The sequence below is a fragment of the Lepisosteus oculatus genome, unplaced genomic scaffold (assembly GCF_040954835.1).
Source record: "Lepisosteus oculatus isolate fLepOcu1 unplaced genomic scaffold, fLepOcu1.hap2 HAP2_SCAFFOLD_42, whole genome shotgun sequence".
Classification (NCBI taxonomy): domain Eukaryota; kingdom Metazoa; phylum Chordata; class Actinopteri; order Semionotiformes; family Lepisosteidae; genus Lepisosteus; species Lepisosteus oculatus.
This window is the reverse complement of record NW_027167956.1, coordinates 736102-880280: the sequence shown is the minus strand read 5'-3', so window position 1 is coordinate 880280 and position 144179 is coordinate 736102.

The window sequence follows — 144179 nt, the reverse complement described above, 5'->3', positions numbered from 1 at the left end:
TGGGGTTTACAAAATTAAAGCTAACTAAAACTGTAATGATAAACAATCATGCTGCCAATGGACAGAGAAATATCATGTTTTTTGAATAATGTATTATTTGTTACATAGGAACCCAGTATAAGGGAATCCCTTGCGATCCTGTCTGCAGAGATAAAGGTAAGTATTGTTTTCTCTTTAGCTCTGTCACTCCAAGAAATATAATGAACATAAATATATTTGCCAATCTTTTCATAGTAATCCAAACAACTCTGCGTGTATCTGACATTTGTAATATTTATCTACCGCAGTATAACTCTTCTGGCAAGGCGATTGGTATTGTACCTTGAAAGAAAACTGATTGGAAATGACATGTACTCTATGGTTTCTATTGATGTCAAGTGGCAAATGTTGACTGGTGATGTTATGTGAATCTTAGGAAATGGTCATTTTTCAATCGAGTCTATGTTTCTCAGAATTTGAGACAGAGAGGTCAATCTCTGCAATCCGAGCTGAGGGCATTTCTTGGAATGGAAAGGTAAGAGCAACGTGTTCTTTGATATTCTCTTAAGACTCTTCGCCAGATTTGACGATGAAAAATGTAAATAATAATAACAAACATTATTTTATATAGTGCCTTGAAAGGTGGCTTCTTTACAGAATGACAAAACCAACTACAATAAATAATACACAAGATATGCATGATGACAATACACAGTTAGAGGAGACAGTAGATGGTCATTGTCAGTGTATTCTGAAGGTAGTTGTCCAATTTTTTGGAACGGGGTAAAAGAGGCCACCTCTACTAGAATCTTTGTCCTAACCAAAAATGTAACAAAGTATAATAATAATATTAAAAATAATAATGATAAACTTTATCTATAGAGCACCTTTCATACAAATAGTGCTTTGGTGCTTTAAAAACCAAGCGTAAAAATAAAATATTAAAATTGAGAGATATACTTTCAGTTGTAAAGGAAAATACAGCAATACAGTAAAGCAACATACATGTCAATTAAATAAATAAAAATTAGGAAAGTCGTAATAAAATAAGAACAATTAAAGAGAACTAAAAAAAGAAACAGAAATAGAAAGAACAAAGAACCACTTTAACTAAAAGCAACATTTTCAAATGTTTTTTAAAACAATGTACCGAGCTTGACTGCCTAATAAAAAGTGGAAGTGAGTTTCATAATTTAGAAGCATAAAGACAAAAAGCAGCCTCTCCACTCTTTCTGCATTTCACATGTGGTATTTGCAGTAGGCCAGTATGTGCAGATCTCAGGTCACGTATACGAACATATGAAGACAGACATTCAGTAAGGTACAGACGTGCTAGGTCGCCTAAAGCTTTAAAAACAAGTAAAAGAACTTTCAAATTTATCCTAGATAATACAGGTGACCAGTGAAGTTTTTTCAAAACAGGAATGATATTCTCTTTCTTGTATTTGTTAAGATCTGTGCTACTGCATTTCGAACAAGTAGTAAGGGATTTATTGTTTTCTTGGGAAGCCCACAAAACAGAGCATTATAATCATATCCACATCAATGTGAGCAATGGAGAAGTCAAATTAACGTGTCTAAATATCATCTAGTTCTATCCCAGGGAAGAGGGCTGTTGCCTACACAGACGACAAGACACAAAACGCTCAACTGTGCAAAACACGCATAAGGACATCAGTCAGGAGGAACAAGGTAAAGTGTTTTTTCTTCTCCACCATGGTCATGTAGTTTCACTCCAAGCACTGTCATATGAAATAACTGTGGAAACGACCTCCCCAACATTTTGGGTTGTTGCATTTTGCTTCAATGAATTTTAACCTTTTCTTTTAGACATTAAGAGGAAGGACACATTCACCCTTGGTAGAGATTCAGTTGTTCTATGAGATGTCAAGGTGAGAATTAACCACTTCAGGGATAAGTCAATCCACATAACTGAAAAAGGGGCAATGAACAGGATATGGGGATTTTGCTAGTTATAAAGTACAATAATCATCATTACATGATCTAAGACTACTGAAGTATAAGCTGTGTCCCTGACTGATTAATTAGCAAATTCATCTTTGTAGAGTGCAGCTACTATCTATTCAGTGGCATTTCCTTAAAACAATTGTATTCCCACATTCTGAATATGGAGTGAGATCATGTAGAGAATGTTGGACTTGTAATAACTAATTGAAGGATAATAATAATCAATGAAAGTGCTTAAAAGTATTAACAAATGCCTTCAAAGTACTTGACACGTACTTTGCTTTCAAAAGTGAAACATAATTAATGCTTACGTAAGATTTCTCTTGACTTCTCAGGAGTATACTAACTCCAAGGACAAGTAACATCACAAACCATTATTTAAGTGCTGATGTTGGAGCTGCAATACTACTACCAAGACTAAAAATGATACAGGTAACACTGCTTTCAGATTTCTAAGAATTGCTAAAATAGTATGTTTACAGAGCATTCAGAGTTGAGAATATGACAAGTTCCTACCATCTCAAACACTGCCAATCTAGAACAAAAAGAAAGTACTTGAACGCCTGCAGTAATCGAACACAAACCAGAACATATCAGTGCATGACAAGGAAATGTAGTCACAAAATGATTCTACCCTTTCAAGTCCCAAAAAGGACCGAGGAACTTACCGGAGGCGATACCTGGATTTCAAACAGAGTACAATGTAGCCACTGTAGGGGAGAAGATCACAGAGAGCTCTTCTCAGATTGCTCCGAGTCAGCCCCAGCACCCTGTCCTGACTGAAGCAGACAAAGTGGTCAAACAGGTAGGTAGAAATGAGTAAGGAACAGAGAGTATGGTTATTCTTGCATTGTTTTGTTCGTCTGTCAAAGAAAAGAGTGCTTCTGACTTTTGTCAATGTTCATCTTTATTTTAGGAGAAGAACAAACGGTGGTATCACACTTTGCTCAAGTGTATGATACCATGTGTGTACAGCAGACATCACCAAAGGAACAGGAGACACCTGAGTAGAGAACAAGAATATGAAAAGACTGATGAAAAAAAGCACCAGGAGAAATCCATTGAATATGCACAATCTCGTACAGTATTTCAATGAAAAGTTTCAGTGTTGTTTTTAGTGTCGTCGTATTGCATACATTTAAAACAATGTGTCTTGTTTAATGAACAATTTCATTTACTTTAGTAAAAAGTGTTGTTTACTGTAGTCCTAGCATGGATGCAATTGTTAGAAAAAACTTGAATGAAAAACTGAATGTTTCATACAATATGGGTTTGTGTTAACCCACACACCTAAGTGAAATGTTTGATTACGTTTACAAGACATAACACATAGTTCAGTTGAGTGTGAAAGGGAACAACAGAGAAAGTCACAAACAAAACATTTGTGAAGGACTTGATGAATGTTTTTTCTTTAGAAATGACAAAAAATAAAGAATTTTTCAACAAGATGTCTTTCTATAGCGAGTTTCATTTGAGATAGTCTTTTCTTAGAAGTGCAAGAGTGGTATTCCCTACAACTTATTCCCCAATTTGATCATTCTCAGAAATTAGGAGACAGAAACCACACCTACTGTAATATTAGACCTTGTAACAAGGCAACTAGGTTTCAATGGCTTAAAAGGTGCAGAAAGAGGCTCATGTATAATGACCTCCAGTGTCCCACAGGTTTCCCAAATCATTTCTTAGAGTATGGAAAAAGAGGAAATAAAGTGTCTACAGAAAGCGTATACCCCCTTGAACTTTGTTCAGTTTGTTGCGCCAGTGCCAGAGTTTCATGCAATTAAATGAGGACCTCTTTCTCACACCACATATGTTATACTTTCAATGGGAAAAAAGGAAATATTACAATTGTTTACATTTTCACCCACATGTTAATATTTGGTAGAAGCCCTTTTTCACAGCAATTTCAGCTGTGAGTCTGTTGGTAATGGGCTCCACCACCTCTGCACCAACAAGATTTGATAATATTTGAGAATTTCAGAAGTCTGTCTGGTTTAGCTGAAGAATCAGCTAAGGTAAGTTTCAGGAAGAGCATCTGATTTCTTTCAATAAAGCAGAACAGAGAAAAAACACACAATACAAAATCATGAGAATTTGTATCCATATGACACTTTGACTCGAATACTTTTATCAGACCTACACAGAGTATATACTGTACACACTTTTTCAGCCCAGGTTTATACATTTGGAACTGCCATTTGTAGGTGTTTTTGTGTCTTAGCTCAACACTGTGAAACCTGTAGTTACAAACATGGAGGATGAAGACATGAAGACATATATTGTACCTCTGACCGGCCTACCTTCCAAGAGGTGAAAGATGAAACTTTTCCTTTATCGTCAACTCAGTGAATGTCTTTAAACTTTCGAAAACTGTAACAAAGAATAAGTTAAAAAACTTATTTTCATTGGACCCACAGAAAAGTCAAAGTTGTCCATAGAAATGCCCGTCTAAATCAGAAATCTACAGCACAAAGGCAGTGGCCTTTCGGGACATAAAAATGAAATCAGACTTTACTCGGACGAATTGACCTTGGTCACGGACATCTTGCTATCAGTCACTACAAAGATGTTTTCTCTCGTGCCATGGCTTGCCTGACTTGCTTCTTCTGCTGGATGGCTTCTGGTCGCTGGTCAGGATCGACAGCCAGCATGTCCTGGAGCAGTGTCCTTAGCTCAGTGCTTATGGCTCTATTTACTTTCAGGGGGATGTGGAACTGCAGCCAGGGGTTCTCATACAGGGCCTCTCCAACAGGCCCTGACAGACATATGCTACTGTATCGGAAACACACTTTAGTTCAATTCTAAAATATTTCTCATAGGACTGAAGGAACCATTGCCTGTTAAGAGTTAACAATTAGGTCCTCAAGAACTGTTTTATGGTTTTCTACACTCCTGGCTGGCCAAGGTCTCTTTAAGGTCTCTTAAGTGGAGGTGTAACTCATGTATCCTACATGTGATTTAGCAACATGAAAGGGAATAGCTTCTTATCGGATTATGGTCTTGGTTAACTGCCTAAGGCTGACCTAAGTGCCTAACTTTCTGACTTTCTTTATACCTTATATGTTAAGAAGCTTCTTCTGACCAATCAGAAATGTATGCTTTATGTATGAACATTTTGCTCATCAAAGTGAGTGAGAGACAAGGTTAACAGAAATTAGCCACGGCAGTAAATGACAGCATATTTTTGGGTTCTTAAATGGTCTCTACCTGGCACACCTGCAGTGCAAACTGACACACACTGTTTAGAGAAACAGCTACTCTATTACTAATATTAATGAAACATTTCTTATTCTATGGAACAAAAACAAACAGTAAAACTAAAACACAGATCTCTTAGCTTCCTATTTCATGAACCAGATGACTGAATGACCAAGCCTAACTAGTAGCCAGAACCCCAGTTAACCCTCCGTAACACAAAGTTTAACCACACGACAGGAACTCTTTCAAACTGAGTGAAAATCATAAATAGATCCATAACTTTACATCAATTTACTATGTTGTGCCAATACCTGCATTTACATTTAGAACGAATGATGTCATAGAACCGGCATCACACCAGTTCCAGGTGTCTCCAAGGAGACAACAGAACTTCAGTTGTGTTTGCTAAAATACACACTTTGAAACATACTGTAACACTTAGTTAACATGTCTGGTTTAGTTGAAGAATCGGCTAAGGTAAGTTTCAGGGTTTAATGGTGGGATGGCACCTGTGCTTTTTTCCCCCAACCGCTAGAATATGATTCGCACCAAACCCAAAAGAAATACTGCACAGTTCAGGAACTTCATCAACCTAGCAACTGTAAAATAAGCTTACAAACAACTGAATTGAAATGCCAAAAAGTTCAGAGAAAGGCACAAACTATGTTTACTTGGGGTTTACAAAATTAAAGCTAACTAAAACTGTAATGATAAACAATCATGCTGCCAATGGACAGAGAAATATCATGTTTTTTGAATAATGTATTATTTGTTACATAGGAACCCAGTATAAGGGAATCCCTTGCGATCCTGTCTGCAGAGATAAAGGTAAGTATTGTTTTCTCTTTAGCTCTGTCACTCCAAGAAATATAATGAACATAAATATATTTGCCAATCTTTTCATAGTAATCCAAACAACTCTGCGTGTATCTGACATTTGTAATATTTATCTACCGCAGTATAACTCTTCTGGCAAGGCGATTGGTATTGTACCTTGAAAGAAAACTGATTGGAAATGACATGTACTCTATGGTTTCTATTGATGTCAAGTGGCAAATGTTGACTGGTGATGTTATGTGAATCTTAGGAAATGGTCATTTTTCAATCGAGTCTATGTTTCTCAGAATTTGAGACAGAGAGGTCAATCTCTGCAATCCGAGCTGAGGGCATTTCTTGGAATGGAAAGGTAAGAGCAACGTGTTCTTTGATATTCTCTTAAGACTCTTCGCCAGATTTGACGATGAAAAATGTAAATAATAATAACAAACATTATTTTATATAGTGCCTTGAAAGGTGGCTTCTTTACAGAATGACAAAACCAACTACAATAAATAATACACAAGATATGCATGATGACAATACACAGTTAGAGGAGACAGTAGATGGTCATTGTCAGTGTATTCTGAAGGTAGTTGTCCAATTTTTTGGAACGGGGTAAAAGAGGCCACCTCTACTAGAATCTTTGTCCTAACCAAAAATGTAACAAAGTATAATAATAATATTAAAAATAATAATGATAAACTTTATCTATAGAGCACCTTTCATACAAATAGTGCTTTGGTGCTTTAAAAACCAAGCGTAAAAATAAAATATTAAAATTGAGAGATATACTTTCAGTTGTAAAGGAAAATACAGCAATACAGTAAAGCAACATACATGTCAATTAAATAAATAAAAATTAGGAAAGTCGTAATAAAATAAGAACAATTAAAGAGAACTAAAAAAAGAAACAGAAATAGAAAGAACAAAGAACCACTTTAACTAAAAGCAACATTTTCAAATGTTTTTTAAAACAATGTACCGAGCTTGACTGCCTAATAAAAAGTGGAAGTGAGTTTCATAATTTAGAAGCATAAAGACAAAAAGCAGCCTCTCCACTCTTTCTGCATTTCACATGTGGTATTTGCAGTAGGCCAGTATGTGCAGATCTCAGGTCACGTATACGAACATATGAAGACAGACATTCAGTAAGGTACAGACGTGCTAGGTCGCCTAAAGCTTTAAAAACAAGTAAAAGAACTTTCAAATTTATCCTAGATAATACAGGTGACCAGTGAAGTTTTTTCAAAACAGGAATGATATTCTCTTTCTTGTATTTGTTAAGATCTGTGCTACTGCATTTCGAACAAGTAGTAAGGGATTTATTGTTTTCTTGGGAAGCCCACAAAACAGAGCATTATAATCATATCCACATCAATGTGAGCAATGGAGAAGTCAAATTAACGTGTCTAAATATCATCTAGTTCTATCCCAGGGAAGAGGGCTGTTGCCTACACAGACGACAAGACACAAAACGCTCAACTGTGCAAAACACGCATAAGGACATCAGTCAGGAGGAACAAGGTAAAGTGTTTTTTCTTCTCCACCATGGTCATGTAGTTTCACTCCAAGCACTGTCATATGAAATAACTGTGGAAACGACCTCCCCAACATTTTGGGTTGTTGCATTTTGCTTCAATGAATTTTAACCTTTTCTTTTAGACATTAAGAGGAAGGACACATTCACCCTTGGTAGAGATTCAGTTGTTCTATGAGATGTCAAGGTGAGAATTAACCACTTCAGGGATAAGTCAATCCACATAACTGAAAAAGGGGCAATGAACAGGATATGGGGATTTTGCTAGTTATAAAGTACAATAATCATCATTACATGATCTAAGACTACTGAAGTATAAGCTGTGTCCCTGACTGATTAATTAGCAAATTCATCTTTGTAGAGTGCAGCTACTATCTATTCAGTGGCATTTCCTTAAAACAATTGTATTCCCACATTCTGAATATGGAGTGAGATCATGTAGAGAATGTTGGACTTGTAATAACTAATTGAAGGATAATAATAATCAATGAAAGTGCTTAAAAGTATTAACAAATGCCTTCAAAGTACTTGACACGTACTTTGCTTTCAAAAGTGAAACATAATTAATGCTTACGTAAGATTTCTCTTGACTTCTAAGGAGTATACTAACTCCAAGGACAAGTAACATCACAAACCATTATTTAAGTGCTGATGTTGGAGCTGCAATACTACTACCAAGACAAAAAATGATACAGGTAACACTGCTTTCAGATTTCTAAGAATTGCTAAAATAGTATGTTTACAGAGCATTCAGAGTTGAGAATATGACAAGTTCCTACCATTTCAAACACTGCCAATCTAGAACAAAAAGAAAGTACTTGAACGCCTGCAGTAATCGAACACAAACCAGAACATATCAGTGCATGACAAGGAAATGTAGTCACAAAATGATTCTACCCTTTCAAGTCCCAAAAAGGACCGAGGAACTTACCGGAGGCGATACCTGGATTTCAAACAGAGTACAATGTAGCCACTGTAGGGGAGAAGATCACAGAGAGCTCTTCTCAGATTGCTCCGAGTCAGCCCCAGCACCCTGTCCTGACTGAAGCAGACAAAGTGGTCAAACAGGTAGGTAGAAATGAGTAAGGAACAGAGAGTATGGTTATTCTTGCATTGTTTTGTTCGTCTGTCAAAGAAAAGAGTGCTTCTGACTTTTGTCAATGTTCATCTTTATTTTAGGAGAAGAACAAACGGTGGTATCACACTTTGCTCAAGTGTATGATACCATGTGTGTACAGCAGACATCACCAAAGGAACAGGAGACACCTGAGTAGAGAACAAGAATATGAAAAGACTGATGAAAAAAAGCACCAGGAGAAATCCATTGAATATGCACAATCTCGTACAGTATTTCAATGAAAAGTTTCAGTGTTGTTTTTAGTGTCGTCGTATTGCATACATTTAAAACAATGTGTCTTGTTTAATGAACAATTTCATTTACTTTAGTAAAAAGTGTTGTTTACTGTAGTCCTAGCATGGATGCAATTGTTAGAAAAAACTTGAATGAAAAACTGAATGTTTCATACAATATGGGTTTGTGTTAACCCACACACCTAAGTGAAATGTTTGATTACGTTTACAAGACATAACACATAGTTCAGTTGAGTGTGAAAGGGAACAACAGAGAAAGTCACAAACAAAACATTTGTGAAGGACTTGATGAATGTTTTTTCTTTAGAAATGACAAAAAATAAAGAATTTTTCAACAAGATGTCTTTCTATAGCGAGTTTCATTTGAGATAGTCTTTTCTTAGAAGTGCAAGAGTGGTATTCCCCAATTTGATCATTCTCAGAAATTAGGAGACAGAAACCACACCTACTGTAATATTAGACCTTGTAACAAGGCAACTAGGTTTCAATGGCTTAAAAGGTGCAGAAAGAGGCTCATGTATAATGACCTCCAGTGTCCCACAGGTTTCCCAAATCATTTCTTAGAGTATGGAAAAAGAGGAAATAAAGTGTCTACAGAAAGCGTATACCCCCTTGAACTTTGTTCAGTTTGTTGCGCCAGTGCCAGAGTTTCATGCAATTAAATGAGGACCTCTTTCTCACACCACATATGTTATACTTTCAATGGGAAAAAAAGGAAATATTACAATTGTTTACATTTTCACCCACATGTTAATATTTGGTAGAAGCCCTTTTCACAGCAATTTCAGCTGTGAGTCTGTTGGTAATGGGCTCCACCACCTCTGCACCAACAAGATTTGATAATATTTGAGAATTTCAGAAGTCTGTCTGGTTTAGCTGAAGAATCAGCTAAGGTAAGTTTCAGGAAGAGCATCTGATTTCTTTCAATAAAGCAGAACAGAGAAAAAACACACAATACAAAATCATGAGAATTTGTATCCATATGACACTTTGACTCGAATACTTTTATCAGACCTACACAGAGTATATACTGTACACACTTTTTCAGCCCAGGTTTATACATTTGGAACTGCCATTTGTAGGTGTTTTTGTGTCTTAGCTCAACACTGTGAAACCTGTAGTTACAAACATGGAGGATGAAGACATGAAGACATATATTGTACCTCTGACCGGCCTACCTTCCAAGAGGTGAAAGATGAAACTTTTCCTTTATCGTCAACTCAGTGAATGTCTTTAAACTTTCGAAAACTGTAACAAAGAATAAGTTAAAAAACTTATTTTCATTGGACCCACAGAAAAGTCAAAGTTGTCCATAGAAATGCCCGTCTAAATCAGAAATCTACAGCACAAAGGCAGTGGCCTTTCGGGACATAAAAATGAAATCAGACTTTACTCGGACGAATTGCCCTTGGTCACGGACATCTTGCTATCAGTCACTACAAAGATGTTTTCTCTCGTGCCATGGCTTGCCTGACTTGCTTCTTCTGCTGGATGGCTTCTGGTCGCTGGTCAGGATCGACAGCCAGCATGTCCTGGAGCAGTGTCCTTAGCTCAGTGCTTATGGCTCTATTTACTTTCAGGGGGATGTGGAACTGCAGCCAGGGGTTCTCATCCAGGGCCTCTCCAACAGGCCCTGACAGACATATGCTACTGTATCGGAAACACACTTTAGTTCAATTCTAAAATATTTCTCATAGGACTGAAGGAACCTTTGCCTGTTAAGAGTTAACAATTAGGTCCTCAAGAACTGTTTTATGGTTTTCTACACTCCTGGCTGGCCAAGGTCTCTTTAAGGTCTCTTAAGTGGAGGTGTAACTCATGTATCCTACATGTGATTTAGCAACATGAAAGGGAATAGCTTCTTATCGGATTATGGTCTTGGTTAACTGCCTAAGGCTGACCTAAGTGCCTAACTTTCTGACTTTCTTTATACCTTATATGTTAAGAAGCTTCTTCTGACCAATCAGAAATGTATGCTTTATGTATGAACATTTTGCTCATCAAAGTGAGTGAGAGACAAGGTTAACAGAAATTAGCCACAGCAGTAAATGACAGCATATTTTTGGGTTCTTAAATGGTCTCTACCTGGCACACCTGCAGTGCAAACTGACACACACTGTTTAGAGAAACAGCTACTCTATTACTAATATTAATGAAACATTTCTTATTCTATGGAACAAAAACAAACAGTAAAACTCAAACACAGATCTCTTAGCTTCCTATTTCATGAACCAGATGACTGAATGACCAAGCCTAACTAGTAGCCAGAACCCCAGTTAACCCTCCGTAACACAAAGTTTAACCACACGACAGGAACTCTTTCAAACTGAGTGAAAATCATAAATGGATCCATAACTTTACATCAATTTACTATGTTGTGCCAATACCTGCATTTACATTTAGAACGAATGATGTCATAGAACCAGCATCACACCAGTTCCAGGTGTCTCCAAGGAGACAACAGAACTTCAGTTGTGTTTGCTAAAATACACACTTTGAAACATACTGTAACACTTAGTTAACATGTCTGGTTTAGTTGAAGAATCGGCTAAGGTAAGTTTCAGGGTTTAATGGTGGGATGGCACCTGTGCTTTTTTCCCCCAACCGCTAGAATATGATTCGCACCAAACCCAAAAGAAATACTGCACAGTTCAGGAACTTCATCAACCTAGCAACTGTAAAATAAGCTTACAAACAACTGAATTGAAATGCCAAAAAGTTCAGAGAAAGGCACAAACTATGTTTACTTGGGGTTTACAAAATTAAAGCTAACTAAAACTGTAATGATAAACAATCATGCTGCCAATGGACAGAGAAATATCATGTTTTTTGAATAATGTATTATTTGTTACATAGGAACCCAGTATAAGGGAATCCCTTGCGATCCTGTCTGCAGAGATAAAGGTAAGTATTGTTTTCTCTTTAGCTCTGTCACTCCAAGAAATATAATGAACATAAATATATTTGCCAATCTTTTCATAGTAATCCAAACAACTCTGCGTGTATCTGACATTTGTAATATTTATCTACCGCAGTATAACTCTTCTGGCAAGGCGATTGGTATTGTACCTTGAAAGAAAACTGATTGGAAATGACATGTACTCTATGGTTTCTATTGATGTCAAGTGGCAAATGTTGACTGGTGATGTTATGTGAATCTTAGGAAATGGTCATTTTTCAATCGAGTCTATGTTTCTCAGAATTTGAGACAGAGAGGTCAATCTCTGCAATCCGAGCTGAGGGCATTTCTTGGAATGGAAAGGTAAGAGCAACGTGTTCTTTGATATTCTCTTAAGACTCTTCGCCAGATTTGACGATGAAAAATGTAAATAATAATAACAAACATTATTTTATATAGTGCCTTGAAAGGTGGCTTCTTTACAGAATGACAAAACCAACTACAAAAAATAATACACAAGATATGCATGATGACAATACACAGTTAGAGGAGACAGTAGATGGTCATTGTCAGTGTATTCTGAAGGTAGTTTTCCAATTTTTTGGAACGGGGTAAAAGAGGCCACCTCTACTAGAATCTTTGTCCTAACCAAAAATGTAACAAAGTATAATAATAATATTAAAAATAATAATGATAAACTTTATCTATAGAGCACCTTTCATACAAATAGTGCTTTGGTGCTTTAAAAACCAAGCGTAAAAATAAAATATTAAAATTGAGAGATATACTTTCAGTTGTAAAGGAAAATACAGCAATAAAGTAAAGCAACATACATGTCAATTAAATAAATAAAAATTAGGAAAGTCGTAATAAAATAAGAACAATTAAAGAGAACTAAAAAAAGAAACAGAAATAGAAAGAACAAAGAACCACTTTAACTAAAAGCAACATTTTCAAATGTTTTTTAAAACAATGTACCGAGCTTGACTGCCTAATAAAAAGTGGAAGTGAGTTTCATAATTTAGAAGCATAAAAACAAAAAGCAGCCTCTCCACTCTTTCTGCATTTCACATGTGGTATTTGCAGTAGGCCAGTATGTGCAGATCTCAGGTCACGTATACGAACATATGAAGACAGACATTCAGTAAGGTACAGACGTGCTAGGTCGCTTAAAGCTTTAAAAACAAGTAAAAGAACTTTCAAATTTATCCTAGATAATACAGGTGACCAGTGAAGTTTTTTCAAAACAGGAATGATATTCTCTTTCTTGTATTTGTTAGGATCTGTGCTACTGCATTTCGAACAAGTAGTAAGGGATTTATTGTTTTCTTGGGAAGCCCACAAAACAGAGCATTATAATCATATCCACATCAATGTGAGCAATGGAGAAGTCAAATTAACGTGTCTAAATATCATCTAGTTCTATCCCAGGGAAGAGGGCTGTTGCCTACACAGACGACAAGACACAAAACGCTCAACTGTGCAAAACACGCATAAGGACATCAGTCAGGAGGAACAAGGTAAAGTGTTTTTTCTTCTCCACCATGGTCATGTAGTTTCACTCCAAGCACTGTCATATGAAATAACTGTGGAAACGACCTCCCCAACATTTTGGGTTGTTGCATTTTGCTTCAATGAATTTTAACCTTTTCTTTTAGACATTAAGAGGAAGGACACATTCACCCTTGGTAGAGATTCAGTTGTTCTATGAGATGTCAAGGTGAGAATTAACCACTTCAGGGATAAGTCAATCCACATAACTGAAAAAGGGGCAATGAACAGGATATGGGGATTTTGCTAGTTATAAAGTACAATAATCATCATTACATGATCTAAGACTACTGAAGTATAAGCTGTGTCCCTGACTGATTAATTAGCAAATTCATCTTTGTAGAGTGCAGCTACTATCTATTCAGTGGCATTTCCTTAAAACAATTGTATTCCCACATTCTGAATATGGAGTGAGATCATGTAGAGAATGTTGGACTTGTAATAACTAATTGAAGGATAATAATAATCAACGAAAGTGCTTAAAAGTATCAACAAATGCCTTCAAAGTACTTGACACGTACTTTGCTTTCAAAAGTGAAACATAATTAATGCTTACGTAAGATTTCTCTTGACTTCTAAGGAGTATACTAACTCCAAGGACAAGTAACATCACAAACCATTATTTAAGTGCTGATGTTGGAGCTGCAATACTACTACCAAGACAAAAAATGATACAGGTAACACTGCTTTCAGATTTCTAAGAATTGCTAAAATAGTATGTTTACAGAGCATTCAGAGTTGAGAATATGACAAGTTCCTACCATTTCAAACACTGCCAATCTAGAACAAAAAGAAAGTACTTGAACGCCTGCAGTAATCGAACACAAACCAGAACATATCAGTGCATGACAAGGAAATGTAGTCACAAAATGATTCTACCCTTTCAAGTCCCAAAAAGGACCGAGGAACTTACCGGAGGCGATACCTGGATTTCAAACAGAGTACAATGTAGCCACTGTAGGGGAGAAGATCACAGAGAGCTCTTCTCAGATTGCTCCGAGTCAGCCCCAGCACCCTGTCCTGACTGAAGCAGACAAAGTGGTCAAACAGGTAGGTAGAAATGAGTAAGGAACAGAGAGTATGGTTATTCTTGCATTGTTTTGTTCGTCTGTCAAAGAAAAGAGTGCTTCTGACTTTTGTCAATGTTCATCTTTATTTTAGGAGAAAAACAAACGGTGGTATCACACTTTGCTCAAGTGTATGATACCATGTGTGTACAGCAGACATCACCAAAGGAACAGGAGACACCTGAGTAGAGAACAAGAATATGAAAAGACTGATGAAAAAAAGCACCAGGAGAAATCCATTGAATATGCACAATCTCGTACAGTATTTCAATGAAAAGTTTCAGTGTTGTTTTTAGTGTCGTCGTATTGCATACATTTAAAACAATGTGTCTTGTTTAATGAACAATTTCATTTACTTTAGTAAAAAGTGTTGTTTACTGTAGTCCTAGCATGGATGCAATTGTTAGAAAAAACTTGAATGAAAAACTGAATGTTTCATACAATATGGGTTTGTGTTAACCCACACACCTAAGTGAAATGTTTGATTACGTTTACAAGACATAACACATAGTTCAGTTGAGTGTGAAAGGGAACAACAGAGAAAGTCACAAACAAAACATTTGTGAAGGACTTGATGAATGTTTTTTCTTTAGAAATGACAAAAAATAAAGAATTTTTCAACAAGATGTCTTTCTATAGCGAGTTTCATTTGAGATAGTCTTTTCTTAGAAGTGCAAGAGTGGTATTCCCTACAACTTATTCCCCAATTTGATCATTCTCAGAAATTAGGAGACAGAAACCACACCTACTGTAATATTAGACCTTGTAACAAGGCAACTAGGTTTCAATGGCTTAAAAGGTGCAGAAAGAGGCTCATGTATAATGACCTCCAGTGTCCCACAGGTTTTCCAAATCATTTCTTAGAGTATGGAAAAAGAGGAAATAAAGTGTCTACAGAAAGCGTATACCCCCTTGAACTTTGTTCAGTTTGTTGCGCCAGTGCCAGAGTTTCATGCAATTAAATGAGGACCTCTTTCTCACACCACATATGTTATACTTTCAATGGGAAAAAAAGGAAATATTACAATTGTTTACATTTTCACCCACATGTTAATATTTGGTAGAAGCCCTTTTCACAGCAATTTCAGCTGTGAGTCTGTTGGTAATGGGCTCCACCACCTCTGCACCAACAAGATTTGATAATATTTGAGAATTTCAGAAGTCTGTCTGGTTTAGCTGAAGAATCAGCTAAGGTAAGTTTCAGGAAGAGCATCTGATTTCTTTCAATAAAGCAGAACAGAGAAAAAACACACAATACAAAATCATGAGAATTTGTATCCATATGACACTTTGACTCGAATACTTTTATCAGACCTACACAGAGTATATACTGTACACACTTTTTCAGCCCAGGTTTATACATTTGGAACTGCCATTTGTAGGTGTTTTTGTGTCTTAGCTCAACACTGTGAAACCTGTAGTTACAAACATGGAGGATGAAGACATGAAGACATATATTGTACCTCTGACCGGCCTACCTTCCAAGAGGTGAAAGATGAAACTTTTCCTTTATCGTCAACTCAGTGAATGTCTTTAAACTTTCGAAAACTGTAACAAAGAATAAGTTAAAAAACTTATTTTCATTGGACCCACAGAAAAGTCAAAGTTGTCCATAGAAATGCCCGTCTAAATCAGAAATCTACAGCACAAAGGCAGTGGCCTTTCGGGACATAAAAATGAAATCAGACTTTACTCGGACGAATTGACCTTGGTCACGGACATCTTGCTATCAGTCACTACAAAGATGTTTTCTCTCGTGCCATGGCTTGCCTGACTTGCTTCTTCTGCTGGATGGCTTCTGGTCACTGGTCAGGATCGACAGCCAGCATGTCCTGGAGCAGTGTCCTTAGCTCAGTGCTTATGGCTCTATTTACTTTCAGGGGGATGTGGAACTGCAGCCAGGGGTTCTCATACAGGGCCTCTCCAACAGGCCCTGACAGACATATGCTCCTGTATCGGAAACACACTTTAGTTCAATTCTAAAATATTTCTCATAGGACTGAAGGAACCATTGCCTGTTAAGAGTTAACAATTAGGTCCTCAAGAACTGTTTTATGGTTTTCTACACTCCTGGCTGGCCAAGGTCTCTTTAAGGTCTCTTAAGTGGAGGTGTAACTCATGTATCCTACATGTGATTTAGCAACATGAAAGGGAATAGCTTCTTATCGGATTATGGTCTTGGTTAACTGCCTAAGGCTGACCTAAGTGCCTAACTTTCTGACTTTCTTTATACCTTATATGTTAAGAAGCTTCTTCTGACCAATCAGAAATGTATGCTTTATGTATGAACATTTTGCTCATCAAAGTGAGTGAGAGACAAGGTTAACAGAAATTAGCCACGGCAGTAAATGACAGCATATTTTTGGGTTCTTAAATGGTCTCTACCTGGCACACCTGCAGTGCAAACTGACACACACTGTTTAGAGAAACAGCTACTCTATTACTAATATTAATGAAACATTTCTTATTCTATGGAACAAAAACAAACAGTAAAACTAAAACACAGATCTCTTAGCTTCCTATTTCATGAACCAGATGACTGAATGACCAAGCCTAACTAGTAGCCAGAACCCCAGTTAACCCTCCGTAACACAAAGTTTAACCACACGACAGGAACTCTTTCAAACTGAGTGAAAATCATAAATAGATCCATAACTTTACATCAATTTACTATGTTGTGCCAATACCTGCATTTACATTTAGAACGAATGATGTCATAGAACCAGCATCACACCAGTTCCAGGTGTCTCCAAGGAGACAACAGAACTTCAGTTGTGTTTGCTAAAATACACACTTTGAAACATACTGTAACACTTAGTTAACATGTCTGGTTTAGTTGAAGAATCGGCTAAGGTAAGTTTCAGGGTTTAATGGTGGGATGGCACCTGTGCTTTTTTCCCCCAACCGCTAGAATATGATTCGCACCAAACCCAAAAGAAATACTGCACAGTTCAGGAACTTCATCAACCTAGCAACTGTAAAATAAGCTTACAAACAACTGAATTGAAATGCCAAAAAGTTCAGAGAAAGGCACAAACTATGTTTACTTGGGGTTTACAAAATTAAAGCTAACTAAAACTGTAATGATAAACAATCATGCTGCCAATGGACAGAGAAATATCATGTTTTTTGAATAATGTATTATTTGTTACATAGGAACCCAGTATAAGGGAATCCCTTGCGATCCTGTCTGCAGAGATAAAGGTAAGTATTGTTTTCTCTTTAGCTCTGTCACTCCAAGAAATATAATGAACATAAATATATTTGCCAATCTTTTCATAGTAATCCAAACAACTCTGCGTGTATCTGACATTTGTAATATTTATCTACCGCAGTATAACTCTTCTGGCAAGGCGATTGGTATTGTACCTTGAAAGAAAACTGATTGGAAATGACATGTACTCTATGGTTTCTATTGATGTCAAGTGGCAAATGTTGACTGGTGATGTTATGTGAATCTTAGGAAATGGTCATTTTTCAATCGAGTCTATGTTTCTCAGAATTTGAGACAGAGAGGTCAATCTCTGCAATCCGAGCTGAGGGCATTTCTTGGAATGGAAAGGTAAGAGCAACGTGTTCTTTGATATTCTCTTAAGACTCTTCGCCAGATTTGACGATGAAAAATGTAAATAATAATAACAAACATTATTTTATATAGTGCCTTGAAAGGTGGCTTCTTTACAGAATGACAAAACCAACTACAATAAATAATACACAAGATATGCATGATGACAATACACAGTTAGAGGAGACAGTAGATGGTCATTGTCAGTGTATTCTGAAGGTAGTTTTCCAATTTTTTGGAACGGGGTAAAAGAGGCCACCTCTACTAGAATCTTTGTCCTAACCAAAAATGTAACAAAGTATAATAATAATATTAAAAATAATAATGATAAACTTTATCTATAGAGCACCTTTCATACAAATAGTGCTTTGGTGCTTTAAAAACCAAGCGTAAAAATAAAATATTAAAATTGAGAGATATACTTTCAGTTGTAAAGGAAAATACAGCAATACAGTAAAGCAACATACATGTCAATTAAATAAATAAAAATTAGGAAAGTCGTAATAAAATAAGAACAATTAAAGAGAACTAAAAAAAGAAACAGAAATAGAAAGAACAAAGAACCACTTTAACTAAAAGCAACATTTTCAAATGTTTTTTAAAACAATGTACCGAGCTTGACTGCCTAATAAAAAGTGGAAGTGAGTTTCATAATTTAGAAGCATAAAGACAAAAAGCAGCCTCTCCACTCTTTCTGCATTTCACATGTGGTATTTGCAGTAGGCCAGTATGTGCAGATCTCAGGTCACGTATACGAACATATGAAGACAGACATTCAGTAAGGTACAGACGTGCTAGGTCGCCTAAAGCTTTAAAAACAAGTAAAAGAACTTTCAAATTTATCCTAGATAATACAGGTGACCAGTGAAGTTTTTTCAAAACAGGAATGATATTCTCTTTCTTGTATTTGTTAGGATCTGTGCTACTGCATTTCGAACAAGTAGTAAGGGATTTATTGTTTTCTTGGGAAGCCCACAAAACAGAGCATTATAATCATATCCACATCAATGTGAGCAATGGAGAAGTCAAATTAACGTGTCTAAATATCATCTAGTTCTATCCCAGGGAAGAGGGCTGTTGCCTACACAGACGACAAGACACAAAACGCTCAACTGTGCAAAACACGCATAAGGACATCAGTCAGGAGGAACAAGGTAAAGTGTTTTTTCTTCTCCACCATGGTCATGTAGTTTCACTCCAAGCACTGTCATATGAAATAACTGTGGAAACGACCTCCCCAACATTTTGGGTTGTTGCATTTTGCTTCAATGAATTTTAACCTTTTCTTTTAGACATTAAGAGGAAGGACACATTCACCCTTGGTAGAGATTCAGTTGTTCTATGAGATGTCAAGGTGAGAATTAACCACTTCAGGGATAAGTCAATCCACATAACTGAAAAAGGGGCAATGAACAGGATATGGGGATTTTGCTAGTTATAAAGTACAATAATCATCATTACATGATCTAAGACTACTGAAGTATAAGCTGTGTCCCTGACTGATTAATTAGCAAATTCATCTTTGTAGAGTGCAGCTACTATCTATTCAGTGGCATTTCCTTAAAACAATTGTATTCCCACATTCTGAATATGGAGTGAGATCATGTAGAGAATGTTGGACTTGTAATAACTAATTGAAGGATAATAATAATCAACGAAAGTGCTTAAAAGTATCAACAAATGCCTTCAAAGTACTTGACACGTACTTTGCTTTCAAAAGTGAAACATAATTAATGCTTACGTAAGATTTCTCTTGACTTCTCAGGAGTATACTAACTCCAAGGACAAGTAACATCACAAACCATTATTTAAGTGCTGATGTTGGAGCTGCAATACTACTACCAAGACAAAAAATGATACAGGTAACACTGCTTTCAGATTTCTAAGAATTGCTAAAATAGTATGTTTACAGAGCATTCAGAGTTGAGAATATGACAAGTTCCTACCATTTCAAACACTGCCAATCTAGAACAAAAAGAAAGTACTTGAACGCCTGCAGTAATCGAACACAAACCAGAACATATCAGTGCATGACAAGGAAATGTAGTCACAAAATGATTCTACCCTTTCAAGTCCCAAAAAGGACCGAGGAACTTACCGGAGGCGATACCTGGATTTCAAACAGAGTACAATGTAGCCACTGTAGGGGAGAAGATCACAGAGAGCTCTTCTCAGATTGCTCAGAGTCAGCCCCAGCACCCTGTCCTGACTGAAGCAGACAAAGTGGTCAAACAGGTAGGTAGAAATGAGTAAGGAACAGAGAGTATGGTTATTCTTGCATTGTTTTGTTCGTCTGTCAAAGAAAAGAGTGCTTCTGACTTTTGTCAATGTTCATCTTTATTTTAGGAGAAGAACAAACGGTGGTATCACACTTTGCTCAAGTGTATGATACCATGTGTGTACAGCAGACATCACCAAAGGAACAGGAGACACCTGAGTAGAGAACAAGAATATGAAAAGACTGATGAAAAAAAGCACCAGGAGAAATCCATTGAATATGCACAATCTCGTACAGTATTTCAATGAAAAGTTTCAGTGTTGTTTTTAGTGTCGTCGTATTGCATACATTTAAAACAATGTGTCTTGTTTAATGAACAATTTCATTTACTTTAGTAAAAAGTGTTGTTTACTGTAGTCCTAGCATGGATGCAATTGTTAGAAAAAACTTGAATGAAAAACTGAATGTTTCATACAATATGGGTTTGTGTTAACCCACACACCTAAGTGAAATGTTTGATTACGTTTACAAGACATAACACATAGTTCAGTTGAGTGTGAAAGGGAACAACAGAGAAAGTCACAAACAAAACATTTGTGAAGGACTTGATGAATGTTTTTTCTTTAGAAATGACAAAAAATAAAGAATTTTTCAACAAGATGTCTTTCTATAGCGAGTTTCATTTGAGATAGTCTTTTCTTAGAAGTGCAAGAGTGGTATTCCCTACAACTTATTCCCCAATTTGATCATTCTCAGAAATTAGGAGACAGAAACCACACCTACTGTAATATTAGACCTTGTAACAAGGCAACTAGGTTTCAATGGCTTAAAAGGTGCAGAAAGAGGCTCATGTATAATGACCTCCAGTGTCCCACAGGTTTCCCAAATCATTTCTTAGAGTATGGAAAAAGAGGAAATAAAGTGTCTACAGAAAGCGTATACCCCCTTGAACTTTGTTCAGTTTGTTGCGCCAGTGCCAGAGTTTCATGCAATTAAATGAGGACCTCTTTCTCACACCACATATGTTATACTTTCAATGGGAAAAAAAGGAAATATTACAATTGTTTACATTTTCACCCACATGTTAATATTTGGTAGAAGCCCTTTTCACAGCAATTTCAGCTGTGAGTCTGTTGGTAATGGGCTCCACCACCTCTGCACCAACAAGATTTGATAATATTTGAGATTTTCAGAAGTCTGTCTGGTTTAGCTGAAGAATCAGCTAAGGTAAGTTTCAGGAAGAGCATCTGATTTCTTTCAATAAAGCAGAACAGAGAAAAAACACACAATACAAAATCATGAGAATTTGTATCCATATGACACTTTGACTCGAATACTTTTATCAGACCTACACAGAGTATATACTGTACACACTTTTTCAGCCCAGGTTTATACATTTGGAACTGCCATTTGTAGGTGTTTTTGTGTCTTAGCTCAACACTGTGAAACCTGTAGTTACAAACATGGAGGATGAAGACATGAAGACATATATTGTACCTCTGACCGGCCTACCTTCCAAGAGGTGAAAGATGAAACTTTTCCTTTATCGTCAACTCAGTGAATGTCTTTAAACTTTCGAAAACTGTAACAAAGAATAAGTTAAAAAACTTATTTTCATTGGACCCACAGAAAAGTCAAAGTTGTCCATAGAAATGCCCGTCTAAATCAGAAATCTACAGCACAAAGGCAGTGGCCTTTCGGGACATAAAAATGAAATCAGACTTTACTCGGACGAATTGCCCTTGGTCACGGACATCTTGCTATCAGTCACTACAAAGATGTTTTCTCTCGTGCCATGGCTTGCCTGACTTGCTTCTTCTGCTGGATGGCTTCTGGTCGCTGGTCAGGATCGACAGCCAGCATGTCCTGGAGCAGTGTCCTTAGCTCAGTGCTTATGGCTCTATTTACTTTCAGGGGGATGTGGAACTGCAGCCAGGGGTTCTCATCCAGGGCCTCTCCAACAGGCCCTGACAGACATATGCTCCTGTATCGGAAACACACTTTAGTTCAATTCTAAAATATTTCTCATAGGACTGAAGGAACCTTTGCCTGTTAAGAGTTAACAATTAGGTCCTCAAGAACTGTTTTATGGTTTTCTACACTCCTGGCTGGCCAAGGTCTCTTTAAGGTCTCTTAAGTGGAGGTGTAACTCATGTATCCTACATGTGATTTAGCAACATGAAAGGGAATAGCTTCTTATCGGATTATGGTCTTGGTTAACTGCCTAAGGCTGACCTAAGTGCCTAACTTTCTGACTTTCTTTATACCTTATATGTTAAGAAGCTTCTTCTGACCAATCAGAAATGTATGCTTTATGTATGAACATTTTGCTCATCAAAGTGAGTGAGAGACAAGGTTAACAGAAATTAGCCACGGCAGTAAATGACAGCATATTTTTGGGTTCTTAAATGGTCTCTACCTGGCACACCTGCAGTGCAAACTGACACACACTGTTTAGAGAAACAGCTACTCTATTACTAATATTAATGAAACATTTCTTATTCTATGGAACAAAAACAAACAGTAAAACTAAAACACAGATCTCTTAGCTTCCTATTTCATGAACCAGATGACTGAATGACCAAGCCTAACTAGTAGCCAGAACCCCAGTTAACCCTCCGTAACACAAAGTTTAACCACACGACAGGAACTCTTTCAAACTGAGTGAAAATCATAAATAGATCCATAACTTTACATCAATTTACTATGTTGTGCCAATACCTGCATTTACATTTAGAACGAATGATGTCATAGAACCAGCATCACACCAGTTCCAGGTGTCTCCAAGGAGACAACAGAACTTCAGTTGTGTTTGCTAAAATACACACTTTGAAACATACTGTAACACTTAGTTAACATGTCTGGTTTAGTTGAAGAATCGGCTAAGGTAAGTTTCAGGGTTTAATGGTGGGATGGCACCTGTGCTTTTTTCCCCCAACCGCTAGAATATGATTCGCACCAAACCCAAAAGAAATACTGCACAGTTCAGGAACTTCATCAACCTAGCAACTGTAAAATAAGCTTACAAACAACTGAATTGAAATGCCAAAAAGTTCAGAGAAAGGCACAAACTATGTTTACTTGGGGTTTACAAAATTAAAGCTAACTAAAACTGTAATGATAAACAATCATGCTGCCAATGGACAGAGAAATATCATGTTTTTTGAATAATGTATTATTTGTTACATAGGAACCCAGTATAAGGGAATCCCTTGCGATCCTGTCTGCAGAGATAAAGGTAAGTATTGTTTTCTCTTTAGCTCTGTCACTCCAAGAAATATAATGAACATAAATATATTTGCCAATCTTTTCATAGTAATCCAAACAACTCTGCGTGTATCTGACATTTGTAATATTTATCTACCGCAGTATAACTCTTCTGGCAAGGCGATTGGTATTGTACCTTGAAAGAAAACTGATTGGAAATGACATGTACTCTATGGTTTCTATTGATGTCAAGTGGCAAATGTTGACTGGTGATGTTATGTGAATCTTAGGAAATGGTCATTTTTCAATCGAGTCTATGTTTCTCAGAATTTGAGACAGAGAGGTCAATCTCTGCAATCCGAGCTGAGGGCATTTCTTGGAATGGAAAGGTAAGAGCAACGTGTTCTTTGATATTCTCTTAAGACTCTTCGCCAGATTTGACGATGAAAAATGTAAATAATAATAACAAACATTATTTTATATAGTGCCTTGAAAGGTGGCTTCTTTACAGAATGACAAAACCAACTACAATAAATAATACACAAGATATGCATGATGACAATACACAGTTAGAGGAGACAGTAGATGGTCATTGTCAGTGTATTCTGAAGGTAGTTTTCCAATTTTTTGGAACGGGGTAAAAGAGGCCACCTCTACTAGAATCTTTGTCCTAACCAAAAATGTAACAAAGTATAATAATAATATTAAAAATAATAATGATAAACTTTATCTATAGAGCACCTTTCATACAAATAGTGCTTTGGTGCTTTAAAAACCAAGCGTAAAAATAAAATATTAAAATTGAGAGATATACTTTCAGTTGTAAAGGAAAATACAGCAATACAGTAAAGCAACATACATGTCAATTAAATAAATAAAAATTAGGAAAGTCGTAATAAAATAAGAACAATTAAAGAGAACTAAAAAAAGAAACAGAAATAGAAAGAACAAAGAACCACTTTAACTAAAAGCAACATTTTCAAATGTTTTTTAAAACAATGTACCGAGCTTGACTGCCTAATAAAAAGTGGAAGTGAGTTTCATAATTTAGAAGCATAAAGACAAAAAGCAGCCTCTCCACTCTTTCTGCATTTCACATGTGGTATTTGCAGTAGGCCAGTATGTGCAGATCTCAGGTCACGTATACGAACATATGAAGACAGACATTCAGTAAGGTACAGACGTGCTAGGTCGCTTAAAGCTTTAAAAACAAGTAAAAGAACTTTCAAATTTATCCTAGATAATACAGGTGACCAGTGAAGTTTTTTCAAAACAGGAATGATATTCTCTTTCTTGTATTTGTTAGGATCTGTGCTACTGCATTTCGAACAAGTAGTAAGGGATTTATTGTTTTCTTGGGAAGCCCACAAAACAGAGCATTATAATCATATCCACATCAATGTGAGCAATGGAGAAGTCAAATTAACGTGTCTAAATATCATCTAGTTCTATCCCAGGGAAGAGGGCTGTTGCCTACACAGACGACAAGACACAAAACGCTCAACTGTGCAAAACACGCATAAGGACATCAGTCAGGAGGAACAAGGTAAAGTGTTTTTTCTTCTCCACCATGGTCATGTAGTTTCACTCCAAGCACTGTCATATGAAATAACTGTGGAAACGACCTCCCCAACATTTTGGGTTGTTGCATTTTGCTTCAATGAATTTTAACCTTTTCTTTTAGACATTAAGAGGAAGGACACATTCACCCTTGGTAGAGATTCAGTTGTTCTATGAGATGTCAAGGTGAGAATTAACCACTTCAGGGATAAGTCAATCCACATAACTGAAAAAGGGGCAATGAACAGGATATGGGGATTTTGCTAGTTATAAAGTACAATAATCATCATTACATGATCTAAGACTACTGAAGTATAAGCTGTGTTCCTGACTGATTAATTAGCAAATTCATCTTTGTAGAGTGCAGCTACTATCTATTCAGTGGCATTTCCTTAAAACAATTGTATTCCCAAATTCTGAATATGGAGTGAGATCATGTAGAGAATGTTGGACTTGTAATAACTAATTGAAGGATAATAATAATCAACGAAAGTGCTTAAAAGTATCAACAAATGCCTTCAAAGTACTTGACACGTACTTTGCTTTCAAAAGTGAAACATAATTAATGCTTACGTAAGATTTCTCTTGACTTCTAAGGAGTATACTAACTCCAAGGACAAGTAACATCACAAACCATTATTTAAGTGCTGATGTTGGAGCTGCAATACTACTACCAAGACAAAAAATGATACAGGTAACACTGCTTTCAGATTTCTAAGAATTGCTAAAATAGTATGTTTACAGAGCATTCAGAGTTGAGAATATGACAAGTTCCTACCATTTCAAACACTGCCAATCTAGAACAAAAAGAAAGTACTTGAACGCCTGCAGTAATCGAACACAAACCAGAACATATCAGTGCATGACAAGGAAATGTAGTCACAAAATGATTCTACCCTTTCAAGTCCCAAAAAGGACCGAGGAACTTACCGGAGGCGATACCTGGATTTCAAACAGAGTACAATGTAGCCACTGTAGGGGAGAAGATCACAGAGAGCTCTTCTCAGATTGCTCCGAGTCAGCCCCAGCACCCTGTCCTGACTGAAGCAGACAAAGTGGTCAAACAGGTAGGTAGAAATGAGTAAGGAACAGAAAGTATGGTTATTCTTGCATTGTTTTGTTCGTCTGTCAAAGAAAAGAGTGCTTCTGACTTTTGTCAATGTTCATCTTTATTTTAGGAGAAGAACAAACGGTGGTATCACACTTTGCTCAAGTGTATGATACCATGTGTGTACAGCAGACATCACCAAAGGAACAGGAGACACCTGAGTAGAGAACAAGAATATGAAAAGACTGATGAAAAAAAGCACCAGGAGAAATCCATTGAATATGCACAATCTCGTACAGTATTTCAATGAAAAGTTTCAGTGTTGTTTTTAGTGTCGTCGTATTGCATACATTTAAAACAATGTGTCTTGTTTAATGAACAATTTCATTTACTTTAGTAAAAAGTGTTGTTTACTGTAGTCCTAGCATGGATGCAATTGTTAGAAAAAACTTGAATGAAAAACTGAATGTTTCATACAATATGGGTTTGTGTTAACCCACACACCTAAGTGAAATGTTTGATTACGTTTACAAGACATAACACATAGTTCAGTTGAGTGTGAAAGGGAACAACAGAGAAAGTCACAAACAAAACATTTGTGAAGGACTTGATGAATGTTTTTTCTTTAGAAATGACAAAAAATAAAGAATTTTTCAACAAGATGTCTTTCTATAGCGAGTTTCATTTGAGATAGTCTTTTCTTAGAAGTGCAAGAGTGGTATTCCCTACAACTTATTCCCCAATTTGATCATTCTCAGAAATTAGGAGACAGAAACCACACCTACTGTAATATTAGACCTTGTAACAAGGCAACTAGGTTTCAATGGCTTAAAAGGTGCAGAAAGAGGCTCATGTATAATGACCTCCAGTGTCCCACAGGTTTCCCAAATCATTTCTTAGAGTATGGAAAAAGAGGAAATAAAGTGTCTACAGAAAGCGTATACCCCCTTGAACTTTGTTCAGTTTGTTGCGCCAGTGCCAGAGTTTCATGCAATTAAATGAGGACCTCTTTCTCACACCACATATGTTATACTTTCAATGGGAAAAAAAGGAAATATTACAATTGTTTACATTTTCACCCACATGTTAATATTTGGTAGAAGCCCTTTTCACAGCAATTTCAGCTGTGAGTCTGTTGGTAATGGGCTCCACCACCTCTGCACCAACAAGATTTGATAATATTTGAGAATTTCAGAAGTCTGTCTGGTTTAGCTGAAGAATCAGCTAAGGTAAGTTTCAGGAAGAGCATCTGATTTCTTTCAATAAAGCAGAACAGAGAAAAAACACACAATACAAAATCATGAGAATTTGTATCCATATGACACTTTGACTCGAATACTTTTATCAGACCTACACAGAGTATATACTGTACACACTTTTTCAGCCCAGGTTTATACATTTGGAACTGCCATTTGTAGGTGTTTTTGTGTCTTAGCTCAACACTGTGAAACCTGTAGTTACAAACATGGAGGATGAAGACATGAAGACATATATTGTACCTCTGACCGGCCTACCTTCCAAGAGGTGAAAGATGAAACTTTTCCTTTATCGTCAACTCAGTGAATGTCTTTAAACTTTCGAAAACTGTAACAAAGAATAAGTTAAAAAACTTATTTTCATTGGACCCACAGAAAAGTCAAAGTTGTCCATAGAAATGCCCGTCTAAATCAGAAATCTACAGCACAAAGGCAGTGGCCTTTCGGGACATAAAAATGAAATCAGACTTTACTCGGACGAATTGCCCTTGGTCACGGACATCTTGCTATCAGTCACTACAAAGATGTTTTCTCTCGTGCCATGGCTTGCCTGACTTGCTTCTTCTGCTGGATGGCTTCTGGTCGCTGGTCAGGATCGACAGCCAGCATGTCCTGGAGCAGTGTCCTTAGCTCAGTGCTTATGGCTCTATTTACTTTCAGGGGGATGTGGAACTGCAGCCAGGGGTTCTCATCCAGGGCCTCTCCAACAGGCCCTGACAGACATATGCTCCTGTATCGGAAACACACTTTAGTTCAATTCTAAAATATTTCTCATAGGACTGAAGGAACCTTTGCCTGTTAAGAGTTAACAATTAGGTCCTCAAGAACTGTTTTATGGTTTTCTACACTCCTGGCTGGCCAAGGTCTCTTTAAGGTCTCTTAAGTGGAGGTGTAACTCATGTATCCTACATGTGATTTAGCAACATGAAAGGGAATAGCTTCTTATCGGATTATGGTCTTGGTTAACTGCCTAAGGCTGACCTAAGTGCCTAACTTTCTGACTTTCTTTATACCTTATATGTTAAGAAGCTTCTTCTGACCAATCAGAAATGTATGCTTTATGTATGAACATTTTGCTCATCAAAGTGAGTGAGAGACAAGGTTAACAGAAATTAGCCACGGCAGTAAATGACAGCATATTTTTGGGTTCTTAAATGGTCTCTACCTGGCACACCTGCAGTGCAAACTGACACACACTGTTTAGAGAAACAGCTACTCTATTACTAATATTAATGAAACATTTCTTATTCTATGGAACAAAAACAAACAGTAAAACTAAAACACAGATCTCTTAGCTTCCTATTTCATGAACCAGATGACTGAATGACCAAGCCTAACTAGTAGCCAGAACCCCAGTTAACCCTCCGTAACACAAAGTTTAACCACACGACAGGAACTCTTTCAAACTGAGTGAAAATCATAAATAGATCCATAACTTTACATCAATTTACTATGTTGTGCCAATACCTGCATTTACATTTAGAACGAATGATGTCATAGAACCAGCATCACACCAGTTCCAGGTGTCTCCAAGGAGACAACAGAACTTCAGTTGTGTTTGCTAAAATACACACTTTGAAACATACTGTAACACTTAGTTAACATGTCTGGTTTAGTTGAAGAATCGGCTAAGGTAAGTTTCAGGGTTTAATGGTGGGATGGCACCTGTGCTTTTTTCCCCCAACCGCTTGAATATGATTCGCACCAAACCCAAAAGAAATACTGCACAGTTCAGGAACTTCATCAACCTAGCAACTGTAAAATAAGCTTACAAACAACTGAATTGAAATGCCAAAAAGTTCAGAGAAAGGCACAAACTATGTTTACTTGGGGTTTACAAAATTAAAGCTAACTAAAACTGTAATGATAAACAATCATGCTGCCAATGGACAGAGAAATATCATGTTTTTTGAATAATGTATTATTTGTTACATAGGAACCCAGTATAAGGGAATCCCTTGCGATCCTGTCTGCAGAGATAAAGGTAAGTATTGTTTTCTCTTTAGCTCTGTCACTCCAAGAAATATAATGAACATAAATATATTTGCCAATCTTTTCATAGTAATCCAAACAACTCTGCGTGTATCTGACATTTGTAATATTTATCTACCGCAGTATAACTCTTCTGGCAAGGCGATTGGTATTGTACCTTGAAAGAAAACTGATTGGAAATGACATGTACTCTATGGTTTCTATTGATGTCAAGTGGCAAATGTTGACTGGTGATGTTATGTGAATCTTAGGAAATGGTCATTTTTCAATCGAGTCTATGTTTCTCAGAATTTGAGACAGAGAGGTCAATCTCTGCAATCCGAGCTGAGGGCATTTCTTGGAATGGAAAGGTAAGAGCAACGTGTTCTTTGATATTCTCTTAAGACTCTTCGCCAGATTTGACGATGAAAAATGTAAATAATAATAACAAACATTATTTTATATAGTGCCTTGAAAGGTGGCTTCTTTACAGAATGACAAAACCAACTACAAAAAATAATACACAAGATATGCATGATGACAATACACAGTTAGAGGAGACAGTAGATGGTCATTGTCAGTGTATTCTGAAGGTAGTTTTCCAATTTTTTGGAACGGGGTAAAAGAGGCCACCTCTACTAGAATCTTTGTCCTAACCAAAAATGTAACAAAGTATAATAATAATATTAAAAATAATAATGATAAACTTTATCTATAGAGCACCTTTCATACAAATAGTGCTTTGGTGCTTTAAAAACCAAGCGTAAAAATAAAATATTAAAATTGAGAGATATACTTTCAGTTGTAAAGGAAAATACAGCAATAAAGTAAAGCAACATACATGTCAATTAAATAAATAAAAATTAGGAAAGTCGTAATAAAATAAGAACAATTAAAGAGAACTAAAAAAAGAAACAGAAATAGAAAGAACAAAGAACCACTTTAACTAAAAGCAACATTTTCAAATGTTTTTTAAAACAATGTACCGAGCTTGACTGCCTAATAAAAAGTGGAAGTGAGTTTCATAATTTGGAAGCATAAAAACAAAAAGCAGCCTCTCCACTCTTTCTGCATTTCACATGTGGTATTTGCAGTAGGCCAGTATGTGCAGATCTCAGGTCACGTATACGAACATATGAAGACAGACATTCAGTAAGGTACAGACGTGCTAGGTCGCTTAAAGCTTTAAAAACAAGTAAAAGAACTTTCAAATTTATCCTAGATAATACAGGTGACCAGTGAAGTTTTTTCAAAACAGGAATGACATTCTCTTTCTTGTATTTGTTAGGATCTGTGCTACTGCATTTCGAACAAGTAGTAAGGGATTTATTGTTTTCTTGGGAAGCCCACAAAACAGAGCATTATAATCATATCCACATCAATGTGAGCAATGGAGAAGTCAAATTAACGTGTCTAAATATCATCTAGTTCTATCCCAGGGAAGAGGGCTGTTGCCTACACAGACGACAAGACACAAAACGCTCAACTGTGCAAAACACGCATAAGGACATCAGTCAGGAGGAACAAGGTAAAGTGTTTTTTCTTCTCCACCATGGTCATGTAGTTTCACTCCAAGCACTGTCATATGAAATAACTGTGGAAACGACCTCCCCAACATTTTGGGTTGTTGCATTTTGCTTCAATGAATTTTAACCTTTTCTTTTAGACATTAAGAGGAAGGACACATTCACCCTTGGTAGAGATTCAGTTGTTCTATGAGATGTCAAGGTGAGAATTAACCACTTCAGGGATAAGTCAATCCACATAACTGAAAAAGGGGCAATGAACAGGATATGGGGATTTTGCTAGTTATAAAGTACAATAATCATCATTACATGATCTAAGACTACTGAAGTATAAGCTGTGTCCCTGACTGATTAATTAGCAAATTCATCTTTGTAGAGTGCAGCTACTATCTATTCAGTGGCATTTCCTTAAAACAATTGTATTCCCACATTCTGAATATGGAGTGAGATCATGTAGAGAATGTTGGACTTGTAATAACTAATTGAAGGATAATAATAATCAACGAAAGTGCTTAAAAGTATCAACAAATGCCTTCAAAGTACTTGACACGTACTTTGCTTTCAAAAGTGAAACATAATTAATGCTTACGTAAGATTTCTCTTGACTTCTCAGGAGTATACTAACTCCAAGGACAAGTAACATCACAAACCATTATTTAAGTGCTGATGTTGGAGCTGCAATACTACTACCAAGACAAAAAATGATACAGGTAACACTGCTTTCAGATTTCTAAGAATTGCTAAAATAGTATGTTTACAGAGCATTCAGAGTTGAGAATATGACAAGTTCCTACCATTTCAAACACTGCCAATCTAGAACAAAAAGAAAGTACTTGAACGCCTGCAGTAATCGAACACAAACCAGAACATATCAGTGCATGACAAGGAAATGTAGTCACAAAATGATTCTACCCTTTCAAGTCCCAAAAAGGACCGAGGAACTTACCGGAGGCGATACCTGGATTTCAAACAGAGTACAATGTAGCCACTGTAGGGGAGAAGATCACAGAGAGCTCTTCTCAGATTGCTCCGAGTCAGCCCCAGCACCCTGTCCTGACTGAAGCAGACAAAGTGGTCAAACAGGTAGGTAGAAATGAGTAAGGAACAGAGAGTATGGTTATTCTTGCATTGTTTTGTTCGTCTGTCAAAGAAAAGAGTGCTTCTGACTTTTGTCAATGTTCATCTTTATTTTAGGAGAAGAACAAACGGTGGTATCACACTTTGCTCAAGTGTATGATACCATGTGTGTACAGCAGACATCACCAAAGGAACAGGAGACACCTGAGTAGAGAACAAGAATATGAAAAGACTGATGAAAAAAAGCACCAGGAGAAATCCATTGAATATGCACAATCTCGTACAGTATTTCAATGAAAAGTTTCAGTGTTGTTTTTAGTGTCGTCGTATTGCATACATTTAAAACAATGTGTCTTGTTTAATGAACAATTTCATTTACTTTAGTAAAAAGTGTTGTTTACTGTAGTCCTAGCATGGATGCAATTGTTAGAAAAAACTTGAATGAAAAACTGAATGTTTCATACAATATGGGTTTGTGTTAACCCACACACCTAAGTGAAATGTTTGATTACGTTTACAAGACATAACACATAGTTCAGTTGAGTGTGAAAGGGAACAACAGAGAAAGTCACAAACAAAACATTTGTGAAGGACTTGATGAATGTTTTTTCTTTAGAAATGACAAAAAATAAAGAATTTTTCAACAAGATGTCTTTCTATAGCGAGTTTCATTTGAGATAGTCTTTTCTTAGAAGTGCAAGAGTGGTATTCCCTACAACTTATTCCCCAATTTGATCATTCTCAGAAATTAGGAGACAGAAACCACACCTACTGTAATATTAGAACTTGTAACAAGGCAACTAGGTTTCAATGGCTTAAAAGGTGCAGAAAGAGGCTCATATATAATGACCTCCAGTGTCCCACAGGTTTCCCAAATCATTTCTTAGAGTATGGAAAAAGAGGAAATAAAGTGTCTACAGAAAGCGTATACCCCCTTGAACTTTGTTCAGTTTGTTGCGCCAGTGCCAGAGTTTCATGCAATTAAATGAGGACCTCTTTCTCACACCACATATGTTATACTTTCAATGGGAAAAAAAGGAAATATTACAATTGTTTACATTTTCACCCACATGTTAATATTTGGTAGAAGCCCTTTTCACAGCAATTTCAGCTGTGAGTCTGTTGGTAATGGGCTCCACCACCTCTGCACCAACAAGATTTGATAATATTTGAGAATTTCAGAAGTCTGTCTGGTTTAGCTGAAGAATCAGCTAAGGTAAGTTTCAGGAAGAGCATCTGATTTCTTTCAATAAAGCAGAACAGAGAAAAAACACACAATACAAAATCATGAGAATTTGTATCCATATGACACTTTGACTCGAATACTTTTATCAGACCTACACAGAGTATATACTGTACACACTTTTTCAGCCCAGGTTTATACATTTGGAACTGCCATTTGTAGGTGTTTTTGTGTCTTAGCTCAACACTGTGAAACCTGTAGTTACAAACATGGAGGATGAAGACATGAAGACATATATTGTACCTCTGACCGGCCTACCTTCCAAGAGGTGAAAGATGAAACTTTTCCTTTATCGTCAACTCAGTGAATGTCTTTAAACTTTCGAAAACTGTAACAAAGAATAAGTTAAAAAACTTATTTTCATTGGACCCACAGAAAAGTCAAAGTTGTCCATAGAAATGCCCGTCTAAATCAGAAATCTACAGCACAAAGGCAGTGGCCTTTCGGGACATAAAAATGAAATCAGACTTTACTCGGACGAATTGACCTTGGTCACGGACATCTTGCTATCAGTCACTACAAAGATGTTTTCTCTCGTGCCATGGCTTGCCTGACTTGCTTCTTCTGCTGGATGGCTTCTGGTCGCTGGTCAGGATCGACAGCCAGCATGTCCTGGAGCAGTGTCCTTAGCTCAGTGCTTATGGCTCTATTTACTTTCAGGGGGATGTGGAACTGCAGCCAGGGGTTCTCATCCAGGGCCTCTCCAACAGGCCCTGACAGACATATGCTCCTGTATCGGAAACACACTTTAGTTCAATTCTAAAATATTTCTCATAGGACTGAAGGAACCTTTGCCTGTTAAGAGTTAACAATTAGGTCCTCAAGAACTGTTTTACGGTTTTCTACACTCCTGGCTGGCCAAGGTCTCTTTAAGGTCTCTTAAGTGGAGGTGTAACTCATGTATCCTACATGTGATTTAGCAACATGAAAGGGAATAGCTTCTTATCGGATTATGGTCTTGGTTAACTGCCTAAGGCTGACCTAAGTACCTAACTTTCTGACTTTCTTTATACCTTATATGTTAAGAAGCTTCTTCTGACCAATCAGAAATGTATGCTTTATGTATGAACATTTTGCTCATCAAAGTGAGTGAGAGACAAGGTTAACAGAAATTAGCCACGGCAGTAAATGACAGCATATTTTTGGGTTCTTAAATGGTCTCTACCTGGCACACCTGCAGTGCAAACTGACACACACTGTTTAGAGAAACAGCTACTCTATTACTAATATTAATGAAACATTTCTTATTCTATGGAACAAAAACAAACAGTAAAACTAAAACACAGATCTCTTAGCTTCCTATTTCATGAACCAGATGACTGAATGACCAAGCCTAACTAGTAGCCAGAACCCCAGTTAACCCTCCGTAACACAAAGTTTAACCACACGACAGGAACTCTTTCAAACTGAGTGAAAATCATAAATGGATCCATAACTTTACATCAATTTACTATGTTGTGCCAATACCTGCATTTACATTTAGAACGAATGATGTCATAGAACCAGCATCACACCAGTTCCAGGTGTCTCCAAGGAGACAACAGAACTTCAGTTGTGTTTGCTAAAATACACACTTTGAAACATACTGTAACACTTAGTTAACATGTCTGGTTTAGTTGAAGAATCGGCTAAGGTAAGTTTCAGGGTTTAATGGTGGGATGGCACCTGTGCTTTTTTCCCCCAACCGCTAGAATATGATTCGCACCAAACCCAAAAGAAATACTGCACAGTTCAGGAACTTCATCAACCTAGCAACTGTAAAATAAGCTTACAAACAACTGAATTGAAATGCCAAAAAGTTCAGAGAAAGGCACAAACTATGTTTACTTGGGGTTTACAAAATTAAAGCTAACTAAAACTGTAATGATAAACAATCATGCTGCCAATGGACAGAGAAATATCATGTTTTTTGAATAATGTATTATTTGTTACATAGGAACCCAGTATAAGGGAATCCCTTGCGATCCTGTCTGCAGAGATAAAGGTAAGTATTGTTTTCTCTTTAGCTCTGTCACTCCAAGAAATATAATGAACATAAATATATTTGCCAATCTTTTCATAGTAATCCAAACAACTCTGCGTGTATCTGACATTTGTAATATTTATCTACCGCAGTATAACTCTTCTGGCAAGGCGATTGGTATTGTACCTTGAAAGAAAACTGATTGGAAATGACATGTACTCTATGGTTTCTATTGATGTCAAGTGGCAAATGTTGACTGGTGATGTTATGTGAATCTTAGGAAATGGTCATTTTTCAATCGAGTCTATGTTTCTCAGAATTTGAGACAGAGAGGTCAATCTCTGCAATCCGAGCTGAGGGCATTTCTTGGAATGGAAAGGTAAGAGCAACGTGTTCTTTGATATTCTCTTAAGACTCTTCGCCAGATTTGACGATGAAAAATGTAAATAATAATAACAAACATTATTTTATATAGTGCCTTGAAAGGTGGCTTCTTTACAGAATGACAAAACCAACTACAATAAATAATACACAAGATATGCATGATGACAATACACAGTTAGAGGAGACAGTAGATGGTCATTGTCAGTGTATTCTGAAGGTAGTTTTCCAATTTTTTGGAACGGGGTAAAAGAGGCCACCTCTACTAGAATCTTTGTCCTAACCAAAAATGTAACAAAGTATAATAATAATATTAAAAATAATAATGATAAACTTTATCTATAGAGCACCTTTCATACAAATAGTGCTTTGGTGCTTTAAAAACCAAGCGTAAAAATAAAATATTAAAATTGAGAGATATACTTTCAGTTGTAAAGGAAAATACAGCAATACAGTAAAGCAACATACATGTCAATTAAATAAATAAAAATTAGGAAAGTCGTAATAAAATAAGAACAATTAAAGAGAACTAAAAAAAGAAACAGAAATAGAAAGAACAAAGAACCACTTTAACTAAAAGCAACATTTTCAAATGTTTTTTAAAACAATGTACCGAGCTTGACTGCCTAATAAAAAGTGGAAGTGAGTTTCATAATTTAGAAGCATAAAAACAAAAAGCAGCCTCTCCACTCTTTCTGCATTTCACATGTGGTATTTGCAGTAGGCCAGTATGTGCAGATCTCAGGTCACGTATACGAACATATGAAGACAGACATTCAGTAAGGTACAGACGTGCTAGGTCGCTTAAAGCTTTAAAAACAAGTAAAAGAACTTTCAAATTTATCCTAGATAATACAGGTGACCAGTGAAGTTTTTTCAAAACAGGAATGATATTCTCTTTCTTGTATTTGTTAGGATCTGTGCTACTGCATTTCGAACAAGTAGTAAGGGATTTATTGTTTTCTTGGGAAGCCCACAAAACAGAGCATTATAATCATATCCACATCAATGTGAGCAATGGAGAAGTCAAATTAACGTGTCTAAATATCATCTAGTTCTATCCCAGGGAAGAGGGCTGTTGCCTACACAGACGACAAGACACAAAACGCTCAACTGTGCAAAACACGCATAAGGACATCAGTCAGGAGGAACAAGGTAAAGTGTTTTTTCTTCTCCACCATGGTCATGTAGTTTCACTCCAAGCACTGTCATATGAAATAACTGTGGAAACGACCTCCCCAACATTTTGGGTTGTTGCATTTTGCTTCAATGAATTTTAACCTTTTCTTTTAGACATTAAGAGGAAGGACACATTCACCCTTGGTAGAGATTCAGTTGTTCTATGAGATGTCAAGGTGAGAATTAACCACTTCAGGGATAAGTCAATCCACATAACTGAAAAAGGGGCAATGAACAGCATATGGGGATTTTGCTAGTTATAAAGTACAATAATCATCATTACATGATCTAAGACTACTGAAGTATACGCTGTGTCCCTGACTGATTAATTAGCAAATTCATCTTTGTAGAGTGCAGCTACTATCTATTCAGTGGCATTTCCTTAAAAAAATTGTATTCCCACATTCTGAATATGGAGTGAGATCATGTAGAGAATGTTGGACTTGTAATAACTAATTGAAGGATAATAATAATCAACGAAAGTGCTTAAAAGTATCAACAAATGCCTTCAAAGTACTTGACACGTACTTTGCTTTCAAAAGTGAAACATAATTAATGCTTACGTAAGATTTCTCTTGACTTCTCAGGAGTATACTAACTCCAAGGACAAGTAACATCACAAACCATTATTTAAGTGCTGATGTTGGAGCTGCAATACTACTACCAAGACAAAAAATGATACAGGTAACACTGCTTTCAGATTTCTAAGAATTGCTAAAATAGTATGTTTACAGAGCATTCAGAGTTGAGAATGACAAGTTCCTACCATTTCAAACACTGCCAATCTAGAACAAAAAGAAAGTACTTGAACGCCTGTAGTAATCGAACACAAACCAGAACATATCAGTGCATGACAAGGAAATGTAGTCCCAAAATGATTCTACCCTTTCAAGTCCCAAAAAGGACCGAGGAACTTACCGGAGGCGATACCTGGATTTCAAACAGAGTACAATGTAGCCACTGTAGGGGAGAAGATCACAGAGAGCTCTTCTCAGATTGCTCAGAGTCAGCCCCAGCACCCTGTCCTGACTGAAGCAGACAAAGTGGTCAAACAGGTAGGTAGAAATGAGTAAGGAACAGAGAGTATGGTTATTCTTGCATTGTTTTGTTCGTCTGTCAAAGAAAATTGTGCTTCTGACATTTGTCAATGTTCATCTTTATTTTAGGAGAAGAACAAACGGTGGTATCACACTTTGCTCAAGTGTATGATACCATGTGTGTACAGCAGACATCACCAAAGGAACAGGAGACACCTGAGTAGAGAACAAGAATATGAAAAGACTGATGAAAAAAAGCACCAGGAGAAATCCATTGAATATGCACAATCTCGTACAGTATTTCAATGAAAAGTTTCAGTGTTGTTTTTAGTGTCGTTGTATTGCATACATTTAAAACAATGTGTCTTGTTTAATGAACAATTTCATTTACTTTAGTAAAAAGTGTTGTTTACTGTAGTCCTAGCATGGATAAAATTGTTAGAAAAAACTTGAATGAAAAACTGAATGTTTCATACAATATGGGTTTGTGTTAACCCACACACCTAAGTGAAATGTTTGATTACGTTTACAAGACATAACACATAGTTCAGTTGAGTGTGAAAGGGAACAACAGAGAAAGTCACAAACAAAACATTTGTGAAGGACTTGATGAATGTTTTTTCTTTAGAAATGACAAAAAATAAAGAATTTTTCAACAAGATGTCTTTCTATAGCGAGTTTCATTTGAGATAGTCTTTTCTTAGAAGTGCAAGAGTGGTATTCCCTACAACTTATTCCCCAGTTTGATCATTCTCAGAAATTAGGAGACAGAAACCACACCTAGTGTAATATTAGACCTTGTAACAAGGCAACTAGGTTTCAATGGCTTAAAAGGTGGAGAAAGAGGCTCATGTATGATGACCTCCAGTGTCCCACAGGTTTCCCAAATCATTTCTTAGAGTATGGAAAAAGAGGAAATAAAGTGTCTACAGAAAGCGTATACCCCCTTGAACTTTGTTCAGTTTGTTGCGCCAGTGCCAGAGTTTCATGCAATTAAATGAGGACCTCTTTCTCACACCACATATGTTATACTTTCAATGGGAAAAAAGGAAATATTACAATTGTTTACATTTTCACCCACATGTTAATATTTGGTAGAAGCCCTTTTCACAGCAATTTCAGCTGTGAGTCTGTTGGTAATGGGCTCCACCACCTCTGCACCAACAAGATTTGATAATATTTGAGAATTTCAGAAGTCTGTCTGGTTTAGCTGAAGAATCAGCTAAGGTAAGTTTCAGGAAGAGCATCTGATTTCTTTCAATAAAGCAGAACAGAGAAAAAACACACAATACAAAATCATGAGAATTTGTATCCATATGACACTTTGACTCGAATACTTTTATCAGACCTACACAGAGTATATACTGTACACACTTTTTCAGCCCAGGTTTATACATTTGGAACTGCCATTTGTAGGTGTTTTTGTGTCTTAGCTCAACACTGTGAAACCTGTAGTTACAAACATGGAGGATGAAGACATGAAGACATATATTGTACCTCTGACCGGCCTACCTTCCAAGAGGTGAAAGATGAAACTTTTCCTTTATCGTCAACTCAGTGAATGTCTTTAAACTTTCGAAAACTGTAACAAAGAATAAGTTAAAAAACTTATTTTCATTGGACCCACAGAAAAGTCAAAGTTGTCCATAGAAATGCCCGTCTAAATCAGAAATCTACAGCACAAAGGCAGTGGCCTTTCGGGACATAAAAATGAAATCAGACTTTACTCGGACGAATTGCCCTTGGTCACGGACATCTTGCTATCAGTCACTACAAAGATGTTTTCTCTCGTGCCATGGCTTGCCTGACTTGCTTCTTCTGCTGGATGGCTTCTGGTCGCTGGTCAGGATCGACAGCCAGCATGTCCTGGAGCAGTGTCCTTAGCTCAGTGCTTATGGCTCTATTTACTTTCAGGGGGATGTGGAACTGCAGCCAGGGGTTCTCATCCAGGGCCTCTCCAACAGGCCCTGACAGACATATGCTCCTGTATCGGAAACACACTTTAGTTCAATTCTAAAATATTTCTCATAGGACTGAAGGAACCTTTGCCTGTTAAGAGTTAACAATTAGGTCCTCAAGAACTGTTTTACGGTTTTCTACACTCCTGGCTGGCCAAGGTCTCTTTAAGGTCTCTTAAGTGGAGGTGTAACTCATGTATCCTACATGTGATTTAGCAACATGAAAGGGAATAGCTTCTTATCGGATTATGGTCTTGGTTAACTGCCTAAGGCTGACCTAAGTGCCTAACTTTCTGACTTTCTTTATACCTTATATGTTAAGAAGCTTCTTCTGACCAATCAGAAATGTATGCTTTATGTATGAACATTTTGCTCATCAAAGTGAGTGAGAGACAAGGTTAACAGAAATTAGCCACGGCAGTAAATGACAGCATATTTTTGGGTTCTTAAATGGTCTCTACCTGGCACACCTGCAGTGCAAACTGACACACACTGTTTAGAGAAACAGCTACTCTATTACTAATATTAATGAAACATTTCTTATTCTATGGAACAAAAACAAACAGTAAAACTAAAACACAGATCTCTTAGCTTCCTATTTCATGAACCAGATGACTGAATGACCAAGCCTAACTAGTAGCCAGAACCCCAGTTAACCCTCCGTAACACAAAGTTTAACCACACGACAGGAACTCTTTCAAACTGAGTGAAAATCATAAATGGATCCATAACTTTACATCAATTTACTATGTTGTGCCAATACCTGCATTTACATTTAGAACGAATGATGTCATAGAACCAGCATCACACCAGTTCCAGGTGTCTCCAAGGAGACAACAGAACTTCAGTTGTGTTTGCTAAAATACACACTTTGAAACATACTGTAACACTTAGTTAACATGTCTGGTTTAGTTGAAGAATCGGCTAAGGTAAGTTTCAGGGTTTAATGGTGGGATGGCACCTGTGCTTTTTTCCCCCAACCGCTAGAATATGATTCGCACCAAACCCAAAAGAAATACTGCACAGTTCAGGAACTTCATCAACCTAGCAACTGTAAAATAAGCTTACAAACAACTGAATTGAAATGCCAAAAAGTTCAGAGAAAGGCACAAACTATGTTTACTTGGGGTTTACAAAATTAAAGCTAACTAAAACTGTAATGATAAACAATCATGCTGCCAATGGACAGAGAAATATCATGTTTTTTGAATAATGTATTATTTGTTACATAGGAACCCAGTATAAGGGAATCCCTTGCGATCCTGTCTGCAGAGATAAAGGTAAGTATTGTTTTCTCTTTAGCTCTGTCACTCCAAGAAATATAATGAACATAAATATATTTGCCAATCTTTTCATAGTAATCCAAACAACTCTGCGTGTATCTGACATTTGTAATATTTATCTACCGCAGTATAACTCTTCTGGCAAGGCGATTGGTATTGTACCTTGAAAGAAAACTGATTGGAAATGTCATGTACTCTATGGTTTCTATTGATGTCAAGTGGCAAATGTTGACTGGTGATGTTATGTGAATCTTAGGAAATGGTCATTTTTCAATCGAGTCTATGTTTCTCAGAATTTGAGACAGAGAGGTCAATCTCTGCAATCCGAGCTGAGGGCATTTCTTGGAATGGAAAGGTAAGAGCAACGTGTTCTTTGATATTCTCTTAAGACTCTTCGCAAGATTTGACGATGAAAAATGTAAATAATAATAACAAACATTATTTTATATAGTGCCTTGAAAGGTGGCTTCTTTACAGAATGACAAAACCAACTACAATAAATAATACACAAGATATGCATGATGACAATACACAGTTAGAGGAGACAGTAGATGGTCATTGTCAGTGCATTCTGAAGGTAGTTTTCCAATTTTTTGGAACGGGGTAAAAGAGGCCACCTCTACTAGAATCTTTGTCCTAACCAAAAATGTAACAAAGTATAATAATAATATTAAAAATAATAATGATAAACTTTATCTATAGAGCACCTTTCATACAAATAGTGCTTTGGTGCTTTAAAAACCAAGCGTAAAAATAAAATATTAAAATTGAGAGATATACTTTCAGTTGTAAAGGAAAATACAGCAATACAGTAAAGCAACATACATGTCAATTAAATAAATAAAAATTAGGAAAGTCGTAATAAAATAAGAACAATTAAAGAGAACTAAAAAAAGAAACAGAAATAGAAAGAACAAAGAACCACTTTAACTAAAAGCAACATTTTCAAATGTTTTTTAAAACAATGTACCGAGCTTGACTGCCTAATAAAAAGTGGAAGTGAGTTTCATAATTTGGAAGCATAAAAACAAAAAGCAGCCTCTCCACTCTTTCTGCATTTCACATGTGGTATTTGCAGTAGGCCAGTATGTGCAGATCTCAGGTCACGTATAGGAACATATGAAGACAGACATTCAGTAAGGTACAGACGTGCTAGGTCGCTTAAAGCTTTAAAAACAAGTAAAAGAACTTTCAAATTTATCCTAGATAATACAGGTGACCAGTGAAGTTTTTTCAAAACAGGAATGATATTCTCTTTCTTGTATTTGTTAGGATCTGTGCTACTGCATTTCGAACAAGTAGTAAGGGATTTATTGTTTTCTTGGGAAGCCCACAAAACAGAGCATTATAATCATATCCACATCAATGTGAGCAATGGAGAAGTCAAATTAACGTGTCTAAATATCATCTAGTTCTATCCCAGGGAAGAGGGCTGTTGCCTACACAGACGACAAGACACAAAACGCTCAACTGTGCAAAACACGCATAAGGACATCAGTCAGGAGGAACAAGGTAAAGTGTTTTTTATTCTCCACCATGGTCATGTAGTTTCACTCCAAGCACTGTCATATGAAATAACTGTGGAAACGACCTCCCCAACATTTTGGGTTGTTGCATTTTGCTTCAATGAATTTTAACCTTTTCTTTTAGACATTAAGAGGAAGGACACATTCACCCTTGGTAGAGATTCAGTTGTTCTATGAGATGTCAAGGTGAGAATTAACCACTTCAGGGATAAGTCAATCCACATAATTGAAAAAGGGGCAATGAACAGGATATGGGGATTTTGCTAGTTATAAAGTACAATAATCATCATTACATGATCTAAGACTACTGAAGTATAAGCTGTGTCCCTCACTGATTAATTAGCAAATTCATCTTTGTAGAGTGCAGCTACTATCTATTCAGTGGCATTTCCATAAAACAATTGTATTCCCACATTCTGAATATGGAGTGAGATCATGTAGAGAATGTTGGACTTGTAATAACTAATTGAAGGATAATAATAATCAACGAAAGTGCTTAAAAGTATCAACAAATGCCTTCAAAGTACTTGACACGTACTTTGCTTTCAAAAGTGAAACATAATTAATGCTTACGTAAGATTTCTCTTGACTTCTCAGGAGTATACTGACTCCAAGGACAAGTAACATCACAAACCATTATTTAAGTGCTGATGTTGGAGCTGCAATACTACTACCAAGACAAAAAATGATACAGGTAACACTGCTTTCAGATTTCTAAGAATTGCTAAAATAGTATGTTTACAGAGCATTCAGAGTTGAGAATATGACAAGTTCCTACCATCTCAAACACTGCCAATCTAGAACAAAAAGAAAGTACTTGAACGCCTGCAGTAATCGAACACAAACCAGAACATATCAGTGCATGACAAGGAAATGTAGTCACAAAATGATTCTACCCTTTCAAGTCCCAAAAAGGACCGAGGAACTTACCGGAGGCGATACCTGGATTTCAAACAGAGTACAATGTAGCCACTGTAGGGGAGAAGATCACAGAGAGCTCTTCTCAGATTGCTCAGAGTCAGCTCCAGCACCCTGTCCTGACTGAAGCAGACAAAGTGGTCAAACAGGTAGGTAGAAATGAGTAAGGAACAGAGAGTATGGTTATTCTTGCATTGTTTTGTTCGTCTGTCAAAGAAAAGTGTGCTTCTGACTTTTGTCAATGTTCATCTTTATTTTAGGAGAAGAACAAACGGTGGTATCACACTTTGCTCAAGTGTATGATACCATGTGTGTACAGCAGACATCACCAAAGGAACAGGAGACACCTGAGTAGAGAACAAGAATATGAAAAGACTGATGAAAAAAAGCACCAGGAGAAATCCATTGAATATGCACAATCTCGTACAGTATTTCAATGAAAAGTTTCAGTGTTGTTTTTAGTGTCGTTGTATTGCATACATTTAAAACAATGTGTCTTGTTTAATGAACAATTTCATTTACTTTAGTAAAAAGTGTTGTTTACTGTAGTCCTAGCATGGATGCAATTGTTAGAAAAAACTTGAATGAAAAACTGAATGTTTCATACAATATGGGTTTGTGTTAACCCACACACCTAAGTGAAATGTTTGATTACGTTTACAAGACATAACACATAGTTCAGTTGAGTGTGAAAGGGAACAACAGAGAAAGTCACAAACAAAACATTTGTGAAGGACTTGATGAATGTTTTTTCTTTAGAAATGACAAAAAATAAAGAATTTTTCAACAAGATGTCTTTCTATAGCGAGTTTCATTTGAGATAGTCTTTTCTTAGAAGTGCAAGAGTGGTATTCCCTACAACTTATTCCCCAATTTGATCATTCTCAGAAATTAGGAGACAGAAACCACACCTACTGTAATATTAGACCTTGTAACAAGGCAACTAGGTTTCAATGGCTTAAAAGGTGCAGAAAGAGGCTCATGTATGATGACCTCCAGTGTCCCACAGGTTTCCCAAATCATTTCTTAGAGTATGGAAAAAGAGGAAATAAAGTGTCTACAGAAAGCGTATACCCCCTTGAACTTTGTTCAGTTTGTTGCGCCAGTGCCAGAGTTTCATGCAATTAAATGAGGACCTCTTTCTCACACCACATATGTTATACTTTCAATGGGAAAAAAAGGAAATATTACAATTGTTTACATTTTCACCCACATGTTAATATTTGGTAGAAGCCCTTTTCACAGCAATTTCAGCTGTGAGTCTGTTGGTAATGGGCTCCACCACCTCTGCACCAACAAGATTTGATAATATTTGAGAATTTCAGAAGTCTGTCTGGTTTAGCTGAAGAATCAGCTAAGGTAAGTTTCAGGAAGAGCATCTGATTTCTTTCAATAAAGCAGAACAGAGAAAAAACACACAATACAAAATCATGAGAATTTGTATCCATATGACACTTTGACTCGAATACTTTTATCAGACCTACACAGAGTATATACTGTACACACTTTTTCAGCCCAGGTTTATACATTTGGATCTGCCATTTGTAGGTGTTTTGTGTCTTAGCTCAACACTGTGAAACCTGTAGTTACAAACATGGAGGATGAAGACATGAAGACATATATTGTACCTCTGACCGGCCTACCTTCCAAGAGGTGAAAGATGAAACTTTTCCTTTATCGTCAACTCAGTGAATGTCTTTAAACTTTCGAAAACTGTAACAAAGAATAAGTTAAAAAACTTATTTTCATTGGACCCACAGAAAAGTCAAAGTTGTCCATAGAAATGCCCGTCTAAATCAGAAATCTACAGCACAAAGGCAGTGGCCTTTCGGGACATAAAAATGAAATCACACTTTACTCGGACGAATTGCCCTTGGTCACGGACATCTTGCTATCAGTCACTACAAAGATGTTTTCTCTCGTGCCATGGCTTGCCTGACTTGCTTCTTCTGCTGGATGGCTTCTGGTCGCTGGTCAGGATCGACAGCCAGCATGTCCTGGAGCAGTGTCCTTAGCTCAGTGCTTATGGCTCTATTTACTTTCAGGGGGATGTGGAACTGCAGCCAGGGGTTCTCATCCAGGGCCTCTCCAACAGGCCCTGACAGACATATGCTCCTGTATCGGAAACACACTTTAGTTCAATTCTAAAATATTTCTCATAGGACTGAAGGAACCTTTGCCTGTTAAGAGTTAACAATTAGGTCCTCAAGAACTGTTTTACGGTTTTCTACACTCCTGGCTGGCCAAGGTCTCTTTAAGGTCTCTTAAGTGGAGGTGTAACTCATGTATCCTACATGTGATTTAGCAACATGAAAGGGAATAGCTTCTTATCGGATTATGGTCTTGGTTAACTGCCTAAGGCTGACCTAAGTGCCTAACTTTCTGACTTTCTTTATACCTTATATGTTAAGAAGCTTCTTCTGACCAATCAGAAATGTATGCTTTATGTATGAACATTTTGCTCATCAAAGTGAGTGAGAGACAAGGTTAACAGAAATTAGCCACGGCAGTAAATGACAGCATATTTTTGGGTTCTTAAATGGTCTCTACCTGGCACACCTGCAGTGCAAACTGACACACACTGTTTAGAGAAACAGCTACTCTATTACTAATATTAATGAAACATTTCTTATTCTATGGAACAAAAACAAACAGTAAAACTAAAACACAGATCTCTTAGCTTCCTATTTCATGAACCAGATGACTGAATGACCAAGCCTAACTAGTAGCCAGAACCCCAGTTAACCCTCCGTAACACAAAGTTTAACCACACGACAGGAACTCTTTCAAACTGAGTGAAAATCATAAATGGATCCATAACTTTACATCAATTTACTATGTTGTGCCAATACCTGCATTTACATTTAGAACGAATGATGTCATAGAACCAGCATCACACCAGTTCCAGGTGTCTCCAAGGAGACAACAGAACTTCAGTTGTGTTTGCTAAAATACACACTTTGAAACATACTGTAACACTTAGTTAACATGTCTGGTTTAGTTGAAGAATCGGCTAAGGTAAGTTTCAGGGTTTAATGGTGGGATGGCACCTGTGCTTTTTTCCCCCAACCGCTAGAATATGATTCGCACCAAACCCAAAAGAAATACTGCACAGTTCAGGAACTTCATCAACCTAGCAACTGTAAAATAAGCTTACAAACAACTGAATTGAAATGCCAAAAAGTTCAGAGAAAGGCACAAACTATGTTTACTTGGGGTTTACAAAATTAAAGCTAACTAAAACTGTAATGATAAACAATCATGCTGCCAATGGACAGAGAAATATCATGTTTTTTGAATAATGTATTATTTGTTACATAGGAACCCAGTATAAGGGAATCCCTTGCGATCCTGTCTGCAGAGATAAAGGTAAGTATTTTTTTCTCTTTAACTCTGTCACTCCAAGAAATATAATGAACATAAATATATTTGCCAATCTTTTCATAGTAATCCAAACAACTCTGCGTGTATCTGACATTTGTAATATTTATCTACCGCAGTATAACTCTTCTGGCAAGGCGATTGGTATTGTACCTTGAAAGAAAACTGATTGGAAATGTCATGTACTCTATGGTTTCTATTGATGTCAAGTGGCAAATGTTGACTGGTGATGTTATGTGAATCTTAGGAAATGGTCATTTTTCAATCGAGTCTATGTTTCTCAGAATTTGAGACAGAGAGGTCAATCTCTGCAATCCGAGCTGAGGGCATTTCTTGGAATGGAAAGGTAAGAGCAACGTGTTCTTTGATATTCTCTTAAGACTCTTCGCCAGATTTGACGATGAAAAATGTAAATAATAATAACAAACATTATTTTATATAGTGCCTTGAAAGGTGGCTTCTTTACAGAATGACAAAACCAACTACAATAAATAATACACAAGATATGCATGATGACAATACACAGTTAGAGGAGACAGTAGATGGTCATTCCAATTTTCCAATTTTTTGGAACGGGGTAAAAGAGGCCACCTCTACTAGAATCTTTGTCCTAACCAAAAATGTAACAAAGTATAATAATAATATTAAAAATAATAATGATAAACTTTATCTATAGAGCACCTTTCATACAAATAGTGCTTTGGTGCTTTAAAAACCAAGCGTAAAAATAAAATATTAAAATTGAGAGATATTCTTTCAGTTGTAAAGGAAAATACAGCAATACAGTAAAGCAACATACATGTCAATTAAATAAATAAAAATTAGGAAAGTCGTAATAAAATAAGAACAATTAAAGAGAACTAAAAAAAGAAACAGAAATAGAAAGAACAAAGAACCACTTTAACTAAAAGCAACATTTTCAAATGTTTTTTAAAACAATGTACCGAGCTTGACTGCCTAATAAAAAGTGGAAGTGAGTTTCATAATTTGGAAGCATAAAAACAAAAAGCAGCCTCTCCACTCTTTCTGCATTTCACATGTGGTATTTGCAGTAGGCCAGTATGTGCAGATCTCAGGTCACGTATAGGAACATATGAAGACAGACATTCAGTAAGGTACAGACGTGCTAGGTCGCTTAAAGCTTTAAAAACAAGTAAAAGAACTTTCAAATTTATCCTAGATAATACAGGTGACCAGTGAACATTTTTCAAAACAGGAATGATATTCTCTTTCTTGTATTTGTTAGGATCTGTGCTACTGCATTTCGAACAAGTAGTAAGGGATTTATTGTTTTCTTGGGAAGCCCACAAAACAGAGCATTATAATCATATCCACATCAATGTGAGCAATGGAGAAGTCAAATTAACGTGTCTAAATATCATCTAGTTCTATCCCAGGGAAGAGGGCTGTTGCCTACACAGACGACAAGACACAAAACGCTCAACTGTGCAAAACATGCATAAGGACATCAGTCAGGAAGAACAAGGTAAAGTGTTTTTTATTCTCCACCATGGTCATGTAGTTTCACTCCAAGCACTGTCATATGAAATAACTGTGGAAACGACCTCCCCAACATTTTGGGTTGTTGCATTTTGCTTCAATGAATTTTAACCTTTTCTTTTAGACATTAAGAGGAAGGACACATTCACCCTTGGTAGAGATTCAGTTGTTCTATGAGATGTCAAGGTGAGAATTAACCACTTCAGGGATAAGTCAATCCACATAATTGAAAAAGGGGCAATGAACAGGATATGGGGATTTTGCTAGTTATAAAGTACAATAATCATCATTACATGATCTAAGACTACTGAAGTATAAGCTGTGTCCCTCACTGATTAATTAGCAAATTCATCTTTGTAGAGTGCAGCTACTATCTATTCAGTGGCATTTCCATAAAACAATTGTATTCCCACATTCTGAATATGGAATGAGATCATGTAGAGAATGTTGGACTTGTAATAACTAATTGAAGGATAATAATAATCAACGAAAGTGCTTAAAAGTATCAACAAATGCCTTCAAAGTACTTGACACGTACTTTGCTTTCAAAAGTGAAACATAATTAATGCTTACGTAAGATTTCTCTTGACTTCTCAGGAGTATACTGACTCCAAGGACAAGTAACATCACAAACCATTATTTAAGTGCTGATGTTGGAGCTGCAATACTACTACCAAGACAAAAAATGATACAGGTAACACTGCTTTCAGATTTCTAAGAATTGCTAAAATAGTATGTTTACAGAGCATTCAGAGTTGAGAATATGACAAGTTCCTACCATCTCAAACACTGCCAATCTAGAACAAAAAGAAAGTACTTGAACGCCTGCAGTAATCGAACACAAACCAGAACATATCAGTGCATGACAAGGAAATGTAGTCACAAAATGATTCTACCCTTTCAAGTCCCAAAAAGGACCGAGGAACTTACCGGAGGCGATACCTGGATTTCAAACAGAGTACAATGTAGCCACTGTAGGGGAGAAGATCACAGAGAGCTCTTCTCAGATTGCTCAGAGTCAGCCCCAGCACCCTGTCCTGACTGAAGCAGACAAAGTGGTCAAACAGGTAGGTAGAAATGAGTAAGGAACAGAGAGTATGGTTATTCTTGCATTGTTTTGTTCGTCTGTCAAAGAAAAGTGTGCTTCTGACTTTTGTCAATGTTCATCTTTATTTTAGGAGAAGAACAAACGGTGGTATCACACTTTGCTCAAGTGTATGATACCATGTGTGTACAGCAGACATCACCAAAGGAACAGGAGACACCTGAGTAGAGAACAAGAATATGAAAAGACTGATGAAAAAAAGCACCAGGAGAAATCCATTGAATATGCACAATCTCGTACAGTATTTCAATGAAAAGTTTCAGTGTTGTTTTTAGTGTCGTCGTATTGCATACATTTAAAACAATGTGTCTTGTTTAATGAACAATTTCATTTACTTTAGTAAAAAGTGTTGTTTACTGTAGTCCTAGCATGGATGCAATTGTTAGAAAAAACTTGAATGAAACACTGAATGTTTCATACAATATGGGTTTGTGTTAACCCACACACCTAAGTGAAATGTTTGATTACGTTTACAAGACATAACACATAGTTCAGTTGAGTGTGAAAGGGAACAACAGAGAAAGTCACAAACAAAACATTTGTGAAGGACTTGATGAATGTTTTTTCTTTAGAAATGACAAAAAATAAAGAATTTTTCAACAAGATGTCTTTCTATAGCGAGTTTCATTTGAGATAGTCTTTTCTTAGAAGTGCAAGAGTGGTATTCCCCAATTTGATCATTCTCAGAAATTAGGAGACAGAAACCACACCTACTGTAATATTAGACCTTGTAACAAGGCAACTAGGTTTCAATGGCTTAAAAGGTGCAGAAAGAGGCTCATGTATAATGACCTCCAGTGTCCCACAGGTTTCCCAAATCATTTCTTAGAGTATGGAAAAAGAGGAAATAAAGTGTCTACAGAAAGCGTATACCCCCTTGAACTTTGTTCAGTTTGTTGCGCCAGTGCCAGAGTTTCATGCAATTAAATGAGGACCTCTTTCTCACACCACATATGTTATACTTTCAATGGGAAAAAAGGAAATATTACAATTGTTTACATTTTCACCCACATGTTAATATTTGGTAGAAGCCCTTTTTCACAGCAATTTCAGCTGTGAGTCTGTTGGTAATGGGCTCCACCACCTCTGCACCAACAAGATTTGATAATATTTGAGAATTTCAGAAGTCTGTCTGGTTTAGCTGAAGAATCAGCTAAGGTAAGTTTCAGGAAGAGCATCTGATTTCTTTCAATAAAGCAGAACAGAGAAAAAACACACAATACAAAATCATGAGAATTTGTATCCATATGACACTTTGACTCGAATACTTTTATCAGACCTACACAGAGTATATACTGTACACACTTTTTCAGCCCAGGTTTATACATTTGGAACTGCCATTTGTAGGTGTTTTTGTGTCTTAGCTCAACACTGTGAAACCTGTAGTTACAAACATGGAGGATGAAGACATGAAGACATATATTGTACCTCTGACCGGCCTACCTTCGAAGAGGTGAAAGATGAAACTTTTCCTTTATCGTCAACTCAGTGAATGTCTTTAAACTTTCGAAAACTGTAACAAAGAATAAGTTAAAAAACTTATTTTCATTGGACCCACAGAAAAGTCAAAGTTGTCCATAGAAATGCCCGTCTAAATCAGAAATCTACAGCACAAAGGCAGTGGCCTTTCGGGACATAAAAATGAAATCAGACTTTACTCGGACGAATTGACCTTGGTCACGGACATCTTGCTATCAGTCACTACAAAGATGTTTTCTCTCGTGCCATGGCTTGCCTGACTTGCTTCTTCTGCTGGATGGCTTCTGGTCGCTGGTCAGGATCGACAGCCAGCATGTCCAAGGAAATATTACAATTGTATACATTTTAAAGCCATGTGTTCATATTTGGTAGAAGCCCTAACAACACCTAAAAAACACCTAACAACGGGTGCAGGACCGAATTAGGGCAGTACCCACTATTGATAAACATACAGAAAACAATATTAAAGTACTGGCTTTAATTTTAGCCAGACACAGCTGGATGAGCTCTACCAGCCAGGACAGGAGGCTCTACTGTACACAGAGAGGGGAGGGAGGGGGGAACAAGCTGCCCAGCCGTGTGGAATGCTACAGAACCCTAAACAGAAAAAACATACTACCCGAATATTTGACCAAGATATCCAGACACAGCTGGATGAGCTCCACCAGTCAAGACAGGCTAATAAGATACACTCCACAGACATTCACAACAGTGACATATCATAAACACTTGAATTACTTATCTACTCTCTCAAAACAAAATTTCGAGAAAAAACACATTGCCCAACGTTAGAAAGCACCTTGCATTACATTGCTTGAAAAACAATTTTATTTAGAAGGAATTATGGATCGGGAATTCTTCGAGGAAGTCGGGGTCACACAGCATGCCGCCCCATATATCAGGGAGCACATTGGATCAAGGCACAGTCTCTTTCAAGACAACGATCCGAAACACACAGCAGCAAGGGCGAGGCTTATAGCAGAACGAGTGAACTGGGTGAAAACTCCAGCCGAATCTCCAGATTTAAATCCAATAAGGATGGTATGGCATTAGCTGAAAGACTATGTTTGGAAAACTCCTAAACCCAGCACAAAGCAAGAACTGATACTGATACAATGTCTGTTGATACTGATACTGTATGAGTAGGGCTGTTTCACCACTCCTTTTTTTTTGTTGCATACAGCAGTACTTCTTATGGTAGTACTTAAGTACAGTACAGTAGGTACTTACATTAGTACTTCTCACGTTAAAAAAGTTAGGTGTTAGCATAAACTATTAGTAAATAAAAAATATTAAACTTAGCACTGTAATAAATTATGCTAATATTAAATTCGATTCTGCTCTGAGAATGTAGGGGGAAGGAAAAATGCCAGTGGTCTTTTCACTGATGAACTTGTGCCTGATGAACACCACTGCGTCACACCACACAGCTGCGAGTGCACCTCACTGTGCCCGGCCACCAGTGCGTCACACCACACACCTGCCAGCGCAGCTCACCATGCCAGGCCAGCACTGAGTCACACCATACAGCTGCCAGCGCACCTCACCGTGCCAGGCCACCACTGCGTCACACCACACAGCCGCCAGCGCACCTCACTGTGCCAGGCCACCACTGCGTCACACAGCAGAAAGCGCACCTCACCGTGCCAAGCCACAACTGCGTCACACAGCTGCAAGCGCACCTCAAAGTTCCCGGCCACTACTGAATCACACCACACAGGTGGCAGCGCACCGTACCAGAACACCACTGCGTCACACAGGTGCCAGTGCACCTCACCGTGCCCGGCCACCACTTCATCATACAACTGCCAGTACACCTGACCGTACAAGGCCACCACTGCGTCACACAGCTGCCAGCACACCTCACCGTACCAGGCCACAACTGCGTCACACAGCTGCCAGCACACCTCACCGAGCACGGCCACAGCTGCATCACGCAGCTACCAGCGCACCTCACCGTATTCTGCCACAGCTGCGTCACACAGCTGTCAGCGCACCTCACCGTGCCAGGCCACCACTACGTCACACATCTGCCAACGCACCTCACCGTACCAGGACACCACTGCGTCACACAGCTGCCAGCACACCTCACCCTGCCCGGCCACCACTTCATCATACAACTGCCAGCACACCTGACCCTGCAAGGCCACCACTGCGTCACACAGCTGCCAGCGCACTTCACCGTGCCAGGCCACCACTGCGTCACACAGCTGCCAGCACACCTCACAGTGCCAGGCCACCACTGCGTCAAACCACACAGGTGCCAGTGCACCTCACTGTGCCTAGCAGCCACTGCATCACACAGCTGAAAGCACAACTCACCGTGCCAGGACACCACTGTGTCACACCACACAGCTGCCAGTGCACCTCACCGTGCAAGGCCACCACTGTGTCACACCACACAGCTGCCAGTGCACCTCACCATGCCAGGCACCCACAGAGTCACACCACACATCTGCCAGCACACCTCACCGTGCCGGGCCACCGCTGCGTCAAACCACACAGCCGCCAGTGCACCTCAAAGTGCCCAGCCACCACTGCGTCACACAGCTGCCAGCGCACCTCACCATAACAGGCCACCACTACGTCAAACCACACAGCCGCCAGCGCACCTCACCGTGCCAGGCCACCACTGCATCACACAGCCGCCAGCGCACCTCACTGTGCCAAGCCACCACTGCATCACACAGCTGCCAGCACACCTCACCGTACCAGGCCACAACTGTGTCACACAGATGCCAGCACACCTCACCGAGCCCGGCCACAGCTGCATCACACAGCTGCCAGCGCACCTCACCGTACCCTGCCACAGCTGCGTCATACAGCTGCCAGCGCACCTCACCGTGCCAGGCCACCACTGCGTCACACCACACAGCTGCCAGCGCACCTCACCGTGCCAAGCCACCACTGCGTCACACAGCTGCCAGCACACCTCACCGAGCACGGCCACCACTGCGTCATACAGCTGCCAGCGCACCTCACCGTGCCAGGCCACCACTACGTCAAACCACACAGGTGCCAGTGCACCTCACTGTGCCCAGCAGCCACTGCATCACACAGCTGAAAGCACAACTCACCGTGACAGGACACCACTGTGTCACACCACACAGCTGCCAGTGCACCTCACCGTGCCAGGCCACCACTGCGTCACACCACACAGCTACCAGTGCACCTCAGCGTGTCAGGCCGCCACTGCGTCACACCACACAGCCACCAGCGCACCTCACCGTGCCAGGCCACCACTGTGTCACACCACACAGATGCCAGTGCACCTCACCGTGCAAGGCCACCACTACATCACACACCTGCCAGAACACCTGAGCGTGCAAGGCCACCACTGCGTCACACAGCTGCCAGCGCACCTCACCGTGCCAGGCCACCACTGCGTCACACAGCTGCCAGGACACCTCACCGTGCCAGGCCACCACTGCGTCATACCACACAGCTGCCAGCGCACCTCACCGTGCCAGGCCACCACTGCGTCACACAGCTGCCAGGACACCTCACCGTACCAGGCCACCACTGCGTCAGACCACACACAGCTGAAAGCGCACCTCACCGTACCAAGCCACCACGGCGTCACAACACACAGCTGCCAGCGCACCTCACCATGCCAGGCCACCACTGCGTCACACAGCTGCCAGCGCACCTCACCATACCAGGCCACCACTGCATCACACCACACAGCTGCCAGCGCACCTCAAAGTACCCGGCCACCAGTGCGTCACACCACACAGCTGCCGGGCAGCTCACCATGCCAGGCCAGCACTGAGTCACACCATAGAGCTGCCAGCGCACCTCAACGTGCCAGGCCACCACTGCGTCACACAGCTGAAAGCGCACCTCACCGTGCCAGGCCACAACTGCGTCACACAGCTGAAAGCGCACCTCACCGTGCCAAGCCACCACTGCGTCACACAGCTGCCAGCACACCTCACCGTACCAGGCCACAACTGCGTCACACAGCTGCCAGCGCACCTCACTGAACCCTGCCACAGCTGCGTCACACATCTACCAGCGCACCTCACCATGCCCAGCCACCACTGCATCACACAGCTGCAAGCGCACCTCAAAGTTCCCGGCCACTACTGAATCACACCACACAGGTGGCAGCGCACCGTACCAGACCACCACTGCGTCACACATCATACAACTGCCAGCACACCTCACCGAGCACGGCCACAGCTGCATCACGCAGCTGCCAGCGCACCTCACCGTGCCAGGCCACCACTACGTCACACATCTGCCAACGCACCTCACCGTGCCCAGCCACCACTGCGTCACACAGCTGCCAGCACACCTCACCGTGCCCAGCCACCACTTCATCATACAACTGCCAGTACACCTGACCGTGCAAGGCCACCACTGCGTCACACAGCTGCCAGCGCACCTCACCGTGCCAGGCCACCACTGCGTCACACAGCTGCCAGCGCACCTCACCGTGCCAGGCCACCACTGCGTCACAGAGCTGCCAGGACACCTCACAGTGCCAGGCCACCACTGCGTCAAACCACACAGGTGCCAGTGCACCTCACTGTGCCTAGCAGCCACTGCATCACAAAGCTGAAAGCACAACTCACCGTGCCAGGACACCACTGTGTCACACCACACAGCTGCCAGCACACCTCACCATGCCAGGCACACACAGAGTCACACCACACATCTGCCAGCACACCTCACCGTGCCGGGCCACCACTGCGTCACACCACACAGCTGCCAGTGCACCTCAGCGTGCCAGGCCGCCACTGAGTCACACCACACAACCACCAGCGCACCTCACCGTGCCAGGCCACCACTGAGTCACACCACACAGCCACCAGCGCACCTCACCGTGCCAGGCCAGCACTGAGTCACACCACACAGCCACCAGCGCACCTCACCGTGCCAGGCCACCACTGAGTCACACCACACAGCCACCAGCGCACCTCACCGTGCCAGGCCAGCACTGAGTCACACCACACAGCCACCAGCGCACCTCACCGTGCCAGGCCAGCACTGAGTCACGCCACACAGCCACCAGCGCACCTCACCGTGTCAGGCCACCACTGCGTCACACCACACTGCCACCAGCGCACCTCACCGTGCCAGGCCACCACTGAGTCACGCCACACAGCCACCAGTGCACCTCACCGTGCCAGGCCACCACTGCGTCACACATCTGCCAACGCACCTCACTGAACCCTGCCACAGGTGCGTCACACATCTACCAGCGCACCTCACCATGCCCAGCCACCACTGCATCACACAGCTGCAAGCGCACCTCAAAGTTCCCGGCCACTACTGAATCACACCACACAGGTGGCAGCGCACCGTACCAGACCACCACTGCGTCACACAGGTGCCAGCACACCTCACCATGCCAGGCCACCACTACGTCACACATCTGCCAACGCACCTCACCGTGCCCAGCCACCACTGCGTCACACAGCTGCCAGCACACCTCACCGTGCCCGGCCACCACTTCATCATACAACTGCCAGTACACCTGACCGTGCAAGGCCTCCACTGTGTCACACAGCCGCCAGCGCACCTCACCGTGCCAGGCCACCACTGCGTCACTCCACACAGCCGCCAGCGCACCTCACCGTGCCAGGCCACCACTGCGTCACACAGCTGAAATCGCACTTCACCGTGCCAAGCCACAGCTGCGTCACACAGCTGCCAGCAGACCTCACCGTGCCCGGCCACCACTGCATCACACAGCTGCCAGCGCACCTCACCATACTAGGCCACCACTACATCAAACCACACAGGTGCCAGAGCACCTCACTGTGCCCAGCAGCCACTGCATCATACAGTTGAAAGCACAACTCACCGTGCCAGGCCACCACTGTGTCACACCACACAGCTGCCAGTGCACCTCACCGTGCCAGGCCAGCACTGAGTCACGCCACACAGCCACCAGCGCACCTCAGCGTGTCAGGCCGCCACTGCGTCACACCACACAGCCACCAGCGCACCTCACCGTGCCAGGCCACCACTGTGTCACACCACACAGATGCCAGTGCACCTCACCGTGCCAGGCCACCACTTCATCATAGAATTGCCAGCGCACCTCAAAGTACCCGGCCACCAATGCGTCACACCACACAGCTGCCAGCGTACCTCACCGTGCCAGGCCACCACTGCGTCACACACCTGCCAGAACACCTGAGCGTGCAAGGCCACCTCTGCGTCACACAGCTGCCAGCGCACCTCACCGTGCCAGGCCACCACTGCTTCACACCACACAGCTGCCAGCGCACCTCACCGTGCCAGGCCACCAATGCGTCAGACCACACACAGCTGAAAGTGCACCTCACCGTGCCAAGCCACCACTGCGTCAAACAGCTGCCAGCACACCTCACCGTGCCAGGCCACCACTGCGTCAGACCACACACAGCTGAAAGCCCACCTCAACGTGCCAGGCCACCACTGCATCCCACAGCTGCCAGCACACCTCATGCCTTGTTATGTGAAACTTTAATTCTCTTTTTAGGAGAATTACAATTCGTGAACCACAATTCACGCTCAACCACATCACAGATCTACTACACACACCTCAGGATGGTGACGTCACTGCCTTTCATATGGAAACATTTTGACACCGCGCTCAACAATCTTAGGAAGATCACAAAACAAGCCTGCTAGCCTGGATTTTACCTAAAAAAATCACGCCCGAGAAAGTGAAGTACTGTAGCATTAACTAGCAAAGGTGTATTGCAGACATAGGCATAGTACGTAATACAGGCTTTATGAACTCTAATAATATTGTTTCGGCTGTGAATCCTTCTTCAGCTGTGAGGGTCTTCAGCTCATAATGAAACACTTGGAGTTTGCAATGTACGGCGCTCTGAACGAGTTCAACTTTAATGCAGGAAAAATGGATTTCCCAGAAGCTATACTGATTCTTATGGAAGCCCGTTTCCGCCAGGGAGTAGAAAAAATGCGCCCTGGTATTCTCTGGGATGCAGTGCAGTTAAAACTGTTCACTGTTACTGACCATACAGCCTGCCTGCGGGCACTTTTCCTTTCCGTGGGGGAGGGTGGACTGTCTTTCATTAGAAGGTTAGCCTATTCTACTCGGAGAATGTAGAGGGGGTGGAAAGTGCCCGCGGTCATTTAATTAGTATTACAATTCGCACTGATTCCCCTGCGAAGATATGGACATAAGAATATTCGTGCGTGGTCAAAAAATGCCATAAAAATGACAAAATGAAGGCTGTGAAAACATTCACAATGTGCTGTATACACAAAGCACGTGTTCTCACAACTCGAGGAGGTTTCGTGAAAACTTTATATCGTCACACAAAATAAAGTTTTTTTCTTTACAAAGACGATTACAAAGAATGTGGACCAGGGTAATACTTTGAGTTTACAGCTTGTCCAAGGTCATTCATTATTAATACTATTAGGGATATCTTCGGTAAAGACTGACAGCAGGAACATTCCTGTTCTTTACTCAGCAGCTTATTTAAAACAGGGTGTTCAAAACGTTTTTTTTTTACCCAGAAGAGTGACACAGCTTCGCGTTGTGAATCTGTTATTCCGTATTTACAAAGAAAGTGGAATACAGTAATACTACCTGCTATATAGATACATATTTTTAGATATTCAGATCCTTAAATTAATATCATTATTCATTTCTTTAGATACGTGATTCCATACTATATTCCCTATTACAAAACCAATAATTCCAGTCCTGAAATCTGATTGGCTGACACACATTCGAAGAACATACTGTAACACTTAGTTAACATGTCTGGTTTAGTTGAAGAATCGGCTAAGGTAAGTTTCAGGGTTTAATGGTGGGATGGCACCTGTGCTTTTTCCCCCCAACCGTTAGAATATGATTTGCACAAAACCCAAAAGAAATACTGCACAATTCAAGAACCTAGCAACTGTAAAATAAGCTTAAAAACAACTGAACTGAAATGCAAAAAAGTTCAGAGAAAGGCACAAAATATGTTTACTTGGGGTTTAAAAAATTAAAACTAACTAAAACATTCCAAACAGAAGCCGACCTACCTTCTTTTCTTTGTACCTGATAAGGATGAGGATGGCTTTAAAGATACAGCTAAACTTTTGCAGAACCATTCAAGCGCATTGTTACTGTTTGCTGTAGAAGCCAAAAATATGAGAATCTCAAAATCTAAAAATCTCATGGCGTCAGAATGTACAACTTTAAAAAAATAAATAATAATAATAATAAACATTAATTTATATAGCGCCTTGAAAGGTGGCGTCTTAATAGAATGACAAAACCAACAACAATAAATAATACACAAGATATGCATGATGACAATACACAGTTAGAGGAGACAGTAGATGGCGGTAATAAACACAGTGAGAGCAGAAGGATAAAGAACAGGGGTGAGTTTCCCGAAAACTAATCTTAGAGACTTTCAAGCAACTTTACGATGTACGTATGTACGTATGTAAACAATCGATTGACAATTCTTTCATTATATGGTGTCGGTTTTGGTCCTTCAGTGGGATGAAATAAAGTTGTGAAAAGGAATATGAAGTAAACTTGACATCATAGTTTAAGCAAAAGCATATAGATAGGCACAAAAAGGGACCTTATTGTTTCTAAGAGCAAAGAAAAGAAATGACTGACATGCCGTAAAAGAAAACCAAGATTAACTGCGTGGACAGTGTATGCGTCCCGCACGACGTCCTTGATTTAAAGCAATATTTTTTGGCGCGCTGCCATAGTTAAGAATCAATATTTCATGAGAAAAACTGTTATTTATAGTTATTGGGTGTACTGGAACTCAATGGAAACATTAACTACTAAGCTTGGCATGTGTCACTCAACAAATACAGGACCTATAATCAAATTTAAAAACCAGTAGATCTAAGCTTTACCGTCAACAATCACGACAGAACATCAAACGGTGTTGAACTACGCGGTATCGACCGCGGGTTTGGGTACGGAATGGAGCAGGCGTGGGACTCAGGACTGGGGCTGAACAACACATTTATTAACTCGAATCGGGAAAGGTACACACACAGGGACAGGGGTTACAGCGCTGCACCTTCACTAACACACACACACACACCTGAAGGGAAGAGACTGTATCCCAGCCTCCGTCCCGCTATACAGTCCGGTAGAACCCAGGTGCTGTTCTCAGCCCGCCCTGCGTTTCATACTGAAAATAATATCATCTAGTCAAGTATAAAAATGAATATGAAATATACCCAAGATGACTCATAAATTCATGAGTATAAATAAATGTTCTTTTTTCGAATTTCCTCTGACACAGTACAACACAATATCAAAGTCCTTCATATAAACTCTTAGTGTCCTGTATTCCCAGAGGATGCCCCTGCCGTGAAGTGACTGTGCTCTGTCTGGTGATCTCTGGCGCTCAGGGTGGGCAGGAGGAGGCCAGTTTAAGAAGCACTTAGTGATGAACGAGCGGGTCGGGGAGCACGTAGATGACGAAGGATTTAACGTGCTACTTCAGTTACGATGGGTTTTGGGAAACACTCGTCAATTAACGATGGAGCTTAAGAGCGAGTTTACGATGTTCTTAGCGCTACGATGCTTTCGGGAAACAGAATCATAATATCTAGAAGGATTACCATATATAAAAATAGAAAGAATGATATATGATATATACAAGTAATTATATCATATCATATATTATTAACACCATACCCACCATCTATGTACATTCACATGACCACACATATCAGATCAATATCAAATCAATCACAATGATTAGAATGCGCGCAGAAATCGCCCCTTTCTCTTCCCATCTTTCAGCACATTATACGTCCTCTCCACGATACAAGCCGATATCCGTTATCTTACTCTACAATGCACCTTTTCCCGTGTTGTACGTTAACATTTGGTTCATAAAATCGACACACCTGAAATACTAAATAAGAAAGAAAACAATTATAACACAACGGATGACAGAGCCTCTAGAACAGAAAACCCGTTGGCGTCACACACGCTGAATGTCTCTCTCTCTCCTGCTCAGCAAAACACAACATGTGGGTCAACACCGTGTGAGGCATTAAACATCACCTTCGTGCATTACCGCGATTCATCTGGCACACAACTGTACTACTACAGAAATAATATATATAATGTCGCCACACGAATCTGTAATGAAAATAAAATTAAAAATGCCGCTGGCGTCTCACCCGACTGGCGGCCACAGCGCGTCTGAGGGCTCCCCAGAGAAACGAGCCGCCTGTGACCCCAGGGGCACCTTCACAAACCCCAAGGGCTGTCGCAAAGCCAACTCCATACAGAAAAACGGAACTCATCTGGGGGAAGTTCACAAAATAAAATAATAAAATAAAAGATGACATCATATAACCACGGCTCAACGCAGCTGGCTACACGTGTGAGAAGGTGCAGTACTTGAAGTGCGCTGGGCAAACTTCCGAGGTCAAATTCTTCCAGCACGGTTGTACCTTTAAAGCGGAGACGACGGCACCGAAATGTTTTGGCGCGCCTTCTCTTTAAAGCCCTGGCCAAATATGAAGACAGTACGTACAGTTATAATTCAAACGGAATTAAAAACTACACATCCCAGTTACCATGGTGGTGCTTGTGATCATTGCGTTTAACCAACGAAACAGGGCGAAAAATCAGTCACATGAATTTGGGGCAGAGTTTCGAAAGCTTAACCTATCAGCAACAAAGCGAAATTTACACGATAGGCTACCTCAAACTGTCAGTTACACGACTGTGTATGTCGCTTAAGCCACTCCTATTTGGCATTTTAGTTATGGAGGCGAGAAGACGCCCCCCCCCCCCCCCCCTCTGGGTGCCTGATTTGCCGTCATCTTTAACCGCTTCGTGTCCAAATCGCAGTAGCTACGCGTACGAAATAAAGTTCACCCCAGCTACAAAACATATATATTTTTGTGGTAAGAGGGAGCAAAACATCAGCATTTACTGCTATTAATTAGTGTACGATTTATAGTTGAAATCTGAGCCTAAATATAAAGTTAAAATCTCGACAAACCAATGTAGGAAATACAGAGAAAATAAATCCTTTCTGACATCTAAAATCAGTTTCGATCAAGGTCTCTAAAACGAACAAGAAAAGAGGATTTTCGGAGGGCAATTACGCTGTATTTATATAGAATAAGTGATTTATGAGCAATCTAATTTCTTGTTCGTTTAAAACAGTGAAATGTCAGCTGCAAAAGATCGCCCCAGAAACAGCACTCTCTCTGCCTGTCATAGACGTTCAGGAAAGGCTGAATGAAGTCATGGTGATCAATAATAACAGTTGTAGGACAAGAAACAAAAGATAGTGAAAACTTAAGATTTTTAAGGCTAAAACTCAAATTCATTCTACAAATTAAGGCAAATGAAAATTCAGGATGTTAAAGTGCTAGAGGTGTAAAAAAATACAAAAATGCACATGAGCAAAAAGTTTTAGAAATGGAGCAAACAGAATAAAAGCCATGCCTATAGTGCAGAAGAGGGATGCAGGAACACTTGCTTAGATATACAACAACATTACTTTATTAACCCTTTACAATTTCTTGCATTAGTAATTATCTTTTCGCATACCCCAGCTTGCTCTCCATGAGATACACAGACACACAGATGAAAGAGATAGGGAGAGAGCCTGTGGTCAGAGTACAGGGTCAGCCATTGTACAGCGCCCCTGGAGCAGTTGGGGTTAAGGGCCTTGCTCAGCAGCCCAACGGAGTAGGATTCTTCTGCTGGGTGCGGGATTTATTGTTAAATTATTACTTTAAATAAATACTTTGAGTTACTGAAACAGCCCGCTAATAAAATTGTCGCAATTTTGTTCTCGTTTGGAAGAGAGAATCAAAAATGAGACATAATGATGGTTTCCGGCTTAGACCTTTAAAGGTACCCCCATCACGGAAGAATTTGACCTCGGAACGTTTACCCAGCGTAATATTGTATTTCATTTCACTTTGACTGATTGTCTTTAAATCAATTGTTGTCAGAATATCCCCACCTCCAAACAAGAACAAAATTGCAACGATTTTATTAACTGGCTGTTTCAGTAACTTAAAGTACATATTTAAAGTAATAATTTAACAAGATATGTAAATGTTTTAAGATATGTATATGTTATGAATGTCTGTAGATTGTATCTTATGATTTAAATACTTTTATTTTTTCACAATCTGGCAATGCCAGACAGAATTCAAATGGCCTTGCAGATCAGAAAATCAAGGAACAAAACAATTGTTGCGCCCAGCTCCTCAATAGGATAGCTTTAACTTGCTAATGCGTTGGTGTAACAGTCCGGGTGTGGCAAGCTTCTAATGTCTCCAGACTTCGCGAAAGGAACCCGTCTTTCATAGGCACTCTTTCCCCTAGTTTAACAGTCTGTCCAGAAACAAAACATTCCTGTTAAACAAGAGGAATGTAAAACAAATTGTACAAAAGTAAAAAACAATTACTTTTTGACAATGAAAACTGGTGTGTATCTCTCTCTTTGCTGGTGCGCGGGCGCGGTGGGGTGCTGTACCACCCGCACAGAACATTAAAGTGTCCCTTTCCATTCAATGGGTGTCTGAGTTGCTGTGTCCTATCTTCTGACAGTCGCTGTTGTGAATGTCTGCAGAGTGTATCTTATTTTTAGCATTGTAGCGCATTCGCCCTGGGGGGCGGCTGAAGAACACCCGGCTGGGGTGCGCGGTGAGGGGCAGGACAGGAGTGGTCAGGGCGGGGTTTAGGTAGGCCGCTGACTATTGCAGCTGCCACACAGTGAAAGGGGCATACGGGCTGGGGAGATCGCCCGTTTTCCATGTAAATAGTTCCCTGGTTCCGCACCCCTCTCTCTCTCCCTCTCCAGACACAGCTGTATGAGCTCCACCAGTCAGGACAGGAGGCTCTACTGTACGCACAGAGGGGTGGTAGAGGGGAACAAGTTGCCAGCCGTGGGGTTGAAGCTGATACCCTGGATCCTCTCGAGACACAGCTGTATGAGCTCCACCAGTCATGAGAGAATGCTCTACTGTACACAGAGGGGGGCAGGAGGGGGGAACAAGCTGCCCAGCCGTGGGTTTGAAGCTGATACCCCGCTTGATCCTCTCCAGATACAGCTGAATGAGCTCCATCAGTCAAGACAGGAGGCTCTACTGTACACAGAGAGGTGCAGGGGGGGAAACAAGCTGCATAGCCATGGGGTTGACCCTGATACCATGGATCCTCTCCAGACACAGTTGTATGAGCTCCACCAGTCAGGACAGGAGCCTCTACTGTACACAGAGAGAGGCGGTGGGGGGAACAAGCTGATACCCTGGCTTCTCACACAAACCTTAAAATCACGTAATAGGTTTATTCCATGCTGAAAAAAAGAAGAAAGAATACACATTCCATAGGAATCAGTGCCTTTATATAGCGCCTTTAAAGGTTGCTTCTCAAAGCGCCTTACGGGATAAAAACAACAAAAACAAAAACAATATTGTTTTCCATTGCACTTTGACAGATCATCTTTAAATCAATTGTTGATTTAAAGTTTGACAGTAAATGTTTATATTGTAAAGCATACAGCCGCCATTTCTTTCTAAAAATTAAAACAATTGTTTGCGCAGTCTAAGAGGGGGGGGGTCTGCTGACAATCCCCCATACACTCAAGTGAAATATTAATAACCCCAATGTAAATAGCGTATTTACAATTTGTTGATAATAAAAATGTTAAGTTCTCTAAGACTTTGTGATACTTTACCCAGGGAGCTGTGTAAGCATGCGTGGTGACTATTCATTGTTATTAAAAAATGACTTAGATTCGAACATGTTGTGATATTTAGAAATATAAAAAGTCCATTAATTGTCCATAATATTGCTATTTTATTTTTTCAAAGAAATGCTTGTTAAAAGAAAAGTCATGGCACACGCTGGATTTGAACAGCCAACCTCTCACTTACAAGTTCAGCACTTAGACCACAGCACTACTCACAAGATCACGTGAGCAGGGGTGAAACAGCCCTACACATACTGTGTCAAGAGACATCGTACAGCGTGTACTATTGTTGTAGTACATGAATAGAATTATATCATTATTCATTTCTTTAGATATGCGATTCCATATTATATTCCCTATTAATCAAATTCTAAAAGTATGCTTGTTTGCTCCTGTATTGAGGTTATTTGCAGAAAAGCTTAAAACTACCACATTTTATACACACGTTATTTCACATGTTAGTTAAAGACTTCGATGCTTAATATTGTTTAGGGAGAAATGGAATACTGGTGTAGCGGCGAGGCTTATTAATAAGAAAGAATTAAGTGTTCTGAGCCTTCCCAAATGAGGCCCCATTTCTCTGTTCATCTCTGTGGTGCAGCCACAGAGAAACTATTCATGCAAGATGTTTTCTTTTGATAAAGACAGCTGCCAAAGGGGGATGCACTTAGCTAAGCCTGGCTATCATGATCAATGGTCATCCATTGGCGCCTATCTGTCTAGTGAGTGCCAGTTGGACATCTGGACTGCATTCCTAAGTGTCAGGAGTAAGTGACTCATATCTCACCTTGATCAACCAATCAGGGACTGGTAGGGCCGAGTAACCCACGTAGGACTCTGATGCCCATGGAACTTTCAGCCAATCAATGAGCTGAAGTTCCTCCAGGTAAAAACAGGCAACACAGAGAGCCTGAAAGATTCAGATTGAGATTCAGATTCAGTAAGATTCAGAAGGAAAAGACTCTGGAGAGGATTCTGTGGACTGTTCTAAAAGGAATTCAAAGGAGAATTCCAAGGCAGGACGGCCCAGGAGCAGAAGGCTCCCAAGGGCAGGACGTTCTCGCAGCACGCCTCCTGACCATCCTGAGACTCAGCCCGGACAACCACGGAACGGCCAGTGTGTCCGAGTGCCAGAACTTTCCTTTGTTCTAAGAGTCTAGAGTTGAGGTTGCCAGAGAGTAACCAGCAGCAGGTCTCGTGAACAGGTCGGAACTGTGGACAGCTGAATCACTATTCAGAACTAGCTCTTCATCAGGAACGAACCGGTCCTCTTCCTGACTTGCTGGGACCCACAGTCATCTTTTCACCTGCGCACAAACTTTGCTAGTTAAAGCCAACAGTGCGCATCTGCAGCGCACCATCGCATGCCGCACAGCACAGCCTGGCACGGAGCCAGAGAGCGCGGATTGGACAGCAACAGCCTGCACTGTTTCTTTGTGCCCGCAGGAGATCTGAATCTCCAGAGATTGGATGAGTATTCAACTTCACTGCATTACAGCTCGAGAATTCAATTGTTATCTGAAGAAAGATGTGAAGACGGGGGTTTGAATTTAATCCTTTCTGTAGGGGGTTTAGACTTCCAAGTCACAAGCAGGGGTTTATGGCAGGAAAGGGGATTAACTGATAAGGACTGCAGATGCAAGCTAGGAACCCCCCTGGGTGTAATGTTAAACTGACCATTTGCCCAGAACATCATAAACTGGCCAAATACCATTAACCCCCCTCTTTACCATCATACCGAGTGACGTCAGAAACGGAGAAGAAAACACTATATAACCCAAAAGTTTGTAACAGTACGTTGAACAATACTTCGGTTTTGTTGTTTCTTGCGGGAAACAAGACTTCGGCTTTATTGTTCCTTGCATGCAATAAACTCATCTGTTTTACTTCATCTCGGGATCAAGAACCTTATTTCTTCTGTTACAACAAATTTGGCGTAGTCGGCAGGATGCTCCAGAAGGCGCAGAACTTCCCATCGGCAGGAGAGACGGTCAGCGCGCACATAACTAAGAGGTAAGGACTCCTCTTTTATTTAAAAGTCCCGACTCTCTCTGACCGATTGGGAAATCTCTGCTCCCTGCGAGAATCGCCCGAGATGACGGAGTAAACGTGAGTTTCTGAATTCCTCTGGCCCGGGGAAGGCACCGGTGTATGTAATGGGTTGTTTGCTGTAAGCCCAGAATTTGGTCTGGCAGGGGTTCCGCGGTATTGTGTACAGGCGTTCGAAGCTGGTGTATGCCTTAATTGCGCGTGGAGTTTTGAACGGGTTTTGGACCCTTACCGTGAAGTTCAGGACTGGTGTGGGTCTTAATTGCACCCGGAGTTCTGAAGGTCAGGACTGGTTTGGGTCTTAATTGCACCCGGAGTTCTGAGGCTCTGAATCGGTGTGGGCCTTAATTGCGCCCGGGGTTCTAGAGCAAGTGGTGCATTAAATGCACGTAGTTCAGGACTGGTGTGGGTCTTAGTTGCACCCGGAGTTCTGAAGGTCAGAACTGGTGTGGGTCTTAATTGCACCCGGAGTTCTGTGGCTCGGGATCGGTGTGGGCCTTAATTGCGCCCGGGGTTCTGGAGCTGAGTGGTGCATTAAATGCACGTATAATCCAGGATTGGTGTGGGCTTTAATTACGCCCGGGGTCCTGAGATTAGCTACGCCTTGATCGTGCACAGATTGGCGTGGCGTGGTTTTTTTTTGTTTTAAAGGAAACAGGAGTAGAAGAGATATATGTATGTATGTTTTTGGTGTTTTCCTTGTTTGTGAAATACATATACACACGCACGACACTAACATAAACACACCTCATAATAAAAGAGCAAAGCATTAAGTAGCAGGATTTAAAGGACGTTGAGACCCGAGAATCGCCCTGATTGAGCTCAGTGCGTAAGTCCACCCCGGGGCAAAAGCAGCGATGCTGGCGTTCTGGGGATGGTGAATTACTGATCAAGAAAGGGGGTTTTCGAGGTCTCGTTTCTTACCTGTGAACAGTGCGGTGTAAGTCCTCTCTAAAGTCTCGGAGAGGCATTTAGATCTGGAGGTAACAGACGCCCTTAGCTGAATGAGTGCAGTAATGCACAGGTTTTTCCAAGTGAAAACATCCCCCTACTGAATGAGCTGTTACCTCACACACGACAAAAGTAAATCTTAAAGAAACCAAACATGTGTGCTAATTGGGTGTTTGAGAAAGTGGTGGAAGTATCTGATTACATATCGGAAAAGTGTAAATTGACTGAAAGGGAAGAGAAATATAGGAAGAAGCTGAGTCTGTCAGAAGGAGTTTGGGGCGAAGATGCCTGTAAAAAGCATATATGAGTATTGATTGGCAAAAGCACAAGCATGTAGCTCCCACCCTGGTGCACGGCCGGCACCAGTGGTGGCAGATACATGACGAAAAAGAAAGAAATTGGGATGTGACTTAAAAGTGTGTTTACGGGGAAAATAAAAACCCGGAAAAAAAATATACTTTACTCACTACGAAAGAGTATAGGAAAAAAAGCTAGAAGAGGCAGTACAGGAGAATGAGAAACTAAAGAAGGAATTAACTCCTGGTCACGCTGCACTGGTTAATGTGGTGCAGCCGGCGACTAAGTTATGTCCTGCTCTCCCACAGGGGAACAAACAGGCAGGAAACGAAAATAATTGGGATCAATTCCCTCAGTGGCCATATGGAGAAGGGGGGTCTGATTGGGATAACACTTGGTATGAGTGTGATAAAGACGGATCAGGGTCTCCCCTGTTAGAGGGAGGGCGCCCGCAGATCTGTACTCTCACTCGAAGTGGGAAAGGACTTGATGTAGCAGGGGCTGGCGCCGTTGATGACAGCGCCACTCTAACACTGTCTCGCACCCCGTCGAGGGGGTCTGCAATCGCACCTACCTTCCCTGATTTCCCCCATACGATCAAATCCAAAACCGTAAGATATTGACCGGTGGGCTAAAGTACCGCACCCGAAATTAGAAATGCAGCGAACCTGGAGTGCGCTTCAGGAATTAAAAGGATTCATGTAAAAGTAAAACAAGAATACAGCACATTGTATTACGAAGAGAAAAATATATTCTCGATGTGTATGTGTGTTTTATGAATTTGTGTGCCGGCATGTATGTGTGTAACTGTGAGTTTTGGTCTACTAAATGACGGTGTGAGTGTGTTTAGCCAGCGGGACTGGCTAGAGACGTAACTAAAGAGACTTGACGAAAATCAACTTAAGGAGATTGGAAAATATAAGAGCGTCTGAAACGTATAAGTACAGTACAGGTGGACGTAAAAGTAGTTAAACAGTTTTTGTATTATTATAAATTATTATAAATTGTAATTTATACAATTAGTTGCAATAGTGGAAACAATTTGGTTTTATTCGAATGTCTCGAAACCAGACATGCTGAAACGCTGTAGGTTTAGAATCGAGACTGGGGAGAATAACGTCTTGTGAGAAAATCTGTTTACCTAACGATTAGATCCTGTAAATCCCTTGTAGCCTCCCTAAGTCTGTCCCAGTCCAGTGGATAAAAATGTACTGTTAATGGAGTGTTGGTTTCTCTGTTAGGGGATACTGGAGCACTACTGTCCTGCTTGTTTCACTCCTCTGTTCAACAGTGTACTATAGAGCAATGTATATGGGAAGATGGCAGGAGGCCACAGGAGTATTGGGACAGCAAGTTTTACTTGCCGAGTACCAGATTTTAATGGGTGGTTTTATTCCAGATCTATTGGGTTGGAATATTATGCATTACAAAGAATGACTATGCAGAACAGGGTATCACGTGGCTTCAACTGGCTGTGATCACTCAGTATGTTGATGGTATTCTGAGTGCTTCCCCTGACGAGGAAACCCACAAGTCTGAGTTGCTTCAGCTTTTGAGTGTCTAATAGAAGCAGTTATGATAAGGCCCTATTGTGTCTAGCAATGTGAAATTTTAACAGGGCCTGGGTGCAATGTTTTTTACAGGGTGAGCACAACTCTTAACAGATCTGCTTAAGGGGGGAGTGCAGTACAAGGACAAGATTGCCTTGGTTCCTGCAGCAAAAGCCGCCTTTAATAATTTGAAACAAGTTCTCTTACAGGTGCTGAGACTGGGGTTTCCTCAGATGGATCAACCATTCCTTTGTATTATTGCAAGTAGCTGACAGAGGCCACCCAAGGAGCCCGCGAGCAGGTCCTGGAGTCGTGGGGACCACCACCTGAAGGAGGGCACAACCTCATCCCAGGAGAGTGGGTGTGAATCAGGAAATTTCCTTCACAGGTTCTCCAGCCCAGGTGGGACGGACCCTACCAGATCCTGTTGACAACCGAGTCTGCGGTTCGAGTGGAAGGAAAAGATCGCTGGATCCACGCGTCACACTGCCGACGAGCCTCATCCCCATTTACAGACCCAGAATGAAATCATTTCTGTCAATAATGATAATTGTTGCTGTAAAACTATGTTCCGCAGGGATTAATGATCATCTCTCCCACAAAGGAGAACATGGAATTAATTCCTTTTTAGGCCTCTCCTATCTGACAGCTAAGAAAACCAACCAAAGTGCCTGCTGGGTGTGTGCAGCATTACCCAAATATGTACAGGGAGGACTTCCTATGGGAGCCATTCCTTGGCGTCTCGAGGAAGTCATAGGCATGATCATTTGGAGGGATAATTTAGGAGATTTTAATATGACAAACTATGGGGGGTTGCCATAACACGACTTTAACCTGCACAACATTACAATATCTACAGGAGCGAGGCTTAGAGCCCACGAGTTTCACAGGCTCTTACGCTCCTAAATATAACAGAAGCCATACACCACCATACCTGACTCTAAATAAGGAACGTGAGGGAAACATATGTTTTCAGCACACTAATTGGTCTGCACTTGGTTGGATGGAGTCGTTGCAACCTTACCATCGCTGCAAATATATCCACCTCTACCTTCCAAATTCCAGGATGGGATCGGCACACCCCACAATTCGGTATAAGTTTCTTATTTTCAGAGGCATGGGGAGCACCAAACGGAACATATTTCATTTGTGGAAAACGAGCCTACCCATGGTTGCCAGCCCAGTGGTCTGGCTCATGTTATTTAGGATATGTGGTTCCTCATATCCGTGTTCAAACCCACACCCCCTTCGGACCTCACCACAGACCACAAAGAAAATTGGCTGATTGGGAATATTATTTAGGTATAATATTTCCACAAGCCGGCATGAACTTTCTGAGTCGAGAGTTAATTCAAATGGCCTCGACTTTAGAAGAATTAGCAAATTCTACCTCATCTAGTCTGAAGGCTGTTAATGATGAGATGGTACCCCTCAGAACAGTGGCCATGCAGAACCGACTAGCTTTAAATTATGTACTGGCGGCCCAAGGAGGAACTTGTGCAGTAATTGGCACTGAATGCTGCACATATATCCCTGATAATTCTGAGCACATCTCAGATCCGGCCCAACACATTTACAATGAGGGACAGAAATATTAGGACTATTATACTGAAAATTGGGGAATTGGATCTTGGGTAAAGTCTGTGTTTGGGGCCTGGGGCGGAACTTTTTTACAGTGTTTATTTGTAGGAATAGTATTGTTTATATGTATAATTGTAATCATCACGTGCACAAAAACATGTATCACATCTTGCCATAACCGTGGAACGTACAATGTCATGGCAATACATACCTGTTCGCCAAGAAAGGAAAGATCTGCCCTGACATTGTATGTATAAAAATAGGCTACACTGGCGTATGCCATATTTTATAAGGGGGGAATGAAGAAAGATGTGAAGACAGGGGTTTGAATTTAATCTTTTCTGTAGGGGGTTTAGACTTCCAAGTCACAAGCTGGGGTTTATGGCAGGAAAGGGGGTTAACTGATAAGGATTGCAGATGCCAGCTAGGAACCCCCCTGGGTGTAATGTTAAACTGACCATTTGCCCAGAACATCATAAACTGGCCAAATACCATGAACCCCCCTCTTTACCATCATACCGAGTGACGTCAGAAACGGAGAAGAAAACACTATATAACCCAAAAGTTTGTAACAGTACGTTGAACAATACTTCGGTTTTGTTGTTTCTTGCGGGAAACAAGACTTCGGCTTTATTGTTCCTTGCATGCAATAAACTCATCTGTTTTACTTCATCTCGGGATCAAGAACCTTATTTCTTCTGTTACAACATATCCAAACCAGTTGATATCAATTTAATTCCTAAGAGTTATGTACTTGTTTTGAGTATCTAATGTAGAAGTTGTAACCAAGTTCACTTTACGAAACGGTCTTAATGAATGATATACTGAACGTATGTCCTCTTGATATGTGTAACTCTTTGTAACTGACCGAATATACCTTTTGTATTCTGATAACCCTCTCGATAAGATCTGTTAGGTTTATATGCATATTCTATGTATTAATCAATGTATCCTCGTGTATTAGTACCTGTGTGTGTGCGTTGTTTGAGTTATGTTGCATGATTGGATTCTAAAGCCATCAAAAAAATCAACTTTGTGATTTACTGCTACAATTAATAATTGTCTCAGTAAATGCCCAAACCCTACAGAACTGGCGCCTTCAGAGAGCCACTATGATTACATATTTGGCGTCCCTGAGCCGGTTTTCCCTTCACTGGTGTGTATTTTTGTACCAAGACCAGCCATATACAGTTTACATACTGTAATACTGTATGTTTATGTTCCAAAATTAATATCGGTTATGGCCTTCACACGCGTTATGCTCCTATTCTTTTTATGCTCAGCTACTAAGATTTCCCTTCAGTGGTAAAATTCCATATAAATATTTAATACTTAAATGGGCACAGTAAAGACATTAAATATACATATACATACTGTATACAGTACAGTTTGCATACAGTAATATGTTTATGTTCCTAAATCAATATCTCTTATGAGCACGCAAAAGGCATGGTGCATTGGAGATTCTCAAAAATGACTGTACTTTGCATGATTGGAAACAAATGCGTGATTGGATCAACGAAATGCTGTGGTGTTACTTTTACAAAGACGGTCAATGAAAAAAAGAATGTGGACCAGGGCAATACTTTGAGTTTACAGCTTGTCCAAGGTCATTCATTAGAACATGTGGTATAATGCGGTACTATGCGAGAATACACAGTATTAATATGGTAACTTGTGTTACACCGCGATAAGCACACCGCAAAATAATGCGGTATCGCCCGCTTGTTTTGAATGGCTGCATCTGTATATCCCTGCTAGTGATGATGACCATGGTCACCTCACTCTCGCAATACACCGGCTGAAAGAACTTAAGAACAGGGTAAATCAAGAACAGGGCATTGGCAATGAGTTCCCCTTCTTTTCATGGTTAAAATCATTTTTTGGGTCTTGGGGACTGTTTTTCTTAAAGCTATTCATGCCTGTTGTAGTGTTTTTGCTGTTGTGCTGTTGTCTGACTTGGGTGACCCCTATGAGGACTCTGTGGTATGAACACATTTAAGGATAAAAAGGAGGGAATGTAATGAAAAGTTACTGAGAAAAAGTGTTTTATTCTATGTTGTTTACGGACGGAGCTGTGCTGCAGAAGCAGCTGGATACTTAGAACAAAGTGTGATAGCACCCAACTTGTCAAGGGCACAGGATGTTTTAATACTGTTTATCTCGGCTGCTTGAAGAAGGGAGTGTGAGAAACCATTTGAATAACTGCTCTTCTTTGCTTAAAGCAAAAACCTATAAGGAATGGAAAATGACTGCTTTGCCTGTCCTTGAAATGTTGCATCAGCTTAAAAAAGATATTAAACAAGGGGTCTCCCTGCTTGCTTTTGAATCAGCTTTCACTTCTCTGCGCAGACAGGTGATGGCTTTTTCCCGTTTGCAAAATGAATAAAGACCTTACTGAGTGAATGAGAATACTCTCCTGGCTAAATCCCTTACAACTTGTTCGAAATGCAGTACGGCCATATTTCATATCAACCCACAGATGCATTGCATAAACACTAGAATTCTGGTTGTACTTAAATTGACCTTATACGTTTTGGATTATGTTTAACCTTCTTCAATTTCTTCAACCATATTTTGAGATGATTACGTTTACAGAAGCAAATATTATTCAGTGCTTTTTCTTCACTCCTTTAATCAAACCCACATTTCTATAAGGAGGGCCATTGTGAAACTCCCCAATGGCCCTCCTTATAGAATTAATCTTTGAGCTGAATTAATCTTTTATTCTTCACACCTGCAAAGTCATTCCTTCATTGTGTAATATGAAGGCCTTTCATTATTCACGTATACTACAACATCTGAAAATAATAGGTCTTGAAATAGTTGAATGAAAGAAAATCCTGAATAACTCCTCCAAATGCGTGTTACACTTTCATCAGGTACACACACTTTGAATGTGATGAACTATAAAAAGTTATTTTAACCATACCCAATGGAGCTCGGGAGTGCGATTACATACACAATCATGTTTTCAGTGTTTGGACATCAGCCGTACATCAGAACAATCATTTCACTAACACAGCTCCATGTTGAGTGGCTTCCCTCCAAAAACACAAAGTCACTTTCCCTTAGCAATTATTGCATGGACTTAGATTATCTGCCTTCTGCATCAAGCCCTGTATGATATAGTGTACAAAGCCAAGCATTGGGATAGTGCTTTGTTTGGATCCTTGTCTTGATCCTTTTGGATCCCAGGCTGCTCATTTGCAAATGAGTTTTGACATTAATTATAGTGACTATAGCAATGAGGTGGCACTGAGGTTCACAGAGCTGGGGTCCTGGGTTCAATTCCTGGGGTGCAGTCTGGATGGAATTGTATGTTCTCCCTTCATTTGTGTGGATTTCTTCCAGGTGCTCCAGTTTCTTCCCACAGTCCAAAGACATACAGTACTAGTAGGTTAAGGTGGAACTAGAGTCCCAATTTTGCAGACACAAAAGTATTTAATGTCAGTCACAAAATAAAATCATTGACATTATAGAAAAACTTTACAAACTCAAAATTGAGCACAAAATCATGAATTTTGTGAAAGTACTGTAAGTTACGCCATGTTCTAACAAATTCGCATTCAAGTTCCACACAAATTGCGATGTGATGCAGCCTTTCCTGCTCACTAATCACTATAATGACTAATGCAATTTGATGTAGGAGAGAAAAGGTATAGGTTATGCAGCAAACATTTCACTGCAAAAAACGTTCCATTCCAAGGTTCTTTATGCAGAGTTAACAATGTAATATTATTTATTGGCAAAAACGTAAAAAAGTTGAGAGCAATATTTCCATTGGATTAAACGAGATGTATTCACAAACCTGCTCCTTTACAATGTCACAGGGCCACATCAGATTACAGGAAGTTTTGCTGCCTCGTTCTGAATCGCAGAACATGGTAATTCTTTAACCTTGAAATGTAGTCTATTTTGTGATGTAAATTGGAGGTTTTACAAGTTATTGTGTGTTCCCCTTTAGATGGCTTCTGGGAAAACTGGCCTCAACACTGTATTGGATAAGGCACTTAGAAAACAGATTCATGCGTGGACCACAGCAATGTCCCTTTACTGAGAGCCAGCAATCAACGGATGTGTCTGATCGTGAATGGTTTTCCCTGTTGTTTGTTGTATTACTCGGTGTTGCATTTTAAGCTGTGCATGAGGCAGGACCCGGAGGCTGCTGCTTCTGCTGGGATTGAGGAAGAGCTGAGCGCCATGTAAGGCAAAGACACTGCGTTCCACTTTATCAGGTGCCTGGAGTGTAAGAGCTGCAGATAATATTGAGTCACATTAATCCCAACATATTTCAAATATTATGTAAATTAAATAAATTAAATCAAATAACTTTAATTAAAAAAATCAATCACTCTTTACCTTGCTTTTTCAGTTGTTTTAAAGGAAAATTGATGCAGAGAATGTGTGAATACTACTTTTTGATGGTTCCAAGGCCAATGTGACCTGTTCTATTGCCTGCTAATTGTACGTTCCAGGTTGAACAATTATTTTTAGGAGGTCAAGGTGTATGAATGATAAGAACAGCTTGAAATTTATTTCCCCCTACTGAATGAGCTGTTACCTCACACACGACAAAAGTAAATCTTAAAGAAACCAAACATGTGTGCTAATTGGGTGTTTGAGAAAGTGGTGGAAGTATCTGATTACATATCGGAAAAGTGTAAATTGACTGAAAGGGAAGAGAAATATAGGAAGAAGCTGAGTCTGTCTGCGAAACACACATTTTCGCAAGGGAAAAAAACTGAAATAACCACAGTTACGCAAACACCAGTCCACCAAAAAAAAATCATTTTATTAAAACAAGGTAACATTTTTTTTATCATCATACGGATGAACTGTGCTAAATATATTTCTAAAAAGAAAAAGCAGGACGTGAGTCGTGAGCCAAGATCATGACTCTTTTACTCTTCTTCACATCAGTTTTCATCTGTGAGGAGGAGGAGGGGGGCGGCTCCTGATGTGCTGACACTTGGGGATGTGCCTCTGTGCCGGCCTGAGGGCAAAGCGCCGGCCGCAGTGAGGGCAGGGCACGTAGTCGGGGTTTGGATTCGCGGGGGGCTGGGGCAGGTTCACAACCTTCCCTCCTTGCGTGATCACCTGCAAGGTGCACTCCCTGGCCTATTTGATGCTCCGAATGAAATCCTCGTGCTTCTGCCTCCAGTTGTTCTTTCTCAGCTGGGAACAGGAAATGAAACCAATGAAACAGCTTCCAGAAAAAGTCCAGACTAGCACTGCGTACACAGTCTGGTCGCAAACCATTCACAAGGCAAGAAAATATCAATACAGTAATAACGTAGCTTTCTGGGCCTACCTTTCATGTCATTGGGTAGAGAGTACAATTTAGTTATGGTTTTGTTTCCCGTGAGTGCTATTTGCTTGATATCTCATGTAGATTTTTACAACAGAATTCAGAAGTCACTAAGACCCATTTATTCTGTCAGGCAAATGTGCCTTTGCGGCAGTTTTTCAGAAGAGTACTTCATAAAACACTTATTTATTGTTTACATTGATTTATAAGCTGAGTCTGACTCTAGGAGAAAACAAAGGAAGCTTGGAAAGAGTTTAAGGATAGCCCTTACCACGATTGGCGGTCTAACCTTCTTCTTATGGATGTATGTCTCCAGTTCTGTTCCCTTGGCCCTGTGCTTGAAAGAGTCAAAAACCTTCCTCTTTGAATTCTGAAGCTTCTTGCAGATCTTGCTGTGTTTCTCCAACCTCTCTACAGCAAACTTCCTGTGACACAGTTCACAGGGCACCAGCTGAGGGTTTCCACTCTGGCTATTCTCATATGGAAATTGCTCAGCGATAGGGCACATCAGACTTGTAGGGGACAAATATCTGTTTTCCACTGACAGAGTTTGTTCATCAAGACATGCGGTGTTATTTCTGAAGTGGGCCTGCGCGGCCTGTGCCACTGACACGTCACTTTCAGGGAGCCTTGCTTTCTTGAGGTACTTTCTCCTTCCACAGGGGACGTCTTCTAGCCCACGGCTGCAAGGGCTCACTTGACGTCTCTCCTGATGGGAAAGCGCAGAGGGAAAGTGCGATTCTGCGCATCCGCCGTCTTCCATTGGAGAACCATAATCAAGGTTGTCTCCTTTGAAAGGAAGGGCTTTCCTTGGAGTGAAGGCTTTTTGCTTCTCCATTCTGCAGGTCAGAAGAGGCACGGCCTTAGAGCGGTGGTTGGCCCACGGTCCTATGGGGCGAAGCTCGCTCTGCCTCGCCTGGAGTGTCTTCCTTCGGGTCAGGAGTCCTCTATTTTCCCTTCAGGCCACCTCTCTGGAGTCTTCCATCTCTCTCTGAACCATCCTCAGCTCCTCCTGAGCTGTAAAGAGCTTCGCCTGCATCATGGCCTCCTTCTGGCGAATCTCGTCCTTCATCATGGCCTCCTTCCGGCGCATCACATCCTGCAGACTGGCCTCCCTCCGGCAATGCTCCTCCTTCAGCGCGGCCTCTGCCTCGGCCACTTTTCGTAGCTCCTCTTGCAACTGAAAGTGCTCCTTCCCATTGGCATGAGAAGGGCATTGCCCTGGAGGGGTCGCCACCATGGGGAGGACAGTCCTGTCCTTAGGTTTACGTACTCTTGAGCCCCTCCTGCCCGGCCTCTCGCAGGGCCTCTCATGACCATCCTGAGGCGGGGTGGGGGCAAACAAGGAATCACTCTGTGCTTCCGGGCGGTCCACAGCCCGAACCTCACCAGGGCCGGAGACTTTCCTGTTACCCATAGGCTTCAGGGGGTAAGACCGATCATACCCCACAATGTTCTTCTCGGGGCCCTGTTGGGTTTGGAAGCGATAGCTGTTCCCCGTCTTCTTCTCCGCAGCGTATTTGACATATTGGAAAGATTTTCTCATCTTCTGTAGAGCCGCCTCCTGCCGTCGATTGTATATGGCGATCATTTTTTTCTCCTTTTCCTGCATCAGTTTCTCTTGGAAGGTGTCCTTCAGAAGCTGTATCTTGGGAGGCGGGCAGTACGTGGAGATCAGATCCTGTCGCCTTAAGGGCGCGGGTCGATTCGAGTCTGTGTCCTTCGGGGAGGGGGACAGAGCACCAGGCTTAGGACTGGGCTCCATTGGCAAATGAGATATGAGCTTTGTTTCCCAGGTATCTGGAAAAGGCAAAAATGGCAAATAAATGATATCCTGCACAGTCTAGTATGGTCTAATAGAAAAGAATAAAAAAAACAATTCAGGAAATACACAACTTTTTAATATTAAACCTAATGGTGTTGAATGCTGCATGCTGACTCAGTAGGAGACAGATCCTAAACATAAACATTATAATAAACATTTGTTTCCCAAATAACATTCTCAATGTTCAGAATGCTTAAAGTCATGAGCTTTTTTAAAAATGTTTAACTGAAACCTGGAAATGTACTATTTCATTTCAAAGCTTGTATTATATCTATGATATAAATGTTTTTTATATAAAATTAATCCATTATGCAACAGGGGTTTGAGCAAAAGTCACTGTGAATAAGAGAATTTATCAATATTAATTAGCCGTTTCACTACATTATAGATAGCTGAAGGATTATGATACAGTATATCGATTTCGCTACAAATTGACAAGAATATTTGATGACACTTACCAAACAAGTCTCAAACAGCGGAGAAATAGTTCACCACGACGATAGCAATGCAATGTTTGACTGCATCTCCCTATGTGATATATCTGTATTTGGGTAAATACAGATCACGTAATTCAGGGAGCACTGTTACGTCAGGTCACCAACCATTATTACGACGCTCATATGTCATAGAGCTCCTTAGGATGTTTGTATAATCTTTATCCAAATTTTCATATGGCCGCAGTTACGGCGTTTATTTTACAGTTAATGTAACAGGATGTCATTATATTTTTCGTTCTTTATGGTGGCAGACCACTTAACTAAATCTGAGTAGGCGGTTTCTACAAATGGGTCAGATAAAATATTAAATATACAATAAAAGCTCACACCTATTCATACCCTTTATGTACTGTATATCTACAATTACGTATACTGTATAATACGATAACTACCATTACAAAATGTCTCCCTTTTGATTTGAAGTGGTTCTTTTAAATAAGTAAATTGCAATCACTTAGCCTACATCTGAGCTCCTAATTCATCGCGACGACGGACTGAAACTCCAGTTGGATTTGTGAGAAGTAAAGGGGTGTGCCTGTTTTAAAACCGATTCATACGTCTTAAACACATGGACATTGATAGCAGTCTGTGTTATATAATTTATCTTTTTATTTTATTTAAATTTAAGTATCACATACACATTTTCAAAGTAACTGTACCCCTTTTAATTATGATCCCCATCGCTCACAGCTCCGAAGCTGAGACGAGGGCTACTTCAGATGGGATTTCCAACATTTCTCTCTTAGCTTGTATACCGGTGGAAAGGAGAGCGCTCTTAAAACGTGTTGATAGTAAGATTGGGATGTATTTGCAGTCTAGATATAGTTTTTTAATGTTCGGAGCCGCCACAGATTCATTTTCTTACGACTGCTTTTCTGGATGACAATAACAATGCAAACGATGGTGTTAAGGCGAGGCTGTGCCTTAACGCTCTTCTGCTTACAATATTCAGCGCGTAAATCGCAAACGAGCGCCTCTCTTACGATGAAAATGCGGCAAATAAGAACACGAGATTTAAACCTACAGCTTACAAATTTATTCGTAAACACTAAAACCGTATCTTTAGCAAAACTGGCGAGACAATGTGTTTTATCATTTAAAAAAGTACTGGAAAATAATTAAAGGTTATCACGATAAACAGAGGTTACTGATCTACTACTGTACGCTGTGACCATGAATGAGAGTCCCCCGATCCTCGCAGCCTTCATGCTTTGGTCTTGGCCTGGCCGTTTTTTTAAGATAATGGGGTCAAGTTAAGAAATTATGCAAGTTTCTAATCAAATCCAAGGGCGCCTCGATCTCCTAAACATCTTTAGAAGGCCGACGGACCACACTGCACGGTCCGGGTCCGGGCCCTGACCCGGTTCTGGATAATGCCAGCTTAAAGTGAAAAATTCTACTGTACATATTATGTTTCTTATTATGGTATATATGTATAATATAGCGCGACCGCTTCACGAAGCTAGAAAGAAAGTTATCCGCCATTTTTATTTTACCTGCAATTGAATTTGCCATTAAAATCATTATTAATACCGCAGCTGCTAAATTACTTACCTAAAAGCGTTCAGATACAAAAGCACTTGAGCTGTAATGTTTATATACTGTTGGCCCGATGACCTACTTCGAGAAGAATTGTTACATAGACCGCCAAGGACTGTCATCACACTTTACGTCATAAAGCGCTTTAAAACTTTTGACAAGTTCAACACCTCATATTTTGTACTGTTTATCATGGTAAAAGCAACTCAAAGCAATTCTAAAAATGATCGAAAGGTAAAAATACAAGCTTATACGAGCTGTCGTTTTAACATTTATAACATATATTTAAACAAAACATATATAATCTATTTTAATAAAATAGAAAAGTGTTCTTAGTCTTCACTTAAAAGCTGTTAGAAGCTGCCTTTCTGACAAGAGAGTTCTGTGAGTTCCACAGTCTCAGTGCATTAAAGTCAAAACCAGTTGCTTTTTATTTCCTGTTTTACGACAGAGCAAGGAGGGTGTCCACAGACCACTGTGCACCTGCAGACTGATATGGGGGTAAAAAGTCTAGAAGTTAGTAAATAAGATTTTAGCACATGTTCTAAAACAAACCGGACACCTGTACAGTGATGCCAACACAGTGCTCTGAGCTCCTTCTTTGAGTTAAATCCTAGCATCTGCATTTTTTACAAGTTGTTGCTATGGCAGAGCATGACCAGAGCATAACAGAAACCACCCATTTTCTAACCGCTTCATCCAATTCAGGGTCAGGGGGTCAGGGGGTCGCGGGGCACGGGGGAGCCAGAGCCTCAGAAAGTAATAAGCAGGAGATACCTGGGACTGGATGGTAGTCCAATGCAGGGAAGACACAGACACTCACCAATTATCCCAGAAGCCAATTAACCTACCAGTAGTTCTTTGAAGTGTGGGAGGAAGCCGGAGCACCCAAAGCAAACTCATGCAAACATGGGGAGAACATACAAGCTCCATACAGATAGCACCCCAGGTCCAGAAGTGTATCCAGGGCCTCAGCACTGTGAGCTAGCAATGCTAAACGCTGGGCTACTGTGCATGCTAATTTCTAGGCATCAGGTGATCAATCAGGTAGTGTTTCTCAGATAAAAGGACACCAGTAATTTAGTATGAGATTCAAATTGACCTCAGAACAAAATATAACTTATGTTATATAACTTATATAGAACTTACTACAGCATAACTGTCTTATTTGGCTCTTGTAGAAAATATTAACAGCATGCCTATTAAACATACAGTATCTAGCAATCAGCAATCAAAATAAAAACATTTCCAAACATGGAAACTGCCCAGTTAATGAAGCATTTCAAAGACATTAATCTATTCAATAATTACAGTTTCAAGTAGATAACAGATTTATATTCAGATTACGAAAGTATCATAACAACGGCTGCTTTTGTAAGGAATCCATGAATACCACTGTACATGAGAATTTCACACCTATTTGTAATCAATACACAAAATCCTATTGAATTTCAGGTACTTGTTTATTCAGCATTGCTTGACTCCGCGGACTCTTTGTTGTTTCAATATTCTAGCAATAGGACCAATCGCCAATACAGTGCCGTTGTAATCTATTCCTTCTGCCAGCAGAGGACGGTATTCGCACAGCCAGTTCAGGATAAGATACGGTCCTCGCAGTTCACAGTACAACTGGCCACAGCCGTACTCGGAATATGCTCTCGATAACCTCGTTTAGTTTAAGAACGGCCGTATTTCATATCAACCCACAGATGCATTGCATAAACACTAGAATTCTGGTTGTACTTAAATTGACCGTATACGTTTTGGATTATGTTTAACCTTCTTCAATTTCTTCAACCATATTTTGAGATGATTACGTTTACAGAAGCAAATATTATTCAGTGCTTTTTCTTCACTCCTTTAATCAAACCCACATTTCTAAAAGGAGGGCCATTGTGAAACTCCCCAAAGTGAGCTGAATTAATCTTTTATTCTTCACACCTGCGAAGTCATTCCTTCATTGTGTAATATGAAGGCCTTTCATTATTCACGTATACTACAACATCTGAAAATAATGGGTCTTGAAATAGTTGAATGAAAGAAAATCCTGAATAACTCCTCCAAATGCGTGTTACACTTTCATCAAGTACACACACTTTGAATGTGATGAACTATAAAAAGTTATTTTAACCATACCCAATGGAGCTCGGGAGTGCGATTGCATACACAATCATGTATTCAGTGTTTGGACATCAGCCGTACATCAGAACAATCATTTCACTAACACAGCTCCATGTTGAGTGACTTCCCTCCAAAAACACAAAGTCACTTTCCCTTAGCAATTATTGCATGGACTTAGATTATCTGCCTTCTGCATCAAGCCCTGTATGATATACTGTACAAAGCCAAGCTTTGGGATAGTGCTTTGTTTGGATCCTTGTCTTGATCCTTTTGGATCCCAGGCGGCTCATTTGCAAATGAGTTTTGACATTAATTATAGTGACTATAGCAATGAGGTGGCACTGTGGTTCACAGAGCTGGGGTCCTGGGTTCAATTCCTGGGGTGCAGTCTGGATGGAATTGTATGTTCTCCCTTCATTTGTGTGGATTTCTTCCAGGTGCTCCAGTTTCTTCCCACAGTCCAAAGACATACAGTACTAGAAGGTTAAGGTGGAACTACAGTCCCAATTTTGCAGACACAAAAGTATTTAATTTCAGTCACAAAATAAAATCATTGACATTATAGAAAAACTTTACAAACTCAAAATTGAGCACAAAATCATGAATTTTGTGAAAGTACTGTAAGTTACGCCATGTTGTAACAAATTCGCATTCAAGTTCCACACAAATTGCGATGTGATGCAGCCCTTCCTGCTCACTAATCACTGTAATGACTAATGCAATGTGATGTAGGAGAGAAAAGGTATAGGTTATGCAGCAAACATTTCACTGCAAAAAACGTTCCATTCCAAGGTTCTTTATGCAGAGTTAACAATGTAATATTATTTATTGGCAAAAACGTAAAAAAGTTGAGAGCAATATTTCCATTGGATTAAACGAGATGTAGCCTGCTTCTTTACAATGTCACAGGGCCACATCAGATTACAGGAAGTTTTGCTGCCTCGTTCTGAATCGCAGAACATGGTAATTCTTTAACCTTGAAATGTAGTCTATTTTGTGATGTAAATTGGAGGTTTTACAAGTTATTGTGTGTTCCCCTTTAGATGGCTTCTGGGAAAACTGGCCTCAACACTGTATTGGATAAGGCACTTAGAAAACAGATCCATGCGTGGACCACAGCAATGTCCCTTTACTGAGAGCCAGCAATCAACGGATGTGTCTGATCGTGAATGGTTTTCCCTGTTGTTTGTTGTATTACTCGGCGTTGCATTTTAACCTGTGCATGAAGCAGGACCCGGAGGCTGCTGCTTCTGCTGTGATTGAGGAAGAGCTGAGCGCCATGTAAGGCAAAGACACTGCGTTCCACTTTATCAGGTGCCTGGAGTGTAAGAGCTGCAGATAATATTGAGTCACATTAATCCCAACATATTTCAAATATTATGAAAATTAAATAAATTAAATCAAATAACTTTAATTAAAAAAATCAATCACACTTTACCTTGCTTTTTCAGTCGTTTTAAAGGAAAATTGATGCAGAGAATGTGTGAATACTACTTTTTGATGGTTCCAAGGCCAATGTGACCTTTTCTATTGCCTGCTAATTGTACGTTCCAGGTTGAACAATTATTTTTAGGAGGTCAAGGTGTATGAATGATAAGAACAGCTTGAAATTTATTTTCACGGTCGACACACATTTTCGCAAGGGAAAAAACTGAAATAACCACAGTTACGCAAACACCAGTCCACCAAAAAAAAATCATTTTATTAAAACAAGGTAACATTTTTTTTATCATCATACGGATGAACTGTGCTAAATATATTTCTAAAAAGAAAAAGCAGGACGTGAGTCGTGAGCCAAGATCATGACTCTTTTACTCTTCTTCACATCAGTTTTCATCTGTGAGGAGGAGGAGGAGGGCGGCTCCTGATGTGCTGATACTTGGGGATGTGCCTCTGTGCCGGCCTGGGGGCAAAGCGCCGGCCGCAGTGAGGGCAGGGCACGTAGTCGGGGTTTGGATTCGCGGGGGGCTGGGGCAGGTTCACAACCTTCCCTCCTTGCGTGATCACCTGCTGCACCTCCCTGGCCTATTTGATGCTCCGAATGAAATCCTCGTGCTTCTGCCTCCAGTTGTTCTTTCTCAGCTGGGAACAGGAAATGAAACCAATGAAACAGCTTCCAGAAAAAGTCCAGACTAGCACTGCGTACACAGTCTGGTCGCAAACCATTCACAAGGTAAGAAAATTTCAATACAGTAATAACGTAGCTTTCTGGGCCTACCTTTCATGTCATTGGGTAGAGAGTACAATTTAGTTATGGTTTTGTTTCCCGTGAGTGCTATTTGCTTGATATCTCATGTAGATTTTTACAACAGAATTCAGAAGTCACTAAGACCCATTTATTCTGTCTGGCAAATGTGCCTTTGCGGCAGTTTTTCAGAAGAGTACTTCATAAAACACTTATTTATTGTTTACATTGATTTATAAGCTGAGTCTGACTCTAGGAGAAAACAAGGGAAGCTTGGAAAGAGTTTAAGGATAGCCCTTACCACGATTGGCGGTCTAACCTTCTTCTTATGGATGTATGTCTCCAGTTCTGTTCCCTTGGCCCTGTGCTTGAAAGAGTCAAAAACCTTCCTCTTTGAATTCTGAAGCTTCTTGCAGATCTTGCTGTGTTTCTCCAACCTCTCTACAGCAAACTTCCTGTGACACAGTTCACAGGGCACCAGCTGAGGGTTTCCACTCTGGCTATTCTCATATGGAAATTGCTCAGCGATAGGGCACATCAGACTTGTAGGGGACAAATATCTGTTTTCCACTGACAGAGTTTGTTCATCCAGACATGCGGTGTTATTTCTGAAGTGGGCCTGCGCAGCCTGTGCCGCTGACACGTCACTTTCAGGGAGCCTTGCTTTCTTGAGGTACTTTCTCCTTCCACAGGGGACGTCTTCTAGCCCACGGCTGCAAGGGCTCACTTGACGTCTCTCCTGATGGGAAAGCGCAGAGGGAAAGTGCGATTCTGCGCATCCGCCGTCTTCCATTGGAGAACCATAATCAAGGTTGTCTCCTTTGAAAGGAAGGGCTTTCCTTGGAGTGAAGGCTTTTTGCTTCTCCATTCTGCAGGTCAGAAGAGGCACAGCCTTAGAGCGGTGGTTGGCCCACGGTCCTCTGGGGCGAAGCTCGCTCTGCCTCGCCTGGAGTGTCTTCCTTCGGGTCAGGAGTCCTCCATTTTCCCTTCCGGCCACCTCTCTGGAGTCTTCCATCTCTCTCTGAACCATCCTCAGCTCCTCCTGAGCTGTAAAGAGCTTCGCCTGCATCATGGCCTCCTTCTGGCGAATCTCGTCCTTCATCATGGCCTCCTTCCGGCGCATCACATCCTGCAGACTGGCCTCCCTCCGGCGATGCTCCTCCTTCAGCGCGGCCTCTGCCTCGGCCATTTTTCGTAGCTCCTCTTGCAACTGAAAGTGCTCCTTCCCATTGGCATGAGAAGGGCATTGCCCTGGAGGGGTCGCCACCATGGGGAGGACAGTCCTGTCCTTAGGTTTGCGTACTCTTGAGTCCCTCCTGCCCGGCCTCTCGCAGGGCCTCTCATGACCATCCTGAGGCGGGGTGGGGGCAAACAAGGAATCACTCTGTGCTTCCGGGCGGTCCACAGCCGGAACCTCACCAGGGCCGGAGACTTTCCTGTTACCCATAGGCTTCAGGGGGTAAGACCGATCATACCCCACAATGTTCTTCTCGGGGCCCTGTTGGGTTTGGAAGCGATAGCTGTTCCCCGTCTTCTTCTCCGCAGCGTATTTCACATATTGGAAAGATTTTCTCATCTTCTGTAGAGCCGCCTCCTGCCGTCGATTGTATATGGCGATCATTTTTTTCTCCTTTTCCTGCATCAGTTTCTCTTGGAAGGTGTCCTTCAGAAGCTGTATCTTGGGAGGCGGGCAGTACGTGGAGATCAGATCCTGTCGCCTTAAGGGCGCGGGTCGATTCGAGTCTGTGTCCTTTGGGGAGGGGGACAGAGCACCAGGCTTAGGACTGGGCTCCATTGGCAAATGAGATATGAGCTTTGTTTCCCAGGTATCTGGAAAAGGCAAAAATGGCAAATAAATGATATCCTGCACAGTCTAGTATGGTCTAATAGAAAAGAATAAAAAAAACAATTCAGGAAATACACAACTTTTTAATATTAAACCTAATGGTGTTGAATGCTGCATGCTGACTCAGTAGGAGACAGATCCTAAACATAAACATTATAATAAACATTTGTTTCCCAAATAACATTCTCAATGTTCAGAATGCTTAAAGTCATGAGCTTTTTTAAAAATGTTTAACTGAAACCTGGAAATGTACTATTTCATTTCAAAGCTTGTATTATATCTATGATATAAATGTTTTTTATATAAAATTAACCCATTATGCAACAGGGGTTTGAGCAAAAGTCACTGTGAATAAGGGAATTTATCAATATTAATTAGCCGTTTCACTACATTATAGATAGCTGAAGGATTATGATACAGTATATCGATTTCGCTACAAATTGACAAGAATATTTGATGACACTTACCAAACAAGTCTCAAACAGCGGAGAAATAGTTCACCACGACGATAGCAATGCAATGTTTGACTGCATCTCCCTATGTGATATATCTGTATTTGGGTAAATACAGATCACGTAATTCAGGGAGCACTGTTACGTCAGGTCACCAACCATTATTACGACGCTCATATGTCATAGAGCTCCTTAGGATGTTTGTATAATCTTTATCCAAATTTTCATATGGCCGCAGTTACGGCGTTTATTTTACAGTTAATGTAACAGGATGTCATTATATTTTTCTGTCTTTATGGTGGCAGACCACTTATCTAAATCTGAGTAGGCGGTTTCTACAAATGGGTCAGATAAAATATTAAATATACAGTAAAAGCTCACACCTATTCATACCCTTTATGTACTGTATATCTACAATTACGTATACTGTATAATACGATAACTACCATTACAAAATGGCTCCCTTTTGATTTGAAGTGGTTCTTTTAAATAAGTAAATTGCAATCACTTAGCCTACATCTGAGCTCCTAATTCATCGCGACGACGGACTGAGACTCCAGTTGGATTTGTGAGAAGTAAAGGGGTGTGCCTGTTTTAAAACCGATTCATACGTCTTAAACACATGGACATTGATAGCAGTCTGTGTTATATAATTTATCTTTTTATTTTATTTAAATTTAAGTATCACATACACATTTTCAAAGTAACTGTACCCCTTTTAATTATGATCCCCATCGCTCACAGCTCCGAAGCTGAGACGAGGGCTACTTCAGATTGGATTTCCAACATTTCTCTCTTAGCTTGTATACCGGTGGAAAGGAGAGCGCTCTTAAAACGTGTTGATAGTAAGATTGGGATGTATTTGCAGTCTAGATATAGTTTTTTAATGTTCGGAGCCGCCACAGATTCATTTTCTTACGACTGCTTTTCTGGATGACAATAACAATGCAAACGATGGTGTTAAGGCGAGGCTGTGCCTTAAGGCTCCTCTGCTTACAATATTCAGCGCGTAAATCGCAAACGAGCGCCTCTCTTACGATGAAAATGCGGCAAATAAGAACACGAGATTTAAACCTACGGCTTACAAATTTATGCGTAAACACTAAAACCGTATCTTTAGCAAAACTGGGGAGACAATGTGTTTTATCATTTAAAAAAGTACTGGAAAATAATTAAAGGTTATCACGATAAACAGAGGTTACTGATCTACTACTGTACGCTGTGACCAAAAATGAGAGTCCCCCGATCCTCGCAGCCTTCATGCTTTGGTCTGGGCCTGGCCGTTTTTTTTTTAGGATAATGGGGTCAAGTTAAGAAATTATGCAAGTTTCTAATCAAATCCAAGGGCGCCTCGATCTCCTAAACATCTTTAGAAGGCCGACGGACCACACTGCACGGTCCGGGTCCGGGCCCTGACCCGGTTCTGGATAATGCCAGCTTAAAGTGAAAAATTCTACTGTACATATTATGTTTCTTATTATGGTATATATGTATAATGTGGCGCGACCGCTTCACGAAGCTAGAAAGAAAGTTATCCGCCATTTTTATTTTACCTGCAATTGAATTTGCAATTAAAATCACGATTAATACCGCAGCTGCTAAATTACTTACCTAAAAGAGTTCAGATACAAAAGCACTTGAGCTGTAATGTTTATATACTGTTGGCCCGATGACCTACTTCAAGAAGAATTGTTACATAGACCGCCAAGGACTGTCATCACACTTTACGTCATAAAGCGCTTTAAAACTTTTGACAAGTTCAACACCTCATATTTTGTACTGTTTATCATGGTAAAAACAACTCAAAGCAATTCTAAAAATGATCGAAAGGTAAAAATACAAGCTTATACAAGCTGTCGTTTTAACATTTATAACATATATAATCTATTTTAATAAAATAGAAAAGTGTTCTTAGTCTTCACTTAAAAGCTGTTAGAAGCTGCCTTTCTGACAAGAGAGTTCTGTGAGTTCCACAGTCTCAGTGCATTAAAGTCAAAACCAGTTGCATTTTATTTCCTGTTTTACGACAGAGCAAGGAGGGTGTCCACAGACCACTGTGCACCTACAGACTGATATGGGGGGTAAAAAGTCTAGAAGTTAGTAAATAAGATTCTAAGTTCTAAAACACACCGGACACCTGTACAGTGATGCCAACACAGTGCTCTGAGCTCCTTCTTTGAGTTAAATCCTAGCATCTGCATTTTTTACAAGTTGTTGCTATGGCAGAGCATGACCAGAGCATAACAGAAACCACCCATTTTCTAACCGCTTCATCCAATTCAGGGTCAGGGGGTCAGGGGGTCGCGGGGCACGGGGGAGCCAGAGCCTCAGAAAGTAATAAGCAGGAGATACCTGGGACTGGATGGTAGTCCAATGCAGGGAAGACACAGACACTCACCAATTATCCCAGAAGCCAATTAACCTACCAGTAGTTCTTTGAAGTGTGGGAGGAAGCCGGAGCACCCAAAGCAAACTCATGCAAACATGGGGAGAACATACAAGCTCCATACAGATAGCACCCCAGGTCCAGAAGTGTACCCAGGGCCTCAGCACTGTGAGCTAGCAATGCTAAACGCTGGGCTACTGTGCATGCTAATTTCTAGGCATCAGGTGATCAATCAGGTAGTGTTTCTCAGATAAAAGGACACCAGTAATTTAGTATGAGATTCAAATTGACCTCAGAACAAAATATAACTTATGTTATATAACTTATATAGAACTTACTACAGCATAACTGTCTTATTTGGCTCTTGTAGAAAATATTAACAGCATGCCTATTAAACATACAGTATCTAGCAATCAGCAATCAAAATAAAAACATTTCCAAACATGGAAACTGCCCAGTTAATGAAGCATTTCAAAGACATTAATCTATTCAATAATTACAGTTTCAAGTAGATAACAGATTTATATTCAGATTACGAAAGTATCATAACAACGGCTGCTTTTGTAAGGAATCCATGAATACCACTGTACATGAGAATTTCACACCTATTTGTAATCAATACACAAAATCCTATTGAATTTCAGGTACTTGTTCATTCAGCATTGCTTGACTCCGCGGACTCTTTGTTGTTTCAATATTCTAGCAATAGGACCAATCGCCAATACAGTGCCGTTGTAATCTATTCCTTCTGCCAGCAGAGGACGGTATTCGCACAGCCCGTTCAGGATAAGATACGGTCCTCGCAGTTCACAGTACAACTGGCCACAGCCGTACTCGGAATATGCTCTCGATAACCTCGTTTAGTTTAAGAACGGCCGTATTTCATATCAACCCACAGATGCATTGCATAAACACTAGAAATCTGGTTGTACTTAAATTGACCGTATACGTTTTGGATTATGTTTAACCTTCTTCAATTTCTTCAACCATATTTTGAGATGATTACGTTTACAGAAGCAAATATTATTCAGTGCTTTTTCTTCACTCCTTTAATCAAACCCACATTTCTAAAAGGAGGGCCATTGTGAAACTCCCCAAAGTGAGCTGAATTAATCTTTTATTCTTCACACCTGCGAAGTCATTCCTTCATTGTGTAATATGAAGGCCTTTCATTATTCACGTATACTACAACATCTGAAAATAATGGGTCTTGAAATAGTTGAATGAAAGAAAATCCTGAATAACTCCTCCAAATGCGTGTTACACTTTCATCAAGTACACACACTTTGAATGTGATGAACTATAAAAAGTTATTTTAACCATACCCAATGGAGCTCGGGAGTGCGATTGCATACACAATCATGTTTTCAGTGTTTGGACATCAGCCGTACATCAGAACAATCATTTCACTAACACAGCTCCATGTTGAGTGACTTCCCTCCAAAAACACAAAGTCACTTTCCCTTAGCAATTATTGCATGGACTTAGATTATCTGCCTTCTGCATCAAGCCCTGTATGATATACTGTACAAAGCCAAGCTTTGGGATAGTGCTTTGTTTGGATCCTTGTCTTGATCCTTTTGGATCCCAGGCGGCTCATTTGCAAATGAGTTTTGACATTAATTATAGTGACTATAGCAATGAGGTGGCACTGTGGTTCACAGAGCTGGGGTCCTGGGTTCAATTCCTGGGGTGCAGTCTGGATGGAATTGTATGTTCTCCCTTCATTTGTGTGGATTTCTTCCAGGTGCTCCAGTTTCTTCCCACAGTCCAAAGACATACAGTACTAGAAGGTTAAGGTGGAACTACAGTCCCAATTTTGCAGACACAAAAGTATTTAATTTCAGTCACAAAATAAAATCATTGACATTATAGAAAAACTTTACAAACTCAAAATTGAGCACAAAATCATGAATTTTGTGAAAGTACTGTAAGTTACGCCATGTTGTAACAAATTCGCATTCAAGTTCCACACAAATTGCGATGTGATGCAGCCCTTCCTGCTCACTAATCACTGTAATGACTAATGCAATGTGATGTAGGAGAGAAAAGGTATAGGTTATGCAGCAAACATTTCACTGCAAAAAACGTTCCATTCCAAGGTTCTTTATGCAGAGTTAACAATGTAATATTATTTATTGGCAAAAACGTAAAAAAGTTGAGAGCAATATTTCCATTGGATTAAACGAGATGTATTCACAAGCCTGCTTCTTTACAATGTCACAGGGCCACATCAGATTACAGGAAGTTTTGATGCCTCGTTCTGAATCGCAGAACATGGTAATTCTTTAACCTTGAAATGTAGTCTATTTTGTGATGTAAATTGGAGGTTTTACAAGTTATTGTGTGTTCCCCTTTAGATGGCTTCTGGGAAAACTGGCCTCAACACTGTATTGGATAAGGCACTTAGAAAACAGATCCATGCGTGGACCACAGCAATGTCCCTTTACTGAGAGCCAGCAATCAACGGATGTGTCTGATTGTGAATGGTTTTCCCTGTTGGTTGTTGTATTACTCGGTGTTGCATTTTAAGCTGTGCATGAGGCAGGACCCGGAGGCTGCTGCTTCTGCTGTGATTGAGGAAGAGCTGAGCGCCATGTAAGGCAAAGACACTGCGTTCCACTTTATCAGGTGCCTGGAGTGTAAGAGCTGCAGATAATATTGAGTCACATTAATCCCAACATATTTCAAATATTATGAAAATTAAATAAATTAAATCAAATAACTTTAATTAAAAAAATCAATCACACTTTACCTTGCTTTTTCAGTCGTTTTAAAGGAAAATTGATGCAGAGAATGTGTGAATACTACTTTTTGATGGTTCCAAGGCCAATGTGACCTTTTCTATTGCCTGCTAATTGTACGTTCCAGGTTGAACAATTATTTTTAGGAGGTCAAGGTGTATGAATGATAAGAACAGCTTGAAATTTATTTTCACGGTCGACACACATTTTCGCAAGGGAAAAAAACTGAAATAACCACAGTTACGCAAACACCAGTCCACCAAAAAAAAATCATTTTATTAAAACAAGGTAACATTTTTTTTATCATCATACGGATGAACTGTGCTAAATATATTTCTAAAAAGAAAAAGCAGGACGTGAGTCGTGAGCCAAGATCATGACTCTTTTACTCTTCTTCACATCAGTTTTCATCTGTGAGGAGGAGGAGGAGGGCGGCTCCTGATGTGCTGATACTTGGGGATGTGCCTCTGTGCCGGCCTGGGGGCAAAGCGCCGGCCGCAGTGAGGGCAGGGCACGTAGTCGGGGTTTGGATTCGCGGGGGGCTGGGGCAGGTTCACAACCTTCCCTCCTTGCGTGATCACCTGCTGCACCTCCCTGGCCTATTTGATGCTCCGAATGAAATCCTCGTGCTTCTGCCTCCAGTTGTTCTTTCTCAGCTGGGAACAGGAAATGAAACCAATGAAACAGCTTCCAGAAAAAGTCCAGACTAGCACTGCGTACACAGTCTGGTCGCAAACCATTCACAAGGTAAGAAAATTTCAATACAGTAATAACGTAGCTTTCTGGGCCTACCTTTCATGTCATTGGGTAGAGAGTACAATTTAGTTATGGTTTTGTTTCCCGTGAGTGCTATTTGCTTGATATCTCATGTAGATTTTTACAACAGAATTCAGAAGTCACTAAGACCCATTTATTCTGTCTGGCAAATGTGCCTTTGCGGCAGTTTTTCAGAAGAGTACTTCATAAAACACTTATTTATTGTTTACATTGATTTATAAGCTGAGTCTGACTCTAGGAGAAAACAAGGGAAGCTTGGAAAGAGTTTAAGGATAGCCCTTACCACGATTGGCGGTCTAACCTTCTTCTTATGGATGTATGTCTCCAGTTCTGTTCCCTTGGCCCTGTGCTTGAAAGAGTCAAAAACCTTCCTCTTTGAATTCTGAAGCTTCTTGCAGATCTTGCTGTGTTTCTCCAACCTCTCTAAAGCAAACTTCCTGTGACACAGTTCACAGGGCACCAGCTGAGGGTTTCCACTCTGGCTATTCTCATATGGAAATTGCTCAGCGATAGGGCACATCAGACTTGTAGGGGACAAATATCTGTTTTCCACTGACAGAGTTTGTTCATCCAGACATGCGGTGTTATTTCTGAAGTGGGCCTGCGCAGCCTGTGCCGCTGACACGTCACTTTCAGGGAGCCTTGCTTTCTTGAGGTACTTTCTCCTTCCACAGGGGACGTCTTCTAGCCCACGGCTGCAAGGGCTCACTTGACGTCTCTCCTGATGGGAAAGCGCAGAGGGAAAGTGCGATTCTGCGCATCCGCCGTCTTCCATTGGAGAACCATAATCAAGGTTGTCTCCTTTGAAAGGAAGGGCTTTCCTTGGAGTGAAGGCTTTTTGCTTCTCCATTCTGCAGGTCAGAAGAGGCACAGCCTTAGAGCGGTGGTTGGCCCACGGTCCTCTGGGGCGAAGCTCGCTCTGCCTCGCCTGGAGTGTCTTCCTTCGGGTCAGGAGTCCTCCATTTTCCCTTCCGGCCACCTCTCTGGAGTCTTCCATCTCTCTCTGAACCATCCTCAGCTCCTCCTGAGCTGTAAAGAGCTTCGCCTGCATCATGGCCTCCTTCTGGCGAATCTCGTCCTTCATCATGGCCTCCTTCCGGCGCATCACATCCTGCAGACTGGCCTCCCTCCGGCGATGCTCCTCCTTCAGCGCGGCCTCTGCCTCGGCCATTTTTCGTAGCTCCTCTTGCAACTGAAAGTGCTCCTTCCCATTGGCATGAGAAGGGCATTGCCCTGGAGGGGTCGCCACCATGGGGAGGACAGTCCTGTCCTTAGGTTTGCGTACTCTTGAGTCCCTCCTGCCCGGCCTCTCGCAGGGCCTCTCATGACCATCCTGAGGCGGGGTGGGGGCAAACAAGGAATCACTCTGTGCTTCCGGGCGGTCCACAGCCGGAACCTCACCAGGGCCGGAGACTTTCCTGTTACCCATAGGCTTCAGGGGGTAAGACCGATCATACCCCACAATGTTCTTCTCGGGGCCCTGTTGGGTTTGGAAGCGATAGCTGTTCCCCGTCTTCTTCTCCGCAGCGTATTTCACATATTGGAAAGATTTTCTCATCTTCTGTAGAGCCGCCTCCTGCCGTCGATTGTATATGGCGATCATTTTTTTCTCCTTTTCCTGCATCAGTTTCTCTTGGAAGGTGTCCTTCAGAAGCTGTATCTTGGGAGGCGGGCAGTACGTGGAGATCAGATCCTGTCGCCTTAAGGGCGCGGGTCGATTCGAGTCTGTGTCCTTCGGGGAGGGGGACAGAGCACCAGGCTTAGGACTGGGCTCCATTGGCAAATGAGATATGAGCTTTGTTTCCCAGGTATCTGGAAAAGGCAAAAATGGCAAATAAATGATATCCTGCACAGTCTAGTATGGTCTAATAGAAAAGAATAAAAAAAACAATTCAGAAAATACACAACTTTTTAATATTAAACCTAATGGTGTTGAATGCTGCATGCTGACTCAGTAGGAGACAGATCCTAAACATAAACATTATAATAAACATTTGTTTCCCAAATAACATTCTCAATGTTCAGAATGCTTAAAGTCATGAGCTTTTTTAAAAATGTTTAACTGAAACCTGGAAATGTACTATTTCATTTCAAAGCTTGTATTATATCTATGATATAAATGTTTTTTATATAAAATTAACCCATTATGCAACAGGGGTTTGAGCAAAAGTCACTGTGAATAAGGGAATTTATCAATATTAATTAGCCGTTTCACTACATTATAGATAGCTGAAGGATTATGATACAGTATATCGATTTCGCTACAAATTGACAAGAATATTTGATGACACTTACCAAACAAGTCTCAAACAGCGGAGAAATAGTTCACCACGACGATAGCAATGCAATGTTTGACTGCATCTCCCTATGTGATATATCTGTATTTGGGTAAATACAGATCACGTAATTCAGGGAGCACTGTTACGTCAGGTCACCAACCATTATTACGACGCTCATATGTCATAGAGCTCCTTAGGATGTTTGTATAATCTTTATCCAAATTTTCATATGGCCGCAGTTACGGCGTTTATTTTACAGTTAATGTAACAGGATGTCATTATATTTTTCTGTCTTTATGGTGGCAGACCACTTAACTAAATCTGAGTAGGCGGTTTCTACAAATGGGTCAGATAAAATATTAAATATACAGTAAAAGCTCACACCTATTCATACCCTTTATGTACTGTATATCTACAATTACGTATACTGTATAATACGATAACTACCATTACAAAATGGCTCCCTTTTGATTTGAAGTGGTTCTTTTAAATAAGTAAATTGCAATCACTTAGCCTACATCTGAGCTCCTAATTCATCGCGACGACGGACTGAGACTCCAGTTGGATTTGTGAGAAGTAAAGGGGTGTGCCTGTTTTAAAACCGATTCAAACGTCTTAAACACATGGACATTGATAGCAGTCTGTGTTATATAATTTATCTTTTTATTTTATTTAAATTTAAGTATCACATACACATTTTCAAAGTAACTGTACCCCTTTTAATTATGATCCCCATCGCTCACAGCTCCGAAGCTGAGATGAGGGCTACTTCAGATGGGATTTCCAACATTTCTCTCTTAGCTTGTATACCGGTGGAAAGGAGAGCGCTCTTAAAACGTGTTGATAGTAAGATTGGGATGTATTTGCAGTCTAGATATAGTTTTTTAATGTTCGGAGCCGCCACAGATTCATTTTCTTACGACTGCTTTTCTGGATGACAATAACAATGCAAACGATGGTGTTAAGGTGAGGCTGTGCCTTAAGGCTCCTCTGCTTACAATATTCAGCGCGTAAATCGCAAACGAGCGCCTCTCTTACGATGAAAATGCGGCAAATAAGAACACGAGATTTAAACCTACGGCTTACAAATTTAAGCGTAAACACTAAAACCGTATCTTTAGCAAAACTGGCGAGACAATGTGTTTTATCATTTCAAAAAGTACTGGAAAATAATTAAAGGTTATCACGATAAACAGAGGTTACTGATCTACTACTGTACGCTGTGACCAAAAATGAGAGTCCCCCGATCCTCGCAGCCTTCATGCTTTGGTCTGGGCCTGGCCGTTTTTTTTTTTAGGATAATGGGGTCAAGTTAAGAAATTATGCAAGTTTCTAATCAAATCCAAGGGCGCCTCGATCTCCTAAACATCTTTAGAAGGCCGACGGACCACACTGCACGGTCCGGGTCCGGGCCCTGACCCGGTTCTGGATAATGCCAGCTTAAAGTGAAAAATTCTACTGTACATATTATGTTTCTTATTATGGTATATATGTATAATGTGGCGCGACCGCTTCACGAAGCTAGAAAGAAAGTTATCCGCCATTTTTATTTTACCTGCAATTGAATTTGCAATTAAAATCACGATTAATACCGCAGCTGCTAAATTACTTACCTAAAAGCGTTCAGATACAAAAGCACTTGAGCTGTAATGTTTATATACTGTTGGCCCGATGACCTACTTCAAGAAGAATTGTTACATAGACCGCCAAGGACTGTCATCACACTTTACGTCATAAAGCGCTTTAAAACTTTAGACAAGTTCAACACCTCATATTTTGTACTGTTTATCATGGTAAAAACAACTCAAAGCAATTCTAAAAATGATCGAAAGGTAAAAATACAAGCTTATACGAGCTGTCGTTTTAACATTTATAACATATATAATCTATTTTAATAAAATAGAAAAGTGTTCTTAGTCTTCACTTAAAAGCTGTTAGAAGCTGCCTTTCTGACAAGAGAGTTCTGTGAGTTCCACAGTCTCAGTGCATTAAAGTCAAAACCAGTTGCTTTTTATTTCCTGTTTTACGACAGAGCAAGGAGGGTGTCCACAGACCACTGTGCACCTGCAGACTGATATGGGGGGTAAAAAGTCTAGAAGTTAGTAAATAAGATTTTAACATATGTTCTAAAACACACCGGACACCTGTACACTGATGCCAACACAGTGCTCTGAGCTCCTTCTTTGAGTTAAATCCTAGCATCTGCATTTTTTACAAGTTGTTGCTATGGCAGAGCATGACCAGAGCATAACAGAAACCACCCATTTTCTAACCGCTTCAACCAATTCAGGGTCAGGTGGTCAGGGGGTCGCGGGGCACGGGGGAGCCAGAGCCTCAGAAAGTAATAAGCAGGAGATACCTGGGACTGGATGGTAGTCCAATGCAGGGAAGACACAGACACTCACCAATTATCCCAGAAGCCAATTAACCTACCAGTAGTTCTTTGAACTGTGGGAGGAAGCCGGAGCACCCAAAGCAAACTCATGCAAACATGGGGAGAACATACAAGCTCCATACAGATAGCACCCCAGGTCCAGAAGTGTACCCAGGGCCTCAGCACTGTGAGCTAGCAATGCTAATCGCTGGGCTACTGTGCATGCTAATTTCTAGGCATCAGGTGATCAATCAGGTAGTGTTTCTCAGATAAAAGGACACCAGTAATTTAGTATGAGATTCAAATTGACCTCAGAACAAAAAACTGTATAACTTATGTTATATAACTTATGTATAACTTACTACAGCATAACTGTCTTATTTGGCTCTTGTAGAAAATATTAACAGCATGCCTATTAAACATACAGTATCTAGGAATCAGCAATCAAAATAAAAACATTTCCCAACATGGAAACTGCCCAGTTAATGAAGCATTTCAAAGACATTAATCTATTCAATAATTACAGTTTCAAGTAGATAACAGATTTATATTCAGATTACGAAAGTATCATAACAACGGCTGCTTGTGTAAGGAATCCATGAATACCACTGTACATGAGAATTTCACACCTATTTGTAATCAATACACAAAATCCTATTGAATTTCAGGTACTTGTTCATTCAGCATTGCTTGACTCCGCAGACTCCTTGTTGTTTCAATATTCTAGCAATAGGACTAATCGCCAATACAGTGCCGTTGTAATCTATTCCTTCTGCCAGCAGAGGACGGTATTCGCACAGCCAGTTCAGGATAAGATACGGTCCTCGCAGTTCACAGTACAACTGGCCACAGCTGTACTCGGAATATGCTCTCGATAACCTCGTTTAGTTTAAGAACGGCCGTATTTCATATCAACCCACAGATGCATTGCATAAAAACTAGAAATCTGGTTGTACTTAAATTGACCGTATACGTTTTGGATTATGTTTAACCTTCTTCAATTTCTTCAACCATATTTTGAGATGATTACGTTTACAGAAGCAAATATTATTCAGTGCTTTTTCTTCACTCCTTTAATCAAACCCACATTTCTATAAGGAGGGCCATTGTGAAACTCCCCAAAGTGAGCTGAATTAATCTTTTATTCTTCACACCTGCGAAGTCATTCCTTCATTGTGTAATATGAAGGCCTTTCATTATTCACGTATACTACAACATCTGAAAATAATGGGTCTTGAAATAGTTGAATGAAAGAAAATCCTGAATAACTCCTCCAAATGCGTGTTACACTTTCATCAGGTACACACACTTTGAATGTGATGAACTATAAAAAGTTATTTTAACCATACCCAATGGAGCTCGGGACTGCGATTGCATACACAATCATGTTTTCAGTGTTTGGACATCAGCCGTACATCAGAACAATCATTTCACTAACACAGCTCCATGTTGAGTGACTTCCCTCCAAAAACACAAAGTCACTTTCCCTTAGCAATTATTGCATGGACTTAGATTATCTGCCTTCTGCATCAAGCCCTGTATGATATACTGTACAAAGCCAAGCTTTGGGATAGTGCTTTGTTTGGATCCTTGTCTTGATCCTTTTGGATCCCAGGCGGCTCATTTGCAAATGAGTTTTGACATTAATTATAGTGACTATAGCAATGAGGTGGCACTGTGGTTCACAGAGCTGGGGTCCTGGGTTCAATTCCTGGGGTGCAGTCTGGATGGAATTGTATGTTCTCCCTTCATTTGTGTGGATTTCTTCCAGGTGCTCCAGTTTCTTCCCACAGTCCAAAGACATACAGTACTAGAAGGTTAAGGTGGAACTACAGTCCCAATTTTGCAGACACAAAAGTATTTAATTTCAGTCACAAAATAAAATCATTGACATTATAGAAAAACTTTACAAACTCAAAATTGAGCACAAAATCATGAATTTTGTGAAAGTACTGTAAGTTACGCCATGTTGTAACAAATTCGCATTCAAGTTCCACACAAATTGCGATGTGATGCAGCCCTTCCTGCTCACTAATCACTGTAATGACTAATGCAATGTGATGTAGGAGAGAAAAGGTATAGGTTATGCAGCAAACATTTCACTGCAAAAAACGTTCCATTCCAAGGTTTTTTATGCAGAGTTAACAATGTAATATTATTTATTGGCAAAAACGTAAAAAAGTTGAGAGCAATATTTCCATTGGATTCAACGAGATGTATTCACAAGCCTGCTTCTTTACAATGTCACAGGGCCACATCAGATTACAGGAAGTTTTGATGCCTCGTTCTGAATCGCAGAACATGGTAATTCTTTAACCTTGAAATGTAGTCTATTTTGTGATGTAAATTGGAGGTTTTACAAGTTATTGTGTGTTCCCCTTTAGATGGCTTCTGGGAAAACTGGCCTCAACACTGTATTGGATAAGGCACTTAGAAAACAGATTCATGCGTGGACCACAGCAATGTCCCTTTACTGAGAGCCAGCAATCAACGGATGTGTCTGATCGTGAATGGTTTTCCCTGTTGTTTGTTGTATTACTCGGTGTTGCATTTTAAGCTGTGCATGAGGCAGGACCCGGAGGCTGCTGCTTCTGCTGGGATTGAGGAAGAGCTGAGCGCCATGTAAGGCAAAGACACTGCGTTCCACTTTATCAGGTGCCTGGAGTGTAAGAGCTGCAGATAATATTGAGTCACATTAATCCCAACATATTTCAAATATTATGAAAATTAAATAAATTAAATCAAATAACTTTAATTTAAAAAATCAATCACACTTTACCTTGCTTTTTCAGTTGTTTTAAAGGAAAATTGATGCAGAGAATGTGTGAATACTACTTTTTGATTGTTCCAAGGCCAATGTGACCTGTTCTATTGCCTGCTAATTGTACGTTCCAGGTTTAACAATTATTTTTAGGAGGTCAAGGTGTATGAATGATAAGAACAGCTTGAAATTTATTTTCACGGTCGACACACATTTTTGCAAGGGAAAAAAACTGAAATAACCACAGTTACGCAAACACCAGTCCACCAAAAAAAAATCATTTTATTAAAACAAGGTAACATTTTTTTTATCATCATACGGATGAACTGTGCTAAATATATTTCTAAAAAGAAAAAGCAGGACGTGAGTCGTGAGCCAAGATCATGACTCTTTTACTCTTCTTCACATCAGTTTTCATCTGTGAGGAGGAGGAGGAGGGCGGCTCCTGATGTGCTGACACTTGGGGATGTGCCTCTGTGCCGGCCTGGGGGCAAAGCGCCGGCCGCAGTGAGGGCAGGGCACGTAGTCGGGGTTTGGATTCGCGGGGGGCTGGGGCAGGTTCACAACCTTCCCTCCTTGCGTGATCACCTGCTGCACCTCCCTGGCCTATTTGATGCTCCGAATGAAATCCTCGTGCTTCTGCTTCCAGTTGTTCTTTCTCAGCTGGGAACAGGAAATGAAACCAATGAAACAGCTTCCAGAAAAAGTCCAGACTAGCACTGCGTACACAGTCTGGTCGCAAACCATTCACAAGGCAAGAAAATATCAATACAGTAATAACTTAGCTTTCTGGGCCTACCTTTCATGTCATTGGGTAGAGAGTACAATTTAGTTATGGTTTTGTTTCCCGTGAGTGCTATTTGCTTGATATCTCATGTAGATTTTTACAACAGAATTCAGAAGTCACTAAGACCCATTTATTCTGTCTAGCAAATGTGCCTTTGCGGCAGTTTTTCAGAAGAGTACTTCATAAAACACTTATTTATTGTTTACATTGATTTATAAGCTGAGTCTGACTCTAGGAGAAAACAAGGGAAGCTCGGAAAGAGTTTAAGGATAGCCCTTACCACGATTGGCGGTCTAACCTTCTTCTTATGGATGTATGTCTCCAGTTCTGTTCCCTTGGCCCTGTGCTTGAAAGAGTCAAAAACCTTCCTCTTTGAATTCTGAAGCTTCTTGCAGATCTTGCTGTGTTTCTCCAACCTCTCTACAGCAAACTTCCTGTGACACAGTTCACAGGGCACCAGCTGAGGGTTTCCACTCTGGCTATTCTCATATGGAAATTGCTCAGCGGTAGGGCACATCAGACTTGTAGGGGACAAATATCTGTTTTCCACTGACAGAGTTTTTTCATCCAGACATGCGGTGTTATTTCTGAAGTGGGCCTGCGCGGCCTGTGCCGCTGACACGTCACTTTCAGGGAGCCTTGCTTTCTTGAGGTACTTTCTCCTTCCACAGGGGACGTCTTCTAGCCCACGGCTGCAAGGGCTCACTTGACGTCTCTCCTGATGGGAAAGCGCAGAGGGAAAGTGCGATTCTGTGCATCCGCCGTCTTCCATTGGAGAACCATAATCAAGGTTGTCTCCTTTGAAAGGAAGGGCTTTCCTTGGAGTGAAGGCTTTTTGCTTCTCCATTCTGCAGGTCAGAAGAGGCACGGCCTTAGAGCGGTGGTTGGCCCACGGTCCTCTGGGGCGAAGCTCGCTCTGCCTCACCTGGAGTGTCTTCCTTCGGGTCAGGAGTCCTCTATTTTCCCTTCCGGCCACCTCTCTGGAGTCTTCCATCTCTCTCTGAACCATCCTAAAGAGCTTCGCCTGCATCATGGCCTCCTTCTGGCGAATCTCGTCCTTCATCATGGCCTCCTTCCGGCGCATCACATCCTGCAGACTGGCCTCCCTCCGGCGATGCTCCTCCTTCAGCGCGGCCTCTGCCTCGGCCATTTTTCATAGCTCCTCTTGCAACTGAAAGTGCTCCTTCCCATTGGCATGAGAAGGGCATTGCCCTGGAGGGGTCGCCACCATGGGGAGGACAGTCCTGTCCTTAGGTTTGCGTACTCTTGAGTCCCTCCTGCCCGGCCTCTCGCAGGGCCTCTCATGACCATCCTGAGGCGGGGTGGGGGCAAACAAGGAATCACTCTGTGCTTCCGGGCGGTCCACAGCCGGAACCTCACCAGGGCCGGAGACTTTCCTGTTACCCATAGGCTTCAGGGGGTAAGACCGATCATACCCCACAATGTTCTTCTCGGGGCCCTGTTGGGTTTGGAAGCGATAGCTGTTCCCCGTCTTCTTCTCCGCAGCGTATTTCACATATTGGAAAGATTTTCTCATCTTCTGTAGAGCCGCCTCCTGCCGTCGATTGTATATGGCGATCATTTTTTTCTCCTTTTCCTGCATCAGTTTCTCTTGGAAGGTGTCCTTCAGAAGCTGTATCTTGGGAGGCGGGCAGTACGTGGAGATCAGATCCTGTCGCCTTAAGGGCGTGGGTCGATTCGAGTCTGTGTCCTTCGGGGAGGGGGACAGAGCACCAGGCTTAGGACTGGGCTCCATTGGCAAATGAGATATGAGCTTTGTTTCCCAGGTATCTGGAAAAGGCAAAAATGGCAAATAAATGATATCCTGCACAGTCTAGTATGGTCTAATAGAAAAGAATAAAAAAAACAATTCAGAAAATACACAACTTTTTAATATTAAACCTAATGGTGTTGAATGCTGCATGCTGACTCAGTAGGAGACAGATCCTAAACATAAACATTATAATAAACATTTGTTTCCCAAATAACATTCTCAATGTTCAGAATGCTTAAAGTCATGAGCTTTTTTAAAAATGTTTAACTGAAACCTGGAAATGTACTATTTCATTTCAAAGCTTGTATTATATCTATGATATAAATGTTTTTTATATAAAATTAACCCATTATGCAACAGGGGTTTGAGCAAAAGTCACTGTGAATAAGGGAATTTATCAATATTAATTAGCCGTTTCACTACATTATAGATAGCTGAAGGATTATCATACAGTATATCGATTTCACTACAAATTGACAAGAATATTTGATGACACTTACCAAACAAGTCTCAAACAGCGGAGAAATAGTTCACCACGACGATAGCAATGCAATGTTTGACTGCATCTCCCTATGTGATATATCTGTATTTGGGTAAATACAGATCACGTAATTCAGGGAGCACTGTTACGTCAGGTCACCAACCATTATTACGACGCTCATATGTCATAGAGCTCCTTAGGATGTTTGTATAATCTTTATCCAAATTTTCATATGGCCGCAGTTACGGCGTTTATTTTACAGTTAATGTAACAGGATGTCATTATATTTTTCTGTCTTTATGGTGGCAGACCACTTAACTAAATCTGAGTAGGCGGTTTCTACAAATGGGTCAGATAAAATATTAAATATACAGTAAAAGCTCACACCTATTCATACCCTTTATGTACTGTATATCTACAATTACATATACTGTATAATACGATAACTACCATTACAAAATGTCTCCCTTTTGATTTGAAGTGGTTCTTTTAAATAAGTAAATTGCAATCACTTAGCCTACATCTGAGCTCCTAATTCATCGCGACGACGGACTGAGACTCCAGTCGGATTTGTGAGAAGTAAAGGGGTGTGCCTGTTTTAAAACCGATTCATACGTCTTAAACACATGGACATAGATAGCAGTCTGTGTTATATAATTTATCTTTTTATTTTATTTAAATTTAAGTATCACATACACATTTTCAAAGTAACTGTACCCCTTTTAATTATGATCCCCATCGCTCACAGCTCCGAAGCTGAGACGAGGGCTACTTCAGATGGGATTTCCAACATTTCTCTCTTAGCTTGTATACCGGTGGAAAGGAGAGCGCTCTTAAAACGTGTTGATAGTAAGATTGGGATGTATTTGCAGTCTAGATATAGTTTTTTTAATGTTCGGAGCCGGCACAGATTCATTTTCTTACGACTGCTTTTCTGGATGACAATAACAATGCAAACGATGGTGTTAAGGCGAGGCTGTGCCTTAAGGCTCCTCTGCTTACAATATTCAGCGCGTAAATCGCAAACGAGCGCCTCTCTTACGATGAAAATGCAGAAAATAAGACCACGAGATTTAAACCTACGGCTTACAAATTTATGCGTAAACACTAAAACCGTATCTTTAGCAAAACTGGCGAGACAATGTGTTTTATCATTTAAAAAAGTACTGGAAAATAATTAAAGGTTATCACGATAAACAGAGGTTACTGATCTACTACTGTACGCTGTGACCAAAAATGACAGTCCCCCGATCCTCGCAGCCTTCATGCTTTGGTCTTGGCCTGGCCGTTTTTTTTTTAAGATAATGGGGTCAAGTTAAGAAATTATGCAAGTTTCTAATCAAATCCAAGGGAGCCCCGATCTCCTAAACATCTTTAGAAGGCCGACGGACCACACTGCACGGTCCGGGTCCGGGCCCTGACCCGGTTCTGGATAATGCCAGCTTAAACTTTAAGTTAAAGTGAAAAATTCTACTGTACATATTATGTTTCTTATTATGGTATATTTGTATAATGTGGCGCGACCGCTTCACGAAGCTAGAAAGAAAGTTATCCGCCATTTTTATTTTACCTGCAATTGAATTTGCCATTAAAATCACGATTAATACCGCAGCTGCTAAATTACTTACCTAAAAGCGTTCAGATACAAAAGCACTTGAGCTGTAATGTTTATATACTGTTGGCCCGATGACCTACTTCAAGAAGAATTGTTACATAGACCGCCAAGGACTGTCATCACACTTTACGTCATAAAGCGCTTTAAAACTTTTGACAAGTTCAACACCTCATATTTTGTACTGTTTATCATGGTAAAAGCAACTCAAAGCAATTCTAAAAATGATCGAAAGGTAAAAATACAAGCTTATACGAGCTGTCGTTTTAACATTTATAACATATATTTAAACAAAACATATATAATCTATTTTAATCTATTAATCTATTAATCTATTTAATAAAATAGAAAAGTGTTCTTAGTCTTCACTTAAAAGCTGTTAGAAGCTGCCTTTCTGACAAGAGAGTTCTGTGAGTTCCACAGTCTCAGTGCATTAAAGTCAAAACCAGTTGCTTTTTATTTCCTGTTTTACGACAGAGCAAGGAGGGTGTCCACAGACCACTGTGCACCTGCAGACTGATATGGGGGGTAAAAAGTCTAGAAGTTAGTAAATAAGATTTTAACATATGTTCTAAAACACACCGGACACCTGTACAGTGATGCCAACACAGTGATCTGAGCTCCTTCTTTGAGTTAAATCCTAGCATCTGCATTTTTTACAAGTTGTTGCTATGGCAGAGCATGACCAGAGCATAACAGAAACCACCCATTTTCTAACCGCTTCATCCAATTCAGGGTCAGGTGGTCAGGGGGTCGCGGGGCACGGGGGAGCCAGAGCCTCAGAAAGTAATAAGCAGGAGATACCTGGGACTGGATGGTACTCCAATGCAGGGAAGACACAGACACTCACCAATTATCCCAGAAGCCAATTAACCTACCAGTAGTTCTTTGAAGTGTGGGAGGAAGCCGGAGCACCCAAAGCAAACTCATGCAAACATGGGGAGAACATACAAGCTCCATACAGATAGCACCCCAGGTCCAAAAAACTGAACAAACAGAACAAAAAACTGTATAACTTATGTTATATAACTTATGTATAACTTACTACAGCATAACTGTCTTATTTGGCTCTTGTAGAAAATATTAACAGCATGCCTATTAAACATACAGTATCTAGCAATCAGCAATCAAAATAAAAACATTTCCAAACATGGAAACTGCCCAGTTAATGAAGCATTTCAAAGACATTAATCTATTCAATAATTACAGTTTCAAGTAGATAACAGATTTATATTCAGATTACGAAAGTATCATAACAACGGCTGCTTGTGTAAGGAATCCATGAATACCACTGTACATGAGAATTTCACACCTATTTGTAATCAATACACAAAATCCTATTGAATAACTTGTTTATTCAGCATTGCTTGACTCCGCGGACTCCTTGTTGTTTCAAAATTCTAGCAATAGGACTAATCGCCAATACAGTGCCGTTGTAATCTATTCCTTCTGCCAGCAGAGGACGGTATTCGCACAGCCAGTTCAGGATAAGATACGGTCCTCGCAGTTCACACTACAACTGGCCACAGCCGTACTCGGAATATGCTCTCAATAACCTCGTTTAGTTTAAGAACGGCCGTATTTCATATCAACCCACAGATGCATAGCATAAACACTAGAATTCTGGTTGTACTTAAATTGACCTTATACGTTTTGGATTATGTTTAACCTTCTTCAATTTCTTCAACCATATTTTGAGATGATTACGTTTACAGAAGCAAATATTATTCAGTGCTTTTTCTTCACTCCTTTAATCAAACCCACATTTCTTTAAGGAGGGCCATTGTGAAACTCCCCAAAGTGAGCTGAATTAATCTTTTATTCTTCACACCTGCGAAGTCATTCCTTCATTGTGTAATATAAAGGCCTTTCATTATTCACGTATAATACAACATCTGAAAATAATGGGTCTTGAAATAGTTGAATGAAAGAAAATCCTGAATAACTCCTCCAAATGCGTGTTACACTTTCATCAGGTACACACACTTTGAATGTGATGAACTATAAAAAGTTATTTTAACCATACCCAATGGAGCTCGGGAGTGCGATTGCATACACAATCATGTTTTCAGTGTTTGGACATCAGCAGTACATCAGAACAATCATTTCACTAACACAGCTCCATGTTGAGTGACTTCCCTCCAAAAACACAAAGTCACTTTCCCTTAGCAATTATTGCATGGACTTAGATTATCTGCCTTCTGCATCAAGCCCTGTATGATATACTGTACAAAGCCAAACTTTGGGATAGTGCTTTGTTTGGATCCTTGTCTTGATCCTTTTGGATCCCAGGCTGCTCATTTGCAAATGAGTTTTGATATTAATTATAGTGACTATAGCAATGAGGTGGCACTGTGGTTCACAGAGCTGGGGTCCTGGGTTCAATTCCTGGGGTGCAGTCTGGATGGAATTGTATGTTCTCCCTTCATTTGTGTGGATTTCTTCCAGGTGCTCCAGTTTCGTCCCACAGTCCAAAGACATACAGTACTAGTAGGTTAAGGTGGAACTACAGTCCCAATTTTGCAGACACAAAAGTATTTAATTTCAGTCACAAAATAAAATCATTGACATTATAGAAAAACTTTACAAACTCAAAATTGAGCACAAAATCATGAATTTTGTGAAAGTACTGTGAGTTACGCCATGTTGTAACAAATTCGCATTCAAGTTCCACACAAATTGCGATGTGATGCACCCCTTCCTGCTCACTAATCACTGTAATGACTAATGCAATGTGATGTAGGAGAGAAAAGGTATAGGTTATGCAGCAAACATTTCACTGCAAAAAACGTTCCATTCCAAGGTTCTTTATGCAGAGTTAACAATGTAATATAATTTATTGGCAAAAACGTTAAAAAGTTGAGAGCAATATTTCCATTGGATTCAACGAGATGTATTCACAAGCCTGCTCCTTTACAATGTCACAGGGCCACATCAGATTACAGGAAGTTTTGCTGCATTGTTCTGAATCGCAGAACATGGTAATTCTCTAACCTTGAAATGTAGTCTATTTTGTGATGTAAATTGGAGGTTTTACAAGTTATTGTGTGTTCCCCTTTAGATGGCTTCTGGGAAAACTGGCCTCAACACTGTATTGGATAAGGCACTTAGAAAACAGATTCATGCGTGGACCACAGCAATGTCCCTTTACTGAGAGCCAGCAATCAACGGATGTGTCTGATCATGAATGGTTTTCCCTGTTGTTTGTTGTATTACTCGGTGTTGCATTTTAAGCTGTGCATGAGGCAGGACCCGGAGGCTGCTGCTTCTGCTGGGTTGAGGAAGAGCTGAGCGCCATGTAAGTCAAAGACACTGCGTTCCACTTTATCAGGTGCCTGGAGTGTAAGAGCTGCAGATAATATTGAGTCACATTAATCCCAACATATTTCAAATATTATGAAAATTAAATAAATTAAATCAAATAACTTTAATTAAAAAAATCAATCACACTTTACCTTGCTTTTTCAGTTGTTTTAAAGGAAAATTGATGCAGAGAATGTGTGAATACTACTTTTTGATGGTTCCAAGGCCAATGTGACCTGTTCTATTGCCTGCTAATTGTACGTTCCAGGTTGAACAATTATTTTTAGGAGGTCAAGGTGTATGAATGATAAGAACAGCTTGAAATTTATTTTCACGGTCGACACACATTTTCGCAAGGGAAAAAAACTGAAATAACCACAGTTACGCAAACACCAGTCCACCAAAAAAAAATCATTTTATTAAAACAAGGTAATATTTTTTTTATCATCATACGGATGAACTGTGCTAAATATATTTCTAAAAAGAAAAAGCAGGACGTGAGTCGTGAGCCAAGATCATGACTCTTTTACTCTGCTTCACATCAGTTTTCATCTGTGAGGAAGAGGAGGGGGGCGGCTCCTGATGTGCTGACACTTGGGGATGTGCCTCTGTGCCGGCCTGGGGGCAAAGCGCCGGCCGCAGTGAGGGCAGGGCACGTAGTCGGGGTTTGGATTCGCGGGGGGCTGGGGCAGGTTCACAACCTTCCCTCCTTGCGTGATCACCTGCTGCACCTCCCTGGCCTATTTGATGCTCCGAATGAAATCCTCGTGCTTCTGCCTCCAGTTGTTCTTTCTCAGCTGGGAACAGGAAATGAAACCAATGAAACAGCTTCCAGAAAAAGTCCAGACTAGCACTGCGTACACAGTCTGGTCGCAAACCATTCACAAGGCAAGAAAATATCAATACAGTAATAACGTAGCTTTCTGGGCCTACCTTTCATGTCATTGGGTAGAGAGTACAATTTAGTTATGGTTTTGTTTCCCGTGAGTGCTATTTGCTTGATATCTCATGTAGATTTTTACAACAGAATTCAAAGTCACTAAGACCCATTTATTCTGTCTGGCAAATGTGCCTTTGTGGCAGTTTTTCAGAAGAGTACTTCATAAAACACTTATTTATTGTTTACATTGATTTATAAGCTGAGTCTGACTCTAGGAGAAAACAAGGGAAGCTTGGAAAGAGTTTAAGGATAGCCCTTACCACGATTGGCGGTCTAACCTTCTTCTTATGGATGTATGTCTCCAGTTCTGTTCCCTTGGCCCTGTGCTTGAAAGAGTCAAAAACCTTCCTCTTTGAATTCTGAAGCTTCTTGCAGATCTTGCTGTGTTTCTCCAACCTCTCTACAGCAAACTTCCTGTGACACAGTTCACAGGGCACCAGCTGAGGGTTTCAACTCTGGCTATTCTCATATGGAAATTGCTCAGCGATAGGGCACATCAGACTTGTAGGGGACAAATATCTGTTTTCCACTGACAGAGTTTGTTCATCCAGACATGCAGTGTTATTTCTGAAGTGGGCCTGCACGGCCTGTGCCGCTGACACGTCACTTTTAGGGAGCCTTGCTTTCTTGAGGTACTTTCTCCTTCCACAGGGGACGTCTTCTAGCCCACGGCTGCAAGGGCTCACTTGACGTCTCTCCTGATGGGAAAGCGCAGAGGGAAAGTGCGATTCTGCGCATCCGCCGTCTTCCATTGGAGAACCATAATCAAGGTTGTCTCCTTTGAAAGGAAGGGCTTTCCTTGGAGTGAAGGCTTTTTGCTTCTCCATTCTGCAGGTCAGAAGAGGCACGGCCTTAGAGCGGTGGTTGGCCCACGGTCCTCTGGGGCGAAGCTCGCTCTGCCTCGCCTGGAGTGTCTTCCTTCGGGTCAGGAGTCCTCTATTTTCCCTTCCGGCCACCTCTCTGGAGTCTTCCATCTCTCTCTGAACCATGCTCAGCTCCTCCTGAGCTCTAAAGAGCTTCGCCTGCATCATGGCCTCCTTCTGGCGAATCTCGTCCTTCATCATGGCCTCCTTCCGGCGCATCACATCCTGCAGACTGGCCTCCCTCCGGCGATGCTCCTCCTTCAGCGCGGCCTCTGCCTCGGCCACTTTTCGTAGCTCCTCTTGCAACTGAAAGTGCTCCTTCCCATTGGCATGAGAAGGGCATTGCCCTGGAGGGGTCGCCACCATGGGGAGGACAGTCCTGTCCTTAGGTTTGCGTACTCTTGAGTCCCTCCTGCCCGGCCTCTCGCAGGGCCTCTCATGACCATCCTGAGGCGGGGTGGGGGCAAACAAGGAATCACTCTGTGCTTCCGGGCGGTCCACAGCCGGAACCTCACCAGGGCCGGAGACTTTCCTGTTACCCATAGGCTTCAGGGGGTAAGACCGATCATACCCCACAATGTTCTTCTCGGGGCCCTGTTGGGTTTGGAAGCGATAGCTGTTCCCCGTCTTCTTCTCCGCAGCGTATTTGACATATTGGAAAGATTTTCTCATCTTCTGTAGAGCCGCCTCCTGCCGTCGATTGTATATGGCGATCATTTTTTTCTCCTTTTCCTGCATCAGTTTCTCTTGGAAGGTGTCCTTCAGAAGCTGTATCTTGGGAGGCGGGCAGTACGTGGAGATCAGATCCTGTTGCCTTAAGGGCGCGGGTCGATTCGAGTCTGTGTCCTTCGGGGAGGGGGACAGAGCACCAGGCTTAGGACTGGGCTCCATTGGCAAATAAGATATGAGCTTTGTTTCCCAGGTATCTGGAAAAGGCAAAAATGGCAAATAAATGATATCCTGCACAGTCTAGTATGGTCTAATAGAAAAGAATAAAAAAAACAATTCAGAAAATACACAACTTTTTAATATTAAACCTAATGGTGTTGAATGCTGCATGCTGACTCAGTAGGAGACAGATCCTAAACATAAACATTATAATAAACATTTGTTTCCCAAATAACATTCTCAATGTTCAAAATGCTTAAAGTCATGAGCTTTTTTAAAAATGTTTAACTGAAACCTGGAAATGTACTATTTCATTTCAAAGCTTGTATTATATCTATGATATAAATGTTTTTTACATAAAATTAACCCATTATGCAACAGGGGTTTGAGCAAAAGTCACTGTGAACAAGGGAATTTATCAATATTAATTAGCCGTTTCACTACATTATAGATAGCTGAAGGATTATGATACAGTATATCGATTTTGCTACAAATTGACAAGAATATTTGATGACACTTGCCAAACAAGTCTCAAACAGCGGAGAAATAGTTCACCACGACGATAGCAATGCAATGTTTGACTGCATCTCCCTATGTGATATATCTGTATTTGGGTAAATACAGATCACGTAATTCAGGGAGCACTGTTACGTCAGGTCACCAACCATTACTACGACGCTCATATGTCATAGAGCTCCTTAGGATGTTTGTATAATTTGTATCCAAATTTTCATATGGCCGCAGTTACGGCGTTTATTTTACAGTTAATGTAACAGGGTGTCATTATATTTTTCTGTCTTTATGGTGGCAGACCACTTAACTAAATCTGAGTAGGCGGTTTCTACAAGTGGGTCAGATAAAATATTAAATATACAGTAAAAGCTCACACCTATTCATACCCTTTATGTACTGTATATCTACAATTACGTATACTGTATAATACGATAACTACCATTACAAAATGGCTCCCTTTTGATTTGAAGTGGTTCTTTTAAATAAGTAAATTGCAATCACTTAGCCTACATCTGAGCTCCTAATTCATCGCGACGACGGACTGAGACTCCAGTCGAATTTGTGAGAAGTAAAGGGGTGTGCCTGTTTTAAAACCGATTCATACGTCTTAAACACGTGGACATAGATAGCAGTCTGTGTTATATAATTTATCTTTTTATTTTATTTAAATTTAAGTATAACATACACATTTTCAAAGTAACTGTACCCCTTTTAATTATGATCCCCATCGCTCACAGCTCCGAAGGTGAGACGAGGGCTACTTCAGATGGGATTTCCAACATTTCTCTCTTAGCTTGTATACCGGTGGAAAGGAGAGGGCTCTTAAAACGTGTTGATAGTAAGATTGGGATGTATTTGCAGTCTAGATATAGTTTTTTTAATGTTCGGAGCCGCCACAGATTCATTTTCTTACGACTGCTTTTCTGGATGACAATGACAATGCAAAAGATGGTGTTAAGGCGAGGTTGTGCCTTAAGGCTCCTCTGCTTACAATGTTCAGCGCGTAAATCGCAAACGAGCGCCTTCCCTTACGATGAAAATGCAGAAAATAAGACCACGAGATTTAAACCTACGGTTTACAAATTTATGCGTAAACACTAAAACCGTATCTTTAGCAAAACTGGCGAGACAATGTGTTTTATCATTTAAAAAAGTACTGGAAAATAATTAAAGGTTATCACGATAAACAGAGGTTACTGATCTACTACTGTACGCTGTGACCAAAAATGAGAGTCCCCCAATCCTCGCAGCCTTCATGCTTTGGTCTTGGCCTGGCCGTTTTTTTTTTAAGATAATGGGGTCAAGTTAAGAAATTATGCAAGTTTCTAATCAAATCCAAGGGCGCCTCCATCTCCTAAACATCTTTAGAAGGCCGACGGACCACACTGCACGGTCCGGGTCCGGGCCCTGACCCGGTTCTGGATAATGCCAGCTTAAAGTGAAAAATTCTACTGTACATATTATGTTTCTTATTATGGTATATATGTATAATATAGCGCGACCGCTTCACGAAGCTAGAAAGAAAGTTATCCGCCATTTTTATTTTACTTGCAATTGAATTTGCCATTAAAATCATTATTAATACCGCAGCTGCTAAATTACTTACCTAAAAGCGTTCAGATACAAAAGCACTTGAGCTGTAATGTTTATATACTGTTGGCCCGATGACCTACTTCAAGAAGAATTGTTACATAGACCGCCAAGGACTGTCATCACACTTTACGTCATAAAGCGCTTTAAAACTTTTGACAAGTTCAACACCTCATATTTTGTACTGTTTATCGTGGTAAAAGCAACTCAAAGCAATTATAAAAATGATCGAAAGGTAAAAATACAAGCTTATACGAGCTGTCATTTTAACATTTATAACATATATTTAAACAATATATATATAATCTATTTGAATAAAATAGAAAAGTGTTCTTAGTCTTCACTTAAAAGCTGTTAGAAGCTGCCTTTCTGACAAGAGAGTTCTGTGAGTTCCACAGTCTCAGTGCATTAAAGTCAAAACCAGTTGCTTTTTATTTCCTGTTTTACGACAGAGCAAGGAGGGTGTCCACAGACCACTGTGCACCTGCAGGCTGATATGGGGGGTAAAAAGTCTAGAAGTGAGTAAATAAGATTTTAGCACATGTTCTAAAACAAACCGGACACCTGTACAGCGATGCCAACACAGTGATCTGAGCTCCTTCTTTGAGTTAAATCCTAGCATCTGCATTTTTTACAAGTTGTTGCTATGGCAGAGCATGACCAGAGCATAACAGAAACCACCCATTTTCTAACCGCTTCATCCAATTCAGGGTCAGGGGGTCAGGGGGTCGCGGGGCACGGGGGAGCCAGAGCCTCAGAAAGTAATAAGCAGGAGATACCTGGGACTGGATGGTAGTCCAATGCAGGGAAGACACAGACACTCACCAATTATCCCAGAAGCCAATTAACCTACCAGTAGTTCTTTGAAGTGTGGGAGGAAGCCGGAGCACCCAAAGCAAACTCATGCAAACATGGGGAGAACATACAAGCTCCATACAGATAGCACCCCAGGTCCAGAAGTGTACCCAGGGCCTCAGCACTGTGAGCTAGCAATGCTAAACGCTGGGCTACTGTGCATGCTAATTTCTAGGCATCAGGTGATCAATCAGGTAGTGTTTCTCAGATAAAAGGACACCAGTAATTTAGTATGAGATTCAAATTGACCTCAGAACAAAAAACTGTATAACTTATGTTATATAACTTATGTATAACTTACTACAGCATAACTGTCTTATTTGGCTCTTGTAGAAAATATTAACAGCATGCCTATTAAACATACAGTATCTAGCAATCAGCAATCAAAATAAAAACATTTCCAAACATGGAAACTGCCCAGTTAATGAAGCATTTCAAAGACATTAATCTATTCAATAATTACAGTTTTAAGTAGATAACAGATTTATATTCAGATTACGAAAGTATCATAATAACGGCTGCTTGTGTAAGGAATCCATGAATAGCACTGAACATGAGAATTCCACACCTATTTGTAATCAATACACAAAATCCTATTGAATTTCAGGTACTTGTTTATTCAGCATTGCTTGACTCCGCGGACTCCTTGTTGTTTCAATATTCTAGCAATAGGACTAATCGCCAATACAGTGCCGTTGTAATCTATTCCTTCTGCCAGCAGAGGACGGTATTCGCACAGCCCGTTCAGGATAAGATACGGTCCTTGCAGTTCACAGTACAACTGGCCACAGCCGTACTCGGAATATGCTCTCGATAACCTCGTTTAGTTTAAGTACGGCCGTATTTCATATCAACCCACAGATGCATTGCATAAACACTAGAATTCTGGTTGTACTTAAATTGACCTTATACGTTTTGGATTATGTTTAACCTTCTTCAATTTCTTCAACCATATTTTGAGATGATTACGTTTACAGAAGCAAATATTATTCAGTGCTTTTTCTTCACTCCTTTAATCAAACCCACATTTCTATAAGGAGGGCCATTGTGAAACTCCCCAAAGTGAGCTGAATTAATCTTTTATTCTTCACACCTGCGAAGTCATTCCTTCATTGTGTAATATGGAGGCCTTTCATTATTCACGTATACTACAACATCTGAAAATAATGGGTCTTGAAATAGTTGAATGAAAGAAAATCCTGAATAATTCCTCCAAATGCGTGTTACACTTTCATCAAGTACACACACTTTGAATGTGATGAACTATAAAAAGTTATTTTAAACATACCCAATGGAGCTCGGGAGTGCGATTGCATACACAATCATGTTTTCAGTGTTTGGACATCAGCCGTACATCAGAACAATCATTTCACTAACACAGCTCCGTGTTGAGTGATATATCTGTATTTGGGTATATACAGATCATGTAATTCAGGGAGCACTGTTACGTCAGGTCACCAACCATTATTACGACGCTCATATGTCATAGAGCTCCTTAGGATGTTTGTATAATCTTTATCCAAATTTTCATATGGCCGCAGTTACGGCGTTTATTTTACAGTTAATGTAACAGGGTGTCATTATATTTTTCTGTCTTTATGGTGGCAGACCACTTAACTAAATCTGAGTAGGCGGTTTCTACAAGTGGGTCAGATAAAATATTAAATATACAGTAAAAGCTCACACCTATTCATACCCTTTATGTACTGTATATCTACAATTACGTATACTGTATAATACGATAACTACCATTACAAAATGGCTCCCTTTTGATTTGAAGTGGTTCTTTTAAATAAGTAAATTGCAATCACTTAGCCTACATCTGAGCTCCTAATTCATCGCGACGACGGACTGAGACTCCAGTTGGATTTGTGAGAAGTAAAGGGGTGTGCCTGTTTTAAAACCGATTCATACGTCTTAAACACATGGACATAGATAGCAGTCTGTGTTATATAATTTATCTTTTTATTTTATTTAAATTTAAGTATAACATACACATTTTCAAAGTAACTGTACCCCTTTTAATTATGATCCCCATCGCTCACAGCTCCGAAGCTGAGACGAGGGCTACTTCAGATGGGATTTCCAATATTTCTCTCTTAGCTTGTATACCGGTGGAAAGGAGAGCGCTCTTAAAACGTGTTGATAGTAAGATTGGAATGTATTTGCAGTCTAGATATAGTTTTTTTAATGTTCGGAGCCGCCACAGATTCATTTTCTTACGACTGCTTTTCTGGATGACAATGACAATGCAAAAGATGGTGTTAAGGCGAGGTTGTGCCTTAAGGCTCCTCTGCTTACAATGTTCAGCGCGTAAATCGCAAACGAGCGCCTTCCCTTACGATGAAAATGCAGAAAATAAGACCACGAGATTTAAACCTACGGCTTACAAATTTATGCGTAAACACTAAAACCATATCTTTAGCAAAACTGGCGAGACAATGTGTTTTATCATTTAAAAAAGTACTGGAAAATAATTAAAGGTTATCACGATAAACAGAGGTTACTGATCTACTACTGTACGCTGTGACCAAAAATGAGAGTCCCCCGATCCTCGCAGCCTTCATGCTTTGGTCTTGGCCTGGCCGTTTTTTTTTTAAGATAATGGGGTCAAGTTAAGAAATTATGCAAGTTTCTAATCAAATCCAAGGGCGCCTCCATCTCCTAAACATCTTTAGAAGGCCGACGGACCACACTGCACGGTCCGGGTCCCGGCCCTGACCCGGTTCTGGATAATGCCAGCTTAAAGTGAAAAATTCTACTGTACATATTATGTTTCTTATTATGGTATATATGTATAATATAGCGCGACCGCTTCACGAAGCTAGAAAGAAAGTTATCCGCCATTTTTATTTTACTTGCAATTGAATTTGCCATTAAAATCATTATTAATACCGCAGCTGCTAAATTACTTACCTAAAAGCGTTCAGATACAAAAGCACTTGAGCTGTAATGTTTATATACTGTTGGCCCGATGACCTACTTCAAGAAGAATTGTTACATAGACCGCCAAGGACTGTCATCACACTTTACGTCATAAAGCGCTTTAAAACTTTTGACAAGTTCAACACCTCATATTTTGTACTGTTTATCGTGGTAAAAGCAACTCAAAGCAATTATAAAAATGATCGAAAGGTAAAAATACAAGCTTATACGAGCTGTCATTTTAACATTTATAACATATATTTAAACAAAATATATATAATCTATTTGAATAAAATAGAAAAGTGTTCTTAGTCTTCACTTAAAAGCTGTTAGAAGCTGCCTTTCTGACAAGAGAGTTCTGTGAGTTCCACAGTCTCAGTGCATTAAAGTCAAAACCAGTTGCTTTTTATTTCCTGTTTTACGACAGAGCAAGGAGGGTGTCCACAGACCACTGTGCACCTGCAGGCTGATATGGGGGGTAAAAAGTCTAGAAGTGAGTAAATAAGATTTTAGCACATGTTCTAAAACAAACCGGACACCTGTACAGCGATGCCAACACAGTGATCTGAGCTCCTTCTTTGAGTTAAATCCTAGCATCTGCATTTTTTACAAGTTGTTGCTATGGCAGAGCATGACCAGAGCATAACAGAAACCACCCATTTTCTAACCGCTTCATCCAATTCAGGGTCAGGGGGTCAGGGGGTCGCGGGGCACGGGGGAGCCAGAGCCTCAGAAAGTAATAAGCAGGAGATACCTGGGACTGGATGGTAGTCCAATGCAGGGAAGACACAGACACTCACCAATTATCCCAGAAGCCAATTAACCTACCAGTAGTTCTTTGAAGTGTGGGAGGAAGCCGGAGCACCCAAAGCAAACTCATGCAAACATGGGGAGAACATACAAGCTCCATACAGATAGCACCCCAGGTCCAGAAGTGTACCCAGGGCCTCAGCACTGTGAGCTAGCAATGCTAAACGCTGGGCTACTGTGCATGCTAATTTCTAGGCATCAGGTGATCAATCAGGTAGTGTTTCTCAGATAAAAGGACACCAGTAATTTAGTATGAGATTCAAATTGACCTCAGAACAAAAAACTGTATAACTTATGTTATATAACTTATGTATAACTTACTACAGCATAACTGTCTTATTTGGCTCTTGTAGAAAATATTAACAGCATGCCTATTAAACATACAGTATCTAGCAATCAGCAATCAAAATAAAAACATTTCCAAACATGGAAACTGCCCAGTTAATGAAGCATTTCAAAGACATTAATCTATTCAATAATTACAGTTTTAAGTAGATAACAGATTTATATTCAGATTACGAAAGTATCATAACAACGGCTGCTTGTGTAAGGAATCCATGAATACCACTGTACATGAGAATTCCACACCTATTTGTAATCAATACACAAAATCCTATTGAATTTCAGGTACTTGTTTATTCAGCATTGCTTGACTCCGCGGACTCCTTGTTGTTTCAATATTCTAGCAATAGGACTAATCGCCAATACAGTGCCATTGTAATCTATTCCTTCTGCCAGCAGAGGACGGTATTCGCACAGCCCGTTCAGGATAAGATACGGTCCTCGCAGTTCACAGTACAACTGGCCACAGCCGTACTCGGAATATACTCTCGATAACCTCGTTTAGTTTAAGTACGGCCGTATTTCATATCAACCCACAGATGCATTGCATAAACACTAGAATTCTGGTTGTACTTAAATTGACCTTATACGTTTTGGATTATGTTTAACCTTCTTCAATTTCTTCAACCATATTTTGAGATGATTACGTTTACAGAAGCAAATATTATTCAGTGCTTTTTCTTCACTCCTTTAATCAAACCCACATTTCTATAAGGAGGGCCATTGTGAAACTCCCCAAAGTGAGCTGAATTAATCTTTTATTCTTCACACCTGCGAAGTCATTCCTTCATTGTGTAATATGAAGGCCTTTCATTATTCACGTATACTACAACATCTGAAAATAATGGGTCTTGAAATAGCTGAATGAAAGAAAATCCTGAATAACTCCTCCAAATGCGTGTTACACTTTCATCAAGTACACACACTTTGAATGTGATGAACTATAAAAAGTTATTTTAACCATACCCAATGGAGCTCGGGAGTGCGATTGCATACACAATCATGTTTTCAGTGTTTGGACATCAGCCGTACATCAGAACAATCGTTTCACTAACACAGCTCCGTGTTGAGTGACTTCCCTCCAAAAACACAAAGTCACTTTCCCTTAGCAATTATTGCATGGACTTAGATTATCTGCCTTCTGCATCAAGCCCTGTATGAAATACTGTACAAAGCCAAGCTTTGGGATAGTGCTTTGTTTGGATCCTTGTCTTGATCCTTCTGGATCCCAGGCTGCTCATTTGCAAATGAGTTTTGACATTCACGAGGAATGACAGCATCTGAAAGCTTGGGAGAAATTAGAATTGTTTATTGTGATGTGGAGATTTGGCGTAACCCGCTTGGCTGAGGGCCAACCTCCCGGCCGTTGGACGGGGAGGATAGGACCCCCATGCGACCAATTGGGTAGCTGCAAAGGTGGAGAGGGGGTGGAGGAGGGATGCAGAAAACGAACGAGGAAGAGGAGAGGGTGATGTTTGATATTTATGGAGACCGGTTGCTTACGTCAGGATTAGTGAGAATCGCAGCAGCTGTGTCGAATGAGCGCGGCTGCCTTCGTTCCTCCCGAACTTTCATTAGAAACTCCATTTCACGAGGAATGACAGCATCTGAAAGCTTGGGAGAAATTAGAATTGTTTATTGTGATGTGGAGATTTGGCGTAACCCGCTTGGCTGAGGTCCATCCTCCCCGCCGTTGGACAGGGAGGATAGGACCCCCCAAAAGAACCAAGCGGGACCCCCAGTAACCAGTGCAGAAAAAACAAAAACAAAAGATTATTGGGCGAATTCGGCTGAGGAGAGAAAGTGCCTGCTTGAGGATACCGGGGTTAGTTTTGATGTATGCATGGTAAGCCTCGGAGGATCGACGGCCGAGTTGCTTGATGAGATACTGGGGTATGCCTTGGCGAGCGCATCCGGAGGATGCGGCCCCTGATCTAAAGGAGTGCCCGGAGAATTGTTTAGGAGGGTATCATGATACGGCCCTTCTCATTTGCGAACAGAGGGACAGTAGGGTAAGCTCCGGCAGAGGTGCGAAGATGTGCGTAATGGGATAGAGGCTCATAAGGGCTTATGTAGGAACAGAGTTTGAAATAATAGATGAGAGTGGCGGATCCGAGTTGGTTGGGTTTGCTTTTGAGATAGAAGGTCAGTGTCTTGGAAGATCAGATGGAGATGTTGGATAAGCAGGGTTGAGAAGAAGGATCGAAGGATGTGGAATGAGCGGTAATTTCGGAGCACCTTAGGGAGATAAAGAAGGCTAACAAGAATAAAGATTCAAGAGGGCGGTTGGCCCAGGGTGAGTGGTAACCTGACCTGACAACGTAGATGCGTAGGTTCGGAAGTGGTTTTTCAAGCCACCGAAAGCCTTTAAGGAGAGTAATTTGAGGGTAGATAAGGGATGGACAGATCGTGCCGAAAAGGAGTGGATGCCGCACAGGTATACTTTGGTGGTGGATGCTCGTACCTTGAGTGAGTTTCTACGATAGCAAACGAAGGATGATACGGTGAGAATATCGAAAGAACGGAATTTTATGTTCACGGAGAGGTGGAAGGATTGGAAGCCATTCCAGGCAGTGCAGTAAGAATTGAGAGTTCGAGGGGCGATCCCTAAGGGGATAGTTTGCTGGGCCAGCTGGAGATAGCGATGGAAAGGATGATTCAGAGGAACGCGAGTTCCGAATAGGGAGGTACTGTGCAGGGGTTCGGTCTTGCATCTGGTGCCGAGTTCCTGAATTGAAAGCGAGAGAGAGAGCTATCTTATTAAGGTGACCTGGAATGTGAGCAGCTGCGCAGATGAATTGATGTTAGAGAAATCCATTTAAAGCGGCAGAGGAATTTCGTGATGGATTGGGATGAAGACCTTCCTTTGTTGATTATATGAACTACTGCATGGATGGCCAAATGGATGAGGATGTTTTTTTTTTTGTTTCCATTGAAGCAGGGGCGGAGGCTGCGTTAGGGACTGAGGAGGCTGCCGAGTCGTCTTGGATGCCAGGGGGTGGGGGAGGGTAAGGGCTGGCTGGCTGAGCTGGGGGTCGTTTACTAGCTGGCCTTCGGGCCATGGAGACAGCAGCAGGGGCCGAAAGAAAAGAAACCGGGGCCGAAGGCACCAAGCTGGCGGAGCGTGAGTCGTGTTGGACGCCGGAGGTAGAGACAGAGGAGAGTGCAGAAATTAGATTAAGCGGAGAGGGGGGGGGAGGGGTGTGAGCCTGGGGCCTTAGACTCGGCAGTGAGGAGATTAGGGCAGGAGGCTCGGTGGAAGAGGCTAGGTGCAGTTGTTCAGCAGAGGAATGGATTGCTTGGGGGAACAGACAGAAACGGATATATCAGGACAAGACAAGACAGAAGATGTGACAGGCAGAGGCGCGAGCGGCCTTGCGGTCCTCACATTGGGATGAGAGGCGGCGGCGCGGATGATGTCATCAGAGGGCGCCGGGGGAAGCTGAGGAGTTGATGTTTCCTTGTGTAGACTGCGGTTAAGTACAGGGAAAAAAGAGTTTTTTTTTTGGGAAGCGTTTCTTTTAAAATGGACGCCATGTTTTCGAAGTATCCTCTGGAGGCTTGCTACGGTCCGGTTGGAAGTCGCGAGAGATGATCCAGGAGAAGGGGGAGCCGATGTGCGTGGAGCGGCGGCAGGGACATCCTCGAGAGAAGCGGGGGTTATTTGGAGATTTTGCCGTGGAGGAGCGGGAAGGCTGGGTTTGTAATGAGAGAGGGACTACGACGGCGGAACGCAGTCTTTGGCGAGGAGTTAGATCTTGTGAGGACTGGCTGGGAGATGAGCAGCGCTGATGTGGCACAGCGGCTGAAGGAGGCGATGAGACGGAGGTGAGGGGAGCTGTGGGGGGTGGACTGGACGAGAAGAGTAGGAGAGTCTCCTGCGCTGCAGAAAAGGTCTTCATCGGAGCGGCGGATTTGTACATCCGTGAGAAGGGAGCACGGATTCGAGCTAGGTGAAAACAAACCATGCAGAAAACGAACGAGGAAGAGGAGAGGGTGACGTTTGATATTTATGGAGACCGGTTGCTTACGTCAGGATTAGTGAGAATTGCAGCAGCTCTGTCGAATGAGCGCGGCTGCCTTCATTCCTCCCGAGCTTTCATTAAAAACTCCATTTAATTATAGTGACTATAGCAATGAGGTGGCACTGTGGTTCACAGAGCTGGGGTCCTGGGTTCAATTCCTGGGGTGCATTCTGGATGGAATTGTATGTTCTCCCTTCATTTGTGTGGATTTCTTCCAGGTGCTCCAGTTTCTTCCCACAGTCCAAAGACATACAGTACTAGTAGGTTAAGGTGGAACTACAGTCCCAATTTTGCAGACACAAAATTATTTAATTTCAGTCACAAAATAAAATCATTGACATTATAGAAAAACTTTACAAACTCAAAATTGAGCACAAAATCATGAACTTTGTGAAAGTACTGTAAGTTACGCCATGTTGTAACAAATTCGCATTCAAGTTCCACACAAATTGCAATGTGATGCAGCCTTTCCTGCTCACTAATCACTGTAATGACTAATGCAATGTGATGTAGGAGAGAAAAGGTATAGGTTATGCAGCAAACATTTCACTGCAAAAAACGTTCCATTCCAAGGTTCTTTATGCAGAGTTAACAATGTAATATTATTTATTGGCAAAAACGTAAAAAAGTTGAGAGTAATATTTCCATTGGATTAAACGAGATGTTCACAAGCCTGCTCCTTTACAATGTCATAGGGCCACATCAGATTACAGGAAGTTTTGCTGCCTCGTTCTGAATCACAGAAAATGATAATTCTTTAACCTTGAAATGTAGTCTATTTGGTGATGTAAATTGGAGGTTTTACAAGTTATTGTGTGTTCCCCTTTAATTGGCTTCTGGGAAAACTGGCCTCAACACAGTATTGGATAAGGCACTTAGAAAACAGATTCATGCGTGGACCACAGCAATGTCCCTTTACTGAGAGCCAGCAATCAACGGATGTGTCTGATCGTGAATGGTTGCATTTTAAGCTGTGCATGAGGCAGGACCCGGAGGCTGCCTGGAGTGTAAGAGCTGTAGGTATTATTGAGTCACATTAATCCCAACATATTTCAAATATTATGAAAATTAAATAAATTAATTCAAATAACTTTCATTAAAAAAATCAATCACTCTTTACCTTGCTTTTTCAGTTGTTTTTAAGGAAAATTGATGCCGAGATTGTGTGAATACTACTTTTTGATGGTTCCAAGGCCAATGTGACCTGTTCTATTGCCTGCTAATTGTACGTTCCAGGTTGAAAAAGTATTTTTAGGAGGTCAAGGTGTATGAATGATAAGAACAGCTTGAAATTTATTTTCACGGTCGACATATTTTTGCAAGGGAAAAAAACTGAAATAACCACAGTTACACAAACACCAGTCCACCAAAAAAAAAATCATTTTCTTAAAACAAGGTAACATTTTTTTGTATCATCATACGGATGAACTGTGCTAAATATATTTCTAAAAAGAAAAAGCAGGACGTGAGTCGTGAGCCAAGATCATGACTCTTTTACTCTTCTTCACATCAGTTTTCATCTGCGAGGAGGAGGAGGAGGAGGGCGGCTCCTGATGTACTGACACTTGGGGATGTGCCTCTGTGCCGGCCTGCGGGCAAAGCGCCGGCCGCAGTGAGGGCAGGGCACGTAGTCGGGGTTTGGATTTGCGGGGGGCTGGGGCAGGTTCACAACCTTCCCTCCTTGCGTGATCACCTGCTGCACCTCCCTGGCCTTTTTGATGCTCCGAATGAAATCCTCGTACTTCTGCCTCCAGTTGTTCTTTCTCAGCTGGGAACAGGAAATGAAACCAATAAAACAGCTTCCAGAAAAAGTCCAGACTAGCACTGCGTACACAGTCTGGTCACAAACCATTCACAAGGCAAGAATATATCAATACAGTAATAACTTAGCTTTCTGGGGATACCTTTCAGGTCATTGGGTAGAGAGTACAATTTAGTTATGGTTTTGTTTCCTGTGAGTGCTATTTGCTTGATATCTCATGTAGATTTTAACAACAGAATTCAGAAGTCACTAAGATCCATTTATTCTGTCTGGCAAATGTGCCTTTGCGGCAGTTTTTCAGAAGAGTACTTCATAAAACACTTATTTATTGTTTACATTGATTTATAAGCTAAGTCTGACTCTAGGAGAAAACAAGGGAAGCTTGGAAAGAGTTTAAGGATAGCCCTTACCACGACTGGCGGTTTAACCTTCTTCTTATGTCTCCAGTTCTGTTCCCTTGGCCCTGTGCTTGAAAGAGTCAAAAACCTTCCTCTTTGAATTCTGAAGCTTTTTGCAGATCTTGCTGTGTTTCTCCAGCCTCTCTACAGCAAACTTCCTGTGACACAGTTCACAGGGCACCAGCTGAGGGTTTCCACTCTAGCTATTCTCATATGGAAATTGCTCAGCGGTAGGGCACATCAGACTTGTAGGGGACAAATATCTGTTTTCCACTGACAGAGTTTGTTCATCCAGACATGCGGTGTTATTTCTGAAGTGGGCCTGCGCAGCCTGTGCCGCTGACACGTCGCTTTCAGGGAGCCTTGCTTTCTTGAGATACTTTCTCCTTCCACAGGGGACATCTTCTAGCCCACGGCTGCAAGGGCTCACTTGACGTCTCTCCTGATGGGAAAGCGCAAAGGGAAAGTGTGATTCTACGCATCCGCCACCTTCCATTGGAGAAGCATAATCAAGGTTGTCTCCTCTGAAAGGAAGGGCTTTCCTTGGAGTGAAGGCTTTTTGCTTCTCCATTCTGCAGGTCAGAAGAGGCACGGCCTTAGAGCGGTGGTTGGCCCACAGACCTCTGGGGCGAAGCTCGCTCTGCCTCGCCTGGAGTGTCTTCCTTCGGGTCAGGAGTCCTCTATTTTCCCTTCCGGCCACCTGTCTGGAGTCTTCCATCTCTCTCTGAACCATCCTCAGCTCCTCCTGAGCTCTGAAGAGCTTCGCCTGCATCATGGCCTCCTTCTGGCGAATCTCGTCCTTCATCATGGCCTCCTTCCGGCGCATCTCATCCTGCAGGCTGGCCTCCCTCCGGCGATGCTCCTCCTTCAGCGCGGCCTCTGCCTCGGCCACTTTTCGTAGCTCCTCTTGCAACTGAAAGTGCTCCTTCCCATTGGCATGAGAAGGGCATTGCCCTGGAGGGGTCGCCACCATGGGGAGGACAGTCCTGTCCTTAGGTTTGCGTACTCTTGAGCCCCTCCTGCCCGGCCTCTCGCAGGGCCTCTCATGACCATCCTGAGGCGGGGTGGGGGCAAACAAGGAATCACTGTGTGCTTCCGGGCGGTCCACATCCCGAACCTCACCAGGGCTGGAGACTTTCCTGTTACCCATAGGCTTCAGGGGGTAAGACCGATTATACCCCACAATGTTCTTCTCGGGGCCCTGTTGGGCTTGGAAGCAATAGCTGTTCCCCGTCTTCTTCTCCGCAGCGTATTTGACATATTGGAAAGATTTTCTCATCTTCTGTAGAGCTGCCTCCTGCCGCCGAATGTACATGACGATCATTTTTTTTCTCCTTTTCCTGCATCAGTTTCTCTTGGAAGGTGTCCTTCAGAAGCTGTATCTTGGGAGGCGGGCAGTACGTGGAGATCAGATCCTGTTGCCTTAAGGGCGCGGGTCGATTCGAGTCTGTGTCCTTCGGGGAGGGGGACAGAGCACCAGGCTTAGGACTGGGCTCCATTGGCAAATGAGATATGAGCTTTGTTTCCCAGGTATCTGGAAAAGGCAAAAATGGCAAATAAATTATATGCTGCACAGTCTAGTATGGTCTAATAGAAAAGAATAAAAAAAACAATTCAGGAAATACACAACTTTTTAATATTAAACCTAATGGTGTTGAATGCTGCATGCTGACTCAGTAGGAGACAGATCCTAAACATAAACATTATAATAAACATTTGTTTCCCAAATAACATTCTCAATGTTCAGAATGCTTAAAGTCATGAGCTTTTTTAAAAATGTTTAACTGAAACCTGGAAATGTACTATTTCATTTCAAAGCTTGTATTATATCTATGATATAAATGTTTTTTATATAAAATTAACCCATTATGCAACAGGGGTTTGAGCAAAAGTCACTGTGCATAAGGGAATTTATCAATATTAATTAGCTGTTTCACTACATTATAGATAGCTGAAGGATTATGATACAGTATATCGATTTCGCTACAAATTGACAAGCATATTTGATGACACTTACCAAACAAGTTTTAAACAGCGGAGAAATAGTTCACCACGACGATAGCAATGCAATGTTTGACTGCATCTCCCTATGTGATATATCTGTATTTGGGTATATACAGATCACGTAATTCAGGGAGCAATGTTACGTCAGGTCACCAACCATTATTTCGACGCTCATATGTCATAGAGCTCCTTAGGATGTTTGTATAATCTTTATCCAAATTTTCATATGGCCGCAGTTACGGCGTTTATTTTACAGTTAATGTAACAGGGTGTCATTATATTTTTCTGTCTTTATGGTGGCAGACCACTTAACTAAATCTGAGTAGGCGGTTTCTACAAATGGGTCAGATAAAATATTAAATATACAGTAAAAGCTCACACCTATTCATACCCTTTATGTACTGTATATCTACAATTACGTATACTGTATAATACGATAACTACCATTACAAAATGTCTCCCTTTTGATTTGAAGTGGTTCTTTTAAATAAGTAAATTGCAATCACTTAGCCTACATCTGAGCTCCTATTTCATCACGATGACGGACTGAGACTCCAGTCGGATTTGTGAGAAGGGGTGTGCCTGTTTTAAAACCGATTCATACGTCTTAAACACATGGACGTAGATAGCACAGTATGTGTTATATAATTTATCTTTTTATTTTATTTAAATTTAAGTATCACATACACATTTTCAAAGTAACTGTACCCCTTTTAATTATGATCCCCATCGCTCACAGCTCCGAAGGTGAGACGAGGGCTACTTCAGATGGGATTTCCAATATATCTCTCATAGCTTGTATACCGGTGGAAAGGAGAGGGCTCTTAAAATGTGTTGATAGTAAGATTGGGATGTATTTGCAGTCTAGATATAGATTTTTTAATGTTCGGAGCCGCCACAGATTCATTTTCTTACGACTGCTTTTCTGGATGACAATGACAATGCAAACGATGGTGTTAAGGCGAGGCTGTGCCTTAAGGCTCCTCTGCTTACAATGTTCAGCGCGTAAATCGCAAACTAGCGCCTTCCCTTACGATGAAAATGCAGAAAATAAGACCACGAGATTTAAACCTACGGCTTACAAATTTACGCGTAAACACTAAAACCTCGGTTTTACGGATGAGACGTAAAACCGAGGTCCTGACTCTCTGTGGTCATTAAAAATCCCAGGGCGCTTCTCGAAAAGAGTAGGGGTGTAACCCCGGTGTCCTGGCCAAATTTCCCCCCTGGCCTTTACCCCATCATGGCCTCCTAATAATCCCCCTCTATGAATTGGCTACATTACTCTGCTCTCCTCCCCACTGATAGCTGATGTGTGGTGAGCGTTCTGGCGCACTATGGCTGCCGTCGCATCATCCAGGTGGATGCTGCACATTGGTGGTGGTGGAGGGGAGACCCCAATACCTGTAAAGCGCTTTGAGTGGAGTGTCCAGAAAAGCGCTATATAAGTGTAAGCAATTATTATTATTAATTAAAACCGTATCTTTAGCAAAACTGGCGAAACAATGTGTTTTATCATTGAAAAAGTACTGGAAAATAATTAAAGGTTATCACGATAAACAGAGGTTACTGATCTACTACTGTACGCTGTGACCAAAAATGAGAGTCCCCCGATCCTCTCAGCCTTCATGCTTTGGTCTGGGCCTGGCCGTTTTTTTTAAGATAATGGGGTCAAGTTAAGAAATTATGCAAGTTTCTAATCAAATCCAAGGGCGCCTCGATCTCCTAAACATCTTTAGAAGGCCGACGGACCACACTGCACGGTCCGGGTCCGGGCCCTGACCCGGTTCTGGATAATGCAAGCTTAAAGTGAAAAATTCTACTGTACATATTATGTTTCTTATTATGGTATATATGTATAATATGGCACGACCGCTTCACGAAGCTAGAAAGAAAGTTATCCGCCATTTTTATTTTACCTGCAATTGAATTTGCCATTAAAATCATTATTAATACCGCAGCTGCTAAATTACTTACCTAAAGCGTTCAGATACAAAAGCACTTGAGCTGTAATGTTTGTATACTGTTGGCCCGATGACCTACTTCGTGTGTGGTCTGACGCAGTGGTGGCACCTGTGTGATGCTGTGGTGGCTGGGCATGGTGAGGTGCGCTGGTAGATGTGTGATGCAGCTGTGGCAGGGTTCAGTGAGGTGCGCTGGCAGCTGTGTGACGCAGTTGTGGTCTTGTACGGTGAGGTGCGCTGGCGGCTGTGTGGTGTGACGCAGTGGTGGCCTGGCACAGTGAGGTGCGCTGGCAGCTGTGTGGTGTGACGCATTGGTGGCCGGGTACTTTGAGGTGCGCTGGCAGCTGTGTGGTGTGACGCAGTGGTGGCCTGGTATGGTGAGGTGCGCGGCAGCTGTGTGACGCAGTGGTGGCCTGGCATGGTGAAGTACGCTTGCAGCTGTGTTGTGTGACGCAGTGGTTATCTGGCACGGTGAGGTGCGATGGCAGCTGTGTGACGCAGTGGTGGTCTAGCACTGTGAGGTGCGCTGGGATCTGTGTGGTGTGACGCAGTGGTGGCCGGGCACGGTGAGGTGCGTTGGCATCTGTGTGACGCAGTGGTGGCCTTGCATGGTCAGGTGCGCTGGCAGCTGTATGATGAAGAGGTGGCCGGGCACGGTGAGGTGCACTTGCAGCTGTGTGGTGTGATGCAGTTGTGGCCGGGCAGGGTGAGTTTCGCTGGTAGCTGGGTGACGCATTGGTGGCCTGGAACGGTGAGGTGCGCTGCCAGCTGTGTGGTGTGACGCAGTGGTGGCCTGGCACGGTGAGGTGTGCTTGCAGCTGTGTGACGCAGTGGTGGCCTGGTACGGTGAGGTGCGCTGGCAGTTGTGTGATGCAGTGGTGGCCGGGCACAGTGAGGTGCTCTCGCAGCTGTGTGGTGTGACGCAGTGGTGTTCATCAGGCACAAGTTCATCAGTGAAAAGACCACTGGCATTTTTCCTTCCCCCTACATTCTCAGAGCAGAATCGAATTTAATATTAGCATAATTTATTACAGTGCTAAGTTTAATATTATTTATTATTAATAGTTTATGCTAACACCTAACTTTTTTAACGCGAGAAGTACTAATGTAAGTACCTACTGTACTGTACTTAAGTACTACCATAAGAAGTACTGCTGTATGCAAAAAAAATAAAGGAGTGGTGAAACAGCCCTACTCATACAGTATCAGTATCAAAAGACATTGTATCAGTATCAGTTCTTGCTTTGTGCTGGGTTTAGCAGTTTTCCAAACATAGTCTTTCAGCGAATGCCATACCATCTCTATTGGATTTAAATCTGGAGATTCGGCTGGAGTTTTCACCCAGTTCACTCGTTCTTCTGTAAGCCTCGCCCTTGCTGCTTTGTGTTTTGGATCGTTGTCTTGAAAGAGACGGTGCCTTGATCCAATGTGCTCCCTGATATATGGGGCGGCATGCTGTGTGACCACGACTTCCTCGAAGAATTCCCGATCCATAATTCCTTCGAAATAAAATTGTTTTTCAAGCAATGTAATGCAAGGTGCTTTCTAACGTTGGGCAATGTGTTTTTTCTCGAAATTTTGTTTCGAGAGACTAGATAAGTAATTCAAGTGTTTATGATATGTCGCTGTTGTGAATGTCTGTGGAGTGTATCTTATTAGCCTGTCCTGACTGGTGGAGCTCATCCAGCTGTGTCTGGATATCTTGGTCAAATATTCGGGTAGTATGTTTTGTCTGTTTAGGGTTCTGTAGCATTTCACATGGCTGGGCAGCTTGTTCCCCCCTCCCTCCCCTCTCTGTGTACAGTAGAGCCTCCTGTCCTGGCTGGTAGAGCTCATCCGGCTGTGTCTGGCTAATATTAAAGCCAGTACTTTAATATTGTTTTATGTATGTTTATCAATAGTGGGTACTGCCCTAATTCGGTCCTGCACCCGTTGTTAGGTGTTTTTTAGGTGTTGTTAGGGCTTCTACCAAATATGAACACATGGCTTTAAAATGTATACAATTCTAATATTTCCTTTTTTCCCATTGAAAGTATAACATATGTGGTGTGAGAAAGAGGTCCTCATTTAAGTGCATAAAACTCAGGCACTGGCGCAACAAACTGAACAAAGTTCAAGGGGGTATACGCTTTCTGTAGACACTTTATTTCCTCTTTTTCCATACTTTAAGAAATGATTTGGGAAACCTGTGGGACACTGGAGGTCATTATACATGAGCCTCTTTATGCACCTTTTAAGCTATTGAAACCTAGTTGCCTTGTTAAAAGGTCTAATATTACAGTAGGTGTGGTTTCTGTCTCCTAATTTCTGAGAATGATCAAATTGGGGAATAAGTTGTAGGGAATACCACTCTTGCACTTCTAAGAAAAGACTATCTCAAATGAAACTCGCTATAGAAAGACATCTTGTTGAAAAATTCTTTATTTTTTGTAATTGCTAAAGAAAAAACATTCATCAAGTCCTTCACAAATGTTTTGTTTGTGACTTTCTCTGTCGTTCCCTCAACTGAACTATGTGTTATGTCTTGTAAACGTAATCAAACATTTCACTTAGGTGTGTGGGTTAACACAAACCCATATTGTATGAAACATTCAGTTTTTCATTCACGTTTTTTCTAACAATTGCATCCATGCTAGGACTACAGTAAACAACACTTTTTACTAAAGTAAATGAAATTGTTCATTAAACAAGACACATTGTTTTAAATGTATGCAATACGACGACACTAAAAACAACACTGAAACCTTTCATTGAAATACTGGACGAGATTGTGCATATTCAATGGATTTCTCCTGGTGCTTTTTTTCATCAGTCTTTTCATATTCTTGTTCTCTACTCAGGTGTCTCCTGTTCCTTTGGTGATGTCTGCTGTACACACATGGTATCATACACTTGAGCAAAGTGTGATACCACCGTTTGTTCTTCTCCTAAAATAAAGATGAACATTGACAAAAGTCAGAAGCACTCTTTTCTTTGACAGACGAACAAAACAATGCAAGAATAACCATACTCTCTGTTCCTTACTCATTTCTACCTACCTGTTTGACCACTTTGTCTGCTTCAGTCAGGACAGGGTGCTGGGGCTGACTCTGAGCAATCTGAGAAGAGCTCTCTGTGATCTTCTCCCCTACAGTGGCTACATTGTACTCTGTTTGAAATCCAGGTATCACCTCCGGTAAGTTCCTCGGTCCTTTTTGGGACTTGAAAGGGTAGAATCATTTTGTGACTACATTTCCTTGTCATGCACTGATATGTTCTGGTTTGTGTTCGATTACTGCAGGCGTTCAAGTACTTTCTTTTTGTTCTAGACTGGCAGTGTTTGAGATGGTAGGAACTTGTCATATTCTCAACTTATTTTCTCTATGAGACTCTGAATGCTCTGTAAACATACTATTTTAGCAATTCTTAGAAATCTGAAAGCAGTGTTACCTGTATCATTTTTTGTCTTGGTAGTAGTATTGCAGCTCCAACATCAGCACTTAAATAATGGTTTGTGATGTTACTTGTCCTTGGAGTTAGTATACTCCTGAGAAGTCAAGAGAAATCTTACGTAAGCATTAATTATGTTTCACTTTTGAAAGCAAAGTACGTGTCAAGTACTTATAAGGCATTTGTTGATACTTTTAAGCACTTTCGTTGATTATTATTATCCTTCAATTAGTTATTCCAAGTCCATCATTCTCTACATGTTCTCACTCCATATTCAGAATGTGGGAATACAGTTGTTTAAAGGAAATGCCACTGAATACATAGTAGCTGCACTCTACAAAGATGAATTTGCTAATTAATCAGTCAGGGACACAGCTTATACTTCAGTAGTCTTAGATCATTTAATGATGATTATTTTACTTTATAACTAGCAAAATCCCCATATCCTGTTCATTGCCCCTTTTTCAGTTATGTGGATTGACTTATCCCTGAAGTGGTTAATTCTCACCTTGACATCTCGTAGAACAACTGAATCTCTACCAAGGGTGAATGTGTCCTTCCTCTTAATGTCAAAAAGAAAAAGTTAAAATTCATCGAAGCAAAATGCAACAACCCAAAATGTTGGGGAGGTCGTTTCCACAGTTATTTCATAAGACAGTGCTTGGAGTGAAACTACATGACCATGGTGAAGAAGTAAAAACACTTTACCTTGTTCCTCCTGACTGATGTCCTTATGCGTGTTTTGCACAGTTGAGCGTTTTGTGTCTTGTCGTCTGTGTAGGCAACAGCCCTCTTCCCTGGGATAGAACTAGATGATATTTAGACACGTTAATTTGACTTCTCCATTGCTCACATTGATGTGGATATGATTATAATGCTCTGTTTTGTGGGCTTCCCAAGAAAACAATAAATCCCTTACTACTTGTTCGAAATGCAGTAGCACAGATCCTAACAAATACAAGAAAGAGAATATCATTCCTGTTTTGAAAAAACTTCACTGGTCACCTGTATTATCTAGGATAAATTTGAAAGTTCTTTTACTTGTTTTTAAAGCTTTAAGCGACCTAGCACGTCTGTACCTTACTGAATGTCTGTCTTCATATGTTCCTATACGTGACCTGAGATCTGCACATACTGGCCTACTGCAAATACCACATGTGAAATGCAGAAAGAGTGGAGAGGCTGCTTTTTGTTTTTATGGTTCTAAATTATGAAACTCACTTCCACTTTTTATTAGGCAGTCAAGCTCGGTACATTGTTTTAAAAAACATTTGAAAATGTTGCTTTTAGTTAAAGTGGTTCTTTGTTCTTTCTATTTCTGTTTCTTTTTTTAGTTCTCTTTAATTGTTCTTATTTTATTACGACTTTCCTAATTTTTATTTATTTAATTGACATGTATGTTGCTTTACTGTATTGCTGTATTTTCCTTGACAACTGAAAGTATATCTCTCAATTTTAATATTTTATTTTTACGCTTGCTTTTTAAAGCACCAAAGCACTATTTGTATGAAAGGTGCTCTATAAATAAAGCTTATTATTATTATTTTTAATATTATTATTATACTTTGTTACATTTTTGGTTAGGACAAAGATTCTAGTAGAGGTGGCCTCTTTTACCCCTTTCCAAAAAATTGAAAAACTACCTTCAGGATACACTGACAGTGACCATCTACTGTCTCCTCTAACTGTGTATTGTCATCATGCATATCTTGTGTATTATTTATTGTAGTTGGTTTTGTCATTCTGTAAAGAAGCCACCTTTCAAGGCACTATATAAAATAATGTTTGTTATTATTATTTACATTTTTCATCGTCAAATCTGGCAAAGAGTCTTAAGAGAATATCAAAGAACACGTTGCTCTTACCTTTCCATTCCAAGAAATACCCTCAGTTCGGATTGCAGAGATTGACCTCTCTGTCTCAAATTCTGAGAAACATAGACTCGATTGAAAAATGACCATTTCCTAAGATTCACATAACATCACCAGTCAACATTTGCCACTTGACATCAATAGAAACCATAGAGTACATGACATTTCCAATCAGTTTTCTTTCAAGGTACAATACCAATCGCCTTGCCAGAAGAGTTACACTGCGGTAGATAAATATTACAAATGTCAGATGCACGCAGAGTTGTTTGGATTACTATGAAAAGATTGGCAAATATATTTATGTTAATTATATTTCTTGGAGTGACAGAGCTAAAGAGAAAACAATACTTACCTTTATCTCTGCCGACAGGATCGCAAGGGATTCCCTTATACTGGGTTCCTGTATAACAAATAATACATTATTCAAAAAACATGATATTTCTCCGTCCATTGGCAGCATGATTATTTATCATTACAGTTTTAGTTAGCTTTAATTTTGTAAACCCCAAGTAAACATAGTTTGTGCCTTTCTCTGAACTTTTTGGCATTTCAATTCAGTTGTTTGTAAGCTTATTTTACAGTTGCTAGGTTGATGAAGTTCCTGAACTGTGCAGTATTTCTTTTGGGTTTGGTGCGAATCATATTCTAGCGGTTGGGGGAAAAAAGCACAGGTGCCATCCCACCATTAAACCCTGAAACTTACCTTAGCCGATTCTTCAACTAAACCAGACATGTTAACTAAGTGTTACAGTATGTTTCAAAGTGTGTATTTTAGCAAACACAACTGAAGTTCTGTTGTCTCCTTGGAGACACCTGGAACTGGTGTGATGCTGGTTCTATGACATCATTCGTTCTAAATGTAAATGCAGGTATTGGCACAACATAGTAAATTGATGTAAAGTTATGGATCCATTTATGATTTTCACTCAGTTTGAAAGAGTTCCTGTCGTGTGGTTAAACTTTGTGTTACGGAGGGTTAACTGGGGTTCTGGCTACTAGTTAGGCTTGGTCATTCAGTCATCTGGTTCATGAAATAGGAAGCTAAGAGATCTGTGTTTTAGTTTTACTGTTTGTTTTTGTCCCATAGAATAAGAAATGTTTCATTAATATTAGTAATAGAGTAGCTGTTTCTCTAAACAGTGTGTGTCAGTTTGCACTGCAGGTGTGCCAGGTAGAGACCATTTAAGAACCCAAAAATATGCTGTCATTTACTGCCGTGGCTAATTTCTGTTAACCTTGTCTCTCACTCACTTTGATGAGCAAAATGTTCATACATAAAGCATACATTTTTGATTGGTCAGAAGAAGCTTCTTAACATATAAGGTATAAACAAAGTCAGAAAGTTAGGCACTTAGGTCAGCCTTAGGCAGTTAACCAAGACCATAATCCGATAAGAAGCTATTCCCTTTCATGTTGCTAAATGACATGTAGGATACATGAGTTACTCCTCCACTTAAGAGACCTTAAAGAGACCTTGGCCAGCCAGGAGTGTAGAAAACCGTAAAACAGTTCTTGAGGACCTAATTGTTAACTCTTAACAGGCAAAGGTTCCTTCAGTCCTATGAGAAATATTTTAGAATTGAACTAAAGTGTGTTTCCGATACAGGAGCATATGTCTGTCAGGGCCTGTTGGAGAGGCCCTGCATGAGAACCCCTGGCTGCAGTTCCACATCCCCCTGAAAGTAAATAGAGCCATAAGCACGGAGCTAAGGACACTGCTCCAGGACATGCTGGCTGTCGATCCTGACCAGCGACCAGAAGCCATCCAGCAGAAGAAGCAGGTCAGGCAAGCCATGGCACGAGAGAAAACATCTTTGTAGTGACTGATAGCAAGATGTCCGTGACCAAGGGCAATTCGTCTGAGTAAAGTCTGATTTCATTTTTATGTCCCGAAAGGCCACTGCCTTTGTGCTGTAGATTTCTGATTTAGACGGGCATTTCTATGGACAACTTTGACTTTTCTGTGGGTCCAATGAAAATAAGTTTTTTAACTTATTCTTTGTTACAGTTTTCGAAAGTTTAAAGACATTCACTGAGTTGACGATAAAGGAAAAGTTTCATCTTTCACCTCTTGGAAGGTAGGCCGGTCAGAGGTACAATATATGTCTTCATGTCTTCATCCTCCATGTTTGTAACTACAGGTTTCACAGTGTTGAGCTAAGACACAAAAACACCTACAAATGGCAGTTCCAAATGTATCAAATGTATAAACCTGGGCTGAAAAAGTGTGTACAGTATATACTCTGTGTAGGTCTGATAAAAGTATTCGAGTCAAAGTGTCATATGGATACAGATTCTCATGATTTTGTATTGTGTTTTTTTTCTCTGTTCTGCTTTATTGAAAGAAATCAGATGCTCTTCCTGAAACTTACCTTAGCTGATTCTTCAGCTAAACCAGACCGACTTCTGAAATTCTCAAATATTATCAAATCTTGTTGGTGCAGAGGTGGTGGAGCCCATTACCAACAGACTCACAGCTGAAATTGCTGTGAAAAGGGCTTCTACCAAATATTAACATGTGGGTGAAAATGTATACAATTGTAATATTTCCTTTTTTCCCATTGAAAGTATAACATATGTGGTGTGAGAAAGAGGTCCTCATTTAATTGCATGAAACTCTGGCACTGGCGCAACAAACTGAACAAAGTTCAAGGGGGTATACGCTTTCTGTAGACACTTTATTTCCTCTTTTTCCATACTCTAAGAAATGATTTGGGAAACCTGTGGGACACTGGAGGTCATTATACATGAGTCTCTTTCTGCACCTTTTAAGCCATTGAAACCTAGTTGCCTTGTTACAAGGTCTAATATTACAGTAGGTGTGGTTTCCGTCTCCTAATTTCTGAGAATGATCAAATTGGGGAATAAGTTGTAGGGAATACCACTCTTGCACTTCTAAGAAAAGACTATCTCAAATGAAACTCGCTATAAAAAGACATCTTGTTGAAAAATTCTTTATTTTTTGTCATTTCTAAAGAAAAAACATTCATCAAGTCCTTCACAAATGTTTTGTTTGTGACTTTCTCTGTTGTTCCCTTTCACACTCAACTGAACTATGTGTTATGTCTTGTAAACGTAATCAAACATTTCACTTAGGTGTGTGGGTTAACACAAACCCATATTATATGAAACATTCAGTTTTTCATTCACGTTTTTTCTAACAATTGCATCCATGGTAGGACTACAGTAAACACCACTTTTTACTAAAGTAAATGAAATTGTTCATTAAACAAGACACATTGTTTTAAATGTATGCAATACGACGACACTAAAAACAACACTGAAACTTTTCATTGAAATACTGGACGAGATTGTGCATATTCAATGGATTTCTCCTGGTGCCTTTTTTCATCAGTCTTTTCATATTCTTGTTCTCTACTCAGGTGTCTCCTGTTCCTTTGGTGATGTCTGCTGTACACACATGGTATCATACACTTGAGCAAAGTGTGATACCACCGTTTGTTCTTCTCCTAAAATAAAGATGAACATTGACAAAAGTCAGAAGCACTCTTTTCTTTGACAGACGAACAAAACAATGCAAGAATAACCATACTCTCTGTTCCTTACTCATTTCTACCTACCTGTTTGACCACTTTGTCTGCTTCAGTCAGGACAGGGTGCTGGGGCTGACTCTGAGCAATCTGAGAAGAGCTCTCTGTGATCTTCTCCCCTACAGTGGCTACATTGTACTCTGTTTGAAATCCAGGTATCGCCTCCGGTAAGTTCCTCGGTCCTTTTTGGGACTTGAAAGGGTAGAATCATTTTGTGACTACATTTCCTTGTCATGCACTGATATGTTCTGGTTTGTGTTCGATTACTGCAGGCGTTCAAGTACTTTCTTTTTGTTCTAGATTGGCAGTGTTTGAGATGGTAGGAACTTGTCATATTCTCAACTCTGAATGCTCTGTAAACATACTATTTTAGCAATTCTTAGAAATCTGAAAGCAGTGTTACCTGTATCATTTTTTGTCTTGGTAGTAGTATTGCAGCTCCAACATCAGCACTTAAATAATGGTTTGTGATGTTACTTGTCCTTGGAGTTAGTATACTCCTGAGAAGTCAAGAGAAATCTTACGTAAGCATTAATTATGTTTCACTTTTGAAAGCAAAGTACGTGTCAAGTACTTTGAAGGCATTTGTTGATACTTTTAAGCACTTTCGTTGATTATTATTATCCTTCAATTAGTTATTACAAGTCCAACATTCTCTACATGATCTCACTCCATATTCAGAATGTGGGAATACAGTTGTTTTAAGGAAATGCCACTGAATAGATAGTAGCTGCACTCTACAAAGATGAATTTGCTAATTAATCAGTCAGGGACACAGCTTATACTTCAGTAGTCTTAGATCATGTAATGATGATTATTGTACTTTATAACTAGCAAAATCCCCATATCCTGTTCATTGCCCCTTTTTCAGTCGTGTGGATTGACTTATGCCTGAAGTGGTTAAGTCTCACCTTGACATCTCATAGAACAACTGAATCTCTACCAAGGGTGAATGTGTCCTTCCTCTTAATGTCTAAAAGAAAAGGTTAAAATTCATTGAAGCAAAATGCAACAACCCAAAATGTTGGGGAGGTCGTTTCCACAGTTATTTCATATGACAGTGCTTGGAGTGAAACTACATGACCATGGTGAAGAAGAAAAAACACTTTACCTTGTTCCTCCTGACTGATGTCCTTATGCGTGTTTTGCACAGTTGAGCGTTTTGTGTCTTGTCGTCTGTGTAGGCAACAGCCCTCTTCCCTGGGATAGAACTAGATGATATTTAGACACATTAATTTGACTTCTCCATTGCTCACATTGATGTGGATATGATTATAATGCTCTGTTTTGTGGGCTTCCCAAGAAAACAATAAATCCCTTACTACTTGTTCGAAATGCAGTAGCACAGATCCTAACAAATACAAGAAAGAGAATATCATTCCTGTTTTGAAAAAACTTCACTGGTCACCTGTATTATCTAGGATAAATTTGAAAGTTCTTTTACTTGTTTTTAAAGCTTTAAGCGACCTAGCACGTCTGTACCTTACTGAATGTCTGTCTTCATATGTTCCTATACGTGACCTGAGATCTGCACATACTGGCCTACTGCAAATACCACATGTGAAATGCAGAAAGAGTGGAGAGGCTGCTTTTTGTTTTTATGCTTCCAAATTATGAAACTCACTTCCACTTTTTATTAGGCAGTCAAGCTCGGTACATTGTTTTAAAAAACATTTGAAAATGTTGCTTTTAGTTAAAGTGGTTCTTTGTTCTTTCTATTTCTGTTTCTTTTTTTAGTTCTCTTTAATTGTTCTTATTTTATTACGACTTTCCTAATTTTTATTTATTTAATTGACATGTATGTTGCTTTACTGTATTGCTGTATTTTCCTTGACAACTGAAAGTATATCTCTCAATTTTAATATTTTATTTTTACGCTTGGTTTTTAAAGCACCAAAGCACTATTTGTATGAAAGGTGCTCTATAGATAAAGTTTATCATTATTATTTTTAATATTATTGTTATACTTTGTTACATTTTTGGTTAGGACAAAGATTCTAGTAGAGGTGGCCTCTTTTACCCCGTTCCAAAAAATTGGAAAACTACCTTCAGAATACACTGACAATGACCATCTACTGTCTCCTCTAACTGTGTATTGTCATCATGCATATCTTGTGTATTATTTATTGTAGTTGGTTTTGTCATTCTGTAAAGAAGCCACCTTTCAAGGCACTATATAAAATAATGTTTGTTATTATTATTTACATTTTTCATCGTAAAATCTGGCAAAGAGTCTTAAGAGAATAACAAAGAACACGTTGCTCTTACCTTTCCATTCCAAGAAATGCCCTCAGCTCGGATTGCAGAGATTGACCTCTCTGTCTCAAATTCTGAGAAACATAGACTCGATTGAAAAATGACCATTTCCTAAGATTCACATAACATCACCAGTCAACATTTGCCACTTGACATCAATAGAAACCATAGAGTACATGACATTTCCAATCAGTTTTCTTTCAAGGTACAATACCAATCGCCTTGCCAGAAGAGTTATACTGCGGTAGATAAATATTACAAATGTCAGATACACGCAGAGTTGTTTGGATTACTATGAAAAGATTGGCAAATATATTTATGTTCATTATATTTCTTGGAGTGACAGAGCTAAAGAGAAAACAATACTTACCTTTATCTCTGCAGACAGGATCGCAAGGGATTCCCTTATACTGGGTTCCTATGTAACAAATAATACATTATTCAAAAAACATGATATTTCTCTGTCCATTGGCAGCATGATTGTTTATCATTACAGTTTTAGTTAGCTTTAATTTTGTAAACCCCAAGTAAACATAGTTTGTGCCTTTCTCTGAACTTTTTGGCATTTCAATTCAGTTGTTTGTAAGCTTATTTTACAGTTGCTAGGTTGATGAAGTTCCTGAACTGTGCAGTATTTCTTTTGGGTTAGGTGCGAATCATATTCTAGCGGTTGGGGGAAAAAAGCACAGGTGCCATCCCACCATTAAACCCTGAAACTTACCTTAGCCGATTCTTCAACTAAACCAGACATGTTAACTAAGTGTTACAGTATTTTTCAAAGTGTGTATTTTAGCAAACACAACTGAAGTTCTGTTGTCTCCTTGGAGACACCTGGAACTGGTGTGATGCTGGTTCTATGACATCATTCGTTCTAAATGTAAATGCAAGTATTGGCACAACATAGTAAATTGATGTAAAGTTATGGATCCATTTATGATTTTCACTCAGTTTGAAAGAGTTCCTGTCGTGTGGTTAAACTTTGTGTTACGGAGGGTTAACTGGGGTTCTGGCTACTAGTTAGGCTTGGTCATTCAGTCATCTGGTTCATGAAATAGGAAGCTAAGAGATCTGTGTTTTAGTTTTACTGTTTGTTTTTGTTCCATAGAATAAGAAATGTTTCATTAATATTAGTAATAGAGTAGCTGTTTCTCTAAACAGTGTGTGTCAGTTTGCACTGCAGGTGTGCCAGGTAGAGACCATTTAAGAACCCAAAAATATCCTGTCATTTACTGCCGTGGATAATTTCTGTTAACCTTCTCTCTCACTCACTTTGATGAGCAAAATGTTCATGTCACGATTATAGTCCCCCCTCCTTAAGGGTGCTCCAGCCCTTTCACTAAAGACTTCATTCTGTGCACCTGATCCCTTTTACCTAGCCCACCTTAAAAGCCAGGCGCTGATGCTCATCCGGGTTCTGCATCTGGTTTCCGCATCGTGCGAGTCCGGGACCTGGAAGCGCCTGGTCCCGCTAAGATTTTAACCTCTGTTCCCATTCCTGTTCCCCGTCCGCCGGTTCCGACCCGGCCTTCGTGGTTTTTAATCCTTCTTCTGATGGATCTCCTGGTTTTGGACTTACTCGTGTGTTTTGGATACTCTAAGGACTACTCTCGGATTGTTTGCCTCGGCCACACCTCCCCGTGCACCAGCGCACCTTGGACACTTCAGCCCCGTTTTCCTGCATGACGTTTCCCTAGTGTTTCCCCCACTCCGTGGGACTGTGTTGTCCGCATAGGGTCCGGAAAGAACTGTTCGTTACAGTTCATATATAAAGCATACATTTCTGATTGGTCAGAAGAAACTTCTTAACATATAAGGTATAAAGAAAGTCAGAAAGTTAGGCACTTAGGTCAGCCTTAGGCAGTTAACCAAGACCATAATCCGATAAGAAGCTATTCCCTTTCATGTTGCTAAATCACATGTAGGATACATGAGTTACGCCTCCACTTAAGAGACCTTAAAGAGACCTTGGCCAGCCAGGAGTGTAGAAAACCATAAAACAGTTCTTGAGGACCTAATTGTTAACTCTTAACAGGCAAAGGTTCCTTCAGTCCTATGAGAAATATTTTAGAATTGAACTAAAGTGTGTTTCTGATACAGGAGCATATGTCTGTCAGGGCCTGTTGGAGAGGCCCTGCATGAGAACCCCTGGCTGCAGTTCCACATCCCCCTGAAAGTAAATAGAGCCATAAGCACGGAGCTAAGGACACTGCTCCAGGACATGCTGGCTGTCGATCCTGACCAGCGACCAGAAGCCATCTAGCGGAAGAAGCAAGTCAGGCAAGCCATGGCACGAGAGAAAACATCTTTGTAGTGACTGATAGCAAGATGTCCGTGACCAAGGGCAATTCGTCTGAGTAAAGTCTGATTTCATTTTTATGTACCGAAAGGCCACTGCCTTTGTGCTGTAGATTTCTGATTTAGACAGGCATTTCTATGGACAACTTTGACTTTTCTGTGGGTCCAATGAAAATAAGTTTTTTAACTTATTCTTTGTTACAGTTTTCGAAAGTTTCACTGAGTTGACGATAAAGGAAAAGTTTCATCTTTCACCTCTTCGAAGGTAGTCCGGTCAGAGGTACAATATATGTCTTCATTTCTTCATCCTCCATGTTTGAAACTACAGGTTTCACAGTGTTGAGCTAAGACACAACAACACCTACAAATGGCAGTTCCAAATGTATCAAATGTATAAACCTGGGCTGAAAAAGTGTGTACAGTATATACTCTGTGTAGGTCTGATAAAAGTATTCGAGTCAAAGTGTCATATGGATACAAATTCTCATGATTTTGTATTGTGTGCTTTTTCTCTGTTCTGCTTTATTGAAAGATATCAGATGCTCTTCCTGAAACTTACCTTAGCTGATTCTTCAGCTAAACCAGACAGACTTCTGAAATTCTCAAATATTATCAAATCTTGTTGGTGCAGAGGTGGTGGAGCCCTATACCAACAGACTCACAGCTGAAATTGCTGTGAAAAGGGCTTCTACCAAATATTAACACGTGGGTGAAAATGTATGCAGTTCTAATATTTCCTTTTTTCCCATTGAAAGTATAACATATGTGGTGTGAGAAAGAGGTCCTCATTTAAGTGCATGAAACTCAGGCACTGGCGCAACAAACTGAACAAAGTTCAAGGGGGTATACGCTTTCTGTAGACACTTTATTTCCTTTTTTTCCATACTCTAAGAAATGATTTAGGAAACCTGTGGGACACTGGAGGTCATTATACATGAGCCTCTTTCTGCACCTTTTAAGCCATTGAAACCTAGTTGCCTTGTTACAAGGTCTAATATTACAGTAGGTGTGGTTTCCGTCTCCTAATTTCTGAGAATGATCAAATTGGGGAATAAGTTGTAGGGAATACCACTCTTGCACTTCTAAGAAAAGACTATCTCAAATGAAACATTTTCATTCAAGTTTTTTCTAACAATTGCATCCATTCTAGGACTACAGTAAACAACACTTTTTACTAAAGTAAACGAAATTGTTCATTAAACAAGACACATTGTTTTAAATGTATGCAATACGACGACACTAAAAACAACACTGAAACTTTTAATTGAAATACTGGATGAGATTGTGCATATTCAGTGGATTTCTCCTGGTGCTTTTTTTCATCAGTCTTTTCATTTTCTTGTTCTCTACTCAGGTGTCTCCTGTTCCTTTGGTGATGTCTGCTGTATACACATGGTATCATACACTTGAGCAATGTGTGATACCACCGTTTGTTCTTCTCCTAAAATAAAGATGAACATTGACAAAAGTCAGAAGCACTCTTTTCTTTGACAGACGAACAAAACAATGCAAGAATAACCATACTCTCTGTTCCTTACTCATTTCTACCTACCTGTTTGACCACTTTGTCTCCTTCAGTCAGGACAGGGTCCTGGGGCTGACTCTGAGCAACCTGAGAAGAGCTCTCTGTGATCTTCTCCCCTACATTGGCTACATTGTGCTGTGTTTGAAATCTAGGGATCGCCTCCGGTAAGTTCCTCGGTCATTTTTGGGACTTGAAAGCGTAGAATCATTTTGTGACTACATTTCATTGTCATGCACTGATATGTTCTGGTTTGTGTTTGATTACTGTAGGCGTTCAAGTACTTTCTTTTTGTTCTAGATTGGCAGTGTTTGAGATGGTAGAAACTTGTCATATTCTCAACTTATTTTCTCTATGAGACTCTGAATGCTCTGTAAACATACTATTTAAGCGATTCTTAGAAATCTGAAAGCAGTGTTACCTGTATCATTTTTCGTCTTGGTACAGATGCAGCCATTCAAAATGGGTGAGGTATTTCGCGGCATACCCCGGTGGGCGTGTCGCGGTATCACGCGGTATCACGTGGTGTCACGTATCATTTGACGCTCTGTCGGAAACTATCCGGCGTCACCTTGTAAAACCGACAGGGGGAGCTTAACCTCTCATTTACAGCATTTGAGCCTTTAATTTTGAACTGTGTATTACAGCATGTTAATCATCAGTCATTAAAATGTTGGTATATTTTATGAAAGCAAGATTGCTCAGTTGGACAAAAGTACACAACCTACCTTTACCAGAAATATTTATGCATCAAAGCCTTTACTGAAGATATTACTAATAGTATTAATAATGGATGACTTTGGCCAAGCTGTATACTCAAAGTATAATTTCTTTAGCACATTTGTACAAGCACTTGGAATCTGTCCAAGCCATACATTGTCAGGCATTTTGTTTTACTTCAACGGGCATAAAAACTTCCTTGCTTTTAACAGGGCGTTTCATAATTTCTAATTACGAAAATGATTTAAAATGCGACACTTATCATTCAACTAGAGCTTAAAATATCACAAGGATCATCAAGAGCACAGCAAAGAGTGTATTAAAAGACACTTGTATTTATCAACGCTTTCTTTTCCGTATACCAGATTTTATGGAACCACTTCAGAGGGGTGTCAGCCAGTCAGATTCCAGAAATCGGCACTTTAAAGAAAAAATACACACCGGTATTCCATTTCTCCCTAACGATTTTAAGCATCGAAGTATTTAACTAGCATGTGAAATAGCGTGTGAAAAAGTGGTAGTTTTAAGCATTTCTGCTAATATAATATGGAATCGCGTATCTAAAGAATTTAATAACGGTATGATTATATTCGTGTGCTGCGACAGGGCTGTGTAGGGCTGTTTCGCCTGCCTGTTCATGCGAGCTGTCTTATAGTCTACTGGTCTAGGTGCGTGACTAACAACTGGCAGGTTGTGTGTTCAAATCCAGCTGGTAC